Raw genomic sequence first — 139,539 nt, forward strand, 5'->3', positions numbered from 1 at the left:
TGTATGCTGCACAAATTTAATATAACCGCCAGAAAATTTAACATGTTAATTTCCCCAAAAAGACAAAATGCATGGTTGTAACAGGAAATTTAGTAAGATGTAAATTGGAGCTGGAAGGTCAGATAATAGATCAAGTGATGGGTTTAAATATCTAGGCATCACAGTATCTAGCTACGGAAAGCTCGAAACTGAAGTGGAAGATCCAGTAAATAGAGCAAACAGAGCCGCAGGCTGCCTAAATGAAACAATATGAAAAAAAGAAATGAAAGGCAGAATTAACAAAACAGTCATCAGACTAATAATGACATACGTGGAAGAAACACGACCTTATACAGAGGGGACAAAAAGAAACAGCAGGGTTTTAGAATTGGTTATAGTAATAAAACAACTACAAAAATTTTAAAAAGTGTACTTCAGTCTTAAATCAGACAAATGTTACAACTATTAGTTATTTGGATAACAAATAAATAAAATACAATAACAAATAGAAAAAGGGTAAATATAAAAATATATTTAAATTTTGTAAATAAGCTTATACAATAAATTGCACTGTTGGAACCATATGGAAAACTTTTTTATTATTAATTTTATTGTTCATAACAAGTTCTGAATGTTCTAAAATCATGTTCTAAAAAAGTACAATCATCAGATACCGTGTGGAAACCACTTATGGAATAAAATTGCTTTTGTCCTTATTATAGAAAATAATAAAAAACTCTGGGACACGTTAACTTTTAAATTTAAATGTGCGCTTTTTAAACATAAATTTAAATATACAGGGTGATCTACGCAAGTCTGGCATAGTCCATAATCCTTATTTTTAATAAAACACCCTGTATATTTTTATGTTTTTAAAAGATTCTTAACAACTTGATTGTAACGAACTATATCATGTACGGTCTATAATGAATAATAAAAGGTGAAATTTTAAAACTAATAATTTATCACGTGTTATAATATTATTTTAAATTAGCTAAATACCTACATACAATATACTTCTACTCTAAGTGTCAGTATATTGGAGAAAATTTATGTTTAGTAACCGTGTTAACATTTTTTGTCTTCTTCTTCTTATAGTGCCGTGCACCTATAGTGCGTTGGCGAATTATCTTAAGGCCAGACGTCTGTCTTTTGCGGCATGCAAAAGATCACCAGTGTTATTTATGCCTATCCAGTTCTTTATGTTCCGTAGCCACGACATTTGTTTGCTACCTACTCCTCTCTTGTCTTCAATCTTTCCCTGAATGATTAGTTGAGGGATTGCGTATTTTTTCCTCTCAGAATATGTTAACATTTTACATTAAAATAATAAATTCCTAATTAAAAGCTAATTTCTTGCAGAAATAAAAATGAAATATTTAACTGAGACCCACAGAATTGAGATATTAATTATGATCGGTTACGGGGAGAATTGTAGAAGTCAAGTTGAAGTAGTAGACTTATTTAATCAAAGGCTTCCTCAGTTGCCCAATATTACACAAGGTACTGTGTCTTAACATTAATGCACAATTCAGAGAAATTGGACATGTCAAACCGTTAAAAAGAAAACCGAACTTCATTGAAGATGAGGTGAAAGTGGATATTTTTTTAAGTGTCGCAGAGAATCCAACGTCCAACGGAGAGGTAAACCGACGAAACTGTAGATATTGGTCAGCGGAGAATCCTCATTAAATGCGTGAGACACACACTCAGTATACTCAAAAGTTGAATTTTTGGGCAGGTATTATAGGAGATCATATTATGGGTCCTATATTTGTAGATGGTAATTTGACAGTGGAAAGATATTTAAGAATCCTAAGAGACGATGTTCTTCCTCAGTTGGCTAACTTATATCCCAATCCAATAGATCTGACAATACCGCATGAAACTGTCTGGTTCCAGCAGAACGGTGCAACACTACTTTATGCTTTAATGGTGAGAAATTACTTGAATGAAATCTTTTTCAATAAATGGATTGGACGAAGGGGTACTATTGACGAAGTCAATATTGGACGAAGGTCGTCAGATCTTACGCCTCTTGAATTTTTCTGTGGGGTTATCTCAAGAACAAAAGATATGCAACACAACCAACTAGCATTGAAGACATCAAAGAAAGGGTAACTACAGAAATACGGAATATTTTACCTCAAACTTTAAACAAATTTCAGGACGAGTTTTATAGGGGACTGTATTATTGCCAACAACAAGGTGTGAACATTTTAAGCATTTATTTTAAATTATACTTAATTTCAAAATTTCACCTTGTATTATTCATAATAGACCCTACATGACATAGTTCGTTGAGATCACGTTGTTAAGGAGCTTTTAAAAACATAAAAATATACAGGGTGTTTCATTTAAAAAACAGATTATGGACTATGCCAGACTTGCGTGGATCACCCTGTACATTCAAATGTATGTTTAAAAAGCGCACATTTAAATTTAAACGTTAAGGTATCTCAACATTTTTTATTATTTTTTAAAATAAAGACACAAACAATTTTATTCCATAAGTGCACACTGTATAAAATTTTATTAACCCATTAACCGCCAAGGTATGAAATATGTAAATTTTTTATAAAAATAATATAAGGGTTAGTTATTTATGGTGTTTTAAAGACAAAACTGGATATAATTTTTTTTTAGGTTACAGGGTGTTCTAAAAAAATAATGTTGCGTTTTCGCATCAATGGCGGAATCTGTTAAGAAATTAATGAAATACACTTTTATGGATTATGAGATTTATTTCAAAATTAAAGATACAAAAGTAGTAAAACTAAATAAAATATTTGTAAAAAAACTATAAAACCTAGTATTACAATTTATGGAACCTGTCAAAACATGTAGAGTGTAAATGTACATTGCACTTCTGACACATATTAGTTTGGCTTTTACATTGTCTGCATCTTTTTCTTGACTTTTCAGGGTGGCGTATTACGATGTGGTTCACTTTGTCAGTTCTCATTTCTTTCGGTATTTCTGACTTTGTTGGCCTTCCTCGTTCTTTGTATTTAGGAGCTGATGTACCCTCATCGTCGCTGGCTGATAATGAATTACTTTCTTCTGATTTTATTAGCGCCATAACAATATCAGAGCGAAACTCTAATTGCGATATTGTAGAGTCATTTGCCAATTTATAAATTTTCCATGCATTGACGATTGTACTGTCTATAGTATTTATAAAAAGAGGCCACCACCATTTCTTTCCTCTTACTGTTGTACGATAATTGGCTATGCCGTTATCGTGTAAATCAACACCCCCCATATTTTTGTTGTATTCTTTTATTAGAAATGGCTGGTCTACACTTACTTCTTTTCGTTGTTTTCTATCATACCGTTTTACTTGCTGAATTGGATTTATTGGTATATTATTTGACATCATAATAACGATTAAATTATCATTCCATTTAACTACACAAATTTTGGATTTTAAATCATATCTAAAATCGAAAGCACCTCTGCCCCCCACAAATATTTTATTTAGTTTTACTACTTTTGTATCTTTAATTTTGAAAGAAATCTCATAATCCATAAAAGTGTATTTCATTAATTTCTTAACAGATTCCGCCATTGATGCGAAAACGCAACATTATTGATGTACATTAGGGTGTCCCGTATTTGCATAAAAAAAAAATTTTTTGAGCTACACTATTGCAAGAGCTATCCAAATTTGCGTAATTTTCCAGAGAATATAAAAAATGTAAAATAAATACGATAGCATGTCACCTTCAGGGCTCTACTAGACTTTAAAGTTTTGTAAATTTTACGTTTGTACAGACCTAAATCATATACTTCAAATAATACACAAATTAAATTTAAAAGATATTTTTTTATTAAAATTAATGAAAAAGATTCAAAACAACTTAACAAACAAAATAAATCCTATATTTGATGACAAAAACTTAAAAATTTGAACTTATTTTTGTGTCAAAAATTTGGCATTTCTTCCCGAGACTCCAACCTGATTCTGATAAAGCTATCTCTAGAAGTAGCACCAGTTAGATTCTGCGAGGTCTCTGTAATCAGTTTAATACATCTTTCCACAGATTGTGAGTGGCAGGAAAAGTCAAAAATATACAAGCTTTCATCTTTTACCATGATGTGAAGGTCCTCAGAAGAAATATGCCGAAGAACCGGTGGTGTTGTAACCTGACAATCCTGACATTCGTGCCACATAATAATATCGGTGTAATATTTAGTAGAGAAGTTAATTTTTGGTGTTTTAAATATTCTGCGTTTATCGCTACTTTCAGTGCCTCAAGCTTGTTTTATTCTTCGCCATGCCAGCTCCCTAATGTGATCTCTATCATCAAACAACATACTCACAAGTAAGTTTTCTGGGTGGGCAAAAAAGGCATTTATTTCGATAACTGTATCCACAACAGATCTTAGATTTTCGGGTAGAAATCGAGAGTACATAATTAGTTGAAAAATATGCTTCGCTCCATCCTTAAAAGACGCTTTTTGCTTAATTCTGAACCACATCGGAGCATATACTTTAACAACATAGTTTACAAGCAATTGTAAATTTTCTGATGGATTAAGCGTACTTACATAAAGTCTGAGTAGACGATTAGCAGTAGTAAGCCATCTGTAGTGCGCCATTTTTCCATGTTGACGGTTTGCCAATTCAGGAGTACAGAAACCGGTTAATACTGCTTGACATATTTCATATAGATATTTTTGATCTGTACTTAATTAATTGACCACATTTTTTGGCAAGTCAGGCAAATTACCATTCACAGCACAAAAAGTCACGGTGAATTTATTTTCATAAGCAATTAACTGTTTTCCAATAGGTCCAGAGTATTCTCTAGGACCCGAAGTAGAACCATCTATGGTCAGGAACAAGTGACGAAACAGTAACTCATTGGCATGAAGCAAACAAACACACCATTGTGACGGTCTCTCCAAATACTCCTCTAAATATTGAATCACACCACCCTTCCAGCCAATATTAGTTGCAGTTTCATCACATACAACGCAAATTACATCATCTAAATTCAAACTTTGACCCTCAAAAAAAGTTGTGATCGAAGTAAAAATTCAATTTGCTGTGCCACGACTAGGCGTTGTATGTCCCAAATAAATTGATCCGGGTTCTGATAGCAATGAGATGTGTTCTTCCAAAATCTCTTTGCGATGGTAACGATTCCCCATTTTCTCATTTATCAGGGTCTTGTCCTTTCTTCTATCAAAGTAAATGTTATTTACAATAATAACTGCAACATCTTTTGAAGCATCTCTTCGGGCTTTACATACAGCTCTGTGGATTTTGTTTTTATCAATAACCAGTGTCAGATCTTCAGTAGAAACCAAACCCACGTCAACCAAAACGGCAGAAGCAGCAGCAGCAGCAAATCGCATCGATAATCTGTATCTATCACTTTAGCACCTGTTGGCAACTACAACGTATTTCTATTAAACGTGGAAGTCGTCGGTGTCTCTGTTGAGAAAAAGTCAGGCACTGCTTCTTTTTCTTCATCGCAATTTGCTGATATAGAATCGGTCGTTTGAGTAGGACACAACTTTTTTGGTGCCCTCATTGATTCTTCTGATGTAACCAAAGTTCACAGAATTCTCTAAACTTTAACGGAACGTATAATACGACGCAATATTATACAATCGTACAGTACAATCTCAATTTATTTTAGTTCAGGAGCCGAAAAAAAATTATCACAAAAATGACAATTTTCCCAAACTTTGAAGATCGGTAGAACCCTTAAGATATATTTTTATTTTATTTTTAAAAATACTGTGATAATATATTGGTAATTACATAAATTTTAAGAGGTCTTGCATTAAATAATGTTTTATATTTAGTTCAGGATGCGAAATTAAGTATAGTGAAATATTACCATAAAAATGACAATTTTTCAAATCTTTAAAGTTCGGTAGAACCCTAAAGATATATTGTTATAATTTTTTTTAAATTATTGTGATAATTTACGAGCAATTACCCCAATTTCAAGAGGTCTTGTATTAAACAAAAACAAAAAGCGATTTTTCGGGACACCCTAATGTACATGCATTAATTACGTGTTTAAAATGCAAAATTGTTAGAAAACATTTAGAAACGATACGGTCATCATGTGTTTTCTTAATCACAAGAGATAAAAATTTTCATTCAAAAATAAAAAGATTAGTAAAAAATAACGAAACTTATTTTTTTAATGTAAACGTATGGTAATTGTATATTTGAACGTAGTTTTAGTTTTGATTAACTTTTCTTAGTAACCATTTTCGACATTGTGCAGTTATGCAGAACTTTTTATGAAGAATAATTTTTTTTTCATAAAATGAATAAAAAAAAGTTTTCCATATGGTTCCAACTTAGTGGGACATATTGTATAAGCGTTAACAATCTTAACTATAATAGTAGTATCACAATTGTATCAGATCATATAGATTCATGAACATATGCAAAAGGCACATTAAATTCATTATATCACATTATTCTACAATTATATTTACAGCTTGTTTTATTGATAAGCTGGGCATGATCAAATACTTTTTTGTATTTTGTTAATAACTGGTTAACATTATAATAATAATAATTTATATATCACAGTGGCTAAATCCGTATAACTGCAGCACAAAATATTAAAAATATTTACGAATCCACAACTTTCAGTGGTTTTTTACTATTGGAATCAAATATGAGCAGCAGATTTAGCATTTCCTTCATTTTTCTCGTATACACTGAAAAAAATAAGGATCTCAGATCCTTACGTCAAAAATAATCTGCTTTAGTTTTAAAATTTCAGCCATAAAATACTGATATTTGACATTTTATGTCAAGTACACCGTTCATCAACATGATTAGTAACTTGTTGTCCAAGTAGCAGTGTGTGCAGAATATTGTTGTAATCGAAGTTCCTGAAACAACACAGTTGAGTTAGTATTTAAAATAAACACCAAATATCAAATCAACTAAAATTTAATCTCAACCATCTTTGATAGAAGCATTTGTTTCATGTCAAAAATGATGAAAAAACGGTTTTTTAACAGAATATATGACATAGGGTATTGCATCTAAATGATATGCAGTAAAAATACATCGGTTGTGGCAGATACCTCATCTTTATGTTAATAAACAAATTATATATTTGGCATATAGTTAAATTATGTATTAAATGTTGTTCTTGCACTATTAATTGTCAACTAAGCAATATCTGTGACAGTTTTGTTTATATTAAAAATTATTATCAATAATTATAGCAAATGGAAAATTGTTAGTAACGTATAGATTTTGAAATGTAATTGGGGGTACTTTATTGGGAATCTTAGAAATAAAAATGTCAATTCCCACAGGAAAAACAAAGTGAGAACTTTCAGGTTGTGATCAATTGGAACACAAAACTTGTACGAATAGAGGATTGAGAAAGAATGGTAATGGAAACGGGAACAGACCTTATGATATATTCTTATGTTGTATGTTGGTCATCAAAATCAAACTCACCTTATTGAATTACTGCTCCAAAAAACGTGTTAGCTTGCACACCATGTTTTTATGATCAAGAATGTGCCAACTTCCTAGTTTTCGTTGTGCAAAATGTATATTATTTTATTTAGTTATGTCCTATTTTCTTCCTTTAGTTGTGTTAAATAGTGTTGAGTTGTCGCCCTATTCTAATTTAGTAAGGCTTTTTCTTTTGATGAGGATGCCTGGGTTGGTTATTGCCTTTCTTCATTTGTAACATGGTGTCAAAATTTTCTCATCGATATTCAATACCATTATCATTATTCTTAAAATATTCCAGCAAAATCCTTTTTAAGATGTCACAAGAAAGAATGAATGGGCACAGCGTTTGAGAACACGTCCTATAATCTGTATGTTTAGCCAAAAATTAGTGTTTCTTACAGATACAATCGATTAGGCGTTGTGATATTTCTGGTGTGTGCACCATCATCATACTGGCTTTACAATCCTGTGTGGGTGCTAGCCTCCTTAAGGATTTCTCTCCAGTCGTTCCTATCCATCGCCTTCCTTCGCCAAGCACATCCCACATATTTCTCACTTCTTCATCGAAGTTACCAAGGAAACTTGTTCTAGGTTTTCCTTTTCTTCGACAAATGGGAGCAAGTACGATAATATCATCATCCACTATAATAAGTGAGTAATTTCAATTACCAAGAGTATTACACAAAGTTTGGAAAGATACATTGAATCCAAAACAAGACAAAAAAACGACAATGATAAAACTGTAAGACAGTGGTCACACCTACTCCCTTATATCGATTGAAATTTCTGAGAAATTTGCAGAAATGCATTCAGTCAAACTTATGTAGATTAAAACAAACTTACTTTCGAATACTAAAAGAAACGACACCGTCAGTCGTTTATCATAGAAATAAATAGAAAATAACTTAAATTTGAAACTAATATACAGTTATGATGGTTCAGAAAAAATAATTGTCGTTTTAAATTATTATTTTAATTTGATCCACACCAACAACCAGGAAGTGATTCAAAACATCCGTAAATGTACCAAATTGCTTATAGAGATATTTTTATTATGTGTTATATTCTTTTCATATACAATTTACATTCAAATTGTGGACGTTTATTTTTCAATTTAATGTAATTGATCAATTTTTCAACTTTGTTTCATTATAAGCATAAACATACTATGGATTTAATATTGCTCATTGTTATGTTCGGAATGGTGAACTTCAAGTCATATAAAAAAATCTATTGCAGACTAAACTACAGCGATTTTATGTTCATTGCCCATTGCCCAATAAAATGTTACAGCTTTAGGATCTTAATTAACTTTATTGTTTAAATTACTTTTTGTAGTAAGCCTAAAAAACATATGGAAGTTTGATCATTAAAATTTTATCACGTGTTATTATTAAAGTATCATCAAAAATATGTAATTTAAAATGTATCGTGGTTGACTTGGTGGACCATCTTTGATTAATATTTGTCTACTCATTATGTGATGTTTGGAAATATCATAAGATATATAGTTGAATGGTTATTTGCCAATGGTGTGCGAAAAGTGCAGGAATTTGTAAGAATACCAATCTCACGTTAACGGTAAATCACCATTAGAATAATCTTTTAACTGTTGCTGCATCGCCTGATAATAACTGCCGCAAATGCAGACGAAACGTCATGGAGAAATAATTCCAGAATATGGCCTAAAAGCTCAAACCGGTATGCGCTTGTGAGTTAAGTTTGCCTTAACTTAACGCAGGACAGACTAGGTGAGGAAGTTCTCACAAGCAGCATAGCTGACTCTTCACATGGTAAGATTTATCCTGCGACTACTGAGCTTCGAAATTGTAACCCGAAGAGCTGAGGGGACTATAGCCTTGTTACCATATGAAGCATTTAAGTCTCAATTCGTGAAAATAAAATGGACGTGACAAAAAATGGCCATAAGACTCAGAAATGAGCGAGTCCACAAATAAAAATGTAAAGGAAATGAGCAGAGAATGGTCGCGGATCTGTATCTGTCCCAAACAGGCCACAATCTGGATCCTACAGGCAAACCTTCACCGCAGTAAGGCAGCTTCTGCAGAACTTGACAGTTGCTTAATATGCCTCCACATGCTAAGAAAAAACCGAAAGGATGTCTTGAAAGTGATCCTAAAAAACACACACTTGCCTTAAGGAACTTAAGTGTATGTGTTCGCGTAATGGCGTCAACAGATGATGATCTTGCTATTGTCTGTTTAAGTAATGAAAAAAAGTTAGGCGAAACTTGTGGACTAAAGACAGGTTACAGAAAAGTAAAGCTAAAAGAACTGAGGTTCAGTCCGAAAGATTGGCACAATTATTTGTGGATGGATGTTGCCCTCAGAGAGTTAGAAGCAACAAGAATGAGATTTTGGTATTGTAATTTCCGACTTCTTGTCATTAGACCTCCAGGAACGGGTTTTCCGTTGCGTATGGTGGCACCTTTAGAGAGATTCACTGTCTCCTCGAGTATATCACGGTTAAATCAAAGGTTCATTGGATATTAACGTAAAGCTTATGATAGCAGGTATGCCTTCGGTATAATGGGATATGGACGATAAAGCTCATATAACTCATGGCTCAGGGGAGACAGTGTTGCCTTACAACGGAAACAGTCAGAGATGTGACTACAGTAGCCGATTCTGTATCTGTTCAAAATACTTAGTTAAGTATTGCCTATAAATACAATAGGAAGATGTATAGCAAGTCCATGGGCTACCGCTTCTTCTTTGCGCAATTAAGTCTACTTAATAAGGCAAAACCCTCCATGTGTTGAGCTATTCTAAATATACTCCCCTTATCCCGGTCCATTCTCCGGTTTGATTAACCCAAGATCAGCCTTCTACCCAATTCCTCTTCATCCTTCGATTTTTCGCATCATAATCAGTAGGAGATCATTACATGTCACAGCAATGGTGATTGGATGGTTAGGTGAGGAAACACAGATATATTTAAGTAACCATGGCATAGAAAATGCACAAAAAAGTAGATAATGTCCTTTGTCAACGTGAAATAGTATCATGACACGGCTATACATTCGCTGGTACAGAGAACAGTACAGCTGGTATAGTAAACTAGCGTGAGAAGTTTGAGTTATGTTTTTCATGAAGTTTCACTGGTAGTTTTTACGCAAAAATAAAATTATTTATGTATTTTAACTTCTTTGATCTATTCTAAATTAATTGTGTTATTTTTCGGTCCCGAATCTAAAATAAAACCACGTCCACCGAAGAAATTATTATTGTATAAAAATCTCCATTCCAAAAATTTAAATAAACTCAACTATGAAGATTTATAAATAAAGTACAGATGTGTAACGTATTATCACGTTCATAATTTAAACATTTACCACATTTTCTGAAAAGTTACAGTGATCAGATGTTGCGTTATTTACCCCTGCCACATACTTTGGCTTAATACTATACTGTTTATATGTATATCAATAATCCTGTCTATATTATAGACCAATTATTGTAGTCATATGATAAAACACGCACAATTCACTCTCCAGTAAAAGAAAATATAAAAGAGTATAATAATTAATGTAATTTACCTGACCTTGGTCTAAATTGAACGCGAGACTTCCGTCTGGGTGTTCTTCTCCCAGTGAAGGGTAATACTATTCGTAATGCATTGTTTTAAAAAGAAAAACAATAGCTGTAAGAAATTGTTAAATATTATTAAATAACATTAAATTATACCAGTCTTTGAAGAAATCCAAAAGTCGTGACTAAGAGAAGATTGAAATACAAACTTTAAACAGATATTAACAATATTATTAACAGAATGAAAAGATTGGAATTATGAACCCTACATTGGAGGGCAGTTGAACAGGCAGAGTTATTTAGTGAAGAACTAGTCAGAGAGAACAGTCGGTGAGAGATGTATGTAATTCTGTAGTAGAAGGTTGCCTAATTGGTGCCACAGGTACAAATTACACTGGCAGGGGCTAGTGCTCGACCTTTTACATCCTGTTGTCGACTCACATATTATTGATATTAGGTTGATAGTCCATCTGGTGCCTTGCTGTTTAAATTACCTTGTACATATTGTTTCTCAGAACATAACTAAAATTTGTGCTCTATATGTGTAGAGCACAAACAACTGCGTTGGTAACTTGATACATTTACGACCTATCATACCTCGTCCTGCGGCAGCATCACACTTCAAAAGCTATTTTGTTATTGCTTGCTTTTTGTTGCTCCATGCAGTCACTCCACATAGCAGAGCTATCATAACCTAACAAAACTACATGAAATCTGTAGGACTGTATGAACACCTCCTCCCCCAACAGACCTTTCGTCACATGATTTAAAAGAAAAGTTCTTGTTCAAATCATTAAAGACGCCTTGGCACTGCGAAAAATGTATTCAGAAATAGAATGTATCCAGAAAAATTTGTATTGATCTATTGTATGAATATATTGATCTAACCTTATGGAATTAGAATTAACACCAAGAAAAACCTACATTGACATTATTCTATTGAAAAGACTTGTTATCTACATTCAATTTCATTCATTGTATCCACGGATCTCCTCCCCTTCATCATTCTTCACCTAAAAATCCCCTCTCCATGGCAGCTTTCATCTTCACGATCTCTTGTGATACTCAGCCTTGTTTATTCATACTACATTTCCATCCAAATGATTAAAGACAGTACAGTAGGAAAAATTTGCGTTAATCTATATTATAAGGAGGTGGTCAGCAATAAACGACGTACGTTGCGTACAGTGCTACGCCATACGTCGCGCCGGTATGCTTTATATAATAAATAACAGATGTGGTCTCTTATTGTACGCTGAATGTAGCGTGTAACTACTGTACAAGTATATAGACGCGACGTACGGTGTAACGCTATACGCGGTGTTTACTGGAGACCACCGCCTAATACACAAAAAAATCTAGAACGCCATTTTAAGAAAACTTTTGTAGCTACCAGAGATAGCCCTCTCTATTGTAAATAAGAGATTAGTTAAAAAATAGAAATATAGAAAATGGAAATGAATATGAAAAATTTAAAAATATTCTATAAAAAACATTGAAACTGTATTTTGATTTGGAAAATATATAAAATTATTAATTGGTAAAAGTAAAATCTAGATACTAGCAAAATTAAAGAAGACATATTTAACAAACATTAAAAGAAATGTGTTTTCACTCTAGCAAATTGAAATAAACATTGAAGAAAATTGTTTATTTAACAACAACAAAAACGGAAGTGATTTTAATTTCCTAATGAAGGACCATAACTGTAGATCTGGTTGACTTCAATACAGTTGTAAGCATTGCATATCTGCGGTTTAGTTTCATGCCCGATTTCATCAATAATACCTAAATGAATTACCTAAGGGAGCTACTTCCAACTCTAAAACGGATTTTTTCATAACGCTAAGAATTGCCTAAACCGTTTTACTTATCGTAGATAAACCATATCGTAGGATACGTTTTGAGATCTCCCTAAATATTTATAGTTGAAAGTGAGGTTATGTTTTTACAGTGCTTGTGAAGTTTGTCAATAATTTGCTTTTTACCTTAATTTGTGTGTTGTTATTCTGCAATTAGTTGTATTTTTGTATTAGTTTACATTAATAACTTTACATTTCATTTCTTACGTAATTAAACGTGTAAAAACTGCATAAAAGAAAAGATACATTAAATTTCCTGCTACAGATGAAGAAATGGCATCCACTAATCTAAAATTTTGAGGTAGCTAGGTTCCCAAATGTACTCGGCACGTTGTGGATTATACCCACATTAAAACTGAAAACCCAGGTAAAGCAGTAAATAACTTTGACAATAGTGATGTTATTTACATCTTATAATTATAGGTGGAGACGATGCAGAGCTGTTTAGAAACAAAAAGGTGACTTTTCTATAACTTACAAAACTACACAAACTTAATTTACAAATAACTACTAAATATAATAACTATAACACGACAAAACTGAATAAAACAAATTGGACAAACAATTTCCTTTCGATAAGAAATACTTCCGAAAGCAATTGTTTAGGTATCTTTGGTGAAATCGGGCATCAGTGTCTCTGGAACTTTAAGTAAAATATATTTTGATGGTGTTATGGTACTTTCCCAAATATAGGAATATGTGAACCCTTTCAACTTGTACTTTTTGATTAAAGTTTTGCATCTAGATACTTGTAAAAATACTCGTTTATTTTCATATCCATCCATACATCTTTTCCAAATCTCCGTCTGAAATTGTAAGTGTGGCAATATTTGGTATTCCACTCTCTAGGGGTAAAAACAGTGTAGCGACGAGGTTGGACACTAGCGACGTTACAAGCTTAGATGATGTTATTTGACGCGTTTGTTTCAGATGACGCGTTGAGCGACAAGAGCGTCTTGTAGCACATGAGCAATTTTATTCATTTAGCCCCCAATTTACAACCAAAAGATATGTGCGCACCCGGTACTAACAAAGTATAAAATTTTGATTTTTTCCCTAGGAATGGGGATAGAAATAGAGGAGTACATTCTAAGGCAAGGCGCTCACCAACGTGGCAACCAAATGGGGAGCGAGTGCTGTGGTGTCCCAGTGGCAGATAGAATTGTTAAATCTACGTATCGAAAGGCCGCACGTGTGACTACATATGTTTATACATTTTACCTGCCACTGGGACACCACAACACTTGTTCGCCATTTGGTTGCCACGTTGGTGAGCGCCTTGCCTAAAGGTACGATTACATCTGACACTTATTTCCGTAAATTCGCTCTCGTGTTTATATACTGAGAGAAATTATTAGGAATTTGTCGTTGATACATAAAAAGGCTTGGCAAATTTGTTAGCACGAATGTTGTGTGCGCAAAAATGCTCAGGTATGCCCACATGAAGTTAACCCGCACGAATGATATCCGTCAGTAGTCGGTTTCTGCATGACATCAAAGAATATCTACGCGTGAATTTGGACGGTATTTGTGAATCCACAAGGAAACTAAGTTCCTGTATACCATGTATCTTAAAAAATTGATTAAAATCCTTTATAAAAGGTATATATAATAATATATAAAGTATTTGTGAATGTTGCGGTTACGCTGGTACATTGTACAGTTTGATTTTAGTTAAAATTTGTTAATTCGATTTTTTTTTTAAATAATGGAGTCTGCTTTTGCAATAAATGTACATAAAGGGCATAAATTGCACTTGTAACATCCCATAATTCATAATTTAGAACTCATAAGTTTCCATTGATACAAATTGTTTCAATTTACAATTGTTTCACATTAACTTTCAATCAATCTTATCAATCACCATTTGTATAATGACACAAGGGTCAAAGTAGAGTAGCATCTAGCATCCAACTTTTTGCAATAAGCGTTAGACAGTTTCAATTTCGAATTAACAAGTGTTTATAATACATCTATCGTTATAGATGTGCAGACACAAGTTGCTGATAGTTTAAATATATATCGTTGATATTTTCCACTGTTTACATTAGTACAGATTTACGTTAGACATAAATTTCATGCAATAAGTGTCAGATCTAAACGTACAAATATAACATTGAATCTCGTCGCTGTACTGTTTTTACCCTAATTTCAATGTTTTCTCTTTCTTTGTGACACACTTTGTGCATGAAAATTGTAATATATCCATCATTCGGCACGTTTGTTTGGTTATTTTTGCCATATTAACGGCCATTCACTTGACAATGCACTGCATGTCGAATTAAAGTACTAAATTTTACTGAATAGTTATTACATTTACATTACTGAATACTAATTACATTTAGAAGAGTCCAGATGACTCGCAGTTCTATGGATATGAAAGTGAATGAACTGCAACGTTTTCAGTATATTGCAGTATGAACAAGACCCCGAGTTTGTTCTAACCGATGTATTAAATAGTTTTGACCGTTTTTGAGTGAATATTTATTCTACACTACTGATCTTCAATGTTGTGGACGGATGACAAAGTACTGCTTTTTTTTTAGATTTTTGTCACACACTTCACATTGTATGTCACGTTACAGAGTTTTATCCAATCCAATAACTTATCTAGGAAACGTAGTGGCTTATTGTCATCATAAAATAGGACTTTCCAAGTATATACCGCTTCTAAAAAAGGTTTTAAATGATCCTTTCATCGTCTTCACAACAGAATTGAATATTTTTGTCCTGGTTTATTAGGATTTGTAACGCCTAAAGACTGATTGTTGCCTCATTATGCTCTTCTAAAGCTTTACAGTTGATCCCACATTAACATAAAGATTGGAGCACTTTTGAAGGAAAATTCCTAATGGTACATAGGTTCCTCTTGGTCCAAAAACCCTATCGATTTTGGGTTCAATAGGTAAATGATCACCAAACTAAGACAACTCTGGATGAACGCAGTGGATGACGTTCGGCAAAGGTACGTTTAAATATTCTCTTGAGTCCTTCGGTACTTCTTTGTATCGGGTGAATTGAACGTTCAGCTCACTAGGAAACAATCTAGGATTATTGTTACAATTTGATTTTCTATGTGAATAGTTAAATGAGGAGGATCGTTGAAGGTAATACTGTTATCACAAAAACAATATGTAATAAGCTTTTACGGTACTTCTAGTTCCTAGCAGAATGAAATATTTAGAAGAAAACTATCTGTTGACGATAACTATACCTGTAAAATATAAAATTTATTTATAAGATTATTTCCAGATAATGACATAAAATATACAAACATTAGATTGCAGACTGGTGTATATGATTTACAATTACAATAAAACTACAATCCATCAAATTGCAGAAGTTTTAAGTTTTGAGCATATTTTCGCATTGAAAGTATTATTCTATTCAGCGCCAAACATCGAGTATTGACTGAAAAATTACATTGATAAAAAGAGGAAAAAATATTAGAATGTACACGATTTACAGTTGTATCAACGCCCATTAAGTAATCTTTTAAAACTGCTTCACTTTATTCTAGTACTCACTCCTGCTCATCAATCTAAATTACACTAGTAGAATGTGAACTGGCACTGGATCCAGTACAGTAACTGGATAGGCGGTTTACTTTTCAATCCACCACAAATGGAATCGTGTAGATCGTCAATCGCGTGCTGGCAGAAATTGTCTTTCAACGAGCTTTTCAGAAATTGTCTTTCAACGAGCTTTTCAAAATTTGTCTAGAATTGACACACAAGTTTCACTTTTGCCAGCGGCGTACTGTTTTATGGGAATGTGTAAAAAGTAGAAAGACAAAATTTTAGTTTTTCTTTTTTAATGAAAAAGGTTATTGATTTTGTTATATTAACTGAAAGACAAGTACAACAAAATGTCTCCTTTGATCAAAATGCAATCAAGCATTTAATGATTTTTGGTTTCATAAAATTGCAATGTAGATATTTAAATCACGAAAAGAACAAAGGACTAAGAAGATACAAACCTACAATACCGATAGTATAGTGGATGTAAAACTTGTGATATTGACTCAAAAATCTGTAAACTGCATGAACATTTCTGAAAAAAAAAAAAAAGGTACTGAGACGAATACGAGGTCCTATAAATGAGAACAACAGGTGGTGAATTAGCAGGGGAAGGGATCTATTGAGAGACCGACAAAAAAATGAGATGATGTGGACAAGGATATAAGAAAAATCTCCTTGGCCGTCGATAGTGGAGGAGAATGGGTAGACTGTAACAAATGGATCGGTTTGCTGAGGGAGGTCAAGGCTCGAATTGTGATTGGTGGGAAATTTGAAAATTTTGGTGCTTGAGATTGAGTTCATTAGTAAACAAATGACACAATAAAATTCTATGGACAGGAAGAAATTTATTCTATTTTATGCAATTAAAAACAAGTTTTTAATAGTAGAGTAATTTTTAAACAAAGTTAGTTGTACTCAATCGTATAAATAAAGAATAAAAAGATGTAACAACCATCAATCAACGACACACTAATTTGTAAGCAACAATTAACGTTGGGAGTTAATGTCTAAACCTACAACATACGTTTCGGTCAATTCTAGCCAGCTAAGTTCTCAAAAAAAATTAAATTAATTAAAAAAAATTTGTTTATTAAACAAAATACATGAAATATTTAACCACCTTCAAGTTAATCGTAGGTAATTAGTAAAAAACTTCTTATTGTATTGCCATATTCATTAAGGATGTTGGCAATATGACGAGTTGTATTATATTAGCCACTAGCTTAAAAACCTATAAGATAGATCAACGAGTTTCTTTTTCCAGGAATTCTAGCTTTGTCTTCTTTACTGCTTGTCGATTCTTCGCAACACTTCCTTACTTGTAATGTGGTCTGTCATGGATATTTGGAGTATTAGTGTCGATATAACCACATTTCACAGGTCGACAGCTCTTTCAGTAATTATTCTATTTTGAGTGGTAAGGTTCTTGGTAGTAAATATATGGCTCATCTGATAAAAGTTCCTCGCCTTCTAAATTCTGGATTTGATCTCTTTATAATTGTGAACTATCTCAATTAATGGCACTTAAAGAATAAATATGTAAACAAGAAAAAATTCAAAAAAAGATAATCTTTTAAGGGATATAATTTTTTGTAACAATAAAGAATGTCTATTGCCATTATTTTGATATTAAGGGTAAGTACCACATATTTGTTGGTACTCTTGTTCAGTTATATTACGAAATATATTTATCACAACAAATAGTACAATTCTGAGGCTCGCCCTAAGTTTTCTATTTTATCGACAATCTGTGGTCATCCATCCTCTCTGCTTGACCAGTTCATCAAAGTCTCTGGACATGGCGACTTCAAGATGTGTTTCTTTAAACAGTCCGTTCATTGTTTTGTGTGGAACTCCATACTCCATTTTTATTGCATAGTCCAAAATTTTGTTTTACTTGTGTCACACAATAATTGTTTGTTGACCCACCACGGAAGCGATCAATATATTGGATGCTAGCTATATATAGAACTATAAAACACATATAAAACTTTCAATCCGTCAATAAAATCCAAAGAAATAATAATTCTTATATGGATTTCGTGTCTTCTAATCACCCGTACCTTTCTTTAATAAAAAAAAGAAGTGCATGAGAAATAATGAGGCTTTACGAATAGTTATTGGGTCCTAACGGTAATCCATATAGGGTGAAAAGTCAGGAATCTGAAATATCTATTATAGTGACACTTGTAGGTAATCTCAATGGATGATGGGTGCAAAAAATTGTCTTTTACATGGACACATGGTGATTTAAGCTCGCAATGGACCTTGGAGGAAGCATGTTACCAAAGTTCGTGCTGTCATAAAACACCATGAAGGGTTACACCTAATATAAAGACGGGTCTAACACCACAGGAGCGGGTGTGTGAATTTATAGTATTGGTGGAAATGTAAACATTTCTATTTCACTAGGAGAATACATTTCTGTATTCTAGGTAGATATTCAGACACTCTTGCATTGTGCAAGAGAAACTAACATGAAGATTTTTGAACTTAAGCGGATAGTCAAGTAGGTATTGGATTCTTAGAAGCCTAGTATCGTATGAAATAATATACATGTTGATAAGATGAATTCCCTCTGTAATCATTGACAATAATAACAAAATTATTGTAAATGAACACGAAATAAGAAAAGAATGGCAGGTGTATATGTCAGAGTTGTTTGAAGATGACAGGAATAATATTGCCGAATTCTACCAAAACTGTACTGACGGCCCAGAAATTATGAAATGCGAGGTAGAACACGCTATAAATAATGCTAAAATTAGAAAAGCTTGTGGTCCAGATGATACACCAACTGAGTTGCTGAAACTAATAGAGGATGATAACATAAAAGTAGTAGTAGTAATTCTTTTTAATTCAATATATAACACCGGAGTGATTCCCACAGATTGGCTCAAATCCATATTTGTCACAATATCTAAAAAACACAATGCGGGAAAATGCTCAGAATATCGATTAATTAGCCTTATGAGCCACACTCTTAAAATTTTCCTAAGAATACTTCGCAACAGAATTAGACGCAAATGAGAAGATCTCGAAGATACCCAATTTGGTTTTAGAGAACCAGGGAGGCACTTTTGCGCTTAACATCCTATTACAAAAATGCCGTGACCAAAGAAAAGATGTATTTGCATGTTTCGTGGACTTTGAAAAGGCATTCGATAAAGTACAGCATGTAAAATGAATGCAAATACTGAAAAATATCTGAATAGATGACAAGGATATTCGTGTCATTAATTTGTACTGGAATCAAACTGCTATCGTAAAAATTGGAGATAACTACAGCGATGAAATCTCCATACAAGGAGGAGTCAGACAAGGTTGCATTTTGTCGCCAACATTGTTCAATGTTTACTCGAACCAGTTATTTAAAAAGTCACTGGAGAGACAACCATATGGAATAAAAATCAACGGGGAACTACTTAATGTGATTAGATGCAGATGATACAGTAATTCTGTCAGATAATATTGAAGGTCTCTAAATTCTGCTTGATCGTATTCACGAGGTAGGAGAGGAAATGGGCATTAAAAAACTCCAACAAAACCAAATTTTTAGTATTTAGCGTAAATGCGAAGAAGATCTCGAAGATACCCAAGATGCATGTTTCGTGGACTTTGAAAAGGCATTCGATAAAGTACAGCATGTAAAATGAATGCAAATACTGAAAAATATCTGAATAGATGACAAGGATATTCGTGTCAAAAATTTGTACTGGAATCAAACTGCTATCGTAAAAATTGGAGATAACTACACCGATAAAATCTCCATACAACGAGGAGTCAGACAAGGTTGCATTTTGTAGCCAACATTGTTCAATAATTACTCGGACCAGTTATTTAAAAAGGCAGTTGAGAGACAACCATATGGAATAAACATTAACGGTGTACTACGTAATGTGATTAGATATGCAGACGATACAGTAATTCTGTCAGATATTATTGAAGATCTTCAAATTCTGCTTGATCGTATTCACGAGGTGGGAGAGGAAATGCGCATTAAAATAAACTCAAACAAACCCAAATTTTGACCCACATCCCGATGCAAAGCTTCAATTAAACGGAGTCCAAGTTGAGAAAGTTCACAAAATGACATATTTCGGAACTGTGATAACGGACGAACTAGATCCAGACATAGAAATAAAACGTAGAATAGCAATGACTAAAACTACTTTTATGAAAATGAAGTCATTTCTTTGCAATAATCATCTCGGTTTAGAACTAAGACAAAGAATGGATAAGTGCTATGTTTGGTCCGTACTTTTGTATAGTGCAGAAGTGTGGACTCTAAAAGTATCGATCATGAACAAAATTGAAGCATTGGAAATGTGGGTTCACAGACGAATACTAAAGATACCTTGGACAGCAAGGAAAACTAATGAAGAAGTACTAAGGAGCGTCAACAACTGATAGAGAACTGCTAAAGACTGAACATCGAAAAATGTCTGATCTGGGACATATAGTAAGGGGAAGTCGATATAAAATATTACAACTGATCCTTAAAGGCAAAATAGAGGGCCGTAGAGGTGTAGGAAGAAAACAAGTTTCTTGGTTAAAAACATTCGTGAAAGGACACAGATATCAAATGCAGGACAATTATTCCATATTGCAGAAGATCGAGAAGCCTTCGGAATGGTGATCGCTAACGTCGGATAATTCTGATATGGCATTCGAAGAAGTTGATAAGACAGAACAGAATGAAAATTGTGTGACATTTGTTTCCGTAAAGAAATTTAGACACACCGGTGACATGGTAATAATACCATTCCAAGATTTTAGAGTGTGACTATTCTCCCATCCTCACACGCATTGTTTACCTAAATACTCTTAACCCTTTGCGTACCACAGTCTTGCTTCTAGACCAGCCTACAGATCATTGCCTTGTCTAGCATACCAACTTATTAATTATAATAAAGAAATTGAATAGAATAATTTTAAAAAAATTTCAATTTTATTCTTTCGCCATTTTCTGTCATGTGGGACATGAAAACTGAAACTGACACTTGTGAGTTCAATATCAAACATGCACGGCGATCCATAAGCCAAATTATCTGTAAAATTCGACGTTTAGAGCTGTTGTCATTTGAGGAATAACAACAACCGCAAAGGGTTAAGATGTACAAAGAATGTACGAACAGTAAAATGTATCTCATTTATTTATATCATCTACTTTGTCACAGGTATTTCTACCTTTTGACTGTGACACCTTTATTTGAACTAGATGGCTAATAGAATTTTAATTAAACTTCCCAAAAACACCAGGTACTTACAATACTTACAACACGTAGCAAATTAGAAGAGATAGTAAGTAGAGTAGAGTACTCCCACTGGCATATTCTTTGCCCATCATATTTTGGTTTTATTTTATAAAGAAATAAGTTGTAAAATATTTTTTCGTTTCGGTTGTTTTTGGATATTGTATCGAAAAATCTAGACGCCATCTAGTGACCTTCACAGAAAGAGTGAAATCACTGTATTTACAAATTTCATTGCTAAATTTTTATAAACAATATGGAGTTTAATTGTCCGACTTGAGACCTTACATTAGAGCGAATAAAAACCGAAACAAACAATAAACCTTTGAATGTGCTTTATTACCTTTTTTCTATTTCTCTTGGTAAAGTGAACTCATGTTCTCCACTAATGCATGCAATTCCGGATATAATCCTAAGGCTTGCTCATTTACGGACATGCATTATGTTACATATGATTGCAATTACAATAGAATATTTATTTCTGCAGGCGAAGCATCTAAGCCAGACACTCGAATAACCCCTCACGATCAGTGACAGCGACGAAAATATAAGGAGAAATTGCCAACAATTTCGACCCAATCACAAAAAATCTCATTTGAATCATACAATGATAAATAAAGTCGTCGCACAAAAGTTCTCTGAAGATGCAACTCCCACTCCTAACATCCTAGTGCACTGGTTCTGACAGGTCCATGTTCTTTCTTTGTCTTTCTTGTGAATACATAGCAAAACTCTTCTTGTAATATACCCTGTTCCCCTATGCCCTCTACTTAAATAGTATACCTATTCCTTTCTGAGAATATAACATAGTCGCAGAAGCTGTCATTAACGGAAGAATTTTTGATTGAACATGACATTGACTCACCCACACACACAAGATGCACATACACCAATCTGAATGATACAAATCACCACAACTTACACATCATACGGTAAAAATTGTACTGTGACTACTGCGCTACCCAATCCCGAGCTGGCGAACTCTGCATGAACCCCCAACACAGTTAAGCAGCCTCCGCAGAACTTACTATTACTGAGAGCTTTCTGCCGAAGATATACAATAAACCTATTAATTTTAGGTGTAGAACAGACGACTTCCAGAGAATAAAAAAACAAAAAGAAAACAAAAATACGATGTTCCCTAGAAACTAAAAATTCAATATCTCTAGCTAACCTTGTTTTTCATAAACAGACCTAAGCGACAATGAGTTCATATCTGACTTCCTTTACCTCCCAACTGTTTCAAAAGTCTAAAGTAGTGATTCACGTAATAGTTTTTGAATGTTTAATGAAAGAAAATACCGATATATAACTTTTAGACTTAAATATGAACGTGTTGAAACATTTTACTTACATGTGCTTCGCATTTTAAATTTGAATCCAAACAAAAATGTTCTGTTACATGGTGAGCAGGAAACACAGGCAGTCGATACCTCACAGGAACTCGGCCTTTCAGGCCACAACTTGGCGAATTTTGCGTCGTTCACAGTTTAAAATTAAAGCTAATTTTCATCGAAAAATCATTGTCAGTGATGAAGCCCATTTTTGGATAAAAAGAATTGTCGAATTTGGGACGATACCAATCCAGATAAGATTCAAGAGCGTCCAATGTACCCTGAGAAGGTCACTGTTTTGTGTGGATATTTTTCTGATGGCGTCAACGGTTCGTATTTCTTCGAGAACGACGTTGTTCAGGACATCACCGTCAACGGCGAGCGTTACAGGTCGATGAATGCCAACTTTTTTGGCTTGAATGTGATAATATGGACACTAATGACGGTGCTACGTGCCACATTGGACATCCTGCACAAGTGATTTGAAGGCATGGTCATTTCAAACTACAGTGACCGTCAAAAGCTGAAATAACCCATGCCATAGGTTGCTTTATGAGTAAGAATTATGGAGAATTGGACGTTTCGAATGATGTTATAATTCATAAATGACATCGAGAGAATGAGTGCCATCCATATAAATGCATACTTGAAAGTGATAAATGAATTAAATGAGTAATGTATAGAGACCAAGTATAGATCTCTGATGGACTCAAAGATATAAAATCTTATGAGAATTTGAATTGTGTCCATCTAAGAATATATTAATAAAATAAGAGAGAAACTCTTGATTTGGCTCGCCATTATCCGACAAGAACTTCGTTAAGTAGATAATATATTTATTTCTCTAGACCTTTCGCATTATGTAGGATTTGGTCTCTTACGTAATTGCAGTTTTCCGTGTACACGGAAAATCATTTCTGGTTAAGCATTATGCGAATGCTTTTGAACTATTTTGGTCCAGTCATTTGGTAGTTTTACCTGGAAAGTTTTCCGCGAGTTTTAAAAATTGGTAATTTTATAGATTTTGAAATATATTAGAAAAATGGCCCGTAATAAGTTTCTTTACAATATCTCCATTCCGACGCATTTCACGAGACAAACATTTATAAACAAAATTAAACTAGTGAAAATTTCCTATATTTTATGTATTGACATTTTTTGTAAAAGTAATGTTTTTGGCACACGAGCGCCGCAAAGTAAATTTCAGTATGCGTTTTCGAAAAAAACTCTCTGAATGTTTTCCTTTTTTTACCCTATAACTGAGCTATTTTGTATTAGAAATATTTTTAAACAAAAATAAGTTTTACATTTCCTGGAATCTAAAACGAATGATTCTCGTTTTTGTACAGATCTAATAAAAAAAAAATCAGATGGTTAATTGTGAGAAATTTACTCGAAAAAAAAAAAATTTAACTCATTCGTATTTTTCTCGCGAATAAATTTATATTACGTACCTATTAGTTTTGAAAGTAGTTAAAATAAGTTGTTTTTATTGCTTGTTCGTGCAGAATATTAAATCCTTATCGTAATTTGAATGTTAACCATGAAACCTTTGGTTTTGTTAGAACATCAATTAACCACTTTTTACATTTTTATCAATTTAACATTTACTTGATGACTAAGTGGACAGTCATCTATTTTTTATGTTTTAATAATAAACAAAAACATAATTGCATAAAGCAATCATTAAATGAAGATAAAGGGGTAATTTATATGAGATTAAGCTTATGGTCGCAGCCATAAAATATTACTGTTTTCCGGTGGAATCTCAATTTTGGTCGAATATTTTTTAAACAAAACTCAGAAATTATAAAATAGGCAGGTTATTGCACCATCTGTGGTTTGTTCGAATTAGAGTCACAGAAAAATTTAGGTATCATTTGTAATTTTTTAACGTTTCAGGGTTGATTCTTGTCGAATTATTTGTCGATTTCTGACGATCTAGATCGTGGCATGCTCACTAGCTTCAAGCAAGGCAGCACTTTATTCAGTACAGTTGTGAGAGTTAGTTTTGCTGCTACATTGAATTTGCAAAACATCAATAAACTGGGATATGTAACACTGACCTTGTCCCGAAACTGTTAGCTCCAGATGGAACATCAGAAACGTCCAATTCATTTGACGGAACTGAGAGTACAAATTTTTTGTGTTTTGATCTGTAGAAACATTTTCTTTCACAATATCCTAAGTTTTGAAAGCGTTTATGGCTTAAATATCTAAATAGGTGATAAAACATTACCATGGACCATAGCGTATTTGGCGCCTTGTTGTGTATTGTTGCGCCATTTTGTACACTACGTCAACAGCTCCTTTTTAGGTAGAAAACGTTTAGAATTGAATTTAATGCGAATAAAAAATGACAAAAATCAAAAAATGTATTAAAATAGTTGAGAAAAAGGTCTGGAGAGGTGCACCCCGCACCGGCTTACGATTTTTAATAAAGGAAATTATGAAAAGGTCAAATCAAGTATGAAATGGTGTTAAGCTTCTCTGCTCAAATATGGCACGAATCGTATGGTTTCACAGTACATCACAGATACTTGTATAATAAAATTAGAACTAGGAAATGATATTTCTTAGAAAAATGTTGACTTGAAATAAAAAACAACGGCCAACATGGGGAGTCTCGACAGATGTGAATACTTCTTTCTTTATTACTACTGAAATTTTATGTCTGCTTGCTTATTATTGAATTGTTAATATTTTTTATAAGAATGCTACACATTTAAGTTCTTTAAAATTTGACAAAAATGACTTAATTCCGATTATCATTATATTCTAAAAACTAGTATGCATATATAAGCCGATGAGCAGAGTATATGTATGTACATTACTGCATACAGCATGGGTGCTGTCACTCAGGAGATTATTTCGAGCCCGTGCAAGAAGTATTCACTGCAAAAATTGGCGAATGAAAAATACAAACAATTAGGAGAAAAAAAAATTAAGATGAAATCGCCAGAAAACGAGAAAAACTATTTTCAATTGTGATACAATTTAGCTATACGTATTTCTAATACACTGAGCACTAAAATTAACGCATAATTTTAAACTTATAATTTTGGCCAATAAATCTTTACTATATACAGATATATACCGGTATATTACCAGAAAATGACCAGTATCGATCAGAGAGTATAGAAGGCAAAGATTGCACTTTGCTCGTGAACATGTGGTTTGGAATACTGTACGGCGTTAGTTTGAATAAATAGAGAGCGGCTTACAGCAAATACAATGGCGCATTACAGAAATATTAGAAGAACATGTTTTGCCATTTGCATCATTTATTGGAAAGAACTTCAAGCTTATGCCTGATTATGCCCGGCCACACATTGGAAGAATTGTGCAGCGATATCGTCGGGAGGTTGTAATTCCTGCCATAGTTTGGCCTGCGAGAAGTCCCGACCTTAACCCAATAGAACATGTTTGGGATATCGTAGGGGGACGACTACAACTAACTAACCCACCCAACACATTAAATCAATTGTTTTTGTAATTGGTTGAAAATTTGCATCCAATTGATCAAGATGAAATAACAGTAATTTTTAATATGAAAGACCGTTATCAAGTTGTAATAAAGGTCAGACGAAGCAATTTAATTTTTTTTTGCTTTAAAAATTTGTTCTATTTTGTCTATGTTAGCTAGTCTTATTTTAATATATTTCTCGTAAAAAACAACAACATATTTTATTTTAGTTGTTCTAAAACCAACTTTAAAAAAATAAAAAAAATTATTTAGTAAGGCTCAAAATAGAATTTTAAAATTTGCGTTAATTTTGGTGCAGCAGTATAGCTACAAACATCCATTGTGGGATATAGCTCCCTATTTTTTCCAATCTTGAGAAATTACTCCATATTGGTCTACTATGTTGTTTGAAATCGACCAAGTTTTGATCTCCATATCATAGGTTATGACTTCACGTTGGTTCTCATGGCGTCATTTTTTTCTGATTACTAATGCAAGAATACGTGGCCATAGTCACTGTCAGTAACTACTAACTAACTGTCATATACTCAGTAAACATCCAATTGATTTATACATTGTTCGATGTAATTAGCACGATTTTGCTTGCAACAAAAAATTGAAGTTCGTGTCTGACGTAAACGTTTCTCACAAACTACAAATTTATAACAATCTTTCGGTGCCATATTATTAATCCCCGCGTATTCCTGTCCAATCGCGAATGTTCTGGAGCCATGACGACTTCTTCCTACCAAATCCTCTGCGGCCTTCGATTTTACCGTTTATGATAAGCTAAAGGATTATGTACCAGTCTCTTCTAAGAACATGACCTAAGAATTTTTTTTATTTTAATAGTTTTCAATAACTATATTTTAATAGCTTGCTCTATAGAGCATTCCAAGTTAAGAAAATAACATTAGGCTTATGGAGATCAGTGTTGCCAAAACTCTCAGGCATGCGATTTACTAGATTGTCGATATATTTTTGGAATTTCCATTTTCAATTAACATCTAACTGTAAAGTTAGAATAACAACTCAAGAACCACAAAGCACTATTATCATTATGTAATCTCAGAGAACGACATAAAATCGCTGACATACGCACACCGTATTATTTTAAGTTGCAATTAGTAATTAGATATATGCATTCCAAGCGGTCCGTTTATTTGCTTTTAAATCTTTAATAGCCGGCAAAGTGCATGATTTAACTAAGCAATATTTTCTACTGATTTCTATGATTCATGGTATATGATATTCTTACCGAAAAACAAATAAACTGTCGTTACTATAATTAAAATAAGATAAAATAAAATTACGAAGTGAAGGAAGACAGTGAAAACTGTGGAAATCCTTAGTAGTAGTAGTAAAATAAAATTATCTTTTGTAAATAGGTACTATTTATTTAATTAAAATCATTTTCCGTACTTTTCATATCTTGTTTCGAATGGGCACTTTTGGTCAATCACGTTAAAAAACATTAATTTAATTCATGTCTGTGAAAACGAAAATACAAATTATACAACCCTGAATCGTGCTTGTGTTCATCCTGGCATCGCTGCGCTTCTATCGTCCATAAGAAATACATGGCCCTATCTCCGCAATGTTATTTTCTTAACGTGGAACGCTGTATAGTAATACAGCTTCGTTGCTCTGTTTAGGGTATTTTTAGCATTCTTCTATGTAACCGCATCATAAATTCCTCTAGGCGATTGATCGCATAAGCCTTCAGAGTCCAGGTTTCGGTGTCATTAACACCAATGACCATTTGATCATTCTTTGACATAATTTTAGGTTTAATCTGTGATCACACAAGAATAAAATTTTTTTTTTAGAATCGTTATGCTTCTCTCTTTACTTGGGTCTAGTTGGCGTGTAATGTAGCATCCCAGATATGTAAAATGAGGAACTCTCTTAATTTTTTGTTGATCTATCTGTAGAAAAGCCTCTTCCTGTCATGTTTACGCAATGCAAGCTCTTGAAAGCCCTGAAGACTATCGCATAAGACAACAGTGTCGTCAGCGTATTTAAGATTATTAAATAGTTCACCATTGATTTTCTCTACAAAGTCTGTATCCTGCAAACCATGTTTGGCACATATCCGAGTGGATATTAAATAATAGCGGGGATAGAATGCACACCTTGAACGACTAATTGGTAGAAATATAGGAAAAAATAGGAAAGTGTTAAATAGGAAGTGTTTATGAGGACAGCTAATTTAGACACAATCCAATTAATTTTGATGACGTTTTGTGAGTTTTAGAGGATGAATTTCGCAGTATTCGGAAATAGCTACAGGACCCACAAAGCTTCACTAGTTGTCATTATTCTGTTTCTGTCTGAAATTACAGTTTTCCATAAATTTCCATCTTCGATCCTACTATTTATATACAAATGTTTATATATTTATATACAAATGGCATTTATATTCTGGTCTTCAAGTCCTATTTTTGTCAAGAATTTATGCTCTGAAATTGAGTTGAACGTCCCAATTGAATATGAAAGGTGTGAACAAGATATAACCAAATAACTACAGAATAAGTGAGAACATGGCATAGCAGCTATGTCAATAACTGTAAAATTTTTTATTAAAGATGATCTTTAATCCAACCGCAACAAACACGCAATCCAACACAAAAACACCATTATCAATCAGCAAAACCTCGTGTCTATGGAATGCATGGCACGGGAAAAAGCAATGCCCCATACAGCCAGAAACAATTTAAACACCACTGTCAGATCTCTACAGGCTCCTTCTTTACTTAAAACATTGATCTAGATACCTAAAACGGTTACTACATCATCCATAGTTTTCATCCTGCCGGAATTAGTATTTCTTTAATATATCTGTCTTCCTAAATCTTACTCAACTTAATGCTCACTTAATATTTACTACCAACACAATACGATCAGCATACATTAAACACCAACTAATGTCTCGTTGAGGCTTCAGAATTATAGCAATATATTGGGGCTCAGTGTAGAGTTTTTATCATTGATCTGTTTTTCGTACACCTGCCCAAATACTAGTCGTTACTACATCGCATATATCTTTCACAATTTGTAATACTAGGTGGGAAGTTGTTTATTAAATGTCCACAACAACACATTTCGAAATAGTCAAACCACTTGCAAGATCAATAAAGGTTTGTTTCTTCGATTCACTGCATTTGTCTTTTATATACCTCAAATGACTTTTCCCAGAATTCTTCATGCGTATTCCTTATAGCATTTCAGACATAAATATGTAGGATGTGTCATGTGTAGTCCTGTACACTTCTTCAAGTACTGTATAATTAAAACTAAAAATTACTTTGTTATAAGTTGATTATATTTTGTCTAAGAGACATATGAAAGGACATAAAATACATAAATTATGTAAACAAAGTTGCATTAATTAAAAAAGTCACACACAAAGTCATTTCAATAATTACTACATTCTTATACTTCCTAATATTAAGTATATTGTAATACTAAAATTAAAAATGTTAACGGCTGCCAAAGTCACAACATTTTGACCATAATGCGGGTACAGCTTTATCCATTTATAAGGATATTTCATTAAAGGAACAGAAATTGCAAGAAAGAAAAAGGTTTAAGGATTTTCACACATAACTGGAATGCACACCACCACTTTCTCGTCTCCACAATTTCTAAAATTCCCATAATCAAACTCCAAAAGCCAACAACCTGCACTTACTCTCAGAAGTTGTGATCTAGGACAGCTTTTGGATATCTAAACATGTGCTAGTACCTGTATTTTCTATTAATTTAGTCTCAAATCATAAGATAGTATAAAGTAAGTGAATTTTATAATTCAAGTAAATCTCTTGCTTCTCCTTAAAAACGGCGACGCTTATTTGGAAAATCATCACCTCCACCACCACGGCGAGAATCGTTGACCCAGTGACCACCTCTGGCTCCTTGAGGTTCACGTGCATTGCCACGATCAAAGCGAGATGTTCCACGCTCGTAAGAGCTCATGAATGATTTGGGATCCTGGTCATAATAATAAGAGTAAAAGTAGGTATCGATTTTAATTTTCAGGTGTAAACACGAAGGTCACTACTCAAATTTCAAGATTCACATTATATACCTAATCGACCCGATCTAGGCGTAGCTAGAAATTACCCACCGACCGGTGAAGGTTGGAGGAATTGTATCCAATTGAAATTTTTATAGATGGAACTTCCAAATACAGCTAAAGAAAAATTACCTACTACCTATAACATACTGGTAATTTTAGTTCTGGTCCACCTCTAGGTAGGTAAGAATTGAGTGGAGGCAGTGTAATGATTCGCTACGTTGCTTCACTGAGCCACTCACAAGAGGTGGACAAAAATAAAAATACAGACAGCCAGAAGTAGTAAGAAAAATTTCAGTAAATCATATCGACTTTTTTTTCGAAAACCTAAAGATATTAAAAGATGAAGCCGAAACATTGGAAATAGCGAAACTATAATTGAAACATCCTAACCAAAATTTGCAACGGTGCAGACGAGCCTAAGCTGTATAATTTATGAAAATTTAGCCACGAAATTAACCAGGACGTAATATTTTTTGAAATTGAAAAAGTTATCAGCTGATTATAGAAGAACTGGAATCAATCAAAAGCTGCAATTCAAAAACAGCGAACTCTCTATTTTATCTAATGATAAATCAAAGGAGAGGCACATCTTTATATAAAACTTATAAAAGACGTTATAGATAGAATGGCACAAATTACGACAAAATGGTGACAAGAAAAGAAAGACATCAGTAAGATGGATTAACTATTATGAAACATACTGTAACAAGTGAATTAAAATAAGTATATGATATGAATGAAAATACTTGAAACCGCTTAAAACATTGTTTGGTGTTGAGCATAATACAATTAGTAAATATTTGAATAAGAAAATGTATACAGATTAAAGAAGGCAAGGAGTCGGATAAAATGGTTCACAGAAAATTAAAAAATAGCAAATGATTCAGATACAATTCCATTATGCCTTTCCACCAGACATTTCAAAGTCATCTTATTTAAAGCTACACATTAGTTATGACACGATGAAATCCTGAAATTGATACTGACCTCCGCAAAATATTTAATTAATTAAAACGCATTATGAGAGCCTTATCCACACGTACGGAAAACCGCCCATATAAGTCACCCTACGGTGGTACAATTATAGAATATGTTGTAAGTATATAGTATGTATATTATAAAACGGACGACGACTACTACATATAACATCGATAGTACATTTTAGCCGTAAGTAATTAAAGTATACCAGAATAGAAAACTTTCAGCCGAAGCTGTAAAGTACCAGTATATATTTTGCCCTTAGTCAAAGGGAGCATTATCTTAGTAAATAATAGATAATATGTAAATTGCTATGAGAAGAGTCAAAAGCGACTAACTATATATAACCACAAAAAGATGTTTGTTTGGCTTTCGCCTAATGTAAAATATAATGTGTCATTTCTCAAGTAATGCATTATTAACCAATAGGTATTTGTAGCCAGATTAATTTTATATTGTATTAAGTTTCTTTATAATTCTTCAGTGATGTGTATTTTTCATTTAAAAGTTATCACGGTAAATAACAAAAATTAATATTTATCTTCATTAAAATATAAAATAAATCTAAATGAAATCAGGTTACTACGCAGGTAAAGCTGAAAAAGACGTTTAAACTGTTGGCAAGTTCAGAGCAAATATAAAAATATTTGGGGCGAAAGCTATGAGAGACAATTTCAAATATATTTATTATCAGTAAGCAAAAAATATAAACATCTTTATTAAAAATTTAGAAAACGATTTTATGTAATGATGGAACAGGGGAATTTGGTCGACGAAGCATTTAAAGTGTCGTATAAATGTTTTGAAAGCCAACATTTTCAAAATATATAAAAATATAAAAATTCGGTGGAAATGGGGCCACCAATAAAATGATTAGGAAAATATATTACTAGCTCGTAAAAGAGTTGACCAAAAATTCAACAAAAGTAAAAGATCATGTAAAAAGTGTGATGCAACCTTAATGAAAAAAAGTTACACTTTATCTGTAGTAATCGTAATTCACAACTCTTATCTTTATCTAAAAATTGATGAAATACGAGCGACGAAAGTGTTATTACGTAATTAATCACTTTTTTTTGCCATGTTTTCAAAAGTAATTTTTTCTGTAAAATCGTTTTAGAATAATACCAATATTTCAGTCAATATTCAGCAGATGTTATTTCTTTCTCCATAATTTCTTTTTTTTCCAACCTCACTATCATTGACATTTCAGAAGTCGTCATGTTATTTTTTAAATCCTTGTACAAAACAGAGACACCAAGGTACATTTACATTTTTGCTCTTTTGACAGTCAGTTATAAAGATAATTGTAATCTTCTGTCATAAAAACTATGCTGTGCATAGTTTACTATTATAAATAGTGCAATTGAAATTGGAGAATAAAGAGACCTGGACGTGGTCAAACAAATTTGTTTTATCTATAAAAAATAAAAAAGAAGAGAAAACTATACATACACATCTGTAGTATATTCTCTCTCACAGAGAGTATGTAATAGTGGGTTTTTGGTTGTCGAGTTACCGCTAATGTCTAGACGGGTGAGGTGGTAAGGCTGAAAATTGGATTTGCTTCGTGTCATCCCGTGTATTTCGTTTTTTCTTTTGATAACTATACTAGGCCTACATCCTTTGATTTTGAGTCAGCCTGCGCATTTTTCAGTAGACTCCAAAACCAGTGTAATGCACTGAAATTCCGGATCGGTTGTACGCGCAGACTGCCTCAGCGTCTTCCAAGCGCAGACTGCCTCAGCGTCTTCCAAAACTATACGGTAGCCAAATAGGAAGCGAAAGTAGCAGTAGCAAGAGCTAAAGCAGAATCATACAAAAACCATCAACAAAGAAGCAAAATATTTTAATCAGATTAGATGTAAGTGAAGAGATGAAAATTATAAAATACTATTTTACGAAAATGTTGTCAGAACGCGGTGAAGAAATGACAGTTGGTTAAAATGAGAAAACCAGTTATACTAAAGGAGACAGAACAACAACGTTCACCAAAATTACAAACAAGGAAATTTCTCAAGCATCTCAAGCAGATCATATACCTGGAGAAGAAAGAAGTAACACGTTGGCCAACCGGTTTATTTATGAAGAATTTAAATATCCAGTATGTAAAACGTCGTGAAGACTTAGTACTTTGACTAAAATATAAACGAATAGGACATTCCTTTGCCTATTTTCAGTATTTTAATAATAATGTTCGTATATATGTCATGTTTACTATATAATTTCGAAATTAGGTTAAAAATTTCATAGTTTAGAGTTTGCTAAAAATTGGTTAACACTTGGTACTACATATCTATTGATTGTTAATTATAATAAAAATAATTTTTGTACTATGTAATTCTAGAGCGTACTAAAACTATGTTTCGATAATATTTTATGTAATTTTGTATTAGCTAAGTCAATATAGGACTATTATGGTCACATATTTACGATAAATATTATTTTCACCGCCTTAAGGTAACCTATCTGCGCGTCTTTCTCCGTATGAACGGGCTCTTATAATGTAGAAAAATTCTAAAATGTTCACATGCAAAACTTTGGCCACGAGAGGCCGACACATCAAATATACAATACCGATAATACGATAAAAACATATATATATATACTGTGTAATCAACAATTTTTTCGTAGAAAAAATAAATAATTAAATTAAATATTTCTGAAAACTTTACTAAAAACAAACAGTACCTATGAAGTGATACCATAATCACAAAGAAACTTATCTATCCGTAAGAATGTTTTCGACAAGATTATGTATATCTTGGTAAATTATAAATATTTAATAGTGTAAAAATTAGATAAATATGTAGTATCTAAGAAAAATAACTTTTGACGCAAAAAAATTCAATATTATTAAACCATTAATTAAAACATTAATCCACAACATTTAGTTATAAATTAGTAAAAATATAAATTTAGTTAAAAATATTTTTTTAAAACTAAATTTCGTTAAAAAATTAATGAAAAATCCCGATAGAAAAATTTTACTGTCAAAATAATTGAAACTGCAAACGATGAAACTAGAAAATAGATACAAAAAGCACAAAACTAGTTCTTAAAAAAAGTATAAACCAATAGCATTAACAGATTATACTATAAGCGTTAGTAGAAAGAGTCGGTTACTGATTGATTCTACTGTTACTTGATATTGAAAAACCTTTTGTGTTGTGCTACACGTTTGTTAAAGTTCTACAAGTTTGACCGATGTAAGTTTTTGGACAGCTTCCACATTTGTATACACCACTGTGCAAGTGCTTCTTTTTTCGTTCTTGTTGATCTTAATATTCCCAGCAAGATATCAACAAAAAATGGACGAACACATAAAAAAGAAAGGAATAACACCAGATTTTAGAACAAACAACAACTTAGACAAATATATTATTTGTATACACAGTGGTGTATACAAATGTGGCGATTGCTCAAAAACTTACATCGGTCAAACTGTTAGAAATTTTAACGAACGTGTAGCAGAATACAGAACTGTTTTCAATAATAGAAAAATAGACTCTACGACGTACGCACTTCACCTTCTTTTAATGACCAATTTCAAATTCTTCACATTCAAAATAAAGGCCTTAAGCTATTTTTATTAGAATCTATGGACATTAACAAATTAAAAAATACAGACCCACTTGAGAAAAACCTTTAACTCAGTTGAAGACTATAAAGAAAGATTTGATAAACACAAAGAAAAGCACTTGAGAAAGGCACTCTGCCGAAACTGCTGTAGTGATAATAAATTTTGTGGAAGCGTTGAAAACCAAAGTTTTCGGTGGTGTATTGTTTGACAAATAGTAACTTGTATCTAGTAATATTCCTTCAAGAAAAAGAAAATGCATAAGTATATTAAAACAAACAGAGAAACATACGGATACAATTTTAAAGCTTGTATATAAATATTTCTACTCCACTACGAGGATACCAGGCACACATGTATGCAACCTTCCATTGAACAAGAAAAAACGTAAGCAGATCAATAAAGGTACTGGTAGTCAGGTGGCTATTATGAGGGCTGCCAGAAGAAATAAGGAAGTCACTAAGCTACTAACTGTGGGAATGTCGAGAAAAACTCGACAAACTGGAAGGAAGTATACCACCACATGTGCAAGAGCTGAAGTACTTCATATAGACACGCTTCCTCACTGGACATCGTCAAGGGACAAGCTGCATACAATGAGACTGTTTCATGGAGACTAATCTACAGAGTCTATAGCAGAGAAAAATCAACCACATCTTGCATGTACAACTTAGGAAATGTACAACTTAGAATTCTGGAATGGGTATCACGTATACGTGGAAGTTGCACAATAAGCCAGTTGTAGTATAGTATGGCTCAGAGCTCTAGAACTTTTCCTTAAACAAAAATAAAGCCAGTAGACAGATATAAGGCCAGTTGATCCCATATTCATTAGGATTCTTCCTTATCTTATATTTCCTAACAGGAAACGACATGATTCCAATATCCCAACGATCTGTCGGCTTCGTAATAAAGCATATAGATAAATATAGAAAGCTCAGAATTAATTATTAGATCTAAAAAAGGCGTATGACAAACGAATGACAAAGCACAACAGCAGCCTACACATCTACATTTATGTGGACTTCATAATATAAAGTAGGAAGACAAACAAGATCACAACTACTCAAAGAAAGCATCAGTATCAAAGTCTGTTAATATATTGGCAAGATCTACACAACATTACTACATTAAGCAAACATCTGAAAAGTTACAACCAGAAAAGATTCATTAACCACATATGTCCAGGTTACCTGTAATGGGAATACTGTCTATAACCTGCAGCCATGAAAATTTTCCAGTAAGTAACATTCAGAGTTTGTGAAGATAAAATATATATTTATTACAAGTGTTTAAAAAGAGAAGCACCGTCAGTATACTAGAAGAAATATAAATACATAAATCCCCATATCCCTAATGCCAGATAAAAGAATTATCTCGCAAATGCACAAGACAATAACTGTTTCGCTTGATTTAATAACAATTACATAGAAAAGTGGATTAAAGTATAAGTAAAAATATAAATTGTTAAGAAAACTATAAATATTTATTTTTTATAACTTTAAAAAATATATATTTTAAGATCATTTAGGTGATGTCAGAAGTTTTAAGTCAAGAAAAATATAGTTTTATTTTACCGTTAAATAAATAATCTGATCAAGTTGATTACACAGTTATAAAATTAAGTGATATAATTTTTATACCACGAAAAGAAAGAGTTGTCAGTTGTAAGTTCACATTAATTGGTATTTTACGCAAAAATATACTCGTTTCGTATTAAATGATGCGTATGAAATATATGTAATATAGTAAAAGCACTAAGCTATACTGAGCAGGTAAATAAAAGTTAAAAACACTTAACATTATCCCCACTTTCTCTAAAGAATACGAATTTAAAAAGAACAATCTTATCAGAATCAAATCAGTTGAGTATGTTCACTAAAAATGTTAGTTGACTAACAATTATCAAAAGAAAAAAGTTAATCAAAAAGCTACTAAATTTATATAATTTTATTGAAGTCGAAGTTTTAATAAATAATAATCTACTAAAATCGTTTGAAAAATGAAAAAATAATTAATACATATAATAAACACCGATAGTAAGCAAGAAATTCCAGGAGCAAGTTTAGACGCAGCTAGGTGAGATGAATCGACGTGATTTTTTGAAAAACCTATGATTATATTGACGATAAGAGGTAGACTCATATTCCGTCGAAGTTTATAGGTTGTACCTAGTTAGTACTGTGACCTATTTCGAAGAAGAAAACATCAAAATTCAGTTTGGAGTGGCGATAAATTCCTACAATAAATATAATTTGGTTTGACCAGTAGCATCCCAAAAGACATTTAATTTTAAAATACCAAATTCTATTGACCAATTCATAAATTTAAGGCAAGCCTATGTCAAACAGAGGCACTATACAGACAGATTTATGAACTAATACAGAATATAGGGAGCAAAGAAGTAAAGCCCGAAGAATGGAATTATAATGACAATCCCAAAACAAGGAGACCATAGAATTTGCAAAAACTAACGAGCAATTAATTTACTGAATGTAACATATGAAATAATGACAGACGAACAATATATATACAGAACAAAGAATAAAGAATTACCAGTAAGGTTTTAGAAAAGGAAAATCCACGATAGACGCTATACATACGCCGAAACAAGAGATACAAATAATAGGATATGCGGACGATATAACCATAGTAACAACAGATAAAAAGGCATTAAAGAAAACCTGCCAAGAAATAGAAAACGAAGCCAAACTGAGAGGACACATAATGAGAAGAGAGTTGAGTGCAATCCGTTAAGAGTTGTAGTGGAAACAGCGAAGTCACACCAGAAACTAAACCAAACACAACTACGTAAACATAGATGACCAAATTAGTAAAATGTTAAGGACAATAAAGGGAAGGCTTTTATAGGTTTTGTATTTTTAAAAATAGTGGATTTGCTTGATATGCACTTCGCTTGTGCCGCTGGTTAATAATCAAACTCCGTGCGAAAACAAAACTGATTTTATTTTGAATTACACAATACATGAATATATATAACGCTTATTAAGTATTATGTCCGCTCGCTCTAATGCTGCATCACCGATCCCGTCTCGTACTTGATTGCTGTCTGTCGTCTTTGGGGTGCCTTAAGGGACTCGCCTTATCTTCACATATGGCATAATATATCTCCCTACGCCACTATGTTGCCGGATTGTAAAAATGCATAAAATAAACTCGAATTGGATAGAGGCGTGAACAAATAGATTATTTCATTCCATGTGGTAGTATATTACTTCAAGAGTATTCACACCAAATTTGAAGTCAATTCGAGTAATATTACCGAAGTTATAGAGATTTGAATACCGCGCAGTCGGTGCGTGCGCTTTAGTTTAAAAACTTTTACTTGAAACTTTGTTTTCCGCGCAGGCACGATTTCTCGGAGTTTTAAACCGAGAGCGCACGTACCGACTGCGCAGTATCCAAATCTCTCTAACTCACAATATTGTTCCAATTTACTTCAAATTTGGTGTGAATGCTCTTAAAGTACTATACTCTCATACGTAATAAAAAATAATTCGATTTTTTTTAAATAAAAGACTTATGTAACTTCTTAAAGTAAATTTAAATGCAGATACTGGAAACAAAACAAACCAGAATATTGGGAAATGCAGAAATAGATGTACTGGAAACAAAACAAACCAGAATATTGGGAAATGCAGAAATAGATGTATTGGAAACACTAGAAATAAACCACAATTTGAATTGAAAATATAAATCGAAAAATCAAACATATTTTCAATAATAATTATGATTTCTGTTAATTAAAGTAGATAATAGAAACTCCACTAAAAAATAGTTTCAGAATGCACCTTCTCTTTCTGTATACTAGGTCAGTTTAGATTGATGACCATGATGTCAAATTTGTCAATGTCTCTATTTTGGACTATATGATATAATCCCAGCTTTATCTTTCCTTCAAATATTAGTTGTATTTGTTCATTTTTCGCACCAACAAAACAAAGAGAGATTTATAAAAGAGCGAGTAGAGTATGGAGTAGACGCAAATACCCTTGCTATAAGAAAGTTCGATGTCGCCTTTATACAAGAACACAGTATACGTAAACCGAATAAAAGGTTGATAAGAGTCTTAGCAGAGAACTTAGATAAACCTATGGAACTTTTCATCCGCGTATTTCATGTTGTTAATAATGATTCCGTCAATCTTGTCCTTTTTAAATTGATTTTATGAAATGCCGCATGAATATTGAAAAGGAGTGGGGACAAAAGGCATCATTGACGCTCTCATCTCTGTATGGGAAAATATTAGGTATTTGCAAATTCGGTTCGCTCCGATATCAATTTACGGACAAATTAATATAAACTGCGAGGTATAAGTTAGGGATATAGTTTTTGTGGTTATTCAAAGAAATAAATAATTAAATTAAATTTATAAGTTGTTTATAGTTTATAACCCCAGGAAACAAAGTCGAAAAATCACTGGAACACTGGGGGAAGTGAATAGAAAAGGCTTATAATCTCGTAGGTATTAAAATGAACATTTATAACACATTCCATAATGTGAGCTTTTAAGTAGTTACTATAATTGCTAAGATGGGCTTGATAGGTCAAGTAGTTTTTAAAGAATTTTATTTTTTTTATCCTATTTGAGAAAAAAGGTCAGTTTTATATGACTGTACAGGTTCTTTGTCAATACTTAGAATGGTTTTTTGGCCTGATTCTCTTTATAGGGCCTCAAATTTTCATGTTTTTAAAAAAGTATATTATTTTTTAATCGTTTAGTTACATATAATTGATGAAGAATGAAATACCATTACCAGTATATTAGCAATATCCCTAACTTTGCCAAGCAGTACAAAAACCTGGTAACAAAGAAAAACAAACGAAAGAAATACCGTATGTAAAAATAAACTCACAATGATCCAGAAAAAATGAGAAAAGAAAGTACTTCCACTAATGTAAAGAGAAAGTAGAACACAATATGAAAAGGAAACTAGTTATATAAAGAAAACCCATGCAAAAGAGAAAAAAGGGACCAAGACGAAGAACAATGATAAGGACCAAAAGTTATAAAGGTAGAAGAATGGAACTATGGACATTGTAAAGAAACATAGGAAAGAGCTCTGAATACGATGTAAAAATACAATAAAATTTACCCATTTGCAATTGTATCTTTTATCAACATGTATTTTTTAGAATTACGTATTTATACTTACTGCATTGTTTAGAAGTGAAATTTTTATGCCCTAGGCCTCAGAAGGCCTGTCGAGCTAAATAAACGGATGATCATCTATATACTGGATTGCTGTTTTATCGAAACTAACGAAAACGCTTGTTTAAAACACTTCAAAAATAAACGCAGCACTTCACTTATACGCAAACATACAATACAACAAATTTTGAGTAAAGGCGAATTATCGTGGCGAATTTAAAAAATTATTACGAATGGTTTGAGAGAAAAGTTAATCACTAACTTGCGAGTAAAATCCGTTGATGTTTGAAACATGAAAAAGACACCTGACCTTTTACGAAACTTACAGTTTGGGAAAAATTTCTTTTCGAATATAAAAAAAAACCATTTTTAATACGCATCACTTGTAGACCTCGTAAAATTTTCAAACAGAATGGATATTACGTAGAAAGATTTATTACTGAAGTAGATATGAATCAATGAGCAAATCAATTAAAAGTAAGTAAGGAATAAATTTAGCAAATATAACTAAATGCTGGGGGAGAATACGCTCGTTTCAAAAAGAATTTAGAATAGAAAAGTTTTTAAAAGTAAAGAAGGACGATTTTTGGCGTTTTAGAATTTCTTGTGTTCCGCGTAGGATATTCTCACTAAAAACGAGTAATTTAAGGACAGAAAAGTATCCAAATTGAAAATTAACATTATGTTGTTGAAGTTATGAGAACCAATAAGTCAAGCGTTTCGATTTAGAGAAAATGAAAGTGACAATAGAAACGGGCGCTCACGTACACTAACGGTATAACTTTGGCTGAGTTTGTATCATACAGATTTCGTGTTAGGATAAAAAGGCTGATAGGCGCTCCCATATATCCCGTTATACTCCATTTTAGAAAATCGAAAGCCTTTAATTCACTTGGTTTGTTAGCCATTCATTGATTATACGTAGCACGATTTTGCTTGCATGGCTTTGTAATTGTTGCATACGGTTAGCGATTCCTTGTTATGGATAGGGATACAGATTGATTCGCGTCACTTACCTGTGATCCATATCATATTGCACATATTAAATCTACGCCAACCTTGTCCATTGCTTTCAGATCTATCCCTGGGTTTTTTCTTGCATATTTCTTGTGTTCTGAGACTGACGCGTCATTGCATAATTCTCAGCACTAGTTTTTCCAGGTTTCTGGTATGCTCTCCGTGTCAGTTTTTACTTCTCTCTTATGTAAATGAATGGCCTGAACTGGTCCATTTGATTTTCTTATTCTTTGTTTTTACTAATCCACCTTGATAGCCTTCTTAGGTGGTGTTCATAAAGTGTATTTGTTATCATTAGATTGTTTTCACTGGCAAACTGCAGGAGGCGTTCTCTTCTGTTTCTAATGCCCCAGCCAAATGATTCTACAATATCTTTTACAGGGGGTTCATTTTCAGTTGTTTCTACCTTGGCGTTAATTAAGTCTCCAATATCAATATTCAATACTCGTTTTGTGTGATCTTAAGTCTTCTGGTAGGGATCTATGGAGGAGTATCATTTATCTCTTGGCATACTGCTCCTTCATAGGCTGATCAGACACCAGCGTATTCTAGTCTAAATTGCAGATTCATTTAGATTTTTAAACTACTACATTAGCTTTCACTCCCTAAACATTAAGCACTTCTGAAACTGTCTTGTTTAATAAATTTTGTCTATTTGTGATAATAACGATTAATAATTTTTGAAATTTTGAAACAAAATCAACTATAGGTGGCCAATCACTGTCGCCTCAACTATCTTCAGGTTGCACCCTGCTGATTCAAATAAATCGATGAAGTGATATAAATGATATGATGCGTCACCTCACAAAGCACGTCTCAACTTGCATGACTCTAGTCGAAGAAGTAGTAGTTGCGCAATCAATAAAAATTATCGGCTGAGTTTAGCAAAAGTACAAGCTGAATATAGTCGCAAATGTCAACCATGAAATAAAATATTTCGGTTTGGCAGTGTTGGGATGCTTTTATAATGCATATGTTGTATGCTTCAAATATAAAGAGATAAAGCTATTAAAAAAAGTACATTTTGATTATACTATTTTAAGAATTCTGCAATTTTTAATTTATATGAAACAAACAAATATTTACTCATTCTTGTTTTATATAAATCAAAAATTGCAGAATTTATAACATAATATAATCAAAATGTACTCTTCTAAAACTTTGTCTCTTTATATTTTTTAAGCATACAGCATATACATTATAAAAACATGCCAACACTGCTAAACAGAAATTTTTTGTTCCATGTTTGACATTTGCGGCTATAATCAGCTTGTACTTTCGGTCAACTCAACCCAATTATCAATAAATTAGTGAACAAATAAAGGATGAACACGGATGAAAAGTATATTCGTTAGTACAAAAAATAAAAAAAAATAAATAGATTGATTTAAAATATAAAATATGATGAGCTCCTTTAAAATGTCCGAAACAAAGGAATAATGTGATGTTGTTAATATGATTTTTCAAATATTCCTTGAGAATAGACCACTAACTGTACAAAGGTTCTCCAAGAAATAAACATTGTAACTAAGATATTAGTAGTTAACATACTTCACTGTCATTCTTTCGTAGGATACCTATAAACAAAAACAAACGATAATTATGTGAACCTCCATATCTACGAAATTTGTTGTATACTGAACCCACATCCCCCCCCCAAATTATTTTCTAAATGCAGTAAAGAGTTTTACGCACGCTGCTAAATAGAGAGTTACTCTATTTTGACACATTTTATGATTCTATGCAGACATTTTTTTAAAAATATTATCACAGACCTGAAATATTAGTAAATTATTAAACTATAACTAATTACGTACCATCATATTGGTTTCTTCTTGTCCTTCTCCTGTAACAAGAAAAATAAAAAATGAAGACGTTACCCTTATAACCCATTATAGGCCAGCGACCTATTTATAGATCACTGGAAATTTTTGTCAACCCACAAAATTTGTTTAAATTTACAGTAAAATTTTCCATAGATATTTTAGAGTGTAGTTAAACTGAATTATAATTTCTATTTTATTATATTCCCAATATCCTTTCAATAAAAAAAATTTATAAACATCGGACAAACTTGTTGAATTCGTGTTTAGATTTACAGAAGTTTCATATTATCGGTTACTGGATTATTCTTGTTGATTAATCATGATTAAATCTCGGAAATATAAATTGTTGAATCGTCATTATAAGTTTTATTTTACTGATCTATAAATAGGACACTGGTACTTAGTGTTATCAAAATATGCACCATTTCAGTATTCAGTTGTTGAATGTGCAGATGTGTGACGTCGTATTTTTGAAAAATGTTAGATTTAATTGTGATTTCCATCAAATTTTGAAGATATTTTAAACCCAAACTTACAGAAATTTATTTTTCGATGGCTCTATATAATGAATCAGAACAAAACCTTAAATCAAATAACTAAGAAATTGAATAATAGCTCGGGGAAATAAGCTCAAAGCTGTGACAAATCCAGATATATGACAATTTTTTAAGTTAGTATACACCTATATAAATAAAACTTACATGTTTTCTGCAGAGATTTCAGTGTCTTTTTTAATTACCAATTTTGTGTAAAAATTTTTATTTAAAACATGCTGTAAAATGGTGATTTCCAAAAGTTGTAAAATTAATTTGTTGCTTCAAAAACTGCAAAAACGTTATTTGTTTATAACTATTGTAAAAATCAACCTAGGCATCTGTTGTTCTGTCCAAAGTTGGCCATTGTTTGTAGTCATGAATAGATTCGCAAACTTTCAGATCAATCCATCAATAAAATGACGTAAAAATGGCATTTTTTACATTAAATTCTTAACAATTAAAAAAAGACACCGAAATCTCTGCCGAAAACAAAAAAAAATTATATATCTAGATTTATCAGTCCCAAACAGGGTCTTTTTTGCTTATTTCCCTGAACTATAATACATACCTCCATGATGACTGTAACCGGCATTCGAATCGTAAGCTTGCTCTTGTTGATCAAGCATGGAATCCAAGTTGTGCGCTTGTACAAAAAGATTATTTTCTTGCTGTCTTCTGCGTAAATCATCATGTTGAGCCATTATTCTTGCCTCCATATCGGCCGTTGTCCGTTTCATTTGTTCTTCTGATCTCATCCGTTCTTCCTCGACCTGTCTTTGCTTCATTTCCCATTCTCTCTTTTGACGCTCTTTATCTAATTCGCGAGCAGCCAATTGATCTCTCAGCATGTCAGTTTCATGTTCATATCTTTCAAATTCCATTTTGGCCTCAAGTTTCGCGATTCCAAGTTCTAAATCTTTCTTGACCTGATCGACTTTTTGATCATGAAGATCATAGAGTTGTTTCCATCTCATTCCATAATCATTCTCGAAAGAGCCGCCAACACCAAATCTAGGTCCAATTTCTCTTTCTTTCATGAAACCTGGGTGTTTCTTGTTGATATTCTTTTCTGAAAAGCCGTCATTGTCATTCACTACTTCGTAGGCTTCTACAATGCAAGGTCTAACGGAACCTGTTAGGAAAAAGCAACCATCTGTACATTTTCTGATTGCATGTAAAGCTGATCCTTTGCGCACAAAATCGACGATAGCTTCGCCTGTGGGTTTTCCTCTTTCATCAACACGGACTGTTGCCTTTTCGATCTGCAACAAAAACCTTATTCTAATCCAACGTTGCGCGGTATATTTGATTATTAATTTCTACAATAGAATTCAACTAAATCAAGAAATTAAAAACTAAGCTTACCTCTCCAAATATAGAAAATGCGTAGTGCAATAGTTCGTTGGTTACGTAGCCCGTGAGATTCTTTACTTTAACTGTAGCATTATTTGGAGCATATCTTATCTTGAGACTGCGAGACTTCAGAACAGTTCCATCAAGCTCTCTCTTAGCCTTTTCTGCATTGGCGTGGTAATCTACCTTGATGAATCCAAAATTTTTATCCTTGTTTATAAACACCTCTGCGGTTTCTCCGTAGGGTTTAAACAGTTCATTTATATCCTCTTCTGTAACTTCAGATCCTATATTCCCTATATACAATCTGTTCCTGCCGCTAAACTTGCGTTCTGTCAAATCTACAGGCGGTACATCAAAGGAGGGACCAGCCATTTGTTGAATCCTCTCCATAAATTTGTCCTCAGCACCTCGTCCCATGCGTCCTCCCATTCGTCCTCCTCGTCCCCCCATATCGCCTCTTTGATCATCACGGCCCTCTCGGTCCCTTCCAGGACGATTTCCTCCTTCACCTTCTTGGCGATTTTCATTACCATTGTTTTCATCTTTTATGTTTCTATTAATATTTCCATAATTGCCTCTACCACGCCTATTTTCAAAATGCTGGTTTCCACCATGATTCTGAAATAAATAAAATAATGATATATAAAATATAAATGACTTCACATAAATATTTTCTAGAATTAATATGACAAATACTTTCAACCTTGATCAAATCTACCAACAATGTTAACAAAAAAACAAGGGATTAACCGTTTGGGCGCTGCGCAGCGCAAACGCGCTTCTATATATAGCTACGAGGTGAAACTAGTGATGACGACAGTGTCATAGCCTATAGAAGAAAGAGGTTAGTTAAGGGTGCAAATAGAATATTCAGAATCATCTTCTACTTCACTCTAACATTCACAGCTTTTCAACCAACAAAAACATTTTCAAAGGCAACAGAAAACTTTTCGAAACACCCTGACCCAGACAACGCACCTCCATCAAATGCCCACAGCTTATTTCGATTTATTTATTTATTTTTTACCTGAATACTTGAGAACATTGTTAAAGAAATCAATAGATATGTTTTCCAGTTCATGGAATCACGTGTTCTTTAGAATAATTCATGGACGGATCAATTTTATAAGCTTTATATATATATATATATATATATATATATATATATATATATATATATATATATATATATATATATATATATATTATAAGAGCTTTTATAGCGTCTTATTGGAAATGGGAATTACGAAACGACCAACGATGTACTGTCATTGTAAACAGAATTCCAGGGAAATATAGTTTGGACAATTGTTTGCCAGGGATGGGTTGTAAAATGCTTTCCATTTGGTAGACAATAAATAGAGCATTAGCTGCTTCAGACCATCCAGATTATGAGTCTTGCGCATGATTTGAAATGCTTGTAAAGCATGCAAATAGTTTTTCATAAGCGTTAAGCGCCACGTAAACAATTGTCTATTGATAAATAAAAATCACGGGTTGGTATTTGGATGTTTAAGCTTTTATTGTTACAAATGGGCCAAGAATCTAGAGGACCGGCATTCGATAAAAAAAGAGAAACTTGGATTTTCAGTAGTTGAAAAGTTGCTGTCACTGGGAAATTAAATATATAAATGGTATTATTTGTTTACTTTTTTACTTTTATACCAGTTTATATTTGGATAAATCACTTTACAAAGAAATAGCTACCTCACAGGAACAATTTGTCACAATAGGAAAAAATTTCCTGCAGAAGCCAAGAAAGCAGAGATATGGGACGCAAAATATTCTTCTAATCAAAATAGCTTGTGTTCTTTCAAATATAAAAAATCAAAGCAGCATTCAGTGACTAATTTCTTCCAATGCAAATTATAACAGTGTAAATGTTACAAAAAAGAAAGACTCTTTCAAATACACAAAAGAAAAGCCCCAAAGCGCCTTCCTCTTCTCTTAACAAACATGAGGTTCTCATAGATATACAAGGAGGGCACCCAAGGCCGGCAAGAACTCTTATAGCCTTATGTTGCAAACCAAAGACTCTCGGCATTCCCGCCGAATTCCACCAGACCAAGATTGCATATAGCTGTTCGTAAGACCTTGTGTGAAACGCCCAATGCTAGATTTCTGAGGACATATAAGTTGTTTGATAGGTCTTTACTCAGATAGTCAATATGTTGACCCCATTGAAGCTTGGGGTCTAGGTATACTCCAAAGAACTCACACTTGTCACATCTGCATTTTTAGTCTACGAGTCCCTAAGAGCAAAAACAGCACTGTTGGTATTTACTTCATTAAGCAGGAGCCTGTTTAGTATCTCGACAGTGCAGACCTGGAAGGGACACCTAAGGGAGTCCTTAAGTGTGTCAGCTGAGAAGGAGACAGTGGTGTCATCAGCGAAGATTGTGTATGTACTTGTAAGGTCATTAATATATATTAGAAATAGGAAGGGGCCAAGGACGGAGCCCTGATGAACACCAGTATTAACAACACTCTCCCCTGACAGCACCTCAGACACCTGCACAGATTGTACCCTGTCCTTGAGGTATGATTGGATCAATTTGACACTGTGGACAAAAGTTGTACCTCTGTAGTTTTTACAAGAGGTAAATATGGTCCATACAACCAAACACCTTACTCAAGGCACAAAACACAACAGTGTTGAATTGCATTATATAAAAAGATTCCAAGATGCAGGACACTAGGTCAAGAATGTCAAGAGTTGTGCCTGTTCCTTCCTAAAACCGAACTGTGATCCTGAAAAATATTTGTTACTTTCGAAAAAAACTTGTGATTAGCAAATGATCATGGCCTTTTCTATGATTTTAGAGATGACTGGGAGCAATGCAACAGGCCTATAGTTCTTCAGGGACGTCAATTTTCCCTTTTTTTAAATATGGGTGTTATAGTGCCTTTTTTAGAACTGAAGGAATTAACTGTGTAAGAGGGCTTATGATAATATTTTTTATCATCTTAATAATGCTAACATTTAAGCCATATATATCACAATCTATGATTTCTGGGGTCTGATTGAATGATACTTCAAGGAAAAGCTCTTTGAGAGATTTACATAGATGTTCTTCAAAAAATCCATATTTAATTCAAAGTTGGGCAATTTTAGAAAAATGATTAACTCATCTGGAGTGATGCTGTGAGCCTGACATAAGCCAGCGCCATATTTAAAAAATTGACATGTTCTCATTGCTCTTAGTTTGTTTGATTGTTTGAGAACCATGTAATTTGCCCAGCTTGGTCTGACATGACTTTATAGATTTTTTGAGGAAAGGATTCTGCAAAACACGATTCAAGAATGCCCATAAACGTAAAACTTAAAATCTATATAGGTGTTATTGCCAGAAACAAATCCCCAGTCTATCCCAGACAGTAAATTATAAAATAAATGTTTACCTTTTTCAGTTAGAGGTCGAATAAAGCCTTGGTTGTAAAGTTTCACATATCTAGGAGTTGCATTAAGAAGAGAACCAGAAATTCAAATAATAATAGTAAAGGGAAACAAAGCAATTTCAGCTACAAAAACACTGAAAATCGAAAATCATGGTCTACAAACCTCTTATCACACTAATAGTATATTACTGATGCGAGACATGGGTGACGACAGAAGACACAAAACGAAAGCTTAAATCTATGAAAGAAAGTCCTAAGGAAGATATTTGGTGCTATTAACGAAAATGAGTATGAAGATCCAGGTATGCATTAACTAGGAACACAATCCCATTATTCATGACTCATGATGAAGATTGCTGCTAAAGATATTGATAAAAAATCCAAGACATTCAATCAGAAACCTGTGAGAACTATTTATGAGAAGTGAACTTATATAGTTACATCACAAAAATAACCTAATAGCTAGGAGAGTCAGAGTTTTATATCAAAAATTTTAGAAAAACTAGAGCAAAGATGAAAACAATAGGTGCTTTTTTAGACCTATCTAAGGCCTTAGATAGCCTAGATCATGTTCTCTTATTACAAAAATTACATCTTTATGGAATACAGGGACCTGCATGAAAATTGATAAAAGTATTTCTCACAGATAAGTCACAAAAAGTATACTTGGAGAAACAGACATTTAAGGTTTACTCTAAACTGTTCAACTTAAAATTAGAAATTCCACAGAGGAGTGTCTTGGACCTTTTCTTTTTTTGGTCTATATAAAAGACCTTCCAAATGTGGTGGTTAGTGGTTTCTCAAACCTTGTAAATTTCGCTGATGACTCAATGTGCTGTTCCGGGAAAAACATTAGAAACACTCCTCACAGAGGCAGAGCAAACTGTAAGCAAGGCTGAACAGTGGTTCAGTGGAAATAGGAAAGTGTTCAGTGTTCAGAAAACAAATACAAAATATGACAAAAAAACTGAATAAAGCCTGCTACTAATTGCAGAACTTCTCCGGGGTACTGAATTAACTACATTGAATGGCTTTTGGTATTTAGAGACATATGAACAGCAGAACGCATATTTACTTTCCACAATAAAGGTTACAAAGAAAAAGAGAAGCTAGAAGACAAAAACAAGAAAGTCAACAAGAAAATTTACAATTTGTATTTTGTAAAAGTAAACAGAATAGATGTCCATATAAGCAAACAGGAGTGTTTATGGGTTTATGGACTACAAAACTCAACTAAAAATGTTTCAAATTTCAAATAATTAAACCAATTTCAAAACAAATTTCTGAAGGAAGAAAGGTCAAAGAGACATCACAATAGACCAAACAAAGTTGCACCCGATATGGTACAATCAGTTCATGACCACATTAGAACTATCCCTAAATATGTTAACCATTATAGCAGAACCTCTATCCTAACAGACTCTATAAAAATCACGATCTTAGTACTGCAAACCTATATAAGGGATACTACATTGCATGGTGTAAAGAGTGTAACATTATTGCAGTTGAAGATCAGTACCAAGAATTTTTAAATTAGAGTCCTCAGTGTCTAGTAATTATCAACCCATTTCACTTTTACCAGCCTTATCAAAAATTCTGGAAACATGTGTAAATAATAGAATTATGCACCATTTAGACAATGAAAATTTCTTATAAAGGCCAATATGAATTTAGGCAAGGTAGCAGCACAACACAAAACAACGTTATATCATTAATAACAACAGAAAAATGGGAAGAATATTTTAAAAAATTACTAAAAGAACAAAGACCAGAATTTACTAACATGGAAGACAACACAAATAGATATACATATAAATTCACCACCATTACAAATAAGTAAATCAGAGATGGAAGAAATAACCAAATCCCTGAAAAATGGAAAATCCCCTGGTCCTGGTGACATCCCTGTAGAATTAGTGAAAGCCGGCACAGACAAACTCCAGGAACAGTTAAGAAAACTCTTTCAAGACTGCTTGAATGGGGCCGAATTACCAAAAGAATGGAAATTATCTTTCATGTCAACTATCCACAAAAAGGGCAGAAAGGATCAGTGTGAAAATTACAGAGGAATTGTGGTAAACAGCACAATAAGCAGGATGTTTGGGAAACTTATTAAGAACAAAATAGAAAATGACTATAGAGATTACGAAGCAGAGGAGCAAGCTGGTTTTAGAGCTGGGCGATCCACAGTAGACCACTTGTATTCTATTACGCAAGATATTGAGAATTCACCTGGTGTACATAGACTTACAAAAAGCATATGACAGTGTAATGGCATGGGAATCCCTCTCAATGAGGAGACTACACTGTACACCTTGTGTTTCACTGATGACCAAATACTGATTACTCTGGATCATGACGACTTGAGTTACATGACTCGGAAGCTAATAGAAGAATATAACAAATGGGGTCTCGAAGTCAACATTAAGAAAACTGAAACCATGTGTATTGGAGGGACAAAGCAGTCCATTATATTAGACGATGGGGTAGAAATTAGACACTGTGATGAATACAAGTACCTGGGTATGAAGATAACTCAAGATGGAACACTTGATGCTGCTATAAAAGACAGAAACATACAGGGTAGAAAAGCCATATCCATGATGAAAGGCATTCTGTGGGACCAAACAATATATAAATCGAACAAACAACTCATATACAATACCATACTTAAAAGTGTAATCACATATGGCAGTGAAGTTTGGCAAATGAAACAAAGAACAGAGAAACTGTTACTAGTAACAGAAATGGACTTCTGGAGAAGAGCAGCAGGCAAATCAAGAAGAGATCGGATACCAAATGAGAGAATACGAGAAATGATGGGAGTCAAGCATACAATAGTTGATGACATAAAATCAAAACAGTTAATATGGTACAGCCATGTACAGAGAATGCCTGATGACAGGATTCCGAAACAGATTTTGACATGGACACCACAAGGGAGAAGGAAAAGAGGAAGGCCGAGAAGAAGCTGGAGAGAGGGAATTGAAAAAGAACTAGAGGAAAGAGAAATCCCTCCAGGCCTATGATTAAATAGAGAAGAATGGCGGTTAGAGGTCGGAAGGTGTCAGAGAACACTGTAAACCGATAGTAGTAGTAGTAGCAGCACAACAACAGCCGATCTTATAACAAATATTATTGATAAAGTTGATAATGGCAAATCTTGTATATTTGTATCACTTGACTTGAAGAAAGCCTTTGATACAATTGATCACACAATGCTATTATCTGTGTTGGAAACTTTATGCATAAGAGTTTATGTGGACAGAGTCAGTTGCGAAAAGTGGAAGTTCCAAAATTGCTAATGTACTTTTAAAGTATAAGGTCTGAAAACCTTGTAATCTTTACTGCTAACTATGAGGGTCAAAATAAGAATTGGCTAATCATGGCATTATGGCTGCAATTAGGGAAAATGTTTACAAAACCATAAACATCATTTTCTCGTATCAGGACATTTGCCTTCAGATAGATTTTGCTTTAATAGAAAAACAAAAAATATATTAAGCAAGTGTTTTCTCCCGAAGAATGGTTTGAAACTGAGAAAACAAACAGGAAAACTCCATTTGCAGTAGTTGAAATGGCTCAGGAAGATTTTTATAGTTTTGATGGGAGTTGTAGCAAAAAGACATTTAGGTACCACTGAGAAACAACCACTCAACTTTATAGATATTCACTGCTTTCTGTTCAATAGCTAACACTAAAATTCAATGTTCATCAAACACACTCTAAATGGAGCGTTTGATGAAGTATTGGTGAGATAGGTGTAATGCTTGTTGACAACATATTAACAACAAAAAAAACTTAAAACTGCAGCGCTGGCATTGACTATGAGGCCTTCCTTGGTCCACCAACTGCTCCGTTTACCATTTAGACCAATAGTAGTAGATAACATAAAAAATCCAGGAATAAAGAAACTTTTACAATACATTCTTCCCATACACCAGCTGTTTTATATCAGTATAATTGAAAACACTACCAATAATATTGAATATAATTATCTATCTTTGAAATTTGAACTAAAATTACTAATATCTCGGCAAAAGTGGTGAAAATGTTAAACACAACTCATATTTAGCACAACTAACATATTTATTTAATAAAATGTATTAAACTGATTACACAGACTGTGAAAACAATTACACATATATCAAATCATAAAAATTGCCGATTTCAGACTTATTAGCTGATTGAGAAAGGTTGTGCAAATATTTCTTTGCATAATTAAGGTCAGATTAATTATAAAGTATAGAGATAAACCATGATAAAAAATATTGCTTTTCTTGAGGGTTGGGAACTAGACAAGCTAAATTCTTGTCGAAACTCTTGTTGTTTGCCTTCCATTCTTCTGAGAAATCTCACCTAGCTAGCTTGGAAACAGCCAGTATTGTTTACAAAAGCAAAACTGTATTTTTATTAGTCACTTAGGTGTAACTGTAAATTAATAATTCCTGGTATCCATTTCAGACAGCACTTGAATGGGTGTGGTGAGATTTTAAGCAACTTCAACATCTTCTGTTGTGATCTTTATGAAAACGAGGGAAAAATTCATTGTTGGAAATATCCAGAACACAGATATTTTCCAAAAAAAAAAAATAAGAGTGCCCACATCAATAAAAAATATCAGACTCAAAATTTTAAACTGCTCAATATCGCATTATGGGAATATTACAAATAAGATGTAATGAAATGTGGTTAAACGTTACACCTAAATACAATTTTAGAAGACATCTAAAATGGCCGCCATTGTCACGCCATCGAGTGCGTCTGCCGGCGACTGATATAAACCTCATACATATTTAATATAACTTTTAATAGAATTATAAATACAATGTAAAAAATGTTGCAATTAACAATAGCCATACTACATTAGTAACCGTTATAAAATTTGCGCGAAAGTTATTGACCTCGACATAAGCATAGTAGGAATGGTCGCCATGACTCAAAATCGAAAATACCGTTAATTTAGAACTATAAGCCAAAAGAAAACATTCAAGTCTCAGTTAATTACACTAAAAAGAATATAAGCAGTAAATATTTCCTAAATGTCTTTCTTTCCATAATATATATTGATAATAAATCCTATTACTTACCTGGCCACCTCGGCCAAATCTTCCTCCTCTTTGGCCGCCGCCACGGCGTTCACCACGATTGAAATTGTTTGGTTTTTCTTGTGTATTTTCGCTTGTTGATTCAACTTTAGTTTCAGGAGTTGCTTCTCCTTCCATGGTGCTGAACAGTTGATTTTTTTAATACAAAACTTGAAAATTTAACTTTCAATTTCTCAAATACTGAACACATACACGTCCCTTCACCGTCAGAAAGCAAATGGACGGTCGAAATGCGGTCGAAGACGGAACTTGTTTGTACCACTCTTACCACCGCTCGTACGCAGATAGCGGACGATAGCGGATGCACATTTAGAAAATACAGTGTTTCATTTCGCGTATAGATGTCACACTGTCTGCACAACACTGTAATACAATTTTAAAAGGGGAAGAATAAAAGATTTTAATTATAAATAAATACGTTATTTATAAAAAAAATTGTATAGTAATAATGGTATTTTTATTTTGCTATTTCTCCATAGCCATTATTGCTTGATGTAGTTTATTTAAGTTTTTTGCTAAAATTTATTTGCAAATTATCTACCAGAGACTTGGCAACGTTGATATTGTCGGATAATCAATGTCCTGTGGAGTAATATTTGAGATTTGCAAATACATAACCTCAGAATTAAATCTGCCAAAATTTAGTTGTAATTTAATACCTTTCCATAACAAATACAGTCATAAAACAATTTTAGTAGATAAATTATGGCTGCAACTAAAATATTGCGAAACTACTTCTTAAAGTTAAACAGGACAACTTGCAGAAATTTTAGCAGAATTAATCCCAAGACACTACAAAAACAATATCCATCTTTTCTATATTTTCTAGGTGGATCTGCAACTTTACTGTTTGCCTATAAATTTAAATATTTTCCGAAAGTGTATGCGGCTCAATCAAAAAACGTAAGTTCTTACTGATTTTTAATCAATGATAATATACTTCGTTTTAGGATGACGACGTAAAAGTAGTGAAATTAACTTCAAGAGAAAAACGATTTATTAGATTTTCCTCTGTGGAATACGATGGTCAGCTGTACATGACACCTCAAGATTTTCTTGAGTCTGTAGTTGAGGCAGAACCAAGACGTAAGTTATAATTTATTTTAGGAAAATACAAACTGTATTTAATTATAAATTCAAACAGTGTATACCTCCCATAAATGCATTTAGTTATTGTTGTTAGATATGTCTAAACTCATTGTAGTATCATTTACCATGAAAAAATATACCTGTACTTTCTTTGTTTAATAGCAAGATTGAAGAGAAAAGTACTTAACCAGAAGGAACTCGAGAAAATCAGAGATGGTACACCCTCACTGAATCAAGGTTCACCAAGATTGTTTAGGAGTTTAAGAGATAAAGGTATGCTTTGATGTTTCCTATTAATATTACAGTTAGTGTTGATTTTTTATATATCTACCTAATCTAGGAAATAATGAAAAACGTCTTTCCATACATATTTCAGTAAAGAACATCTTTTCCTGTTTATCGTTTGGTCTTTATATTATCATACTTATAATAATTATAATAAAAAACACAATGTATAGCATACTAGTTCAAGTAGGACTGGATGATATGGAAAGAGTCCCCTTTGGAGCTTTAATCCTTTTGATATTCTAGTTAACTAGGATCAGTGAACATTACTCTTATAGGGAGAGCATGAGTCAAATTAAGATGAAGATAAATAGCTACAAACTAAACTAAAATCAATTTAATACAAAATGAATTTAATTGATCACTCCACTTATTATAAAATAATATGGGCAACATTTTTTACAAGATCAGACCTTAGTCTGCAGAACAGACAGATCAGACAAAAAGAATTACTAAGAATAATCAAAGAGAGGAAAATGCAATACTTGAAGACCTGAGGAGATGGTTCGGTCGCTCATCCGCGAAATCTTTCGGGCAGCAGTTTCCAAAACTACAATTGCCATTTGGATCGCCAACCTTCGAAAGGAGACAGCGTCATGACAAGAAGAACATTCATGTTGAATGTTTCTGTGATGAGGTACTCTAAGCACTTGTTAAAGTCTAGTAACAACTGTATTAGTAATTTAAGTATAATATCAAAATTTCTGAGGAACATTTGTTGGTACTTTTTGGTGAATATTACTATGAAGAGAAGGTACTGGTTAGTGAAGCTAGTAGAACTATACATTGAACTTGTGTTTATATGTTACTAAAGACTCTTTATAAGTTTTTTTGAGAACATTGATGAAGACATGAGAAATATGGGAATACATGCTTGGCAGAGGAAGGCGATGGATAGGAACAACTAGAGAGAAATTCTTGAGGAGGCTAGGGCTAGGATCCACACAGGGTTGTTAGGCCAGAATGATGATGACAGATTCTTTAATGCTATAAATAAGAGTAATAGTTTCACTTATATTGCTAGGTTAATTCAGTTTCTTAGACCAAAGTTCTGTAATATATATTTTTTATAATTAATATATCCAGACAATGATTTTTTTATTTTTAGGTATCATCTCATATACAGAGTATCTTTTTCTTCTTTCAATATTAACAAGTAAGTAATACTAATGCTATTTATTTTTTTACTTTCCATTAGTTCGTCATTTATTTTTCTAAAGAATATTATTACTCAATTAGCAAAAATGTTGAAAAGGGGTACAAAATTCTCTCACAGTATATATTAATGTTTGATCCACAGTTTTTAAGCAAAAAATTCATATTTGTCTATCTAAAATCTACATTTATATGTAATAGTAACCTTATTTTTTTACAGAACCCGAATCTGGCTTTAAAATAGCTTTTAACATGTTTGATACTGATGGAAACCAAAGAGTGGATAAGAATGAATTTCTAGTGGTAAGTTTTACGTAATTAAAAAAATGTATTTCCCCTTATAATTTTTACATTATGTTATATGAGTAGGTAAGAAAACTATTGGCAGGAAAAAAATGTGAAGATAATGATACCGTAAGTTATAAAATCGCAGAAAATTATCAAAACAGTTTTGAGCAGGTTGTCGTGTTGCACTAAAGTAATAAAGGTATGTTTTGGCAATTTTGAAAAATTCTATTTAAAGGTGGTGATTAAATATATAAAATTTTGATATTTTGAATGATATTTACTATGTTTAGACATTAAAAAAGAAGGGATCAGGGATCTGGGAGAAGTATAGAATACATAGCTTATAGCAGAATAGTAGAATAAATGAAAAATAGGGAAGTCTAGTCATAAATACTTCAAATAGAATTGGAAGATAAAAATTTGAATACAAAAACTATAATAATAGCTTATGGGCCAAGCAAAGATGAAGCACTAGAAAATATGTGGTCAAATAAGACTAGTTTTTGAGAATTCACAATATATTTTATGACTCATGTCCTTACAGCCTTATCGTTAACACCATTTTTTTATAGAATTTTTTAGGTAAAATCTTAAGTCACATTATTTGTACAACGACGAGACATTTAATCCTTTATTACTTAATTATACTTTGAGCTTTCAATTAATATCTATAACAAAATTTTCGTCTGTAATTAAAAAAGATCTTGGCGTACCAATATTAGGCATAATAATAAAAAATAATGTTTTTATTGAGTCTCAAGAGCTTTCTAAATTCTATAACAAATTTTTTTCTAACATTTTTCAAATTTCTAGCCTGCAATTTGAATATTGTGTGTTTTAAGAGGCTGCTTAATAATATTTATCGTATTTTCAAGTATATTCAGCTTTTGATTTTGTTTCTATATGCAAACTGTTTTTTCAAATACAACTAAAACATATGCAGGACATAGGAGAAGATATGGATGTCAAAAAACGAAAATCAGTAAATTTTTAATCTGTGACCCATATTTAGATGCAATATTTGAATTAAATGGACTAATAGTTCAGAAATACAGAACTACCATGGTTGGAAGCGCTTTTTTAAAAGTTAGGAATTTAGAACTAAGGGTGCTAAAAATACCTTTAACGAAACACATGACCAATGAGAAGCAGGAAAACTCTTTCGTGTAACAGAAGTATATGAAGCCTATAGTGATTGAAAATAATTAGAATTATTACTTGGAACATATAAAAGAAGTACACATCATTAGAAACTTTTGTTATGAAAATTGATGCCCATATTCATAAAAAATTTGATCTGCAACAATTGTTGTGTCACTTCTATCTTTAAACATGTGGAATTATTCAAATGAAGCCCCTGTAAGTAAAATAGGTATTGCATCATATCCCTTAAAATCAATAGTAACGTTTTATGTTTTTGCAGATGGAAAAAATATTTAGTCATGCTTGGAAAGGAAAAAGAGGTATGAACAGCGAGTCAGAAGAGCTATCATCCATCCAAGAACAGTATGTCGATGACGAACAAGGTCTTCAAAGAAAACATATCGTCGATACTACTCTTCTAATACATTTCTTTGGTCCCAAAGGTAACACAGATCTCAACTTTGAGAGTTTCAAGAGGTTCATGTTGCACTTACAAACGGAAGTACTTGAATTAGAGTTTAACGAATTTTCCAAAGGTCTTCCGACAATTTCTGAAGTCGACTTCGCTAAAATATTGCTGAGGTACACTTATTTAGACACTGACGAGTATGATATGTATCTAGATAGACTACTGGATAGGATTAAAGATACCAAAGGAATCACTTTTGAAGAATTTCATGTGTTTTGTCAGTTTTTAAATAATTTAGAGGATTTTACTATCGCCATGAGGATGTACACCCTTGCTGATCACCCCATATCCAAAGGTATGTTTAAAAGCGTGTGGAAATTATGTACGAGGTTTTCGTTTGAACTAGTGTTTGGGTTGTTCAATCATGTCTTTCAACATTTCATTTAATTTGACACGTTCTGGCACTTTTTGTACATCATATGCATACAGTACAAGATCCTGCTGCAGGATCTGCAGTAAAATAGAGTTAAAACGCAACGACACTGGTTTGAGAAATGATAATATGTATATTCAATGTATATCTATCGACACATACTTTAAAAACTCACACAACTGACACTTCAAATCAGTAGCGTTGCGCGCTAGCTGTCTTTCATTTTATCTTTGATACCTCGCGTTTTTAGTAGTTGGCAATCCCAATTTTCGACCATTTTTTCTCAAGCAAACTTATATCATCATATTAGGAAAAAAATTAGCCTTAATTTGATATAAAAAAACACGTGTCCTAATTTTATTTAATTTTTGCAGACGAATTTCATCGAGCTGTGAAAATATGTACAGGAACTAATTTAAGTCAACATTTGGTCCATACAGTATTTGCCATTTTTGATGATGATGGTGATGGGCTTTTAAGCTATAGGGAATTTATTGCTATCATGAAGGATAGGCTACACAGAGGATTTAAGGTAACATTATTTAGTTCGCCTTATTTTATTATTTACACCCAATGTCCAATAATTTCTCCGATTCTTGATCTATAATGTTTTTTATCATCCTATCCATATTATTTTATCATCATATAAGATAAATACTATTAAAAGAATTAATATTAAACTCAACAGGCTTCCGGGTGGAACCGCGATGATTATCACCAAGTTGTTTATCACTCTGTTTATCGAAAACCCACCCATACCAATTGTTACTTGCCAACTCTCATCATCCACCTTCACAAATTAATTCAGTCATTAATACCCTTGTCTCCAGATCAATACGCCTTTGCGATGATGCAAGTTTAAAGCAAGCCCTCGTCCAAAACGGTTACCGGTAATATCACATCAATAGGAGCATCCAGAGACATCAATTTTCCACTCAATTTCAACCCAAAGACTCAGACCGTCATCATACGAAAGCTTTTCTTCCTTATATTAAAGGTGTCACTGACAAAATTGACAAAATTTTTAAATCAAGACATTTACATACAATAAAAACAATATTTACAAACAAAAACTTTCATCTCTTGTCCGATCAATCACAGACAACATTCCAAATGAACAACACGGAGTTTATGAAATGCCTTGTGCAGACTGCACCCGATATTACAGAGGCCAAACAAATCGTAGAATTCAAAATAGGATTTATGGACATTCTATTGTTCCATCTGTTCGCAATTCCGATTCAATTTCAGCTCTAGGCCAACACCATCTTCACATAGGCCACAAAAAGAGATGACGTCATCCGGTTACCTTAGAAATATCGTCCGCTCGACCCTCCAATCAAAATTCCGCCGTCAGAAATGTTTGCGCCAACCCCTGTCTAATCAAAAATACTCTGACCGAACTTCCAAGATTCCCTTTTCGCCCTTTTTATCTCTTTGTTTTGTCACCAAAAGGCATTTGTCTGTTATTCGTCTTAGTTTTGATTGGGCAGTTCTCCTGGAAGTGAGAATTGCTTCCCTGATTCTCTTCAATAACTAAATATGTTTTGATATTACTAATGCTATTTCCTATCTTTGCTTCCAAATCGGTTCAATATCGTTTCCAATTTGTGCATTTGTTATTCTTGATGTAAGAAAGAAAGCTATTGAATTTGAGGTCAACAGGTCATCTTTTCTCCTTCTCACATTATTATGTCTCTTGTTTTAAGAAAAAGTCTTACAACTCTGTAAACTTGGGGCTTACACCTCTTGGGGTAAGTTACAATCCTATTGAATTTGGAAACAGCTTGTTATTTTTCAACAAATAATTTTAACATTTACATCTACATGAAATTTTACATCTTCTTGAAATTTGCATAAACCAGGACTACTTTGAATTTAATAATCAAATATATACAAATAACAGTGCAGGACTTATAATGGGTAATCCTCCAATCCCATTGCTATCAGATATTTTTATGGATCATCTAGAGACAAAGATTTCAAAACATCCCATATTCAAACAGTTTTTGTATTGGTGGAGATACGTAGACGATGTACTGGTATGTTTTACAGGAACTAACAGGCAGCTTGACTAATTTTTATATTTATATGACTATAGAGTGTAAACACATACCAAAAATAAATCACTTGAGAAAGGCACTCTGCTGAAACAGCTGTAGTGATAAGATTTTATAATAAATTTTGTAGAAGTTTTGAAAACAAAGTTTTCAGTGTTTTACTGATATATTTAACATTTACACTTTATTAGTGATTAGCAAATTGCAATGTTCATCTATCTTTAATTCATCTGACTAGTTTAGTTTTATTTGAGGTATGTTATAATAAAACTTTATCTAATCTATAATATTTTATTTGTAGTCCTACGCCAAGAACGAAGGATGGGAAGCATTCAAAACATGCATTAAACAGGAAATGAAGGCACCAGTTTAAACACCTAAATTATATAAATACCCCGCTAATACAATTGCGGTGTATGCCATAAGATGAGTACCTTAACTAATTATAATATTTGCTTATCTCTTTGATACAAATATCTAATATGTGCTTAACTAAAATTTTATCTGTATTTTTTCTTGAACAATATATTAACTGTTCGTTTCAAATAAAATGGCAAATCTATAACTGTAAATTACAAATAACAAAAACAAACTTGAGTTTGCTTTGGGGAAAGATTTGTCAAATTTGTCCAGTTCCAGACTTAGACTTTGTCAAATTTGATTGCGTCGAGCTTTTGACTCCCTCCGTGGAGCCATCTGCAGGTTTTGCTCCCGTCGGCAATCTCCTAAGTACACAGTTTATTTCACAAGCAGTACCTGCTGAGGCACCGTTCTTTCGCTGCTCTCATTCCTAGTATGGCAACTCTTTTTGTTTTATCTTAAATTTTACTAAGATATACATGTACACATCCTTGTGATTTTTCTGATCTAATCCTTGTTTGTATATTACATTAAGTGAGAAAGTATTCAAGTTCTTCGCCACTTCTGCATCATCAAAGTCTTACATCAATTATTTCTTCACCAATTTTTAAATTTTTGTAGTTTTGCTCTAGTTGCTGTAGAACCATAGTAATAAACTCTTGGAAACTGCTATAACAGGCATGAGGAGAACACTCTAGCAGAAATACAAGTAACTTCAGAAATAATTATCGATATTTTGCACTGAAAACATACAGAATTGCTGGACAATAACTGAATCAAATAAAAAAAATTCTTGCTTGTTCTATACTGTTCTGCCATTTGTTATTTAATTTGAATCGAACAACAGCACAAATTACTAAGATAAAAAAATACAGATTATATTATTAACTTACTAACAAATCTCAAGATGTGAATCTACTATCACGAAAAATTTTCAAATATGGCTCTCTAGTAGGTACAACCTACGGTCTGCGTTGTTATTTTTATTAAACAATAATTTATTTATTAACACAATCAATTAAGTTAAATTTAAATTATGAATATATTAGATTTTGTTCTACTCTGTTCGAATAAATTAATGCTCCAATAGTAAAAGTATTTTATATAAATTAGGAATGAATTAAACACTGAAGGCGATGACTTATATTCAACAACATTAGTGTTAATAGCGTAGTCTGTTCTAGATTGCGCTACAGGTGCGGCTTATCAATCAGTAGTCCGGCTTACCACAAGTTGTTTGTACTTATAACTGATTAAGTTGGTTTCGACAATTCCTCACGCATATTTTAAGCTTTTTTTTTATGAGTATGTTTATTTACAATCTAGATAATTACAGAGTATTAAGTAAATGTGCTACTGGTTTTGGGCGTGAAGGAGAGACGTTTAATGATGTCTCACCTTATTCTATTTTGGTTTACTTTTGAAGTAGGTCTTGGGGCCAGGTTCTATCTAGTCTTCTTATGGCTGGACCATTGTTGGATAATTTCCTTACTAGCTCATTTTCATGGTGAGTGTTGCGTTCATTTTGTGACTCCGTGGTTCGATGGATTTCTTCTCTGATGAAAGAAATCTTTAAAGTCGTAGTAAAGTGTTTGATTACTTACGTACCATGGTGTGTGACGGGTAGCTGTTTTAGACAGCAGACTCAGAAAAACACAGGTTGAAATTAAACAAAAATATATTCGAAATAAATAAATAACAAAATAAAATTATATCCTAGGTAATACATACAACAAAAATTAAAAACGTCAATCCTAGCGACGACGGTGATATAACCCACTGTTTAATATCTGTAAAAAATAAAATACAATTAATGATATAAAATCTAAACGGCAATGATGCTGTGTTAATACACTTACACACAGGACACAGGCGGTAGGACACTCGGTCCGGCGAGGAACGGACGGTGTCCAATCAGTACTTGGACACAGGAGAGAATAGGTATGTTTCGGCTTTGATGGCTACTCTAAGGTGCCTACGTAGTATATTGAATATGTTTAGATCTATTTTGTTTCTAGATCTTTGCCGGTTTCTCCTTTCACGACGTTTTTCAGCAGTGAGTTGGCGAATATGCAGGGGAATATTTGTGGTATGTGTTGGTTTGCGTTCAGTTCGTAGTGTAGATTGCCACGCCGCTTTTTGCACAAGTATGTAGTGAGCTGCTGTATCTATTTCGTTTGTAGATTTGATCCGCAGATTAAGATTAGTGTTTTCTTTTAGGTAGGGTCGCGGAAGGGTTGGTTGTTTCTAACTGTGGTACTCAGGCTTATAATAACCGGTGTATGATCCGATGAGAGATCATGGCTCGGTTCTATTAGACAGTTGTTTCTGGACACTCCCTTGCTTATGTAATAATCCAGTAGATCTGGAAGTTTTCTGGGGCCACTTGGCCAATACGTAGGGATTTAGAAGATTTCGACCTTTTGTTTTTATGAGTCTTGAGCCCCAGAGTGTGTTTCGGATTCCAGTCTCCCCGGCTACGAATTTACTGTCAAGTAATTAGAAGAAGGCTTTATATTCATCTGTGGAGATTGCATGTCGAGGTGGGCTGTACATTGCAGATACAAGTGCCATGGCGTTGCATTTATTTGAACGATTGCTGCTTGTATTTTTCCTGTTGCATATTTCGGCAATTCATGATATGATATGCAACTGCGGATGATTACTGCCGAGCCACCATGAGCTGTACCATCGGGGTGAGGTGTGCTGTATGTGGTATAGAGTGAAATATTGAACGTAGTTACATCGGTTAAGTGGGTTTCTGACATAAGCAGAATATCGATTTTATTCAGGTTTAAGAAAGTGCTTATGGTTTAGCAGGCCTTTACCGTTCCATGTGGCTCAAATTTACGTTTGTCCTAAATGTTTCTAGTTGCCTTTTTTATTGTCTGGTGACACAATTGAGCCGTGGGACTCTTCAACTCTTTGAATGGTTGGTTAATTTCTTTGAGCAGAGTAGTTTTATAGATAATTTGTATATTTAATCGGCTTCACATAAAAACTGCAAAGTCCAAAATGACAGTTTAGAAAAGTGACCAAAAATGACTCTGTTTAAACTTATGTACATATGTATTGTAACTTAAATACCTCTTTAAGAGCAAAAAAGAGTTTAGTCACTTTAAACCATAAAATGGGACACTATTCCTGAGGACTATTAGTGGCATTTGTTAAACATTTTGATAGTTTATTTATCTGAATGCTAGGTGTTGGATGCATATATATATATATATATATATATATATATATATATATATATATATATATATATATATATATATATATAGTAAAACTTAAAAATAATTTTTAATTCGGGTGTTGATAAGATTAGGGAGTCGTGTCTCTTGCTGAATCGTGCTTGAACTTTTATTTATATATATCTTTTATTATTTATTTTATCTTATATTTTGGAATGGCTGTCATCTGTTTTTCGTTCCAAAACACAAACCAAAATTTGGAATTATAAGTTCTAATGACAAGTCCCAACACAGAAAATTTTGTGTGAGACAGAAATAAACGACAGTAGTTGTGGTAACATATAGTATTGCTTTTTATGTGAAATTATGGGCTACAAATATCATTTTCAGTTGTGGCGAACTCTAACCTAAAATTGAACCTCGAATAATCATTTTTACATTGTTTTATACTTATTCATATATGAAACCAACACTTGCATTCGATGAGGTTGTTTATTTATTTGTTAAATCAATACACATGTGATATTTTGATGTTGTGCCATGATCATAATCAAATTGTCTGTATTTAAGTTAATTTTGGCAAGAATCCCTATGCAAGTACTTAACTGTAAACCTCAACTATATTTTTATATATTAATCTTGGTGCTTTTGTAAATAATTTGTCTTGGAAAATGCACATTTCTTCAACTCCTTATTTTAGAATAGATTTACAAGTATTTTTATCATTTTTCACATAATTTTAAGCAGATTGCAATATATGAAACAAAGGATTCCTTCACAGGAACAATTTTCTAAAAGAAAAAAAAAGCCCTTTAAAAGCAAATATCCCAAGTTATTGGCGCTATATTATCAAAAATCAGGCACGTGGGCTTGTATCACATACACCATTGTTGTTAAAAATTTTCAAACCGGCAAAAAATTGTTTTTGACGCACAAAGCAATTCATTTAAAACATTTTAAGTATTTAGTTTTAGAAAGTAGTATTTTCCATGACAACTATTGCATTTTTTGTTATTTATTGTTAGTCTAATCCAGATTCTATAGGATGGTTCGTCTAAACAATATGTGGACATTAAAAAATATTGATAAACGATTTTTTATTAAAATTTTACTCTAAATATAACAAAATACTACTTCTTCTGCGACCCAACTGCAGCAGAAATGTCATCAACCTATGAGTTCGTGTGTTGTGTGGTCTTTCAGAAACTTGCTCATACTACATGCCATATGATAGTCTTAACTGATCGTAATTTTGGACCTTCTTGTAAACCGTCTTGATGCAGCTGTACAACTATAAGTCTTTCTCAACCTCTGTCATTGCTTTACTATTTATTTCAAACAATTACAATGACAGACTTGGATGATACAGTACATAAATCTTTCAGCTGGACATAGGTAATATACATTGAGATAAGTGCGGCAATTGATCTTTATTTATAAGTTATTGTAATGCAGTTAAAAACCTTTGAAAAATTTTATTGTTGGCTATGTCCACCGAAAAACAAAAAAGTATTACTCTAAAAATAGTTAAACATAAATAAATAAATCATTTAAAGAAATTGAAAAAACTAGTACTGCAGTGACATTTTCTTAATAAATTTGAAATTTACTAATGTATAGAACTAGAGGTGGGAACAACACATATATAATTTTTAGTCAAAAAATAACATCAGTAAAAAGGCAAAATGACTCTTATTTATAAATAATTTACTTAAAAACCTAAGTATATACAAAAATAGCCACTGTCGTTAATTAACAACAGTAAAATTTTAGATTTTAGGCTAAGGTGCTGATTATCGAGTTATCTATCGTATTGTAGGATATCGCTTAGTGTGGTGGAACATTGGCATAGACTAGAGAAAGTTCAGTTGCCACACTTACCTCAATGTATATTACCTACGTCCAGCTGAAAGATTTACGTACTGACGACTTCATAAACGACTATAAAATATTTTAATTTATAAACACTTTAAAGTCAGAAAATAACACATCCCACATATTTTTTAAACGTACTAGTATTCATCTTAACATTAGTAAAGATTTATTCATTTGTATAAACCAAAAGCCAAAAGTTTAGTTAATAAAACCCATTAAACGACAGTTTTACCATTCAATTTTGTTTGTCACATACTGTAAAGTAAAGTTATTGGTACTGCGTTGTTATTTACTTATTTTTTAACTAAATCTATAACAGTTTGGTTTGTTTCGGTTTGCTCAAATAATTTATACTGCCATAAAAATATTGACCATGATTTCTAAGGACTTTATTTATGGTCAATCGTTTTGTGACACCCTGTATTTTTAATACAGTGGATGTCATTATTCACATCAGTTATTTTGCATGTGGTTTTTGTCATCCCATGCTCAAAAGTATTGAAAGAATTTTAAAGCTCCAAAAAACTATTGAATATGATACTTGTTTTTTTGTTAACAATACAGTGTTATATTGCAAAGAGCTAGAAGCTTAAATGCAACTGTTTATTCATCAGTCACAATAATTGAAATAAAAAAATTAACCTATAGACAAATTTTATGGAAAAAAGCTATATAAAGCTTCATATTTGTTATGTTTAATTAAAATTTTATTTAGTTATATTCATAGATGGTTTTAAAAAGTGGTTGTTCTGGACTAGTCTATTTTTTAAATGTTTTTCTAACAAAAGGTATTAACACAATATTTATTTAAGGAACATTGCGATTATTATTTTATTGATACTAGACAAAAAGTATCACAAATTTTGTTCTATATATCTTGGAAAAAGTTTTTGGAATCTAATATCAACTGAAAATGATGTAAAACTAATAGTTAAAGAGATCTATGACAAGTTTGGGTTAAAAGTCGCTATAATGACATTTCAATGTGATAAAATAGACATCTAGACAAGTTTTTATAACTTTCTTTATGTGGTAGTGAGTTCAGATGATGTATCTAGAGATTTCGGTGTCTATATATCGTCGTACTATAATTATTTCTTCGAATATCCATCTATTATAGAATTCTTGTAATCATCTTGTATAAACTAAGCTAATTTGACATGACTCGCAAGTTTTACTGGTAACCACAATATAATTATCAGTTATAGCTTTTTCTATCCTTTTAGAACCACAATTTGTGATATTATTGGTCAAAATAAGAATCTGTAATGTAAAGTTTGTGAATTGTTACTAGTCAATACTCGTTTTTGCCATAAACCTTTATTATGTATTATTTTAGTATTTAAGTAACCCTTAGTGAGATCTGAATCACGCTAACGTGTTAAATTATCAAATAAAAATATTGTAAATGTTTAGTTTTTTTTTAGTTCAACCAAATATAACCTTCGACTGGTACATAGAGAGTGAACGTGTACGTATCGCTCTGTAAATTAGTGTCGATTTTTGCAGTTTATTACTATAAATACTAGCTTTATATTAGTATTTAAGTACAAATAGTGATAAACAAACATTTGTGTACATATTGGTATTATTTTCTTCGTTGCTGCATGCAACGTGTTCCAAGCAACAAGCAAGTGTTGCAATATTTATAAACAATTATCTAGTTTTTTGTTATCATTACTGATAAAAAAAAACAATTAATTTTTTCAAGAGCTCTAGGCTTTTGGCGAACCAATATAGACAACACATTTTACAATTTGTATTAAAAATGAGTTTGTTATTTTGCGGACATTCCAGGAAAAATATAAACATTAATCTTGATCACTCTGTTGCTTTTCAACACCCACATCTTTCGTTGCTGCTATGAAATATAGACACAAGCCTTTCTTCCCTTTGAACACACCTTATCCTTGATATATATATCGAAAGATATAACTTCCTTCAATTAATAATGGAAGGAAAAATAGAAGGAAAGCGTGATATTGCCAGACGAAAAATAATCTGCGTGGTTGAGTAACCTTGAGGATTGCACAGGTCTAGACCAATCCTCAAAAAAGAACAAGATAGGGACAAATTTTCAGAAGTCATCGCCAATCTCCATTAGAGACGGCACCTAAGGAAGAAGAACTGGGAAGAATATGGAGTTGGTGAACTATATTGACTAATCCAAAAGACGAACCGAAAAATGATGTATTTGCGGTTGGTTTTTCCATTTTAGCTTCTTTGTAATTTCTGTATCTTGTACCAATCCTTTTTTAATTACAGCTTTTATAATTTTCTTTTGTATCACCATTCATTTATTAGTTTAAAGGTGCTAAAAAAAGTACGAAAAACACCCGTGCAGTGGTTTAATAATGAATTAAGGTCTTATCTTATTCAAAGTATATAAACAACAAAAATTTGAATATAATCAGCAATTACAAATTGCTAAAAAGTCAGTTTACTATAATTTTATTACTAATTCCAATAATAAACCTAGAGAGAGCTGGAAAATAGCAAATTTCGAAAGAAACAACTTTCACCTTTCACTCATCTTATTAATTTAATTCTATCAATTGGAGTACTTCCAGAAGTACTAAAATACTCAAAAGTACTACCTATCTACAAAAAAGGTGATTAATCAAAAACTTACAATAACAGACCCATAAGCATTGTTTCTACTTTTGGTAAACTGATAGAAAAGGTTATCAAACAACAATTTTATTCCTATTTTGAGTCAAATAATTACTTTATCAGCTCACAATATGGATTCAGAAGTGCTCGTTCTACTACGAACGCGTTATTTAATGTTGTAAGCGAGGTGATTGAGAGGTTTGACTTGACGAAGGCTTTTGACTGCGTTTCACACGACATTTTGCTCCACAATTTAAATTACTATGGAATCAGAAGTATCCCTCTTAAGCTTATAACTTATCTATGTGGCAGACATCAGGCTGTAGTGTCTAAAGGTCATCTCTTCGATTATATCAGGAAAACTAATGACGATAAAACGCAAATTTTGGTTATATCTGCAAGTAATTTACATAATGATCCAGATAACAAAGAGCCTGTTAGGTATTGGGAATAACCATAGATAATCGACTGAACTGGTGGGCTCATATCTTACAACTAAAGAAAAAGCTATCAAGTTCATTATTTGTTATTCGTCAACTAGCAAGGGTTTTCAACTTTGAAACATTAAAAATTACATCTTCTTAACGTGCCCTATCAAGTCCCCTTGACGTAGGCGATTAACATGGCGAAACTGTCTTTGTCTTGAGCTATTCTAAAGAGTTGCTCAGCTTTCCTCATTCCCCTCCACTCCCTCATATTCATCAACCAAGAGGCCTGCTTTCTACCAATTCCTCTGCGTCCTTCGATTTTACCCATCATAATTTGAAGAATATTATATCGGTCTCCCTTTACTACGTGTCCAAAATAGGCCATCTTTCTACATTTGATGTTATCAAGCAGCTCGCGAGCAGCATTTGCTCTTTCAAGGACTGCCACATTTGTGAGCATAGCCGTCCATGGAATTTTTAGTATACGTCTGTGCAGCCACATTTCAAAGGCCTCCAGACGATTAATGGTGGATATTTTTAATGTCCATGCTTCGACACCGTATAAGAGGACTGACCAAATGTAGCATTTTACCATGCGCTTTCGAAGTTGAAGTTGCAAGTTATCATTACAGAAGAATGACTTCATTTTTAAAAATGTCGTGCGGGCTATCTCGATTCTACGTTTTACGTTTTTTACATAAAAAACTTAAACAAAAATTGAAATGAAAAATTACATACTTTTCTTTATTCCACTCTCACCTAAACTGTGGTAATCATATGGGACAATTCAACAAATGCACTTCAAATTTTTAGAATGCAAAAGAAAGCTATCAGGATTTTAGCAGGGGTTAATTATCTAGAACACTGCCGACCTTTTTTTATCAAATTCAAAATTATACCGCTACCTACTCTGTTGATATTTCAAGTTCTAACAGAAATTCACAGAAAACGTGCCCATTTAATAAAGCAGTGCGATGTCCACGTTCACAATACGCGAAACTGTCACTACCTTCGAAAAAATCGCTGTAGATTACGTCTTTCAGATAAAAATTGCCTTAATTATTACTATTACAGTATTTTACCAAAAAGTATTAAACAGCTAAGCTGTAATAGTTTCGATAAAGTTATAAAAAAAATATCTTCTAAAACATTGTTTTTACTGCTCAGACATCCACTGAACTGCTTACCGTGGCTCTTGCCATAAATCTTTTTCTGTTTAATATGTGTTCTTGTTTGTGATATACATATTTAAGTTACGTTTTATATCCCTTTTTTATTTACCATGTATTATTTTTGACTTGCTACAAACAATATTTGTATTGATAAAATGCGTTAGGCTTTTACGGCCATCGTTCGGGCTGCTAGGCCGTTGTCTTGTGAGATTAGTTCTCATATTTGTATTTGTTAAACAAACTCTCTCTTATTATTACTTACTTACTACTTATTTCTGTATTGGAATCAGTTCTTGCTATATTTTATCGATGTGTTATCTACACAATTTGCTTGTAAAGTGAAAAATTTATAGTGTAAAATGATTGTATGGTTGGTTGCCTATGTAATTAAAAACAGTTTCCCTATATAGCCAACCAACCAGACAATATTAATACTACAAAACTGATCAATCTTTTCCAGGAACCTTTTTCTTTCTCCACTATTCAACAAGTACATAATTTAGTTTATATGCTTCCAATTAATTTGTTGATATATTTGTATATGTATCATACGTACCATAATCAACATAGAAGGCAAGACTTGTATGTGAAGGGAATTAAAATTGATATAACATAAAGGAACTTATGTAGACCCCACATAGAAGCAAAGAGAAAGAGGATACATGAATCTCTCGTATTTATCCTAGACTGATTATTGACAAAGCATATGTAAAATAAAAACACAGTTACCAATTCATAAAACACATTTTATTACATCAAACAGATCATAAATCTCACATAAAACAGTGAGATTTTGTGAATTCTTAATTAGTTCTTTCTATCTTATTTTTATTAAAAAAATTGTCTTGAACAGAACAGAATATTAATAAAGGGTCTCAAAACAAAATAGTTGACTTAAAAAGGCAAAAAATAACTAAAATTTGAGAAAAATATTTATAACACATTTTTAACTATAAAAAGTCACTTGCTTCAAGTTTTAATTATTAGAATTGAAAATAACTTCCTGGAAGTTTAGCCTGAACCTAGTTTTTCCATCCTCTGGGTTTCATCCTCTTCAGACCTCCTCTCATTCCTTTGCCACCCCTTCCCCTACCACGACCTCCCATATCATCTGGAAAAGATTTATGTTAACATATACAATTAAAAGGTTATTGATTATGTATTTTAAAAAGGAACTACAACTTTAAAGGGGTTTTACTGTTTCATATGGACAAGGGACCCCCAAATAGGAAAAAACCTACGTACTAGGGTGCTTTTGGGTGAATTATATGCACTTTTTGTGGATATAAATCTAGAGAAAAGTTGTTATTAAATTTCCCATCGAAATGTCCTTTTAAAGTTAAAAGTAATCTAACGCACAACTTTTTAAAGGTTTAGAAATCGAAGCAGATCTCTTGATTGTCCCAGAACCGAATAAGAGAATAGCTATGAATAAAGGCTGGATATATGATAACAATATAACCCCTTTAACGTTGTAGTTCCTTTGAGCCCTATTTTTGAACATAATCAATAGCCTCAAGTCAGGTGAGCGAATTTTGAAACACACAGGAACTTTCATTCTCAGGATATTTTAAGTGTACTCACCGTAGCTTTGGAAATTATTGCTGAACTTCCCACTAGGTGGTGTATACAATTTCATATTTTCAGAAGTTTTATTTAATCGCATATGCTTATGACTTGTTTGACTACCATTATTTGAGTTAAAGTCTATAGGAGCATATCTTTTTTGCATATTTAGTAGTTTTATAGGTTCCTAAAAAATGTGTAATACTTTAGAATAAAGTTAAAAAGGAAATTTTGTAAATTTACCTTTTTAGAACTATTCACAGGTTTAAAGGATAACTGAATATTACACCTATATGTAGGAGTCTGATAAAATAAGTCTTTGATCAAAGTATTAATATTGTCCAATAATGTAGGTGCTATTTTAATTTTTTCCTCATCTTTATTATGTATTATCTCAAGAGCACGTTTGCACCCTCCTACACCCCGGGAAAAATAAGCCAGTCTAGATCTAAAATCATTGAATGTAGTTGGATCTGAAGTCAGAAATTCAGGAGCCTGTCTTACTAATCTGTGGAAGGCATACAGTAAACATTCTACAGCAGAGAAGTTTAGATTTGGAATTTTGTTTATATCCTCATCATCTGGTGGAAGAGGCATGTACAGCTAAAACAAAAAAAATATGTTTTGATTTTACTTGAATGTACTTGCAAAGAATATAGACGCATATAGAAGGATATTTCACTGTTATTTTTTAGCGTCGGCAAAGGTTGATCATACATTATAAAAAAGAAGCAAAAGTGGATCAAGATTTTACTTCCTTATTAGTACCACTAGAGAGCGGTCATGTCAGCGCTATTATTGCTTCTAAAATATGAAAGAGTGGGACAACAAATTCAACTTTAGATATTTTTATATGTAGTGGTCGTAGACTAGGATTAAATTTTTGCGTTTTATAATTTTTTTACAGAAAATAATATTATTTTAACTTTTAATAAATGAATCTTTTTAGAAAAAATATGATTCAAATTTTTAATTGAAATATGTACAAATCTACAAATAATATAGTTAAAACTCTCTTCTTATAAAATATAAATAAAGTTAATTAAAAGTCAATCCCGGGGTGATTGACTCATTTCAAGTCAATTTTAACACATACACCAAAGAATTATTTTTTATAATTTAAAAATTCGAAATTGTGAAGTATAATTTCGGATTTTTAAATTAAAAAATAAATAAGTAAGTCTCAAATTACGCCTCGATAGAGCTCAACAAAGGAAGATAAGAAAAAGGCAAAAATGGCTGCCGAGACATAGACCATAGCAAATACTAAGAAATCCAAATCAGCAACTCTGTTACCCCCCCTCGTAACAGAGTTGCTAAGAAACCAAGGTGCTTTAACGAGCAGACTATTTCATAAAGCATCCTGAAAAAAGTATTCAGAATGGTGGTAGCACACAGACACCATTCTGATACTCAACTAGATCGGGACCCAACTAAAGAAGCAAAATTAAGACCTTAACACAGAAGACTGGTTATGATCTCTGTTCCACAGACTGAACGACAGTTAAGATAAAGGTTATAGAGGAAGGAGTTATGAAAGAGATAATTCTCAGATCAGCATATCTCCCAGATGATGATCCCGAACAACGATCAAGTGAGTTGGAACAGTTAGTGAGAGATTGCATGAAAAATGAACTGCAATTAATCATTGGCTATGATATGAATGCCTACCATCTGACCTGGTGCAGTACAAATACCAAACTGTTAAAAAATGGCATGCTTTAGATGACGTGTCTTGTCCAGACCATCGAGATAGGCAATGCGCATATAAAGGAAACTTATCGTAATCCTCGTAAAACAAATTGGGAAGCATATCAAGCAGTCCTGGAATATTGTTAAGGTAAGATTAAAGGGAAGATAAGGCATACATTGAACGTAGACATGACCGACATACAATTTCATTGTCATGTCAGCGCTTGAAGATAATTGTTTTATATAGTGAGGAATTTCAACGGGAAAGTACTCTGGTGGAATGACAATCTTACAAATTAAAGGACATAAGTAAAAATATTGATGAAAAGTTCTGAGAAAATTAAATTTTTGGTTGAAAAATTTTGAATTTTTTTTAAAATGTTTCGTAAATTTTTGGACAGGAAAACAATATAATAAAAAGTTATGTGACGGTTTTTCTTAGCGTTGGAATAAACCTATTTTTAATTCAAAGTTATAAAATTTTATTTACATGTAATAAAAAAAATAAATACTTTGAATATTGTAAATATCGTACCTTATTCAGTTTTAAAATTAAAAATTCAACAATTTAATATATTAAAAATAAAGATTTTGTTGTGAAAAATACAAAAAACTGTCCTTCTATATGCGTCTACATTTTTTGACTTCGACTTGACAGTTTACTCACATCAACAAGAACAGAAGAATAACAATAGAATACAAACAGCTACCTTTGCACTAAAAGTGATAAGAATAGTGTATTCTTTATTTTTGATTTTTTATGCCTTTTTTTCAGATAAGCACTTAAGTTTTATTAGAAATGACTTAAAAGAGAATTAAAATTTTAAGTTTTTATTTTAAAAATGCAAGTGCTTTGTTTTTTGTGCTGGTGAGTGTATTACCTTTAATTTATCAAATATATGAACAATGTACGAGGTTGGAGTATCTAATTTGCCACAATGATTAGAAAGATCAGCCAGCAGTTGTAAAAGCTTTGTTTGCATTACTTCACCATCTTGTAATTCAGCGATCACATCCCATTTGGGCAATATTTGTTTACAATAGAACTTGACATACTCTGTTGATTCAACAGTTGCCTAAAATCAGAAAAAATATATATGTATGTATCTAAAAAAATATTAGTAGGAACCTTATGTATGTTTAAAAAACTTACATTGAAAATAGGTAATACATGGTCAGTACATATAATAAGTCTATCACAAATCAAACTATCTTTGCCTTCAAACTCTTGGTTGATTTCTGCTCTGTGTGCTATTAAATTAACCAATTCCTGTTGCCCAATTGGCGTTTTTGCATATTTTGTATTCATAAAAAAAGGAATTATTATTAAAAACTCTGTTACTGTAGACACCTGAAATCAATGACATATTAACACAGGATAGAGTAAAAATAGCTTTACAAGAATACACATCTACAATGCTTAGTGGAACTATAGTGGGATGTCGGAAAGTAGGAAGAGGTGAATAAATGAAGTGAGAACCTATGCTAAAGAGACATTGAGGGTGCATAAATGAAGGACAAATTGGGTTATAACTCAATTAGAGAGATAGAACAAAAATACAGTACCTGCAATATCTTCTTCCCTTCCTCTATAAGTAAATCAGTACATACAGCTGTAATTTTCTCATCTAATTTGATAATTTTTTTGTATATGTATTTGACAGCATTTTCCCTTGTAGTTGGTTCAGCTGCATATATCTGAGTAAACAAAGCTTTTAATGTTTTTAATGGGTATTCTTTGAATACCTGATCCAGAGAATTACAAGTAACATTAAATTCTTGTTGTTGATCTAACAGGATCATCAGTTGAGCTAAAATATTAGCTACCACTGTAGCAATTTCTTTAGAATGTTTACATAACATTGGCAAGAACATAATAGCACTTATTCGTATCTGTAAAAAAAGAAATAATATAACAGGAATTTCTAGCATTAATCCATATATATTCCCTGACTTTTAAAGATTGCCCAAAATGTTTATTGAAAACCCCAATTTATAGAACCATCTAAGTGGTGATATCTATACTTAAAACCAATAATTATTTAATATGTTATCAATTAAGAAATAAATTTATTATATTACCGATGGGTCTCCATCTTCACAAAGATCAAAAACAGCACTCAAAGCTCTTTCATTATGTTGTGGAAAATGTTTAAAGTACTGGGCAATAATTTGTGCAGCCAATTTTTTTTCTTTGTCTGTACCTTTGGCATGTTCTATACATTCCAGGTATTCATCAGAAAGCTGAAATATATACAAAATGTAAGTCTTTTTTTTATTAGAAATTTACCTTTAATTTTTAACCTCTGTGATGTTTTCCTTGGCATTGGATAAGAGATTATACTTTTGATATAACTCTTCAAATTTGTCAGCCATCCTTATAATCTAATATTCAATCAGATTTGTGTTACCAATATTCTACAAGATATTTTTCTTTCATAAACCGGTAACAAGCTAACAAAAACCATATTTACATAAAATAAATAATAAGTATGGGTACATGGGTACCAATCTAAATAAATAACGTCACAGCACATGCGCTACGTCTCCCGCTAGTCCTGCTATGTTATATCCATCGAGCAAAAAGACAAAAGAGGGAATGTAAAGGTAGTGGGGGCAAAAATATTGTTAGACAGGAAGTGCCATCTTGAGAGGCCAAATTAAACAAGGAAAGAGAGTCTTTCCTTGTTTAAGAAATCAAATTTAGTTGGGTTATGTTATTATTTGTCCCAACTGTCACATGAAATCTTATTTATATTGAAGTTTTTTAACAATTGTTTCACATTTTAGACTGTTATCGTTAATATTTAATTAAAATTTTCTCGTCTAAGACACATTCTGAAAAATATTTTATAGCTACTGTTAATAAGTGTCGGAAAATTTAAATTTGGCGCATTCGAACTTCCGGATATGTCCGCCATCAGAGGCCACTTTTTTGGTCGCCTTTTCATAACGATTAGATTCCCTCTTTTGTCTTTTTGCTCGATGGTTATATCCCCAAACCCCATCTAGCGTAAAGCCGTAAGCCCGTAAAGCATAACTTGTAGCGCCACCGCCATTACGAACGCTCGGAATCAGCAAAACATACTTCCCACTTGTTTGTTCCTTCTAACAAACAAAATATTTTATGTTTATTTTGTGAAAGTAGTAAAATTAGTAATAGAAAACGGTTAAGTTTAACGAAAGTTCAAGCTGAATATAGCCGCAAAAGTCAACCATGGAACCATGGAACAAAATATTTCGGTTTGGCCACAGAATAAGTAACAATTGTTTATTATTCTGTGGTTTGGCAGTGTCGGATATTTTTATAATGCTTCAAATATAGAGAAAGCTTTTAAAAAGTACATTTTGATTAGACTATGTTATATTTATTTATGTTTTATGTTTAAATAAAATATAATTTAAATCATCAAAAGTATACTTTGTTGGAAACTATTATAGTAGAGTTTTTTCTGTGCTAGATTTTGCAATGTATTTTTTACTTTGTCTCAAGAATTGGAATTTATTATAAAATTTTCTTTTTCGGATTAATATGCAATAAAAATACAAATGGTAATGTGTGGTTATGGTAAACAATAAAGCTGTAGTAACAGACGTGTATAGTGTTAATTCCTCTACCAGATGTCGCAAGTAGTGGTTTATTCTACTGAACCTTATAATACTGAAGTTAGGTTTTACGGGGGACGGTACAAAAGAATGAGAAACATTAGAAAAATGTGAATGTTTAGAATAGAAAGATGTAAATTAGAGCTGGAGGGTTAGATAATAGAACAAGTGATGGAGTTTAAATATCTAGATATCATACTATCTAGCTACGGAAAGCTCGAAATAAAAGTTAAAGATTAAGAGAATAGAACAACCATAGTAATAGTCATCATAAAGAGTAAATAGTCATCGGACTAATAATGGCATACGCGACGGAAACACGAGCTCACACAGGGAGAAGAAAATAATGCTGTAACAAATTAATTCTTAAAATACCGTGGTAGTTCTCTTTTTCTTTAAAATATCTATATAGGTTCACTAAAATCAAAGTTAGTATAGAGGCTTACGCATACCGAAATAGTGGAAGATGATTATCTTTTTGAGTTAAAGCTGATTGGTCTTGCAATTTCCCTGAATAAGCGGATATTAGTTTTTTTAATTACTTGTCTTTGACTTTAAACATCTCAATTTTACAGACCATAGGGCAAGTAGATTTTTATTCACTGTCTGTGGTTTAAAATCCATCAATTTTTAAATCTTACAACATGTTGTTTTTGCATTTTTTCGGCAGATCTTCGTGAATACTTCTACTGTTTTTTAATCGCCTTCTATTTAAATCTCTTTAAGTACTTTACCAATGTCTTTATTTCTACAAATTTTCGTTCTGTATTATTCCTTTTTGTTTATTTAGTATCCAGAAATTGTATTACCACACTATTATATTAATTTATATACTTTAGGACTTGGGGAAATAAAAGTAAAGTGATTTTTGAATGCTTTATTTAATAAATCTATAAAAAATACAAAAAGTATGGGCTCACCCTGTAAGAAGAACCGTTACAAAAAACTCTAAATATAATTTATAAAAACCCAACACCATAAACTAAAGAAGAGATTCTTAGGTATAGAAATCACAATTTGTAATCTTCCTACACCACAGAATCTCAGTAACATAAATATAGCATATAAGCACGAGTGAATGTATTCGTATTTTTAAAAAACTATCGCTGTGGTACTATCATACCGATGACAACATATTTCCATTATATTTTTTCTGTGAGGAAAGTCTCACAGACTAGAAAATATTTTTGTGTGAAATATAAATTTTGGTAATAAAAAAATTGTCATACAATTTTGAAGACATCAATAGAAATTCTACAGATAATTTTAGGCATATTATTTTTAATTAAAATTTCCGTTAATGTTGAAAAAAAATGTTTTTAATACAATTCTTACAAAATTGAGAATACGCTATATTCATGTGTATTTTTATTTCTTAGTGTATTTTGTGGTTACACCTAAATATACGCAGAAGCGACACTAAAGAAAAAATGGTTTTTCGGGACACGCAATATGATAACCCTTACACTGAAAACTAAATATTACAATTTTAAGAAAGATCTTTGAACAGGTTAATGAAAATGTGATATGTAGATCCAGTTATCTGTTACTGTTAAAGGAAACACATACAAGAGAAATTTTGATGTGCTTGTTATAAATTGAGGATGGAGGACTAGGAAATCATTATGGAGAATGAGTGAGAAAGAGCACATTCTTTATGTTCCGAATTATTTACAATTGAATTGAAGCGACTGAAGAAAGGAAACATTTTGATATCTATTGTATTGTATATCTAAGGAGGACCAAGAGGCGAAGAATTTCCTGGTTGAAAAATCTACGTATCTACGTGGTTCAACACAACAACCACAAATCTTTTCAGAGCCGCAGTTTACACAATACAGATTGCCATAATGGTCGCCAACATCCGATAGGCACTACAAGAAGTATCCCAAAAATTAAAAAAATCATTTAATTATCCTAGACTATAGTTTTAGCTATTTATCATTAGCGTGGTGAAGAATAATAAAATTTTCTGATAAATAATAAAAAACTTTGTACCAATCAGCTGTTTCTTTTTGCTCACCTGCAGATTCAGGTTTGGTTTCAGTATCTAAGCTTCGTTCAGCCTATATAGTTTCTTCTACTGATTCGATTTTTTGTGGTTCTTAAGTTTCCATTTTTGATAATTCTACTGGTTTGGGGTTACTGTTATCTGTTACTAAATTTGTTTCTTGAGTGGTTACTTTCGTTTCTTCTATCGCTACCTTTGTTTGCTCTGTTGCTACTTTAGTTTTCTCTGTCGCTCCTCAGATTCCTGTCGCTACATTTGTCCCATCCTGTCTTACCATGAACTTAAAATGGCAACCGGAAGAAACTCAAAATAACAAAAGAAACTAAATTGCCATTTTAAAAAAAATTGTGAAGAATTAGACAACCATGATGCCTCTAATTCTTCAGAATCTCACAGTCTACCCGCCCAAAGCATTCCTACGTTACCTGCTATTTCAAAAATGAACATGAACGTCGATGTGCCTGAACAAATAGAAACTAAATCAGAGATACTCACAAGGCATAAACAGACAGATGACATGCCCCAAGTTCCTATTATAAAAGAAAAGATTGAAAGCCACACAGAACTGATGTTGGAACCAAAGTCTGAATATGTAGCAGAAATGAATGAAGGTAGTATTGAGGATTTGACACTGGATGATGACGATTTAAGTAATATGGAACAGGTAGATGATCAAGCAGGACTTAGTCATGGAGCAGGAGAAGAATCAAGTCAAGGTTTTGGAGATTGGCATATGGGTAACCAAAGTCAAGATGAAGTATTTCTGGCCGCGCAAGAGGCCGTAGGTACACATTGAGACTCACAAGCAAACATTCCAGATCTTTGAGAAAACATGAAAGGTTTGAATGTCAAAAAGAACATCAATTCGTTTGTGTTTACTGTCCTTATAAAGCTAAGCTGAGAGGAAATTTAAGGAAACATATTATGGTCAAGCATCGCGAGGAATGGACGTCAGGAGCAGCGAAAATATATGTACAGAGAAGAAAAGAAAGAAAAATAAAGGATGAAATTTCTAGTTAGTTTTATCGCGTGATAGACATTATTGTAACCAAATTTTTGATGCACTATATTAATTTTTTTAATAACTTGTCTTTAAACATCTTAATTTTACAGACCATAAGACAAGTAGATTTTTATTCACTGTCTGGTTTAAAATCTATCAATTTTTGAATCTTACATGTTGTTTTTGCATTTTTTCGCATATTTTCGACAGATCTTCGTGAATACTTCTACTGTTTGTTTTTAATCGCCTTCTATTTAAATCTCTTTAAGTACTTTACCAATGTCTTTATTCCTACAATTGATTTACATATATAATACATTTTTGATTCGTTGTCTCGCTCAACTTTTTTTATGACTTTTTATTTTATACTGATATTCTAGCCCTCTCTTTGCTGCTGATATGTTTTTTAGATTTCTTCTTCTTTGTTGTATCTTTGAAACTTGTATTGTCATTACTGTACAGTGTTCTGATGATGTTAGACAATTTCAGTTGCGTAGTGAAGAATAATGAAATTTTTGGATAAATATTTGTGAGTACAAGAATAATTGTCAACAATTTCATTAATTTAGCACAATAAAATCTGAAAAATCGTCCAAAAACTTTGTACCAATCAGCTGTTTCTTTTTGCTCACCTGCAGATTCAGGTTTGGTTTCAGTATCTAAGCTTGGTTCAGCCTATATAGTTTCTTCTACTGATTCGATTTTTTGTGGTCCTTAAGTTTCCATTTTTGTTACTTCTACTGGGTTGAGGTTACTTTTATCTGTTGCTAAATTTGTTTTTTGAGTGGTTACTTTCGTTTCTTCTATCGCTACCTTTGTTTGCTCTGTTGCTACTTTAGTTTCCTCTGTCGCTCCTTCAGATTCCTGTCGCTACATTTGTCTCATCCTGTCTTACCAGGAACTTAAAATGGCAACCGGAAGAAACTCAAAATAACAAAAGAAACTAAATTGCCAGTTTAAAAAAATGGCAATTTAAAAGTGAAGAATTAGACAACCATGATGCCTCTAATTCTTCAGAATATCACAGTCTAGTACGGTCTATTCTACAGTCGGGTAGAATGAATCAAGATAGTATTGAGGATTTGACACTGGATGATGACGATTTAAGTAATATGGAACAGGTAGATGATCAAGCAGGACCTAGTCATGGAGCAGGAGAAGGATCAAGTCAAGGTTTTGGAGGTTGGCATATGGGTAACCAAAGTCAAGATGAAGTATTTCTGGCCGCGCAAGAGGCTGTAGGTGCACATCGAGACTCACAAGGAAACTTCGTTTGTGAAACTTGCGGAAAAACATATAAACATTCCAGATCTTTGCTAAACGGAAATTTAAGGAAACATATTATGGCATTGCGAAGAATGGACGTCGGGAGCAGCAAAAATATATGCACAGAGAAGAAAAGAAAGAAAAATGAAGGATGAAATTTCTAGTTAGTTTTATTGCGTGATAGACATTATTGTAACCAAATTTTTGATGCACTATATATTATTACTGTTTCTTCTTCTACACCTATATACTTTGCACGTCATCTCTGGTATAAGAAACTATGTAATCCTATTACTTTGACCAAGATTGCCAACAAGTGATAAATAGCAAAAATATAGCTAGGCAGAAATGTCTACAAAGGGATTCCCGATTGAATAGAAGGGCATATGAAGAACTCAGAAAAGATGCAAAGAAAATATGTAGAAGGAAAAAGAGAGAAATGTTGAATAGAAAAATACAACAAACTACAGATTATAATAACAGAAGAGAGACTAGAAAATTTTACAAGGAAACCAAGCTATACACCCAAGGATCATGTTTAGTCACAAAGACTAAACTGGCTTGGTCACCTAGAAAGAATGCCAGATAATCGATCTGTAAAAGTAGTAAAACAAAGGTAGCACCAGGAAAAACACATATAAAATTCTTTTATAATAGGAACTTGGGGCATGTCATCTGTCTGTTTATGCCTTGTGAGTATCTCTGATTTAGTTTCTAGTTGTTCAGGCACATCGGCGTTCATGTTCATTTTGGAAATATCAGGTAACGTAGGAATGCTTTGGGCGGGTAGACTGTGAGATTCTGAGGAATTAGAGGCATCATGGTTGTCTAATTCTTCATTTTTAATGGCAATTTAGTTTCTTCTGTTATTTTGAGTTTCTTCCGGTTGCCATTTTAAGTTTATGGTAAGACAGGATGAGACAAATGTAGCGACAGGAATCTGAAGGAGCGACAGAGGAAACTAAAGTAGCAACAGAGCAAACAAAGGTAGCGTCAGAAGAAATGAAAATAACTACTCAAGAAACAAATTTAGCAACAGTTGAAAGTAAACCATAAGTAAACAGTAGAATCATCAAAAATGAAAACCGACGGTAAAAGAAACCAAGCTTAGATAACGAAACCAAACCTGAATCTACAGGTGAGTAAAAGGAAACAGTAGTAGATATTGTTGATAAAAAGGTAGAACCAAAAGTAGTGGAAAATGAAGAAGAAATTGAGGCAACATAAAAAAGCCCGAAGATAAAGATTCAACAGTGGTTGAGACGGAAAATAAAAGTGACTTAGCCAATGGAATAGAAAAATCAAATTGTGTAGGTAAATAATTAACAAATGGTAATATAAAAGATTAAAAACCAAATGGAGGAGCTATTGAACAGGTAGCAATGTTGAAGACATTGAAGGGGAAAATGAAGAAGCTGCCACAGAAACCACTCATGTCAGTGATCAAGTTATTTGTTTCACTTGTCCTTAAAAACAGTTTTAGTAATTATTTTTACATTGTTTATTTGTAATAGTTCTCATAATTAGATATACAAAGATTGATGATTTTTTTTTGTGATGTAGGCCTAATCCAAAACTTACTTGCATTAGAAACATTGAATGGAATTTTCACAATATTTAAAGTTATCCAATTTACATTTTATACTTATTATTGTAATGTAGCTTTTATTAAAAATAAATCAATTATTTAACTTGTATGAGAGAATTCCAGATTGTTAGTAGTCCTTTAAACTTATAGCTAATACAATTTTATTAATATATAATTAATTTTAACAAACCCTTAAATTATTAAAGAACTTCATAAAACATTTAACACGCGGGGTCGTCTCGTAGATCCAGGTCAGCAATTACATTTGGATTTGGTTGTACGGTAAGTGGTTGCGACTCTCCATTTTCTTTATTTTTTTATTAAAGTACGGTGCTAGGAACCACAGAACAATTGCCACAATGGGGAAAAGTAGTACAAATCGAAGATAAATATACACTAAAAAAGAAAAGTTATAATTAATGAACGAATGATTAACTAGGCAACATTATTATTTCGCATTTAAACTAAAAAAAATCTTCGTAATAAATGTTACGAACATGCATTCAGCGTGGCCCATGTAACGGTTGCATCTCGAAAGTATTAATGACTGCAACCTCAAAATAAAACTTTATTATTAGCCTTAGAGGCCCATGGCTTGAAAAGTTTGTTTTTTGTTTATTTTCGCTTTTCTTTATGTACTGAGATTTTCTCTGGCTCGATATGTGATTTTTCTCAATTCCTTCTTGTTATTCATTTTTCTTTTTTGGCCTTATCTGCATATCTTAATTTTTATATAATTTTTAAAAAAATAATCTCAACTGCGTTCCTATTGGTCATAGAAGGTTTTTTTTAAATGTGAGTTTTTTACCAGTTATCCAATGGTTGACCTACGAGTCTGTAGCTTAAAAAATACAGAAGTTATTACAATTATTTATAAGTAAAAAACATACCCCTTTTTCAAACGTTTATTTTGTAAATAATTTCGATGAAAACGCAATATGCATTTAACTTCTGAGATAGTTTAAGTCTTAAAGAATCCTATGAAATTTAAACAAATTTAAAAGACGATTTAAAATTCCTCGATGTTTAAATGTATTAATAACATTTTATTTTGTTAATAAAAAAATTAATAAAATTCATAAATTAGTGCAAAAAAATTAATTTTTTTGCAAATATCTCCGTTAATTATTTATCAATTTGAATTTAAAAAACGGGAAAATAAAGATATTCTTGATTTAAAAAAATGATATAAATATTGTTTATGTAAAATATAAGTGAGAAGACTTATAGACAAAAAATCAAATAAACAAAAACGCAAGGTAAAACACGAGTACTTTTTTCAGATATCTCCGAAAAATTTTTCGACCTTTTTTTTTAACCAGACTGGGCTACGTTGCAAATTCGTAGTTTAATTTGCCTAAATGTTTTTAAAATCAATAGTTTTGTCCAGTGACTAAATTAAACCTGTAGATAAAAGAATATTATTGCTATATAGATTGTAACGAATTCTTTAAATGTCTTGATATGACTGACAATTACTACGCGACAGTGAAAACATCCAGGAATAATCACGAGATAAATATTCTAATAATTCGCACTAACCGTTGATAAAAGCTATAATTGATCGTACTTGGACTGTCTGAGTGATATGGTTAAATTCTTTTTGTGTGATTTATGCATTATTCATACTGTATGAAATATATTTGTCTAAAGTTATAAATCAGAAATGTAATATTAACTATTAATATTTAGAATTAATAATATTAAATGTTGTTTATTTACTACATATTTGAGAAAAAACTAAAATGCCACAAAGAAATAATCTCAAAACACAAATACATAGGAATAGACAACAATATCAATAGTTTAATCAAAAATGAATAGGACAAAAATTTTGTTAGCTCAAGAAAATAGGGACACTAATGCTCGAATATATTTGAGAAATATTTAAAATCATCATTATCCAAATAGATTATGTATTTTAAAAAGGAACTCCAACGTTAACGGGAGTTTTATTGTTTCATCTAGTCAATAAACCCTCAACTATTAAAAAACCGTGAAGTGCTACCATTTAAAGGGGTGCAATTTTGAGAAAGGGGGCAGTTTTTTTGACAAAATATATTCAAAAAACGAAGCAAAAAAAAAGAGGAACACACATGATTTTTCTTTTTTGTCCCATAACTTTTTTCTTTGGATCTGTAGGTATAGATATTGCTATACAGAAAACAATTATTATTCTTTATTTTCAAAATGACATTTAGTAGAAGTCTTAGGATTCACAGTATCCAAGATATGATTTTTCAAAGTTTGCTAGTCACACCATTTTTGGGCCATTTTCCCTATTTTTTCTCATAAATTGTTGTATAATCGTTCTTCGCAGTTGTAGGTATATGCAATGGTACATTAAATATAAAGAAAAAATAATTACCTTTAAAACCGTCTACTGTAAAAAGCTCTAGAACTAATTTTAACCAAGATAAGGTTCTTCAAAATTCTCAACTTTTAACGATTTTTGCTATTTACGGCAAAATGTAAAAATTACGTACGAAAGCTGGACTTTTCATCTTAACAACTCATTTGAATTTTTGTCGATAGGACTTTCGGATTAAACGCTATCGAATTTTGATTTGGTCTCTCGCTTGTCAATAATAAGGATTCGAATCGATGAACGTTTTGATAATGATTTTGAATTTTGATCATTTTTCGTATATTTCGATAATTTCCGTACAATGCTGGGATTGTCCAATTTCGGGCTTTGCTAATAGTAACATATACATACAAATCGTTGCAAACATCACAATGTGATGAACCGTATCTTGGTTACCGTTAGTCCTAGAATATTTTACAATAGACTATTTTAAAATACAGATAATAAGCTTTTTTTATTCAGTAATACATATACCTAAATGTACAAGAAAAAAAGTTATAATGATATATTAAAAAAAAGCCGTAAAACTTAGCAAAAAGTAGCTCATTTTAAAGGTAATTAATTTTTCTTTCAATTAAATGTACACTGCATATACTTAAAACTACATAGAAAAAAGTTATAGAACAATGTTTGCGCAAAAATAGGGAAAATGGTAAAAGAATGGTGTGACTTTTAAACTTTGAAAAATCGTATCTAGGATACTGTAAATCCTAAGTAGTTTTACTTAACGTCATTTTGAAGAGAAAGGATAATGGTTTTTTTTGTAAAACAAATCTATACCTATACTCCCGCGAAAAAAAGTTATGGGACAAAAAATAAAAATCGCACAACTTTTTTATAGATGTGTATGTACCAAAACTACTAATTCGCCCAAATGCACCCTAGTGTATATGGACAAATTCACCCTTTTTCAAAAATTTTTCCCTTCATATTTGAAGGTCCATTGACCATATAAAGCCTCTTTAACGTTATAATTCTTTTCTAAAGAACATAAGTAATCAATAGTTTAAACTGATTATGGCAAACGATGAGAAACGCATGAATTAAATGATTAAAAGTTAACGGAAGAATACAAAAATTGGGGACTCGCCATCAACAATTGGTCTCCTAAAATTAGTTTATGAACAAAAATGACAATCTGCAAGTCGGTTGTAGAACCAATTTTAACGTTCGCATCTGAATGTTGCAAAAGACAGTGAAAGATCATCACGATTGATGATTGATCACATCCCAAATGAAGAGATAAGAAGAAAAACAGAAAGAATTTAATATCCTAAATAAAATAGAATCCAAACAATTTTTATGGTATGGGCTTGTAATGCGAATGGAAGACGAACGATGGCCAAAACAGGCCTTAAACTATGTTCCATGAAATAGAAGAAGAAGAGGAAGACCAGAATTAGAATGGAGAGAAGGAATCAGAGGAGTAATGAGAGATAGAACGGAAATAGAGATGCAGCAGAGGCCTGTCATGATCAGAACTGAATGTAGGTAAATTAGAACAACAATCCTCCATGAATTGCTCAGAAATTCTTCAGAAAATGTTCAAATTATTCTACTGTTTGTTAGTAAGATATTAACTTTGATTCAGAGACAGAAAATAAGGCCAATAGCAATTTAGAATGTAAGTGTTGAATTACGTTTCAGCACTTAGTCGTACTGATATAAATAAACCTAAGATCAACTCTAACAAAGGAATGTAGGAATTTAAATATAAAATTCTTAGAGATTGTAAAAAATAGAATAAAAAACCAAATAAATGAATTTACTGAGTAAATAAAAATAAAAACGTTGTGACTTAGCCCTGTTCAACCTAGCATTAGAAAAGTTATGAGAGATTCGAGAATAAACTTATATTAATTAAACGATATATACCCGTAGTACACAAATAATGGCACATACTAATGGTATCATGATCATTGGAAGAACCTGAAATGAAGCAGGTGAAGCTTTCACACATATCAGAAACGCCTCAGAAAACATCGGACTTCTGATTAACACCAAGAAAACTAAATATATGCAGACTTTATCAAGAATGTAACAACATGTTAACTACAAAAACAACACATAAAAAATAAGAACAATAATACGCTCAGTACTTGTGAAATGACGATTCGAGGAGATGGAAAGTTACTACGAATCTTTAAGAAAAGTATTGTAGACCATAATTCTGTGACGGAATTAACGAACATAGCCTGTGGAGAAGGCGATATACTTTCGAGCCCTAAAGACTTTTTGGTGATGCAGATATCGTGAAAACAATCAAAATAAACTGCCTAAGATGAGTGGGTCACGTTATGCGGATCGATGAAAGTGATCCTGCTAAAATAATTATGCTAAATAGGCAAATCGGAAGAAAAAAAGGGACAAGAAACTAAAATCATGTACCTGGACGTTATGCAAAAAGATTGGAAGATTGGAATAAGGGGGCGTAGAAGACCCTCGACAGGGAAGGATAAAACAATGTTTTGAGGCAGGCCAAGGGCTGTAGCACCCGATGCTGATAATGATGATGATAATGAGAGTGCAAGTAGAAAAATAAAATAATATAATTCTGATGGTTATACAGAATAGTCAGAATTATATTAGGATGCTTAATTATTAAAAAATTAAAATGATCAAATACTTACATTCTTCACTCTCATCATCCCGAGAAATGATGTTTACATCCATAAAACCATCGTCGGTCTTATTTTTGAAAGATGTTTCTCCTAAGACCAGCTTAACGTTATCTGAAACAAAAAATATTAATTAATATATATCGATACAGGAGTAGTCCCAACTAGATCTTCCGATTTAACCCCATTTCATTTACTCACAAGAATCTACATTAAAAACTTGGTTTATTCCACATCTTAGAAGGATTGATCGAAAGACCAAAATGGATACCTAAATATAGAAAAGAAGAAATTTGACAATGGATAAATTAAGAAACCTCTACATACTTAGTCGATGGAAGAAGATAAAGAGTTTAATATTAATCAGACGCGAAGCAATATTAAAAGCATATTTGCTACAAAAATAAAATGTAAGAGATCTTCAATAAAAAGCCTTAAATGTATATCTGAAACAACAATATACGAAACCAGATAAAAATACTGAATAAAAGAATTTGAATTACCATTAGTATTAGTACTAACATCTTTCTAAGAGGCTCATTAATATTCAGCTCAGCGTGATGCTAGTGTTAGAGGTGTGATATTCCATAAACAAGGGATCTTTCCATAAGACAATAAAACATGTAGATTGCTTGTTTATGGAATTTCACATTTCGAATAATAGCGAAGAAGCATTCCCAATAACTTGCTGAATTTGTATTTTTGAGACCTATTTTGGAAGTGGAATTCAAAACGCCAAATAAACGAATTTCAAACTGAAATTTTGGTTAATTCCCAATAAAAATAGTAAAATATAAATATGTACTTACTAAACAATTGCTGAGTGTCGTTTCCGACTTGGGCGCCTACGCTGATAGCCAGAAGAAGGGCTGTAAAAGAAAATATGTGACAGATTTATTTTAAAATTTTTAAAAATTAAAATTTTTTATGTCTCGAACAGAAATTAAAAAAGACTTGATATAATCTAAAACATATTTTGATATATCCTAAATTTATGGAGTAAGAGAGACTATAATAAAAAACTGTATGGAAATATTCAGAGAGGTTGTCTATATAACATAGCTTAGAACAACTTACAATGGAGTGTAAAACTTTTCGTGTAGGTAATTGGTACAGCTGATTCCTAAAAAACCTGATACGATTCTTAAAGCGTATTTTGTAGAAAATTGAGCAGTATATTTTGAAGGATGAATACTTTGTCAAATAACTTGTTCTGTTCAACCTTAAAAAATGTTTTTAAGGTTAAAAAAATACTTTTTAATGTTAATAAAAGATGGAGATAACAAGAAACTCTCGAAAGAAAGCAAGGTTCTGAAAGACCAAAAAAATCTACCATTCACGAAAATCGTACCCTTTTAGAGAGATTAGAAGATAATCCTTTTGAAGATGCAAAAACTACAAGAATTATGTCACAGTTTCCGGGAAGAAAGACTACAACTTATAAGATTCTTTTTTCGTATAGAAAGAGAATACCTACCAAATGTTTTTATTAAATACAATATTTAAAAATCAATAAAATGACATTTTTACTCTATTCGAAATTATTATTTGCACTAAAAATCCCAAATATAAAAAAATATGCCATGTTTTAAACAGACCAGTCGGAAGAAGAAGAAGAAGGCGACCTAAACTCAGGTATCTGGACGATGTGCAGGAAGATTTTAGAAGGTTTGAGTAATGAAATGGAGAAGAGGGACACTCGACAGAGAAGAACTGAAGAATGTTTTAAAACAATCCAGGGCTCACGAAGGGCTGTAGCGCCAACTGATGATGATGAGTACCTTATAATATCAAACAAATAAAATATTCGACTACATAAAAAGGGCGTTGACCAACAAATACTAAGTTTTTAGAACAATACCAACTGTTTCCATCAAAAACAATTTTCAATATTAATAAAATATTTTTATTAACATTATTGAACAAATCAACATTATTATATCTACTAAAAATCAGTACTCACCAATGATTACAGTATGGAACGCCATTTTATCTGAAAGAAAAAAAACTCACTTTACTATTTACTCTACAATATCAAATAAGTTGGTGTGGCTTGTACCGGCTACCTGTAGCTTCCCCTCCCAACTAGATTGGAGGTATTTGATTCGTCAACGAGTTGATCGAAGTTTCTAGTACTACTACATTGAAAAAATAATCAATATCCTTTCAAGGAAGTAACCAAGAAAAAGTACAAAGTAGAATACAGAATCGTATTAGGAATATCAATAGTTTCTGAAAGTTATATGTAAAATTAAATAAAACTATAAACAGTGAGGCTGTTTGCCAAAAACACTATTTGAATTAAGGAGGAGTAGGATTTTTTAAAGAGTAAAAAAAATAAAAGATGTAGTACCTTAGAATATCAAACAAACAAAACAACCAACTAATACTAAATTTATAGAATAAGACAGACTAAACAAGAATAATTTCATTTTTTTCTAATAGCATACTTTTTCTGTTGCGTTTTACATATCGAAAGTTCATTTCGCGCATGGTTCTGATTAAGACCCTATGAGATATCTTGGGTAAAGAGTCATCGTTTTTGAGATCTTGAGAAATTTTTTCAGTGTTGGAATTTCACTCCGAAAATAAAATGAATGAATTTTTCGACGTATAATATTCCTTGTCTCGTCATCGAAAACAATGCTTTTCCTACCTCTAGTTTTACCTTTTTCTTGCTTTTTATTTTCCGATGTATTTTTAAGTACACGATAAATACAGCTAACGGATACTTTTGTTAAACTGCTACAAATGTGGACCGCTTGGCTAACATTTAATGCCATTTTTCTGCCGACAATTCCTTCATAAACGTTTCGTATCATTACCTTCCCTTCGGACGTTAACATTTTCCGTCTCTTTTGCGGCTTTTCATTTTTGTAATCAACATCAGAATTTTGCTGTCTTCTCTTGGAACAACTCGGTTTTTCGTCCATTGTATTTCAATAATCTGTGTATATACTATATATACAATAATTTCAACAATTCTGTATAAGAATATAACTAAAAATTTACTATAAAACAACAAACTATAACACTCTTATTATCAATAACACGTTTTATCAATACTACAATACAGTATTGTTAAAACAGTATTGACAACAATAGGTTTACAAACTTATCACATAAAATATACTCACAAAATACACTACCCATAGAAACGCCCATGTACAAGAACCATTCCTCCGGCGAAAAAATAATAAAAACTAGTTTTATGGCATGTCTGGGTCCGAATTGTAAAACGGAATTTCCTCGCTAATTCCAACATTGCCAAACGATTGAAAAATAATGTTTTAAAATATCGATTTTTATTTTATAAATTTAAATATGTAACGAAACGGAACATATAAATAAAATTTATTTCATTACAATTTTGTGCTTAATTTTTACTATTGAAAAAAATCATGTTTTTTGTATTTTTATGACGGTAATAATCGCTGCGTGGAAGAATACAGGTTTTGTATGACCATAATTACTACTTGTGAACAAGAATTGGCTACACTGTACGACAACTTCTGGTCAAGTCTACTATAGAGAAGCACAAATAAATATACTACTTTATATATTCTGTAATTTCTTATGAGGAAACGCAAATTGCAATCGAGAAAACAGGCAGTTTTCGAGGGCCGCTGTGTACATTTAAATTTGAGGATATTCGGCGTTTAAACTATGAAATCACTCTTCTGAATTGAGGGTTTCTACTATAGGATAAAAAACTCTTGGGAAACCTATTCATAAAATCATTTAGACATTGTAAAGGGAATATTCACAGTATTGCAGTAGTTTTCTATAGGTATAACAAACAGTAGAACCAGTTACAAGTAAGTGTAAAACTTTTTGTGTAGGTAATTGGCATAATATATTAATAATTACAATTTCCAAAAGTTTTGTAACCGTTTTGGATTTTTTCGTTAGATATTAATTTATTATACCAATTACACAAAATGTTTTACATTTCCCTATAAGTGTTTGTTCATTTAGAAAGAGAATACATATCAAATGTTTTCATAAAAACAATTTTTAAAAATTAATACAAGGTTTTTATTCTACTAGAAAATTATTATTTGCACTAAAAATCACAAATATACAAAAAATATGCCATGTTAAACAGGCCGGTTGGAAGAAGAAGGGGGTTACCTAAACTCAGGTATCTGGACGATGGATTTAAGAGAGATTGGAGTAAGAAACTCAACAGGAAAGGATGTTTTAAAACAGATTAGAGCTCACAAAGGACTGTAGTGGTAGCGCCAATGATTTAGATGATGAGTACCTTATAATATCAAACAAATAAAATAATCACCTAGATAAAAAGGGCGTCAACCAAAAAATACTAAATACTTAGAACAATACCAACTGTTTCCATCAAAATCAATAAAATAATATTTTTTTACACTTGAACAATTAAACATTATTATATGTGTTAAAAATCAGTACTCACCAATGATATATCACTTATGGAACTCTGTTATATCTGAATGTAATAAGAAGAACCTCACTTTACTAAGTACTTACTCAACAATATGAAATAAGTTGGTGTGGCTTGTACCGGCTACCTGTATCTTCCCCTCCCATTTAGTTTGCAGGTATTTGATTCGTCAATGAATTGATGGAAGTTTCTAGAGCTACTACATTGAAAAAAAATCGATATCCTTTCAACGAAGTAACCAAGAAAAAGAGCAAAGTACAATACAGAATCGTACTAGGAATATCAATAGTTTAAAAATGTTAAATGTAAAATTGATCTATAAATTGAAACAAAGCAATAAACAAAGAGGCTTTTCGCTAAAAAACAATTCGAATAATAACTAAGGGGGGCTAAAAAACGGTAGGAATTTTTAAAAAGTAAAAAAACTAAAAGATGTAGTACCTTAGAATATCAAACAAACAAAAGAATCAACTACATAAATTGGGGCGTTGACCAACGAATACTAAATTTATAGAGTAAGAGAGACTAGGATAAAAAACTCTTGGGAAACATTTTCATAAAATCATTTAGACATTATAATAGGCGAGCGGTTTACCCCTCAAAAGACGCTTAGAAACAGAATATACCGACTAAAATTCTTTTTGAATTTCTAATGCACCAAACCTTTTTTATTCGATTCTATATATTTTTCCAAGATGAAATGTATTTTTTTTTAAATTTTTACAAGAGAGCCGGCAATTGTTATTAACAAATAACTTATACAAAAAAGCAATTTTACCGAATTGCTTCGGAATCAATTTTTTTAGGTGTATCTCATCAAAATAAACACTTTTTCTCTCTTAATAATTTTTCAAAAAATGCTTCCTTTTTGAGTTATTTGCATTTTTTTGTTGAAAAAAATGCTTTAATTAGTGATTTTTGGGATTTTTTTTTCTAAAAAACTACTAAATGAATTGCAATTCTACAAGTAGCTTTATAATCTTTAAACCGTCGAGTACAAGTTAGAATATTTTGACAAGGATAATTTTTTTCTATCTTGCTAAAAACGTGGACCCAAATATTTCGAATATGCCTTTCGAGCAGTCTACCGCTAAGTGTGTACAGCGGTTGCGGCGATACAGGCGTGCGGCGCGTAGAAATATTTGGTTAAATTTAAAAAATTAATTCAATACAAATATTACGTACAATTTATTAAAAAAAAAAGATATTTCTAATTATTTTTATATAGACATATTATAATTAAATCAATTAAAATTAATTTTTTACAATGCTATAATACTGTAATTTTTTTAGGCATATTCGAAATATTTTGGTCCACGTATTTAGCGAGATAGAAACCATTTATCCTTGTCAAAATATTCTAACTTGTACTCGACGGTTTAAAGATTATAAAGCTATTTGTAAAATTGCAATTCATTTAGTAGTTTTTTAGAAAAAAATCCCAAAAATCACTAATTACGGCATTTTTTCAACAAAAAAATGCAAATAACTCGAAAAGGAAGCATTTTTCGAAAAATTATCAAGAGAGAAAAAGTGTTTATTTTGATGAGATACACCTAAAAAAATTAATTCTGAAACAATTAGGTGAAATTGCTTTTTTGTATAAGTTATTTGTTAATAACAATTGCCGGCCCACTTGTAAAAATTAGAAAAAAATACATTTCATCTTGGAAAAATATATAGAATCGAATAAAAAAGGTTTGGTGCATTAGAAATGCAAAAAGAATTTTAGTCGGTTGATGCTCTGCTTATAGGGGTAAACTGCTCGCCTATAAAGGGAATATTCACAGTACTACAGTGGTTGTCTATAGGTATAACAAAGAGTAGAACCACTTACAAGTAAGTGTAAAACTTTTTATGTAGATAATTGGCATATTATATTAATAATTAAAATTTCCAAAAGTATTGTAACCGTTTTGGATATTTTCATTAGATATTCATTTATTATACCAGTCACGCAAAAAGTTTTACATTTCCCTATAACTTTATTTTTCATTTAGAAAGAGAGTAAATACCAAATGTTTTTATATAAAACAATTTTTTAAAATCAATAAAATGATATTTTTATTTTACTAGAAAATTTACAAATTATTCCTTGCACTAAAAATGACAAATATAAAAAAATGTACCATGCTAAATAGGCCGGACAGAAGAAGAAGAAGGAGCTTTAAATCAGGTATCTGGACGATGTGCAGGAAGATTTAAGGGAGATGGGAGTAAGAAACTCGACAGGGAAGAATGTTTTAAAACAGGTTAGGGCTCACGAAGAACTGTAGCGCCAATGATGGAGATGATGAGTACCTACCTTATAATATTGTTGTGAATTTATTAATTGTTATGTCTTTAATTTATAATGTCTTTACTAATTTATTATCTTGTTCCTACTTTAATTTATTAAAAGGCACGATAATTAATATAAGTTTATTTATCACTACATACACAATAATTTATTAGTAGGCGAGCGTAACAATAATATCACGAGCGCGAATCTTCTTTATTAACTGTCCCTTCCAAATAAAGTTCCGTTATTATATACCAGTGCCGTTATCTCGAATAGTCTAAAACCTTCGATGGCGAAACGGTAAAGGCAACTGGATTTCCCTCGCATCGGTTCTGGAAGGTCGCTCAGGTAAATCGAGGCCTCTCGTAAACTCTACAACATATTAGATTAAAAACATGTTTTAAAGGTTAAAACTATGACTCATATTTTTACGTAACATTGCCCCCCTCTCAAAAGATGGTTCCTCCTGGAACCTTGTTGGGACTAGAACTGGAACGGTATGCTGGTATCGGCAACTGGACCCTCTTTTACAACTTCCAGTTGTATAAAAATGACAAGGGACGGTTTTCTCTCCGCACCAGTAACTATGCGGATTGCAACAGACTAACACCTGGACTTCGGTGTCTTTAAAGATCTCCTCCACCATATTTCGGATAACCCTCCAATCTAATTGGCGGCACTCCAACTTTGGCATGGCTAACTTTTGCACGTCGGACTCTAGTACGTGCCCTCTCAATTGAAGTAAGGCTTCCCATACATCTCGGTAGGTAGGTTGGTCACGGGCAGTGTCTTTTGTTACCAGGTAGAAAAGGTAACGTGATGCATCTTGGAGTTTCAAGGTTTTACCGGGAGCTGGCACTTGGCATTGAAGTTCTGCAACTCGACCAAACTTCCTTCGAAAGACGGATGCCAACCCTGGTGCGTCTTTGATACTGGCCGGGATGGTAAGGGCCAGCGAGTAGTCATCGGGGAGCTCGAGTAGATCTTGCTTTTCTTCAGTGGTAACACCATGTCTCGCTTTACCGGTACCTCCATAGGCACCCATGAATTCCTCAAACGTGAGGTCAAACACATCTTGGACTTGGTTTACTTCCACTTCTTCATCTACGTCGTGGTCACCTTCGAAAGATGCCAACCGGTTATGGTGTACTATCATCGGCTTTCCCCTCGGAATCTTGCTTATTCGGTAGATGACATCGTTGATCTTCTCCATGATGAGGTATGGACCTTCCCAAAACTGCTGCAATTTGGGAGAACAACCTTTTCGCTTCTTGGGATTATACAGCCATACTTTGTCGTTCTTCTTAAAGCAACCCTTTTCGGCTTGTGTATCGTACCGTTTCTTCATTCGGTCGCTAGCGATCTGAAGGTGGGAACGGACCAACTCATGTACATCGTCCATTCTTCTTCGTAATTCGATCACATAATCTTCACCTGCTACATCTTCTCCAGGTCGACACCCAAATTCTAGATCACAAGGTAGTCGCATTTCGCGTCCGAATAGGACTCTGGCTGGTGTCTGGCCCGTTGATTCGTTAACAGCAGATCTGTAGGCCATTGTGAAGAACGGAAGGTATTGGTCCCAGTCTCGCTGATGATCGGACACCATCTTTGTCAAATACTTGCCAACTGTCCTATTCATTCGTTCTACCATACCATCCGATTGCGGATGATACGCGGTAGTTCTTGTTTTCTTCATGCCTAGTCTATCACATATTCCTTGGAATAGATCACTTTCGAAGTTCCTGCCTTGGTCACTATGGATCTCCAAAGGCACTCCAAATCGGCTGATATATTCTTGGATCAACTTATCTGCAACGGTGGCGGCCTTCTGGTCTGGAAGTGCGTAAATCTCGACCCACTTAGTGAAGTAATCCATTACTACCAACATGTACTTGCCCCCATTTTCACTTTCTGGAAATGGCCCTGCAATGTCCAAAGCTATTCTTTCAAACGGGCTTCCAACATTATATTGTCTCATAGGAGCTCTCCTTTTCCGGTGAGGCCCGTTACTCGTAGCACAAATAGTACATTTCTTACACCAGTCTTTTACGTCGTCGGAACTGTTCATCCAATAAAACCGTTCCCGAATTCGCTGAAGGGTTTTCCTTACACCAAAATGCCCTCCCGATGGACTGTCGTGTAACTGACGAAGTACTTCGGCTATTCTGCTCTTTGGGATCACCAACTGTCTTCTCTTCTCTGAACCGTCATCATTTTCCAGGACTCGTTTAAGCAAGCCATCTTCGATGATAAATGAGTCCCACTGGGCCCAATACGTCTTAACTACTGAGCATAGGTTTGATATTTCCTGCCAAGGTGGTCGACGGTTTTCCTCTTTCCATTTTCGGATTTTCTGTATAACTGGATCTCTCTCTTGTTCTTCCCTTATCTTAGTAGGCGTCCAGTCGTCGTTGACAATCGTCGTTCTTAGCACTGCTGCTTCCTTGGATTCCGTTTTGTTGCAGTGGGGACACTCTGCTGGGCATGGCCGTCTGGAAAGAACTTCAGCGTTTCTGTGGCTAACTCCGGCTCGGTGCTCAATCTTAAAATCGTATTCTTGGAGTCGTTCGATCCACCTGGCTATCTGACCCTCTGGATTCTTAAACTGCATCAACCACTTAAGGGCGGCATGGTCGGTTCGGATTAAAAACTTCCTTCCATAGAGGTATTGATAGAAGTGCTCTACTGATTTCACTACTGCCAGAAGTTCTCTTCTCGTGACGCAATAATTCCGCTCAGGTTTTGAAAGAACTTTACTAAAATATCCGAGGACTCGTTCCTGTCCTCCTTGAATCTGAGACAGCACTCCTCCAATTCCCACATTACTTGCATCTGTATCTAAGATGAACTCTCCTTCTGGCAGTGGATACCCTAAAATTGGTGCTGTTATTAAATGCTTTTTCAAGGTCTCAAAGGCATTTTGGCAGTCTGTATCCCAGCGGTAATCTCTTGCTTCCTCCGTAAGTCGCGTTAATGGCTTAGCGATATCTGCAAACTTCTTAATAAACCTCCGGTAGTAAGTACATAGTCCAAGAAAACTTCTCACTTGATGTTTGTCAGTTGGTTTTGGCCATTCCTTAATGGAATCGATTTTTCCCTTATCCACGGCCACTCCTTCTTTACTGACTATATGACCCAGATAATTGACTTTACCTTGAAATAGCTGGCACTTCTTGGGGTTTAACATCAATTGGGCAGCTTTAAGTCGATTAAAAACGTTTTCTAAATTCCTCAAATGGTCTTCGAATGTCTCCCCCAAGACGATTATGTCATCTAAATAAACCAGGCATGTTTTCCAAGATAACCCTCTCAACACATTTTCCATAAGCCTCTCAAATGTCGCAGGAGCATTACAAAGTCCAAATGGCATAACGTTGAATTGCCACAATCCAGATCCTGTGGTGAAGGCTGTCTTTTCTTTATCGACTGGGTCCATTTCTACCTGCCAGTATCCAGACTTCAAATCCAAAGTAGAAAACAATTTACTTCCAGCCAATGTGTCCAATGTGTCATCGATCCGAGGCAGAGGATAACTATCTTTCTTGGTAACGTTGTTCAGCAAACGGTAATCCACACAGAACCTCGTCGTTCCGTCTTTCTTCTTAACCAGGACCACCGGAGAGACCCATGGGCTCGTAGAAGGTTCTATCACCCCGTCTTTCTTCATTTCCTGAACAATCGTTTCAGCTTCCTCTCTTTTCGCCTGTGGTAATCGTCGAGCTGTTTGACGAATTGGCTTAGCATTACCAGTATCAATTTTATGCTTAACAACGGTAGTTCTTCCCGTCTTCCCTCCTTTCGGTACGAAAATATCACGATACTGCCGAAGAAATTCCCTTAATTTCCTTTTCTCCATCTGATTTAGAGACTGTCCTGCAACTGCAACCATTTGGTCGAATTTGTCGTTGGAATTATCAGATGTTGTCGCCTGACGGATTATGGATGTCACAGGTACACAAGTTCCTACTTTTGTCTCTTTCTTTATGGTCACTGGGTAGTCGTTGACATTGATAAGTCTCACAGGAATTTCTTTAGCCGAAGTCACCAGTTCCTTTCCAATTATGATTCCACGGCCAACCTCATCGTCGTGGTTCCAAGGCTCCATCATAACAGGTCTCCCTTCGTCTACAATTCCCTGTAGTCGCGCTACTATGATCGTTTCGCTTCTCGCAGGCACGACTGTATCTTCTGTAATGGCTGCTTGTACAGTGTTGTCATTATGTGGATGGAGAAATACCTCCTCGTTGCCAACTTTGATTACCTTATTCTTAAAATCCAATTGGAATCCATGCATATTCATTACGTCCATTCCTAATATAACATCCTCTTCGATGTCAGCAACTATAACAGTATGGACAAACTTTTCTGCCCCAATTCCCAATTGTACCTGGATTTCTCCATGAATGTTGGCATTTTCACCTGTAGCGGTCCGAAGTCGTAACCTCGTTGGTAACAGTTTCTTTCGGCTGTTTATAACTGTCGGGCGTATAATGGTTCTGGTCGCTCCGGTATCCACCAACAACGTATGCTTTTTACCATTTATGTCTCCATCTACATATACACTATCTTCACGACATTTCAAAGAAGCTATTAGTATGAGAGGGTCTTTGGAAAAGTTCTGGGTCGAAGCTGCCCCCCTAAGGCTGACCCGTTCTAGTTTTCCTGATGGTGAGTTTCTTGATTTGCGTCGTACCTAGGGTGCTTACAGGAGCTTCGTACGTGTCCTATTTCGCCACAATTCCAGCATCTGATGGTCTTCGTTTTCTTGTATGTCATGCTTTTTATCATATTAACGAGCTGGTCAAGTTTATCTTCATCTTCTTCCTCTTTTACAGTCCTAACTTTACTGTACCCGCCAGAGGCCTGCGTAGCTGACTCGTATTCGAGGGCGGCGGATAGGACATCAACCAGCGTCTTGTGACGAGCTAATCGCAGTGTTCTCTGCATTTCATGATCACGAAGACCATCAATAAATGTTTGCACGGCCAATTTTTCCATCATGTCTTCGGGAGCTGTTGGATAAGCATATCGTACTAATCTGGCAATATCTACCTCATATTCTTGAAGAGCCTCATCTTTCTTCTGTCTACGATTTTTAAGCTGTGACTGATATACATGCTCCAAATGTTCGTGGCCATATCGCATATTTAACCTCTTCTTCAGTTGTTCGAAATCATCGGTCTCCTCTACGGCTATGGTCTGAAGCACATCTAAGGCATCTCCTCGAAGAGCGATAGTCAGGTTTACCGCCTTTTCTTTTTCAGACCATCCATTTGCTCTTGCGGCTGATTCGAACTGTTTCATGTAGTTGTTCCATGATGATTTTCCGTCGAAAGTTGGGACTTTAACATGAATAGAACCTCCACTTCCTTCAAATTTCGGCCGTGTCTCCAACTTACATTTCGTCTCGTCTTCTTTTATCTCCACTGTAATCGGATTGTTACCTCTCTCTGCTGTCCCTGTTTCCTCCATCTTCCTTTCCATTTCTTTCATCTTTTCTTCGAAGGCCAACATATCGGCAGCAACTTGATTTTTTAACGAAGATATTCTATCGTCGAGGGCAGACATCTCAGAAGTGACTTTAGAGATTTCCGAAGAGATGTTAGCAGAGACTTTGCTTTCCAGCGAAGAAATCTCGTTAGAAACTTTGTCTTCCAACGAAGCGATATCGCCGGAAACTTTGGCTACATCACCAGAAACTTTGGCTACATCAGAAGAAACTTTCGAAATCGACGAGAGGACAGCATCTTCAAATATATAAGTCTCTGGATCTAGTCCTTCTTCTAGCAAAGCGTTCTTTAGTCGTTGGACTAACTCAGCCTTTTTTCCGGTAGAAGCTAATTCTCTGTCTTCAAGATGTCTTCTTAAATTAGTCACTGTCAGCTCATAAATCGTAGCCATTTTCACAATTTATTTTATATTCACTTGTATTATTATTATAAGTCTAATTTATGTTCGATCTCACTCTGACACCATTTGTTGTGAATTTATTAATTGTTATGTCTTTAATTTATAATGTCTTTACTAATTTATTATCTTGTTCCTACTTTAATTTATTAAAAGGCACGATAATTAATATAAGTTTATTTATCACTACATACACAATAATTTATTAGTAGGCGAGCGTAACAATAATATCACGAGCGCGAATCTTCTTTATTAACTGTCCCTTCCAAATAAAGTTCCGTTATTATATACCAGTGCCGTTATCTCGAATAGTCTAAAACCTTCGATGGCGAAACGGTAAAGGCAACTGGATTTCCCTCGCATCGGTTCTGGAAGGTCGCTCAGGTAAATCGAGGCCTCTCGTAAACTCTACAACATATTAGATTAAAAACATGTTTTAAAGGTTAAAACTATGACTCATATTTTTACGTAACAATATCAAACAAATAAAATAATCGACTAGATAAAAAGGGCGTCAACCAAAAAATACTAAGTTTTTAGAACAATATTAACTGTTTCCATCAAAAACAATTTTTAAAATCAATAAAATAATTTTTTTTACACTTGAACAATTAAACATTATTATATGTACTAAAAATCAGTACTCACCAATGATATATGACTTATCAAACTCCTGAATGTAATAAGAACAACCTCACTTTACTAGGTACTTACTCAACAATAGGAAAAAGTTGGTGTGCCTTGTACCGGCTACCTGTAGCTTCCCCTCCCATTTATATTGGAGGTATTTGATTCGTCAACGAGATGATCGAAGTTTCTAGAACTACCACATTGAAAAAAATAATCGATATCCTTTCAACCAAGAAAAAGAACAAAGTGCAATACAGAATCGTACTAGGAATATGAATAGTTTCAGAAAATTATATGGAAAATTGATCTATAAATTTAAACAAAGCTATAAACAATGAGGCTTTTGGCCAAAAAATCTATTCGAATAATAACTAAGGAGGGTTGGAAAATGGTAGGATTTTTTAGAAAGTAGAAAAAGAGGTAGTACCTTAGAATATCAAACAAACAAAAGAATGAACTACATAAATAAGGGCGTGGGCCAACAAATACTAAATTTATAGAGTAAGAGACACTAGGATAAAAACTGTGGAAACATTTTCATAAAATCATTTAGAAATTATAAAGGCAATATTCACAGTGGTTTTCTATATAAAATAGTTATATATTATTATTATAAATATATTATATGTATATTATAAATAGTAGAACAACTTTTTGTGCAGTTGGTACTATATTAAATTAATAATTAAAATTTTCAAAGAATTGCAAGTTTTGTAACCGTTTTGGATATTTTCATTATTAATTTATTATACCAATCGCACAAAAAATTTTACATTTTTAACAAGTTTACAAGTTTTTTTTTTTCGTTTAGCAAGAGAAAAATACCAAATGTGTTCATCAAAAACAATTTTTAAAAATCAATAAAATGACATTTTTATGCTACAAGAAAATTTAAAAATTATTATTTGCACTAAAAATCACAAAAAATAATTACTCACCAATGATTGCCTTAGAAAAAGCCATTTACTTAAATATTCAGTAGGTTGACAATATAAAACGCGCAGGCAGGAACTGTTTGCACTGTCTATCTGTAGCTCCCCCCTAACTTCTCGATGGATGATATTTGATTGGTCAGCGAATTAGTCAAAGGTGTCTAGAACTACCACATGATTCCGTTGAAGACGCGCGCATGAAAAATAATCGATACCGTTTCAACCAAAGCGCAAATAATGCCTTTAAATTGAATTATCTCCTTGTAATAAAGGAAAATTATCGCGAAATAAAGTCAAAGTGCAATACAGAATCGTACTAGAAACATCAGCAATTTTATAAGGTCATTATATAAAATATATCTATAAATATAATGCTTCTGAAACTAGTTGGTTGTGGCATTTCTATATAATCTACTATATTTAATGGAAGCTAACGATAATTTTAATTGAAAATAAAAGATTTTCAAATGTTAAAGTCAAAATAAACGTATCTTCAATTAAAATTGGAGTTAATTACCCTTTAATATACCTGGCAGATAATATATTTCTTACCGTGATTAATTACTGGTTTGAAGAGTAACCTTTGGTTTAATGGGTACATCATCATCATCATCGTCGTCTGTGACCACTGACAGCCCATGGAGGGCCATGGTCGTCCATTCAGGTTTCTAGGCACTAAAGTTTTACATGGTGTGGAGGCTAGCCACACGCATAACTCCTCCAAAGCTCCAGCGTTTTATATCTAAAATCTTGACCGCAGTTGACTATGTTTTTCTTTCCTTTGCTTGTTTTTCCCATTCTCGTATTCCTAGCTCTTTTAAATCCTGGGTAATACCATCAATCCAACTCTTTCTGGACCTATCTCTCGGTGTCTTCCCGTTTAATTATTTTCTAAGTACTGTTTTTGTATTTCCCTTATCATCGATCCTTTCTACGTGTCCTAAACAACTCAGTTGTTTACTTAGTATTTTCATCGTTATAAGGAGAGTTCTTTATACTCCTGAAGACGCATAGAATTTTGCACAGCACTCATATTGGCAAATGGAACTGGTTCTGGCTCTGCTTCCACTTCCGGGTCACTGTTCTTTTCTTCTTCATCTAGACGAACTGCTTGTAGGATGTCCTCGAAGGAAAGTCCAGATGTTGTAGCTACATTTTCATCAACTTCTCCGAAATCTGTTAGCTGTTCTACTTAATTTAGTTTTACACTACTCCTTTCGCATAAAAGTAACCTATTATTTTCTTTTTTGAATTTAAATCCTAAATCTCTTAACACTTTAAAAAGGCTAGTCCTCTTAATTTCAGAAACTTGTCTTTCTCTTATTTTGGCTAGTAAAGTATCTAAGTACTATCTCCATCAGGTAAGTCAATGCTCCTAGAATGTCTACGAGTTGTTTTCTTGTCTTCGTGACAGTCACAGTAAGATCTTCTTGAGAATCTCTGAAGGTCTTGATTACAGTTTTTAGCTTACTTTCACCGCTTTCACTTATCCCGAGTGCGTCACAAAGGCGTTGATTTATACATAATAATGACTTTAATTATAGCAATCCACAATTTTTAATTAATATATACTTCTTCATATGTTTGTCTGGATTTCCACGGTTTAGACTCCCCATTTTTTACTACAGTAACACTGAACATAGGGTCAAAAACGACATTGACATCGTAACATGGATTTTTTGAGCTTTTGTGAAACTATTTTTTATTATTATTGAGTTTAAATCGCGCAAAATGTCTCCAAGGATTGTAAAAACTTTCTTTTCCTTAGCTTTACTCCAATATTTCTTGTTTACATTGAGAATTGACCGTGAGAAATGTTATGTCGATTGTAAATTTTAATCCTTTCTGAAAACTGAGATACAGATACAGACATGACCATATATTTTACCCTCCTTTAATTTTCCTATTGGTTCAAAATATTCCAAGGCGTTATATCATTGGTTAAAGCGTCTCCGAAAGCAGGTATTACCGGCAGATGTTCTGCATTTCCGTATTAGGCCTCCCTACAAAGGGTATACCCGCCATCTGCCTCGGCGCCATAAGATCTCTACAATATAAAGCGCCATTCAATCATTTTTAAATAAATTTGGCTTTCTTTTTATTTTGCTTATTTTACAGTTACATACCTATAGATAATTTAGTAAATTAGACGAGATGTTTCACACAAATTTATTTTCAAAATCCTGAACTAAACTTTAATAAAAGAAGAGAAAATAGAAAAGTTAAACATAAGAAAGCACCCGCTAGTGACAAGTGATAAATAACATGGGAGAAGAGCAACAAAAATTCTGCTAAATATATATCACATAGCTTGGAAGGACGAACAGGTTCGTAAGGATTGACAGATGCCATTGATGCAGAAAAGCCTGCAATAAATAAAAATTGACAAAACAGAGGAATCACAAAGTGGATTCCGAAAGGGAATAACCACACAGGATCACGTATTTACAGTGAACAAATAATGGAGAAATACCAAAAACGAGAAAAATTATATTGATAGTATAGATTTTGCTAAGGTTTTTGATAAAATCTCCAAAGAAAAGTTGTAGACAATACCTATCGAATTTTGCAGAGAAAGAGAAGCGCGGTTACAGAAAGACTTAAATATATGGAACGATATTTGTTTGTTGTATGTGGTTTTTTTTTAGACTGAAATATTAAAGAACCACCTTTTAAAAATCACTTATAACTGCCAATATATGTCATTATTAGACGTCGTCCCTTACCGGAATGAACCTTTCATCCTGTCGTGAAGATTGAACGTTTGTGTTGTGGCACATTTTACCACTGTGTAATCCTCATTCATCCAAGTTTCATCTAAATAAACTATTGGTTTACCTACTGCAAGTAATTTAAAAAAAAATCGGAGGTTCTCCATCTCATATCAAATAATCTCCTCAGTATATATAAGACTTACTTTTCTATTATGTTTTGCCCACGAGACCTTCAATTCTCTTCGAGTTTCCGATAGTTTTGTCTGTCCCATTTTAGGAAAATATGTATCTTCATTGAATGCATCCAAAACTTTGAAAAGTGTTGCACTTTATCTGAAGTGGCTATGAAAATGATTAATAGATGATAGTTTGACAGAAACAAAAGGAATAAGTAATGATCCACAACTTCAAAGCTAAGTGAGCGCCAATAAATCTTACGTAGAGATTTATAAAGGATTAAAATTATGTTATAAACTATATCAAAGTCTAACAAAAATATTTTTAAATGATTCAAAAGTCGTGTTGGCGATAATTCAAGAAAAAATAAATCTATATATCATAGAAATATTATTACACATGATTAAAAACTTTATGTCAGTTTTAATATAAACAATAAAGTTACATATAACTAAAAAAAATTAACACTTTACTTTCATTTTCACGAATAACATTCGTGATCTTTTCTTCTTATTCGGCTCTTAATTTGTTTAGTAAATTTAGGACAACTGTTTTTCCTGCATTATTGTTTTAATGAATTAACTATAACCATACCATTAGTGATTTGTAAGAAGTTGATGATGACTAACAATGTACCCTTCGAGTATAGATTGCTAAACTCTAAGGATTTGCTCAATTTAATTTGAATGCAATACATATAATAGTCACTGTCATAGATTTACGACAAATGACTGAAAAAAGCTGCAAACTAGTTACCGAAATAATACCATTACTCTTATCCTAAACAAATATTTTTAAATGACAATTTTATGTTTCTTGTACCTAAATAAATAATATAGGCACCCGCACCTGAGACTGCCTACTTCTAATTGCGCAAACACAATAGAACAAAATCTCACAAATATGACAAAAAATATCAAACCCTTACGAAAGGTGAAACTAAAAAAAGCATTTCTTCAGTTGTGGGCAAAAAAAAATTTTAAAAACTAATTTAAACACAAAAGAGAGCAAAATATAAGATTTTGTACCCTCCGTTAGAAGTACATTTAATTCAAAACCCAAAATACACGCCAATGGAAGAAGACAAAATCATTTATATCTGAAAAAATGGTCTAGTTCTATAGTTGACAGCATCGACAAGTTTTATTAGTTAGAAAACTTTTAAATATATTTTTAGCAAAAATCTAATTAAGATTTTTTTAATGTTTAGTCAAATCAGTAGAAAACAATTTGAATAAAATCTGAGATGTTTTCTTTCTTTTTCTCCAAACTTCTTAAATCCCTTTTTTAAAAGGGTGGCAAATTTAAATTTATGATCCAATTACGACGGGATGTAATAATGACAGGTGTATAGTTATCATTCTTTTGTGAATTGGCGTACCTGTCGATAAAACAGATTAAACAGAAGGGAGCGGCCATTTTTGCTTTTCGACTGGCCTACAAAATTCGGTGATAAGTATTTATAGATAGTATATTATTACCTACATCTTATTATAATAAAAGTATTTAATATATAATAATATTATTTAAAATTTTGAAGTGTTGTAAATTGGTGTAATTTAGGATGGAATAAAAGTTAAACCGTAAGTAGATGTCATTCAAATAATATATATATTTCTCAACATACATGGTTGTGTGTGGTGACCATTCGCCATATTGTCATATATTTTTTTATGCAGACGCTTCATTATTTATATCAAGGAATATATAAATGTGGTTATTATTCAGATAATTTATAAAGGCAAACGTTATTATAGTTTATTTCACGTAAATTTCTGTTTGACTGTTTGAAATAAATGATGATTGAAGTATGCAATTATAAATTACAAGCTGAAGGATTTACAAATTAGAATATTATGTGAAAATATACTTATATAAAGTGTTTCGTCCCTTTATAATTTATATACACAGTTGTCTTATAGAATAATTATTTTGAAATATTCTAATAATAAGCAAATGTTGTCATAAAAAATATAGTGCAAGGGGAAGACTTTTTTATATAACATATTGTGGCAAGTGTATTTGTAACTACATACAGAATTTTCTACTATTTAAGGATTCTTAGGTAAATATTTTATTAAATATACAGCAATTACAAAGTTCTACTTAAGAAATAACAGATTTTATTAACTATGTGTTTAGTTTGTGCTCAGAAAAATCATATTTTGAAAATTTATTAACTGAAACAGAGGTTTTATAATAATATCTACTTTAGTGAGACGTCAAGACATATAAAGAGTCCTAAGATAGTGTTAATCTGTGTGAAATAGTTATGTTTAGGCTTTTATTTTATCCTAGAATCTTCTAGTACAATTTCTTTATATATTGAACTTTAATCAATCAGATTAAGTGTTAAATTTTTGAAAAATCTAGTGAACTGACATAAAATGACATCATGTACCATTGTTAGTTTTATTTTAGCCATATTTAACATATTTTCTATCAATTTTTAAAGTCGTTTGAAGTAGTACAAGGTACTATTATATATATTTATTGGAAATAAACCATAAAACCATGATTAGAAGTATACTTTACTCTTTACTTTATAGGTTAGCACTGTCTAAAATGGTCAAATAGAAGTATTTGGCAATTTTTAAAGTTGTGTGATTTCTGAAAAGTATTGATTCTTTGTAATAATAATAATGAAACAAAATAATGAATACTTTATCTATGTAATTAACTACATATTTTGTTTGTGTGTGTAATTAATATTTTGCAAGCATTACATTCAATTCATTTGTGTTTATTATTCACTTTTATTCACTTGAAGTTAAAATTGTTGTCACTTGTTTGTATCTATATTAAATTTATTGTTTCAAATGTACACAAATCTATTTCAGATCTTCCTATCTTGTGCAATCACTTTTGTTTTCCCTGCATATAAGTCCTTTTTTGTCAAGTTATTTTTCTATTACAAAGTTACAAGTCTCTTCTTCTCTTCTCTTCACTAGTTTTAGTTTTTTGTTGTATCTATGAATTCCTCATTGTGTAATGTTTTCTCTAATGGCATATTGTTCATTATCCCTTTTTTCTTTTTGGGAATCTGTAATGTTTTTTAGTTCTGCCGGTAAAACTTTTTGGAAATATTCCTTCCCTCTCTTCTTCTGTCAATAGGTTCCCATTCTCGTTCATTATCGATGTTACTTTTTTGTTTTTATTACCCCTTATTAATTTTATGACTTTACAAAATAGTTTTTAGTTGCTGGTGCTTTCTTCTAATTTGTCTCCAAAATCTTTCAAGGATCTTTATTTTGAATATTACGTATTTCACAGTGTTTCTCTGCTATTTATATCTATTGTTTATAGTTTTCTTCTGTTCTATTACTTAAATATTTTCTCCATATATTTCTCTATGAGTTTTCTTGTCGTGTATTCTAGGTCTTCTTTCTCTTGTGCGATCACTATACGGTCTGTATGTACGTTACATTTTGTATCTTCTAGATATTAGACAAATTTTACCACCGCATTTTTTTCTTTTGATCCTCAGAGCTTCGTTGATATATACATATTTAATAAAATTGAGGAAAGTGTGGTTTTTCTTTAAGGTATGTTCTAAGGTATTTCTGTTACGAGCGTAGCTAGTTTGTTCTGTTTTTAATTAACTTTCAGGCTATGGTCAGGTAGCACGTCCACTTTTTAATGGGGATAATACTTTTTTGTTTTACTTTAGCAAATCTTCACTGCTTTTCCAGTGATATTTATGTTATTATAGCGGATGGTACTATAATCAGGTGTTTGTTCTATTAGTAATGATTTATAAGATTCTTGTCATTTTCCAATGAGTTAGGTACTTTTTTTTCCAGATCAAATATTATTTATAAATCTCTATGATTCTCTAGGTATCTAATCGTCCTCCTGAGTATCTAATTCCTAACACTTATCTTCACGGCTTTTATTCTTGGTATCTATCATTGCAGACTTATATCTTGATACGGCATCTCCTCTTTTATGTTCTTTTATTTTGCTGTTTAAGCATCTGTGAATGCGTAACCGTTGTTTGTTTTATTTTAATTTTTGAAATTTATTATTACAACAGATATTTCTGTTGTTTTTATAGTTTCTTTATGTCCCAATCCTCTTTTCCTGTTTGGTGCATTCTTTTAATAATTATCGTTAAAACTTGAAACTTTTTTTATCATATTGTGGTGTATCAATTTGATTCTATAACTTTGTTATTGTTTTCCAATTGGCTTTGTAGGTACTTGGTACTTTAAATTATAGATATTATGAATTTAGCTTTTATTAAATCAAGATCATGTACACACTCTGCAGTCATACATTTGAAGTTTATTATTTTAAGCCGATTATATTGTCATATAAGTATCTATTAATGTTATCCTATTATCGTTTTTTGTGTTTTCACCATGGGAGTCTATATTATAATTGGTTTATTTCTAGTTTTTTAACTTAATAATCAAAGTATCTTCTATCCTCTACATACTATCTCGACATTACATTCGTCTGACGTTTAAATTTTACCCTTCTGACTTAAATTCTATTCTAAAAATACTTATTGTGTTTTTATTTTCAGATTGGTAGATACAAGGCACTAATAATACATATTGGTAAATAAGCAGCCAAGCTTGAAATAAGGTTGAAGAAGTACATTATAGAGGAAATAGAGAACAAGTGAAAAGGCAGCTAACAAGAGGTAATAATACATTCATATTCAATTTAATAAGTTAAAAAGTTAAACTTTAATGAGATAAGAAATGTTATATGAATTCATATTATTATTCATATTTTTAATTATTAGACATTTATTACTAACTTTAAGAAATTTTACACTCTAGAATGAAAATAAGTTTAGCCAAAACTTTGTTTTTAGTTATCAACATAAAATAGTCAACTTGGTCTCTGGTGCTATTTAACGGGCAATACTGAAGCTTCTTTGGTAGCTTCATTTTTCTATAAAAATAAACTATAAGACCATGTTTAGAAGATTACTTTACTCTTTACTTTACAGGTTAGAAGTGTCTATCATAAAATGGCCAATAGAAGTATTTGGCAATATTTAAATTTGTGTAATTTTTGAAAAGTATTGATTCTTTGTAATAATATTAATAATGAAACAAAATAATGAATACTTTATCTATGTAATTAACTACATATTTTGTTTGTTTGTGTAATTAATATTTTACAAGCATTATATTCAATTCATGTGTTTATAATTCACTTTTTTTCACTTGCAATTAAAATTGTTGTTACTTGTTTGTGTCTATATTAAATTTATTGTTTCAACTGTACACAAATCTATTTCAGATCTTCCTATCTTGTGCATTCACTTTTGTTTTCCCTGCATATAAGTCCTTTTTTGTCAAGTTTTTTTGCTATTACATAGTTACAAGTCTTTTCTCCTCTTCTCTTCTCTTCACCAGTTTTAGTTTTTTGTTATATCTATTAATTCCTCATTATGTGATGTTTTCTCCAATGGCATATTGTTCATTATCCCTTTTTTTTGGGAATCTGTAATGTTTTTTATTTTTGCCGGTAAAACTTTTTCCCTCTCTTCCTCTATCAATAGGCTCCCATTCCCATTCTTTATCGACGTTACTTTTTTGTTTTTATTACCTCTTGTTAACAAATTTATGACTTTACAAAATAGTTTTTAGTTGCTCCTGCTTTCTTCTAATTTGTCTCCAAAATCTTTCAAGGATCTTTATTTTGAATATTACAATCTTTCACTGTGTTTCTCTGCTATTTATATCTATTGTTTATAGTTTTCATCTGTTCTGTTACTTAAATATTTTCTCCATGTATTCCTCTATGAGTTTTCTTTTCATGTATTCTAGGTCCTCTTTCTTTTGTGCGGTTCTCGGTCTATACTCGGTCTATACGAGACATTTTATAGCTTCTAGATATTAGACAAATTTTATCATCACATTTTTTCTTTTGAGCCTCAAAAGTAGCTAATTCCTAACATTTAATCGTCCTCCTAAGTATCTAATTCCTAAAACTTATCTTTACGGCTTTTATTCTTGGTATCTATCATTGCAGACTTATATCTTGATACGACATCTCCTCTTTTATGTTGTTTTATTTTGCTGTTTAAGCATCTGTGATCGTGTAATCGTTGTTTGTCTAATTTTATTTTTTGGAGTGGTGATGCATCAAGTTGATTTTATTAAGTTTGTTATTGTTTTCCAATTGGCTTTGTCAGTTAAGTCGAATCCAATCATATTTCCTCCGTCAGCAAATTCAAACAGATAATATTTATATGTTATGAAATTCGAGTAACCGATGTCCAGGGACGTATCGCGATATTGGTTGTTTCACCGACACAAATTTTTTGATACAAGTATTAAATCATAAAATAACAATCTGTTATGTGTATATTATAGTCAAAGAGCAGAAAATCTGATTTTGGAAAAACAAGCAAAACGTTATATTTCTTTGTTTTTTAAATGGTTAAAAGTGAAATGTAAAAAAAATTATCACTTTACCACCCTGTCGCAAAAAATACTAGGTGATACAACGGCATCTTCTATAGGGCTTTTTAACGCTTCCCATTTGTTTCAGGCACTTGTTATATGTCATACCTACAATTTTAAGATATCTACTTCATACTTCTTTTGTATGTATAATTATTGGTATATACCATATACCAATAACGTATGACGTAGATATATTAAAATTACACGACATATCATAAGTGCCTCAAATATATGAGAAGTGTTGAAAATCCCTATTAGCGTTTAACGATGACGTACATAGACGAAATTGTGGAAAAGTATTTTAGATTTAAGAAAATATTGTTTTAAACAAAGTTAGCAATTTATAATGACAAACTGAGTTGTTTTAACTGAAATAATCATCATGTTAGCGTACCTTGTCCAAAATATTTCTCCACCAGGCGAGCTCTCATCCTCGTCACTATCCACCAGATTAATAATAAGTTGTCCACTGTTTGAAAATAATTGTCCTAGTCTTCTGTACTCATTTTCTACTTTCACTACACGGTTTACTGCTTTTTTCCAGTCGGCACTTGTAATTTGACCACTTTCGCGTCAAATTTTGGAAAACTATTTCTCCTCCGAATCCGTTTTTTTACTTGTCCCCAAATAAGTTCGATAGGATTGAATATGCAAAAATAAGGTGGTAACCTCAAAACATTATGGCCATGTTGTATTGCAATAGTCTCCACTATATATTGTTTCTTATAAGTTTTAGTACGAAGCACTTCAAGTAACTGTTTCTTATTATAGTTGTCTTCAAAATACAAATCATTTTCTGAGAGGAAATCTTTTAGTTCCTGTTTTGAAGACGAACTGTTAGGAATTTTTTGGAGAAGCCTTGAGTGGTAGTTAGCATTGTCCATAACTCTCACACTGCTCGGTGTTATATTGGGAAGTAGTGTATTTTTAAATCACTCTTCGAATATATAGTTCGTCCCAAACCCTTCTTTCAGTGCGTCATAGTTGATCGAATTCTCTCTAACACATTAAGCTAGAACTGAGAGAAAAAAACGTGAGTCTGTGATTATTATACATAGAACTTAGAAAATTATTTATCGTAAAGCCAATTCTACTTACGGATGTATAATTGGTTGGAGTTTAGAATACACTAAATATACATCCAATCAATGATGCGCATGTGACAGTACTTTCACAATGTCAACTGAAAAAATGATAATTGTCATTCCAGGTTAGTATTATCTGACATTTTACACTGAAAATTTAATTTTGTATTTATTGTCATAAAAATATTTTAAATATGTCGAGATATATCGAGAAAGAACAAAGACTAAAATTAAAATTATTCAATTATTTTCAATTATAAAAAGAGAGGTTACAATCCTACAACTGTTAAATTTATCTAAAATGTCATGAAATAATTCTCGACATTCCTAAAAACCTATATGACGTCAAAATTAGTGACGCACTGAAAGAAGGGTTTGGGACAGACTGTAGTAGAATTTATATTCTAATGTCTACACTACATTTTTCTATTTTTTTTCCGCAAAGCATTAACCCAACTATTTGCAGATCCACAGTGCACAATATTCATCCGAGAACCTTTATTCGGAGGTGCTCCTTTCAACTGGTACCCAAGTGAACCATCATTCCAACCCTTACTAGCGGTATCATGCCTGTCATATCATGTCTCGTCTAAATAATATTTGAATTTAAATTTGAATAAAATTTGAATTATTTCGATTAAGGGTGACTTGCTGATTAAAAAAATCTAAACACGTGGACAGAAATTATGCACCGTTTTGCCGGAAAATCGAAAAAACTGTAGACGATTAGATTTTTATCAAATTTCGTTAATTGGCGATATTGGCGTCAATTTTGGTCCGAGAGTCAAGCGAATGGACATTTCCTACATAAAATTGGCCGCTCGTTCTTCTGCCATACTCAGACTTTTCCTACAGCTAACGGTTCGTCAGAAAAATTTCAACTTGGATGTCTGTATTTGCTGAAAAATTCGTGAAAATTAAAAGTGAATATTTTGTTTGAAATTTGAATAATTTCGATTAAGGGTGACTTGCTGATTAAAAAATCTAAACACGTGGCAAGAAATTATGCACCGTCTTGCCGGAAAATAAAAAAAAATGTAGACCATTGGATTTTTATCAAATTTCGTTAATTGGCTATATTGGCGTGAATTTTGATCCGAAAGTCAAGCGAATGGACATTTCCTACATAAAATTGGCCGCTCGTTCTTCTGCCATACTCAGAATTTTCCTACATCTAATGGTTCGTGAGAAAAATTTCCACTGTGATGTCTTTATTTGCTGATAATTTCGTGAAAATAAAAAGTGAATATTTTTTTTAGAATTTGAATTATTTCGATTAAGGGTGATGTGCTGTTTAAATAAAAATAATCATGTGGTTAGAAATTATGCACCGTTTTGCCGGAAAATCGAAAAAACTGTAGACCATTGGATTTTTATCAAATTTCGTTAATTGGCGATATTGGCGTCAATTTTGGTCCGAGAGTCAAGCAAATGGACATTTTTTACATAAAATTGGCCGCTCGTTCTTCTGCCATACTCAGACTTTTCCTACAGCTAACGGTTCGTCAGAAAAATTTCCACTTGGATGTCCGTATTTGCTGAAAATTTCGTGAAAATTAAAAGTGAATATTTTGTTTAAAATTTGAAATATTTCGATTAAGGGTGACGTGCTGTTTAAATAAAAATACTCATGTGGCTAGAAATTATGCACCGTTTTGCCGGAAAATCGAAAAAACTGTAGACCATTAGATTTTTATCAAATTTAGTTAATTGGCGATATTGGCGTCAATTTTGGTCCGAGAGTCAAGAAAATGGACATTTCCTACATAAAATTGGCCGCCCGTTCTTCTGCCATACTCAGAATTTTCCTACAGCTAACGGTTCGTCAGAAAAATTTCCACTTGTATGTCCGTATTTGCCGAAAATTTCGTGAAAATTAAAAGTGAATATTTTATTTAAAATTTAAATTATTTCGATTAAGGGTGACTTGCTGATTAAAAAAATCTAAACACGTGACAAGAAATTATGCACCGTTTTGCCGGAAAATCGAAAAAACTGTAGATTTTTTAATTCGATTTTTCCTCTTTTCCGGCAAACTGGGGTTAAGGGATTAGAAAAAAACACATGTTTGGAATAAGCTGGACCAAGTGCATGTACCAAAACATTAAATAAAATTTTTTTTTTGTAAAATATGGAAAAAATTTTCCAAGGGGGTACCCTTGGATTTTTATCAAATTTGGTTAATCGGCTATATTGGCGTCAATTTTGGTCCTAGAGTCAAGCGAATAGACATTTCCTACATAAAATTGGCCGGTCGTTCTTCTGCCATACTTAGAATTTTTGTACATCTAATGGTTCGTGAGAAAAATTTCCACTTTGATGTCTTTATTTGCTGAAAATTTCGTGAAAATTAAAAGTGAATATTTTGTTTAAAATTTGAATTATTTCGATTAAGAGTGACTTGCTGATTAGAAAAATTTAAACACGTGGCCAGAAATTATGCACCGTTTTGCCGGAAAATCGAAACAACTGTAGACCATTGGATTTTCATCAAATTTTGTTAATTGGCTATATTGGCGTCAATTTTGGTCCTACAGTCAAGCGAATGGACATTTCCTACATAAAATTGGCCGCTCGTTCTTGTGCCATACTCAGAATTTTTCTACATCTAACGGTTCGTGAGAAAAATTTCCACTTTGATGTCTTTATTTGCTGATAATTTCGTGAAAATTAAAAGTGAATATTTTGTTTAAAATTTGAATTATTTCGATTAAGGGTGACGTGCTGTTTAAATAAAAATACATATGTGGCTAGAAATTATAGACCGTTTTGCCGGAAAATCGAAAAAACTGTAGACGATTAGATTTTTATCAAATTTCGTTAATTGGCGATATTGGCGTCAATTTTGGTCCGAGAGTCAAGCAAATGAACATTTTCTACATAAAATTGGCCGCTCGTTCTTCTGCCATACTCAGACTTTTCCTACAGCTAAAGGTTAGTCAGAAAAATTTCCACTTTGATGTCCGTATTTGCTGAAAATTTCGTGAAAATTAAAAGTAAATATTTTGTTTAAAATTTAAATATTTTAGATTAAGGGTGACATGCTGATTCAAAAAATCTACACATGTAGCAAGAAATTATGCACCGTTTTGCCGGAAAATCGAAAAAACTGTAGATTTTTTAATTCGATTTTTCCTCTTTTCCGGCAAACTGGGGTTAAGGGATCAGAAAAAAACACATGTTTGGAATAAGCTGGACCAAGTGCATGTACCAAAACAATAAACAAATTTTTTTTTTTTGTAAAATTTGGAAAAATTTTTCCAAGGGGGTACCCTTGGATTTTTATCAAATTTGGTTAATCGGCTATATTGGCGTCAATTTTGGTCCGAGAGTCAAGCGAATAGACATTTCCGTCTGGCCCCTCGTTCTTTTGCCATACTCAGAATTTTCCTATATCTAACGGATCGTGAGAAAAATTTCCACTTGGATGTCTGTATTTGCTGAAAAATTCGTGAAAATTAAAAGTGAATATTTTGTTTAAAATTTGAAATATTTCGATTAAGGGTGATGTGCTGTTTAAATAAAAATACTCATGTGGCTAGAAATTATGCACCGTTTTGCCGGAAAATCGAAAAAACTGTAGACCATTAGATTTTTATCAAATTTAGTTAATTGGCGATATTGACGTCAATTTTGGTCCGAGAGTCAAGCAAATGGACATTTCCTACATAAAATTGGCCGCCCGTTCTTCTGCCATACTCAGAATTTTCCTACAGCTAACGGTTCGTCAGAAAAATTTCCACTTGGATGTCCGTATTTGCCGAAAATTTCCTGAAAATTAAAAGTGAATATTTTATTTAAAATTTCAATTATTTCGATTAAGGGTGACTTGCTGATTAAAAAAATCTAAACACGTGACAAGAAATTATGCACCGTTTTGCGGGAAAATCGAAAAAACTGTAGATTTTTTAATTCGATTTTTCCTCTTTTCCGGCAAACTGGGGTTAAGGGATCAGAAAAAAACACATGTTTGGAATAAGCTGGACCAGGTGCATGTACCAAAACATTGAATAAAATTTTTTTTTTGTAAAATATGGAAAAAATTTTCCAAGGGGGTACCCTTGGATTTTTATCAAATTTGGTTAATCGGCTATATTGGCGTCAATTTTGGTCCTAGTGTCAAGCGAATAGACATTTCCTACATAAAATTGGCCGCTCGTTCGTCTGCCATACACAGAATTGTCCTACATCCAACGGTTCGTGAGAAAAATTTCCACTTGGATGTCTCTAGTTGTTGAAAATTTCGTGAAAATTAAAAGTAAATATTTTGTTTAATATTTGACTTATTTCGATTAAGGGTGACTTGCTGATTTAAATAATCTAAACACGTGGTCAGAAATTATGCACCGTTTTGCCGGAAAATCGAAAAAACTGTAGACCATTGGATTTTTATCAAATTTCGTTAATTGGCTATATTGGCGTGAATTTTGATCCGAAAGTCAAGCGAATGGACATTTCCTACATAAAATTGGCCGCTCGTTCTTCTGCCATACTCAGAATTTTCCTACATCTAACGGTTCGTGAGAAAAATTTCCACTTTGATGTCTTTATGTGCTGATAATTTCGTGAAAATTAAAAGGAAATATTTTGTTTAAAATTTGAATTATTTCGATTAAGGGTGACGTGCTGTTTAAATAAAAATACTCATGTGGCTAGAAATTATGCACCGTTTTGCCGGAAAATCGAAAAAACTGTAGACCATTGGATTTTTATCAAATTTAGTTAATTGGCGATATTGGCGTCAATTTTGGTCCGAGAGTCAAGCAAATGGACATTTCCTACATAAAATTGGCCGCTCGTTCTTCTGCCATACTCAGAATTTTCATACAGCTAACGGTTCGTCAGAAAAATTTCCACTTGGATGTCCTTATTTGCTGAAAATTTCGTGAAAATTAAAGGTGAATATTTTGTTTAAAATTTGAATTATTTCGATTAAGGGTGACTTGCTGATTAAAAAAATCTTAACACCTGACAAGAAATTATGCACCGTTTTCCCGGAAAATCGAAAAAACTGTAGATTTTTTAATTCGATTTTTCCTCTTTTCCGGCAAACTGGGGTTAAGGGATCAGAAAAAACACATACTTGGAATAAGCTGGACCAAGTGCATGTACCAAAACATTAAACAAAATTTTTTTTTTGTAAAATTTGGAAAACATTTTCCAAGGGGGTACCCTTGGATTTTTATCAAATTTGGTTAATCGGCTATATTGGCGTCAATTTTGGTCCGAGAGTCAAGCGAATGGACATTTCCTACATAAAATTGGCCGCTTGTTCTTCTGCCATACAATTTTCCTACATCTAACGGATCGTGAGAAAAATTTCCACTTGGATGTCTGTATTTGCTGAAAATTTCGTGAAAATTAAAAGTGAATATTTTGTTTGAAATTTGAATTATTTTGATTAAGGGTGACTTGCTGATTAAAAAAATCTAAACACGTGGCAAGAAATTATGCACCGTTTTGCCGGAAAATCAAAAAAACTGTAGACCATTGGATTTTTATCAAATTTCGTTAATTGGCTATATTGGCGTCAATTTTGGACAGAGAGTCAAGCAAATGGACATTTCCTACATAAAATTGGGCGCTCGTTCTTCTGCTATAATCAGAATTTTCCTACATCTAATGGTTCGTGAGAAAAAGTTCCACTTTGATGTCTTTATTTGCTGATAATTTCGTGAAAATTAAAAGTGAATATTTTGTTTAAAATTTGAATTATTTCGATTAAGGGTGACTTGCTGATTAAAAAAATCTAAACACGTGGCCAGAAATTATGCACCGTTTTGCCGGAAAATCGAAAAAACTGTAGACCATTGGATTTTTATCAAATTTGGTTAATCGGCTATATTGGCGTCAATTTTGGTCCGAGAGTCAAGCGAATGGACATTTCCTACATAAAATTGGCCGCTCGTTCTTCTGCCATACTCAGAATTTTCCTACATCTAACGGTTCGTGAGAAAAATTTCCACTTTGATGTTTTTATTTGCTGATAATTTCGTGAAAATTAAAAGTGAATATTTTGTTTAAAATTTGAAATATTTCGATTAAGGGTGACGTGCTGTTTAAATAAAAATACTCATGTGGCTAGAAATTATGCACCGTTTTGCCGGAAAATCGAAAAAACTGTAGACCATTGGATTTTTATCAAATTTCGTAAATTGGCTATATTGGCGTGAATTTTGGTCCGAGACTCAAGCGAATGGACATTTCCTACATAAAATTGGCCGCTCGTTCTTCTGCTATAATCAGAATTTTCCTACATCTAATGGTTCGTGAGAAAAAGTTCCACTTTGATGTCTTTATTTGCTGATAATTTCGTGAAAATTAAAAGTGAATATTTTGTTTAAAATTTGAATTATTTCGATTAAGGGTGACATGCTGTTTAAATAAAAATACTCATGTGGCTAGAAATTATGCACCGTTTTGCCGGAAAATCGAAAAAACTGTAGACCATTGGATTTTTATTAAATTTTGTTAATTGGCGATATTGGCGTCAATTTTGATCCGAGAGTCAAGCGAATAGACATTTCCTACATAAAATTGGCCGCTCGTTCTTCTGCGATACACAGAATTTTCCTACAGCTAACGGTTCGTGAGAAAAATTTCCACTTGGATGTCTGTATTTGCTGAAAATGTTGTGAAAATTAAAAGTGAATATTTTGTTTAAAATTTGAATTATTTCGATTAAGGGTGACGTGCTGTTTAATTAAAAATAATCATGTAGCTAGAAATTATGCACCGTTTTGCCGGAAAATCGAAAAAACTGTAGACCATTGGATTTTTATCAAATTTCGTTAATTGGCTATATTGGCGTGAATTTTGGTCCGAGATTCAAGCGAATGGACATTTCCTACATAAAATTGGCCGCTCGTTCTTCTGCCATACTCAGAATTTTCCTACATCTAACGGTTCGTGAGAAAAATTTCCACTTTGATGTCTTTATGTGCTGATAATTTCGTGAAAATTAAAAGGAAATATTTTGTTTAAAATTTGAATTATTTCGATTAAGGGTGACGTGCTGTTTAAATAAAAATACTCATGTGGCTAGAAATTATGCACCGTTTTGCCGGAAAATCGAAAAAACTGTAGACCATTGGATTTTTATCAAATTTTGTTAATTGGCGATATTGGCGTCAATTTTGGTCCGAGAGTCAAGCGATTAGACATTTCCTACATAAAATTGGCCGCTCGTTCTTCTGCCATACACAGAATTTTCCTACAGCTAACGGTTCGTGAGAAAAATTTCCACTTGGATGTCTGTATTTGCTGAAAATTTCGTGAAAATTAAAAGTGAATATTTTGTTTAAAATTTGAATTATTTCGATTTAGGGTGACTTCCTGATTAAAAAAATCTAAACACGTGTCCAGAAATTATGCACCGTTTTGCCGGAAAATCGAAAAAACTAGATTTTTTAATTCGATTTTTCTTCTTTTCCGGCAAACTGGGGTTAAGGGATCAGAAAAAAACACATGTTTGGAATAAGCTGGACCAAGTGCATGTACCAAAACAATAAACAAAATTTTTTGAAGTTATACTTCTATACGCGAGCTCCACGTTGGAAATTTGTATGGGAGTGAATCTGTGAAATCATTACATATGTAAGATAATGAGTAAGAGAGAGACAGAAGATATATTTCCTCTCTCTTCCTCTCTCGAATATAAAAATGTTCCTTTTGTATATATATTTAATATTATATATATATATATATATATATATATATATATATATATATACATATATTATATATAATAAAATATTATTATTATTATTTATGTGATATGTTTTGTAATATTTATTAAATGTTCATAATTATATTAGTCTTTTGTATTTCAAAATAATAATCTCAATAAATCACTGTATGACCCAGAACTATCAATTTTGAAATACGTTTGTGTCATATCCTCGGTAGTATAGTAGTCAGTATCCCCGCCTGTCACGCGAGAGACCGGGGTTCGATTCCCAGTCGGGTAGGACTTTTTTATTAATATTATTACATGGTAAATTAAACATATTTATATTAAATGCATGTAATAATTTGTCTGGACTAAAGGTGGTTAAAGATGGTCTGGAAGTTATATTTTTGTTTGAATTTGCCGACGGACGATAGAAAGTCGGTGCTACACTTTAAATAATGGGTATTATAAACTTGGCTTTAATTAAATGATGATAATTTTTATTTATATTATATTTTATAGATAATTTATATTATATTATAATTGGTTTATTTCTTGTTTTTTAACTTAATAATCAAAATATCTTCTTCTATCCTCTACATACTATCTCGACATTACATTCGTCTGACGTTTAAATTTTACCCTTCTGACTTAAATTCTATTCTAAAAATACTTCTTATTGTGTTTATATTTTCAGATTGGTAGATACAAGGCACTAATAATGGGCATAATAAGACACTAATAATACATAATTGGTAGATAAGCAGCCAAGCTTGAAATAAGGTTGAAGAGAAAATATAGAGCAACTGAAAAAGGAGCTGACTAGAGGTAATAATACATTCATATTCAATTTAATAAGTTAAAAAGTTAAACATTAATGAGATAAGAAATGTTATTCATATTTTTAATTATTAGACATTTATTACTAACTTTAAGAAATTTTACAATCTAGAATGAAAATAAGTTTAGCCAAAACTGTATGTTTTTAGTTATCAACATAAAATTAGTTAACTTGGTGTCTGGTGCTATTTAACGGACAATACTGAAGCTTCTTTGGTAGCTTCACTTTTCTATAAAATTTTATTTTTAAATATTTCCTCCACGTCATGAGTATATTCTTTCTAATTTTGTGTTAAGAAAAAGGAATGGCAAAGGAGATTATTTTTTATGATAAATATTACGGACAACGTTATGTTCAAACATTGAGAGTTAGGACAAAATTTTTTAATATAGTAAACTTCTAAGAGTCCATTCGACCATCTTTTTTAATTAATACTTCATAAATATTGTCCAGACTAGGCAATTTATTGTTTTTTAATTGTTTTTATGGCATTTTTAATTTCTTCCAGGATTGGTGGAAGTATTTCTGATTCGACTGTTTGATACTGATTAATTATCAAAACCTGAAAACTATTTTTTATTTCTAGTTGATATTGTCTTCCATTATCTTTTTCTTTTAGCTTCGCCGCATTCCACCTATCGATCTTCATCGTTTTATCAATTGTTTGTGTTAAAATTCTTATTCTGAGTTTGACCTTCACGAGAAAATGGTTCATGTCGTTATCTGGCTCTCTCATAATTCGTATGCCTATAATGCTGCCAAAATATCTTGCATTAATTAATAAATAATGATCTATTTGATTATTGATTCTTTTAACGTTTGATTTCCACGTTGCCTTTTGGACCTTTTTTTCTAGCAAATTGGGTACTTTTGGTGATTAAAATTTAGAGAGTCGTAGAATTCATGTTTATCATCCTTTGTTGCTTCTTCAGTTGGAGAATATAAGTAAATCGGACTATTTACTCCTTAATATTGTAATACAGATGCTTTCATTGTCTAATTTAAAGTCTAATAACTATGATTGCAGTTTTTTATTAATGAGTTTTGTTCCATCTGCTCATCTCATTTTGTGAATGGTTGTTACATCATATCTCAGGTCTTTTAGTTGTTTTATGACTTTAGTGGTGATTCCAAGTTTACCTGTTCTCTAGTGACCTGTTTTAATTTCTTTTTTTATGGCTCGTTAGTTAAATTAGCTGTTATTTTAAGGTTGGTAATATTGAATCACGTTTTGGGTCTGTTTTCCATTTCAGTATATTTATACTATACTATCTGCTTTGATGATATTCCATTTATTATTTTAATTACAAATGTCAGCCAAATTAATCAAGCAACAACTAATACTTCTAAATACTTTAAACTAAATACTTCTAATCACTTGATCACCCTTTAAACTTTCATATTCTACTAAATATTAATTTTACGTAAATTTCAAAACATTTGTTTACTTTTTAGGGACAAACTTTAAACATGGATCGAAAAGGGGACGAAAAAAATACCGGTACAAATCCTGTAGAGGAACTAACGCATGAAGGAACGGCGGAGTCAATAGTTTCTGCAACATCGCCGCAGTCAGTTGATGCCGCTACCTCCACAAATCAGAGTCAAGATTTTGAATTAAATTTACCAAGCGGCATTAGTTTAACTGGGCCTACTCGGCCCAGGCTATTAGACTTAACAGGAAGATCAACATCCGGAACCACAGATTTTGTTGATGCCAAAACATCTCCAACTCAAGTTGGACAAAGAGATAGTACCTTCACTAGTGATACTGCTTGTAGGGCCCAATGTGCTAGAACATTTACATGTGATCTGTACGAGGCCGCTGCTGAGAATACTTGTAGAGCACGCTGCAACACCAAAAGCCCTTGCACGGCACCGTGCAGTAAATCTCCTAGAGAATCTATTAAGTTCTCTGAAACCGAAAGTCAAACAACCGGAGAGGTTGTTACTGGGACTGAATCTTCCGAAGATTCATCCTTTGGATTAATCTACGATTGGCATAGTACAGCTTCACTAGAAACCAGAACAGCTGTTTCAGCAGTAGCAGACAGTGGCCATGGAGAAATGGTATTTATGAACGATGAAGATCCCTTCCGTAGTTCCATTGGAACTCAAACACTTGGTGTCATTGCTACTTGCTCTAGATCACCTGTTGTAGGTGAACTAAGTCCACTTAGTTTAGATTTTGTCAATCCCAATGACCCTTTCACAAGTGAACAGGTAATAACTGCAGAGAATCCCAATGACCCTCTCACAAGTGAACAGGTAATAACTGCAGAGAATCCCAATGACCCTCTCACAAGTGAACAGGTAATAACTGCAGAGAATCCCAATGACCCTTTCACAAGTGAACAGGTAATAACTGCAGAGAATCCCAATGACCCTCTCACAAGTGAACAGGTAATAACAGAAGAGAAGGCCGGCATTGATGAGAAGGATAAGGCTGAAAGCCCAGAGAAATAAGATAATTTGTGGGGAATTTAGGACGTCAACCAGAGACGAGTTTTGCTTTAATATGTACCTATAATAAGCAAGCCTGTACGTTCTCTATCCCAGTAGAAATTTTTAAGTGATAAGTAAGGTAAGTGAGCTAAATATTGCCATGCTAAGACTTATTATTTTTTATTAAATACAATAGTCTAGTTTATAGTCTCATTTCTAAACAATTATAAAAATAAAACAATCAAAAAAATGTATATTCTTCTTTTTTTTTAAACAATTGCCAACTGGCAATATTTGGAACAGGTATTTTGTTAATAAAAATAAGTAATAATATTGAACCTTAACATTTAAAAAACTCATCATCATCATGCAATCTCTTCTGTCCACTTCTGGACATAGATCTCTTCCATTTTTGGCCACTCTTCACGGTTCTGTGCTTCTTGTTGCCATTTCTTGGATATTCGTCTAATGTCGTCCATCCAGCGTGTTGGTGGTCGTCCTCTGCTGTGTTTGTCTTCTCGTGGGCGCCAGTCAATTAGTTTTCTGGTCCATCTTGTGTCTTTCAGTCTCGCTATGTGACCTGCCCAATTCCAGTTCAGCTTGGCTATACGTTCGACGACATCACTCATACCTGTTCTTTTCCTTAAGTCTTGATTCCTTATTTCCATGCGCCTTTGTGCCACTCGCATTTTTAGTGCTGTTGTTTTTGTGAGCGTGAGAGTTTCTGCTCCGTATGTGATAATAGGAAGAACGCATTGGTCAAATATCTTCCGTTTCATAGCTATCGGGATGTTGCTCTTAAATATGTCTCTTAGTGAACCATACGCCGCCCAAGCAAGTGTTATTCGTCGTTGAAATTCGCAGGTCTGATTGTCCTTGCCTATTCTGATTTCATGACCAAGATATATGTACTTTTCTGTTGATTTTGGATGATTAGGTGTTCGCTGGGAATTAAATTTGTCATAAATTTGGTCTTACTGATGTTCATTTTTAGACCTATTGTTGAAGATACGTTTTCTAATTCTTGTACCATTTATTGTGCTTCACCCAGATCTTCGGTAATAAGTAGTATGTCGTCGGCAAAACGCAGATGATTGAGCATTTCTCCATCTATTTTTATTCCTCTATTTTCCCACTTTAGCATTTTAAAGGCGTATTCGAGGACCGTTATAAATAATTTAGGTGAGAGAGTGTCGCCCTGTCTCACACCTCGCTTGATATGAATTTCTCTGGTGGTATCATGTAGTTTTACACGTATTGTGGCGTTTTGGTATAATGTTTGTACTAACTTTGTGAGCCGGTAATCTATTCTTCTATTGTTCAGAGCAGTTATAATGCTGTCTAATTCCACAGTGTCGAAGGCTTTGTGAAAGTCTACGAAGATAAGTACCAGCGGTCTGTTATATTCTAGCGACTTTTCTATTAAGGTTTTTACTGTTTGTAGGTGATCGTTTGTTCCGAATTTTGAGCGGAAGCCAGCTTGTTCTCGGGGCTGGTAGAAATCTAACTTTTTCTCTAGTCTTGTCGTAATTATTCGGGTAAACATTTTATAGATGTGGTTCAATAAGCTGATTAGTCTATAGTTTCCTAGGTGCGCCTTGTCTCCTTTCTTCTGTAGTAAAATTGTTACTGCATTGTTCCATGTTTTTGGTATGCAATAATCTGTTAGACAAAACATTTTTATTTGGTTGAGAAGGGCATGCCCGCCCATAGCTTCTATTACGACTCCATCTTCTCCTGGCGCTTTGTTGTTTTTCATCTTTTTCATTGCATCCTGGATTTCGCTTAGTGTGATCTCTGGCATGAGCTCTAAACCCTGGTTGATAATTTTGCGTGATGCGGCGGCTTCCAAGTTCTTTTGGTCTTCTCTTTGGCTTGTGTATAGTTCTTGATAGAAGTCTTCAACTATGTGTAGTAGTTCTTCTCTATTTGATGTGGGGACTTCTTCTTTGTTCTTACTACTGCGGAACAAAAATGGCGATTTATGTTTTATTCTCTTTTATATTAATTACACACAATATGGATTAATAAAGTACTTAAATGCACCTACCTGATAACGTTCTCACCCTTCTATAGTCGGTATTAGCTAGCTTATAACAATCATTACAGTTTTCCCACGTTTTTATAAACAAATCGCACGAAATACACGCTGCTTTGCCGTGAATACCAATACTAACTGGTTCCACCTATAACGTTTTTAGAGTGGTTGTTTAAATTCGATATTTGAGCTTACATGACCATCTATGATTCAAGAGACAAATTAATAAATCTATGGGGAGTGGCAATATTAGGAGCATGGCAATATTTGGCGCACTTAGCTTATTAACAATTTAGTGCGAAAAGTGCGATTTTTTTCGAATTTTCACTTATCATTTTTTTTTTATTTTAATAACGCATCAACCACGCAGGGTCATTAGCGTATTTAGATTAATGTGACAGTTGATACAATTAGTGTATATAAATTAGTTTACAATAATATTAATATGTATGTGTATTACAATGTATGTTTTAGATCTTTTGAAGTAGTTGACAGTCTTTAAGATAAGAAAATGTTCTTTGGGTATCTGTATTTTCTTATAGGGCATCTCTAAGGGAGTTGGGTATGCTATATTTGAGCCATTCACTGTTATATTTAGGAATTTTCCACCTATTTCTATCTTGTGCTTCTTGCATCCAGTTTGTGGTGGTCCATCTAGTCGGTGGTCGTTCTCTGCTTCGATATGCCTCTTGCCTTGGTCGCCAGAATCTTTCTGGTCCATCTATCATCCTTTAATCTGGCAACATGTCCGGCCCAAGCCCATTTATTTATTTTTTCAACTGCATCTGTGACTCCTGTTCTTCTTCTTATTTCTAGGTTTGGTACTTTATCTCTGATGGTAATACCTAATATTGATTTTTCCATAGCGCGTTGTGTAACTCTTATTTTATCTATTGTTCTTTTTGTCAGAGTCAGTGTTTCTGCACCATATATGTAAGAACCGGTAAAACGCACTGGTTAAAAACTTTTCTTTTTAAACAAACTGGGATAACAGACTTGAAAATGTTATTCAATCTACCAAAGGCAGCCCATGTGAGACCGATCCTTCTTTGTATTTCAGTTGTCTGATTATCTCGGTCTAAGCGAATCTCATGCCCTAGATATTTGTAAGCTATTACTTGGTCGATGCTATGGTTCTCAATCAGAATTTTACCGCTGGCTACAAAGTTGGTCATAAATTTTGTCTTTGAGGTGTTAATTTTAAGACCAATTGTTTTTGACAGGAGAGATAGTATCACCCTGTCTAATTCCACGTTCTATTAGAAACTTCTTGGTATCTTCATGAAGGCGGACACAAGCTGTACCAGTTTCGTAAATACTTTTATTCAATGCGATATATCGGTAGTCAATGCGGCAGTCAGCCAATGCTCGAAGCATTTTATGATGATCTATAGTATCAAACGTCTTTTCATAATCTACGCATATAAGAAAGATAGGCTTGTTATACTCTGTAACCTTTTCTATTAGCGTTTTTATAACTTGTAGATGATCATTTGTTCCGTACCATCATAACTATCTTAATTTTATTCACTGCTACTCTAAATAGCATGCTTGTATCAACACCATACCAATCTCGCAAGTTCTTCAACCATGAGGTTCTTCAACCATGAGGTTCTTCTTCGTCCTGGACTGCGTTTGCCTGCTAGTTTTCTTGCATGATATTTTATAGCAACCTTTATTTGGGACCACTCATTACATGTCCGAAATACTCCAGCTTTCTCTGCTTGATGCTTTTTATGATCTCAGTAATCTTGCTGAGACGTTCTAGTATTGTGGAGTTTCGAATCTTCTCCACCCAGGAAACTTTTAAAATTCTTCTATAGCACCACATTTCGAAAGCCTCAAGGCGATTTAGATCGATTTTATTCACAGTCCAGGACTCCACACCATAAAGTAAGACCGAGAACACGTAGCAGTGAAGTAGGCGGATCCTCAATGCCAACTTTAGGTCTCTGTTACATAACACCTTGGACATCCTTCTAAAAGCCGCTCTAGCCTGCTCTATCCTAGATCTAATTTCACCGTGACTTTCTGCATTACAATTTAATTGCTGTCCAAGGTAAACGATTTTATCAACTTGCTCAAGTTTGGTATTATTTACATAAGTATATAGACGGTTTTATATGCTGTTGTTTATTTATTACGATTATTTTGGTTTTCTGTATGTTCAGATCCAGACCTGCATCCCTACAATTCTCAACGACACTATCAAGTAGTGTTTGCAAATCTTCTTGACTAGAAGCTAGGAGTACTGTATCGTCCGCATATCGCAAATTATTGATGACTTCACCGTTCACAAGTATTCCTTCTTGTTTTTCAGAAAGTGCTTTTCTGAAAATTCGTTGGGAGTAAACGTTGAAAAGCAGGGGTGACAAGAGGCATCCCTGCCGTACTCCTCTTTTCATATTGAGAGCCTGTGATTCCACACCATTTACTAAAACTGATGTTGTTTGATTCCAATATAAATTTGCATTCGAAAAAATCACATTTTTCGGACTAAATAATAATTAAAAAACAACGCCAAAATTTCAATAGAAAAGGTACAGGTTTTCTCACTATAGTTATATTTTATCGGAAAACTCGTCAAATACTGAGTATTGACGATTTTATCATTTGTGTTAATCAAAATGTTTTAATAGTTGTAAATGTTATAATAAAAATTAATTAATATTGTTAATATTAATAATGTTTTATTTTACCTAGGAATGTTTTTACATGTAGTTCTAGATTTTATTAATTTTTAAAAGAAAATTATAAAATCTATGTATATTATATTATTTATAAAATATTATTAATATATGAAAAGTTTGTCATCTTATTTTTTCTGTAAGTATTATATATCTCTTCACATTTTTCTGAAAGCCACGTCAAATACTGAATGTTGATAATCTTATCATTTGTCATATCTTATCATTTATGTAAATCAAAATAGTTGTAAATATAATAATAAAAATTATTTAGTAACAATTTATTTTGTTTTAATTTACTAAGGAACTTTTTTACATGTAGTTCTAGATCACCACTGAACTGTTCCGCGCTGCAATAAACAAAGTAAAGATAGCCGTGATGATCGCCAACACCCGGAACGGATAGGCACTTTAAGAAGAAGAAGTTCTAGATCTTTACCATGGCTTAATTAGGCATGATCAGATAACGTCGCAAGAAAAACAAAATGCCAAATATATAAAACCCTAATAAGACCGGTACTCACATACGGCTCAGAAACCTGGACACTCACTAAAAAAGAGGAAACGGTGTTAGCCACCTTCGAAAGAAAAATCTTGCGACACATATATAAGGGCACAAAAGAAAACGGAATATGGTGAAGAAGATACAACTCTGAACTATACAAAATATACCAGGATCCGGATATTATAACATTTATTAAAATAGGACGGCTGCGTTGGATAGGACATGTAGAAAGAATGGAAGAAGGCGAAATACCAAACAAAATATTCAAACAGATGCCAGTAGGAAAAACAACAAGAGCAAGACCGAAGCTGAGATACTTAGAACAAATAGAAAATGATATAACAACCTCAAAAATAAAAAACTGGAGAAAAAAAGCACGAAACAGATCAGAATGGAGAAGAATCCAGGAACAGGCCAAGACCCAAAAAGGGTTGTCGAGCCAGTAATGATGATGATGAGTTCTGGATCTTTAAAAAATCTAGACAATGTATAGGTACAACCCATCTATATGGCCCAGTGGATCTGTCGTAAGACGATTCAAATTCATTAAAAATTTTCGAGAAAGAACGCAGACAATTCATAACTTTGACTACAGCTACAGATGTGCCTGAAACAGAGACACAAGAAGAAAACTACTTTTTCTAAAGGAGAAATGAAGAAAACTAATTCATATTTTGAATAGCGAAAGCGTGGTGAGTATGTTCCATGTTGTAGCGTTTTTAAATTTTTGTCTATATTATCTATATAATAATATAAATTCTGTATAAAGTTTTGTAGCCCGTCCCTATTTTGTTTATCTCGTTAGTACGCATTAAAAATTACCAGGAAATCTGCGTTTGTCTTTTAAAAGGGAATGTAAAACGATCGATAATATAACAAGTTTTGTATTCAGTTTTCAAGATTTTTTTTGTCGCTGAACAACGATTTGTTTACATTCGAGTCCCCTAATATAATATTGAAAGTCAGGTATACGGTTTTTCTAAGACGTATTAACTGAGAAAAATTTTTTGTCTTTGTTTACATTAATATTCCCCCATTCTCTGTATGTATTTTGAAGTAAAAAATTTCCAGTTAACCAATTTTAAAGTAAATAATCAAGAAGTTTTTTTGTCGGTTCGTTGCTAAGAACGAGGTCAAAAAAGGGTAGATTGTTTGTTTTAAGTTTGTAGGCAAAAACTAGCTTTGAGGCGCGAGGGGAATTTATTTTGCGTTGAAATTTGTAAAATGTAAGGCATCGAGGAGTGAAGCAAGGGAAGTCAGAGTAGAAAGATGTTTCGATAATTAGGAATCGCGAGTCGATTCAATTTTTTTGTGTTATGTCTTAAGACCGGTTAAGGTGATAATACTCTTTGCATAATGGCAGATTAGAACAGAGTAATTACCATAAGATTTGTGCACCGGAACTGAATAAATGTTGTAAAATGTTTATATAGGATGTCCCCGTTGACAGCTTGCTTCCTCCACAGAACATAATTCTACATCTCTTGATTGTTCGTCCCTGAGTATGATCAGTACGGAAATGGTTGTTTTGGCCCTGTTGGAGAATATGTCCAGATAGGTGTTCCATAGATGTTAACAATTGTTTTTGAAAGTTAAGTGCGAAACAAGTGAAATTAAGGTAACAATTAACATTTTAAAGTAAAGACAGACTCTTTTTTTGAGAATTATTAATAATTGCTTTCGTTAAAATTTAAAAGGATTTGTAATAAATAATAAATTGTCAATTTTATGGTTTAACTTAGCTGTCATTTTAATTGTTTTTTTTTAATTCAATGTTAACATATGACAGATAGCCTTATTTGTTTCGATATTAATTTGTTTTGTTTGTTTTAAAAAAGGTTAATTTCTGTGCGATAACATTTGTAAGTTCTTGTAGTATCTCCAACCTCTTTGTAAATGGAGTTTGTAAATGGACACATGTAAATTTTTTTATTCTGTATTTTGCAATTATTTATATAGTATATTTTTGGTACAATCTGTATTTTTGTAACTGTTTGTTAGAGACACAAATAAATGTTTAATTTATTGCCCCAACCATTTTCTTTATTTTAGTTTAGAAAAATCTCCTAACCTTTTTTTGTGTGTTTACTTTTTAGGAAGGAAGAGCTCTTTTCTTCTTTCCTCCAGCAAGTTTAGGATCCTTCAAAGGCGCCCTTTTTCTAAATGGCTAGAAGCCTTTCCTTGTTGTTTTATTTGCCCAGTTGCCCAGGAGATTTGTGTAAGTACCCCTTTATTTCATTTTTTTTTTGTAGCTGCCCCAATCCTACCCCTTGTCGTTCACTTATCCACGACCCCAGCTCTCCAGCAACCCCCTGAGTGCCGTTCGCATCAGTAACGATTGTTTTGCTTGCTCTATCTTCGCCCCCATAGTTTCTGTCCCCAATTTTCTACCCTATATTCTTACCCTAAGGTAGGCAAAATATTTCGTTACAATGTTAGTGTTCAATGTTTCCCAAATAAAGTACAAATTATAGACTTATTTTTGTTGGAATTTACCTTGGATGTTGTTTGCTTCTCAGAGCGCTGCCAGAGTGAAGCAGACCTCCGATACATAAACATTGATGAGTATTTACTTGCTAGCAGTTTCTGTAGGAAAAATAAAAAGAACAGTGGTACTGTAATATATGTTAAACATGCTTTAAAATTCGAAACTATTAACTGTGATAAATATAGAACATACATGTGAACTTTGTGGAATTGTACTTTAAGATATTAACACGATTGTATTGGCAGTGTATATATAGATCGAGTAACTGTAACGATTTTAAGTCTTTTTACAAATTTAGAAAATTTATTAGGTGCCATTATGAGGCCAAATTTAAAAGTAATAGTTTTGGGAGATTTTAATATTAATTTTATTGCGAAAACGGCAAATACTAGTAAGCTGACTTCTATAATATCATCATTTGGAATAAAACAAACAATCCATGACTATACTAGAATTACTAATACATCTGCCACTTGTATAGACAAAGACAATATTATGACAAATGTTGAAGAAGATCAGTTTCGGGCAAATGTTCTTGAACCTTGTTTCTCTGATTCTGATCATCTCGGCCAGTATATCAGTATAGCTTAACATCAATTCAGCAAAAGTCAAGAGTTTGCACTAGAGCTTTTACGCAGGAGGGTATCTTACAAATGCGGAACATTTTATCCGTGTTAGACTGGAACATTTTTAATGATAATCTTGATGTAAATTACCCAGCAACGTTTCTAATAGATAATTATAATCTTGCAGTATCGCAATATTTTCCACTAAAAAAACTGGTTATCAAAGACAGAAGATGTACGGTAAATTGGTTCAATGACAACAACTTAAAAAATATGAGAAATTATTTGCAAATATATAAAATACATGCTGATTCTACTAAAAATCCAGTAGGTACATTGCAGCGAATATAAAAGATATAAAAATCATTACAATGCTGAGTTGGCATATGATCAATTGATATTTACTTCAAATAGTAGATCCAAGACGTGTTGGAAGGTAATTAACTATGAGCGAAATAAAACAAATGGTTTACATAATTCAACAACCAACATATCTTATGACTTTTTCAATAACTTTTTTGTCGAAATTGCTGAAAATATTATAAAATCTCTTTCAAATACACCAGACAACACAATTTTGAACTAGCCAAAATTTCCAGTTCCATCTCATTTTTTCTGTCTCCAACCAATCAACAAGAAATATCCCGAGTTATAAAAACATTAAAAAATTCAAATTGTTTGGATACTAATGAGCTAAACGCATCTTTTATCAAAGGCACTAGGGAAATAATTACTAAACCTTTAACACATCTCATTAATAGTATTTTTTGAATCGGGATATTCCCAACTTCATTTAATTACTCCAAGATTGTTCCTATTTTTAAAAAGGGCGATCGTGACCTTGTAGACAATGATAGACCAATTTCCATCGTTTCAGTGAAATAATCGAAAAAATTCTGAACAAGCGTCGTATATCCTACTTCGAAACAAATAACTTTTTTACTAGTTCACAATATGGGTTTAGAAACATATTTTTGGAACACTATGTGTGCCTCAGATTTTCTCGATATTCAGCAGGCTTTTGATAAAGTCTGGCACAACGGTTTGCTGTATAAATTAAAATTTTTACTGCTTAGCCATAAGTACCTTATCCTGAAGTCCTATATTAAAGAACGTTCGTTCCAAGTAAAAATAAATCATGATTTCTCAACTTATCACTCAATCCAATCCGGAGTTCCTCAGGGAACTATCCTCGGTTCCTTCCTGTACTGCTAACATACCTATTACAGATGACGTCACAGTTGTGACTTTTGCCTATGATACAGCCGTTTTAGTTTCAAACAAAGACCCAGACATAGCATCTGAAAAACTACAAAATTACTTGCATACATTAGAGAATTGTTGGACAAAATGGAAAATGAAAGTCAATAACGAAAAATCAGCCCAAATCACATTTACAATAACCCCCACTTCACTCACCCACAGGTCTGAGAGTGTGCCTTTAAATTTGAAAAAGCGTTTTTTTGGCTGCAAAAAAAGGCCGATTTTATGTGGAATTCGACATATATTTAAGTTACGTTTTATATTCCTTCTTTATATACTATGTATTTTTTGTTTGTCTTGCTACAAACAATATTTGTGTCTATTATGTAGTTAAATGAATACGCTACTCTATTCTCTTTTTTTGTACAATTACTTAAGGAACACCCTCTATATCGAGAGATATAAACTTCCTTCAATTAATAATGGAAGGAGAGCATGATACTGGTAGACGACAAATAACCTGCGTGTCTGTGTAACCTTGAGGATTGCACAGGACTAGACCTCCAAACCCTGATAAGAAAAGAACAAGATAGGGACAAATCTTCAGAAGTCATTTTTAACTTCCATTAGAGACAGCACCCAAAGAAGAACAGGGGAGAATATGGAGTTGGTGAACAAACTCAAAGAAAGAAGAGTTGTAGCATTTCTAAATTCTTTGCATATGTATTGAAATCCCCTCGTATTTGATAAAATATCAAAGAATAATCTTAGCGTATTTCATTTCCCATTCGTATGTATGAAAACACCGAATTCTTCCAATTCATCTTTACGTCGCCGAAGTTAATGTAAACCATTTTTAGAGTTGTTTATATTTCACAAGATGCGTATTTTGTCGGTATTCCTTGATCGAAGCCTCTTTTAGGATATTCTGCGTTTCAAATAAATATTCCAGTTTATATGTTTTGTTTATACCAAGATTGTGCGAATGAATTTTAAAAGTAAGTGTTCACTCTCGCTAAAGTCGGCCGCTGATTAAGGCGTGTTTAGTTTTGTTGGAGTCAGAATTTAACTTCAAATTCGTAATCTTTTCATTTTCCTTTTTTTGTCATTGAAATATAATATAAAATGACAGTAGCAGTTAAATGTGTAGTATTGAGCAGTCAATAGTCACAGTTTAAGTGAGGTTCCAGAAGGTGAGGAACAAGAATCGTTGTTTCCATCCTCATTTTGTTTCTCCCTAGTTTTCATCGCCTCAGGCTCTTTGGCAGTTTAGAGATGAATTTGTTCCTGTTCAGAAAATTCCAGTTTCAACCCTCAGAAACTTTAGTGCTTTAATTTGGTGAAATCAGGTAACTTTTTTGTGTTTTCCTTTTGAAATAACGACAGACATTTTTCAAAAAAAATAATAATTGCTTTCATGATTGAAATAATAGATAATAAAAATAAAAGGTTTTAATAATTAATTTTGTAAATCTGAGGGTGTGGCTATGCTGCCATTTTAATGTTCTCTGTTAGATTCAATGTTGACATATGACAGCTAGATTGATATTTTTGTGACATTCTTCTTCTTCATCTTCAAGTGCCCTGTCCGTTGCGAACGTTGGCTATTAACAAGGCAATTCTGATCTTGTTTGCGGCGCTTCTGAATAGTTCGACCGATGTGAGCCCGAACCACTTCCTCAGATTTTGGAGCCACGAGTGTCTTCTCCTGCCTGGCCCTCGCTTACTGTCTATTTTTCTCTGGACAATCAATTGCAGTAGACCGTACTTATCGTGTCTCAATATGTGGCCTAGATATTCAATGCCACATACCTCTATGTTGGTGACATGTTCGGTCCAGGATATACGAAGAATGCATCGGTACACCCACATTTCAAATGCTTCTAGTTTTCTCGTGAGCGTCTCCGTCAGCGTCCAGGCCTACACACCATACAGTAAGATCGGAAAAATGTAGCATTTAACTAGACGTAGTTTTAGGGGAAGAGACAAATCCATGCTTATGAGGAGCTTTTTCATCTTGCTAAATGCTGCTCTAGCTCGTTCTATTCTCGCCTTAATTTCTGTGGCCTGTTCCCATTTTGCATTTACGTTGGTGCCAAGGTACACATAAGATTTTACATGGTCAATTAGTATGTTACTTATCCGTAACTGTCGAGCAGGCTGTTGCTTCCTGCTTATCAGCATCCACTTTGTCTTCTTGAAGTTGAGGTTCAGGCCGTATTCCTCACTAACTGAATAAACTCTTTCCATTACCTGCTGTAATTCGTCTATGGTACTGGCAAGGATCACCGTGTCGTCGGCATATCTTATATTGTTCGTTAACTCGCCGTTGGAGTTGCTTCCATAAAGTCCTCGTAGACACACCGTCTCAGGACTTGCAACTTCAACGTGGAGTCATATGTCGCCATGTTACCTAATCCAACGGTAACTTTAACATCCTAATTATTTATAAGATATAATGTCAAACAAATGTAACTAATTATTTGTTAACGGGTTTTTACCCATATATTTAGTGGCTACATTCATGTACACCGATGATGGAATGATGAATCCCGAAAACGTTTTGTCTAACACAGCCCGTTTGGGTTTTTAAATATATACCTTTTACAAAGGATTTTAATTAATTTTTTAATATATGGTATACAGGCAAATACAAGAACGTAGGATTTCCCTCTTTTTGTTTCATTTTGTAGTTGCCCCAATCCGACCCCTTGCCATTCACTTATCCACGACCCAGCTCTCCAAATAAGCCCCGAGTGTAGTTTATTTTGCTTACTCTATCTCCACCCCAGTAGTTTCTGCCCCCAGTTTTCGAACCCCCTATAATCATACCCTATGTGGTAGGCAAAATATTTCTTTACAGAGTCTATATGGGCTAATCCAAAAGACGAACCGGAAACTGATGTTTTTCCATTTTATCTTCTTTGTAGTTTCTCTATCTTGTACCAATACTTTTTTAACTATAGCTTCTATGATTTTCTTTTATTAGCAGTATACTTGGGAATAAGTATTAATAAAATCTAGAATTACATGTAAAAAAATTCCTTAGTAAATTAAAACAAAATAACTCATTACTAATAACTTTTTATTATTTTTGATTTACATAAATGATGAATAATAATATCTTAAATATTAGCAATAATTGAGACCTCTACTTGCAAAACTTGACTGAAATTTATTGACTTATTCATATATTAAATAACTCATTACTAATAACTTTTTATTATTTTTGATTTACATAAATGATGAATAATAATATCTTAAATATTAGCAATAATTGAGACCTCTACTTGCAAAACTTGACTGAAATTTATTGACTTATTCATATATTAAATAACTCATTACTAATAACTTTTTATTATTTTTGATTTACATAAATGATGAATAATAATATCTTAAATATTAGCAATAATTGAGACCTCTACTTGCAAAACTTGACTGAAATTTATTGACTTTATCCTTTGACTTGCAAAAAAACCTTCCGCTGCCTAAAGTCCCGGATCAAGCAGCGTACTACAGCAGACAGCTCTATGTACATAACTTAACAATCGTAGTGGGACATTCTAAAGTCCCATTAACGAAAGAAAATTGTTTTAGCTATGTATGGTCAGAGGATGAGTATGGCAAGGGCTCTAATCAAGTGGCTTCAGCAATGTATCACAGGTTGTCTAGCACTGATTTAAAAGATATCAGTGCCGTAAGATTAATGTGTGACGGATGTGGAGGCCAGAATAAGAACAAAATAATTTTATCCATGGCAAGTCGCTGGCTGATACAAGCGCCAAAAAACATAAAATATATTGAAATAGTGTATCTCCTTCGAGAGCATTCCTTCTTGCCATCAGACAGGGTGTTTGGGACGATCGAGAAAAAACTTAAAAGGATGCAAGTTATTCCGACACCTGAGGACTATTTTAAAATAATATCTGAAAGTACAACCTTGCAGCGCCCCAACATGGATTTCAAGTTCTACGATTGGAAAACCGAAGCATTGTCTACATTCAAAGCACTGCAGAGTTGGCACTTTCAGATATCTAAAATAAAAAGGATTTGTTTGGCAAGATCAACAAAACAAAATAACGTCGTATTAGATAAAGGGGATGAAAGATGAGGCAACCAGCGAAGAATTCTATGAACAACTGGGAAGCCTGATGAAAATGACAAAAAAACATGAAGTAACAATAGTGATGGAAGATTTTAACGCAAAGGTTGGCAGAGGCAAGGTGAATGAGATCGTGGGTAACTTCGGCCTATAGCTCTTCGGTATCTTCTGATTATATAGCCTTCGGCTATATAATCAGATAGATTATATAGCAGTACCAACAAGATATAAAAACATGATAAAATCATCAAAAACGTACCCAGGTGCCGATGTTCCTACGGACCACAATCTGTTGGTATGCAGAATGGTCATGAGAGTAAAACGGCTCGAGAAAAGATCTAATTTAAACACAATTGATATTAAGAAACTCACTAACCCAAAAACCGAAATAAAAGTACGAGAACAACTAGGAAAGAAAATAAACGACATTAACGAGAACACGTCGGACATAATAGAGAGATGGGATAAATCGAGGGAAGCAATCCAAACAACATGCGCGATTCTATTAAAGCGTGACAGACGGAAGAAGAAAGAATGGATGTCTGATGAGATAATGGATATGATGGATGAAAGACGTAAATTCAAGAATAAAAATGAAGAAAAATACCAGCAGATCCACAAAATCATAAGAACGAAAATTCGAGAAGCCAAAGAAAAATGGTTTTCCAACGAATGCAGGGAAATAGAACAATACGAACGAAAATACGACAGTTACAATATGCACAAAAAAATAAAATCAATGACAAACAAGAGGAAATTCAATAAGTCACCCAACAGCATAAAAGATGGCGATGGAAATCTTATCTCGGAGCCATCAACGATCTTAGAAACATGGAAATCATACATAGAAAAATTATTTGCATCTGACAGGACTGATGATCACCTATATGGAGAAGGAGAAACAGGACCTTCAATCCTTAAATCGGAGATAGAAGATGCCATTGCAGCACTAAAAAACAATAAGTCAGCAGGTCCGGACAATGTACCCTGCGAAATATTAAATATCCTATGTAAATCAGACAAACAGTTCCTTGATAATCTAGTTGAACTTTTTAACAACATATATAATAGCGGTAAAATCCCGGAGAACTGGCTGCAGTCAACATTTATTACAATCCCGAAGAAACCAAATGCCCAGATCTGTGATGACTACCTGCTTATAAGCTTGATTAATCATGTCACTAAAGCGTTCACTAAGATCATTCATAGAAGAATATATGATAAATGTGAGTCAAATATTGATAGATCGCAGTTTGGCTTTCGGAAAGCACTTGGAACTAGAGAAGCAATTTTCGCTCTCACAGCGGTGTAGAGACGTTGATAAGGACGTGTATTTGTGCTTTGTGGATTTTAGAAAAGCATTTGACAATGTCAATCATGAACAATTGATAGATATTCTGCGAAAGACAGGTATTGACGACAAGGACATTCGAATTGTGGCAAATCTATACTGGGGTCGAACAGCAAGAGCAAAAATTGGCAACGAACTCACTAAAAGTGTGCAGATCAAAAGAGGTGTCCGTCAGGGTTGTATATTATCCCCACTCCTATTCAATATTTATTCCGAAGAAATATTTAATAAATGTATGGAAAATGCAAATGAGGGCATAAAAATAAACGGCGAGTTAACGAACAATATAAGATATGCCGACGACACGGTGATCCTTGCCAGTACCATAGACGAATTACAGCAGGTAATGGAAAGAGTTTATTCAGTTAGTGAGGAATACGGCCTGAGCCTCAACTTCAAGAAGACAAAGTGGATGCTGATAAGCAGGAAGCAACAGCCTGCTCGACAGTTACGGATAAGTAACATACTAATTGACCATGTAGAATCTTATGTGTACATTGGCACCAACGTAAATGCAAAATGGGAACAGGCCACAGAAATTAAGGCGAGAATAGAACGAGCTAGAGCAGCATTTAGCAATATGAAAAAGCTCCTCATAAGCAGGGATTTGTCTCTTCCCCTAAAACTACGTCTAGTTAAATGCTACATTTTTCCGATCTTACTGTATGGTGTGGAGGCCTGGACGCTGACGGAGACGCTCACGAGAAAACTAGAAGCATTCGAAATGTGGGTGTACCGACGCATTCTTCGTATATCCTGGACCGAACATGTCACCAACACAGAGGTCATCCAAAGAATCGGAAAGGAGAAAGAAATCGTGAATACAATGAAACAAAGAAAGCTTGAATATCTAGGCCACATATTGAGACACGATAAGTACCGTCTACTGCAATTGATTGTCCAGGGAAAAATAGACAGTAAGCGAGGGCCAGGCAGGAGAAGACACTCGTGGCTCCAAAATCTGCGGAAGTGGTTCGGGCTCACATCGGTCGAACTATTCAGAAGCGCCGCAAATAAGATCAGAATTGCCATGTTAATAGCCAACGTTCGTAACGGACAGGGCACTTGAAGAAGAAGAAGAAGGACGAAAGCTACAACTCAAGCATCGGTTTGTTTAGAAGTATTTTAAAAAAAGGTAGATCGACCATTAACATCAATCCAAATGAAATAGGAGTCGGGAACTTGGCCAATATTAGTAAAGAGAAATTGAAGGACGTAAGGAAGCTACTGGAAAGTCACTACGGCGAAGAATGGCAAAATGATCCGAAAATGGCTTATTTCAAAAACGTCCTACATTACGAAAATGTTCCAAGCGTCCCTGAAGAAGACGACGTTTATTGCGAACC

The 139,539-nt window shown here is 32.9% G+C and overlaps 6 protein-coding genes across 11 annotated transcripts; 3 read left to right on the forward strand and 3 right to left on the reverse strand.

The window, feature by feature from the left end:
* Window positions 1-393: 393 nt before the first annotated feature.
* On the reverse strand, window positions 394-53,723 carry LOC140452111 (protein no-on-transient A-like). Of its 3 annotated transcripts, none has more exons than XM_072546182.1 (5): window positions 53,470-53,723; window positions 44,990-45,598; window positions 44,193-44,886; window positions 43,080-43,108; window positions 394-6,858 (listed from the first exon to the last, which is right to left on the reverse strand). In XM_072546182.1, the coding sequence occupies exons 1-5, from the start codon at window positions 53,602-53,604 to the stop codon at window positions 6,802-6,804; spliced, it is 1,524 nt and encodes a 507-aa protein (XP_072402283.1). In that variant the 5' UTR covers window positions 53,605-53,723; the 3' UTR covers window positions 394-6,801. The 3 variants fall into 3 exon arrangements, with proteins under 3 accessions (XP_072402283.1, XP_072402282.1, XP_072402284.1); XM_072546181.1 differs by lacking the exon at window positions 394-6,858 and adding an exon at window positions 29,737-30,426; XM_072546183.1 differs by lacking the exon at window positions 394-6,858 and adding an exon at window positions 42,593-42,839.
* Window positions 53,724-54,077: 354 nt separating this feature from the next.
* MICU3 (Mitochondrial calcium uptake 3) lies at window positions 54,078-67,193 on the forward strand. 2 transcript variants are annotated; one of them, XM_072545707.1, is made up of 9 exons: window positions 54,078-54,390; window positions 54,438-54,573; window positions 54,739-54,849; window positions 55,970-56,017; window positions 56,237-56,319; window positions 56,386-56,430; window positions 57,728-58,211; window positions 58,664-58,821; window positions 60,651-67,193. In XM_072545707.1, exons 1-9 carry the CDS (start codon window positions 54,193-54,195, stop codon window positions 60,720-60,722), a joined length of 1,335 nt encoding a protein of 444 aa, XP_072401808.1. In that variant the 5' UTR covers window positions 54,078-54,192; the 3' UTR covers window positions 60,723-67,193. The 2 variants fall into 2 exon arrangements, with proteins under 2 accessions (XP_072401808.1, XP_072401809.1); XM_072545708.1 differs by lacking the exon at window positions 56,386-56,430.
* A 3,523-nt stretch (window positions 67,194-70,716) lies between these two features.
* Window positions 70,717-75,795, reverse strand: LOC140452195 (apoptosis inhibitor 5-like). The gene is made up of 8 exons (XM_072546298.1): window positions 75,554-75,795; window positions 75,332-75,493; window positions 74,816-75,142; window positions 74,403-74,600; window positions 74,131-74,325; window positions 71,801-72,160; window positions 71,576-71,744; window positions 70,717-71,102 (listed from the first exon to the last, which is right to left on the reverse strand). Exons 1-8 carry the CDS (start codon window positions 75,623-75,625, stop codon window positions 71,014-71,016), a joined length of 1,572 nt encoding a protein of 523 aa, XP_072402399.1. The 5' UTR covers window positions 75,626-75,795; the 3' UTR covers window positions 70,717-71,013.
* A 1,944-nt stretch (window positions 75,796-77,739) lies between these two features.
* On the forward strand, window positions 77,740-81,433 carry LOC140452321 (longitudinals lacking protein, isoforms A/B/D/L-like). The gene is made up of 2 exons (XM_072546505.1): window positions 77,740-79,477; window positions 80,938-81,433. Exons 1-2 carry the CDS (start codon window positions 79,306-79,308, stop codon window positions 81,288-81,290), a joined length of 525 nt encoding a protein of 174 aa, XP_072402606.1. The 5' UTR covers window positions 77,740-79,305; the 3' UTR covers window positions 81,291-81,433.
* A 645-nt stretch (window positions 81,434-82,078) lies between these two features.
* Window positions 82,079-101,990, reverse strand: LOC140452322 (uncharacterized). 3 transcript variants are annotated; one of them, XM_072546506.1, is made up of 5 exons: window positions 101,892-101,990; window positions 89,673-89,702; window positions 88,519-88,578; window positions 87,722-87,823; window positions 82,079-83,119 (listed from the first exon to the last, which is right to left on the reverse strand). In XM_072546506.1, exons 1-5 carry the CDS (start codon window positions 101,914-101,916, stop codon window positions 82,983-82,985), a joined length of 354 nt encoding a protein of 117 aa, XP_072402607.1. In that variant the 5' UTR covers window positions 101,917-101,990; the 3' UTR covers window positions 82,079-82,982. The 3 variants fall into 3 exon arrangements, with proteins under 3 accessions (XP_072402607.1, XP_072402610.1, XP_072402609.1); XM_072546509.1 differs by lacking the exon at window positions 101,892-101,990 and adding an exon at window positions 100,972-101,038 and having other exon boundaries at window positions 82,083-83,119; XM_072546508.1 differs by lacking the exon at window positions 101,892-101,990 and adding an exon at window positions 92,145-92,270 and having other exon boundaries at window positions 82,087-83,119.
* Window positions 101,991-106,256: 4,266 nt separating this feature from the next.
* Window positions 106,257-127,831, forward strand: LOC140452381 (uncharacterized). The gene is made up of 4 exons (XM_072546589.1): window positions 106,257-106,359; window positions 109,308-109,427; window positions 120,665-120,795; window positions 122,264-127,831. Exon 4 carries the CDS (start codon window positions 122,279-122,281, stop codon window positions 123,272-123,274), a length of 996 nt encoding a protein of 331 aa, XP_072402690.1. The 5' UTR covers window positions 106,257-106,359; window positions 109,308-109,427; window positions 120,665-120,795; window positions 122,264-122,278; the 3' UTR covers window positions 123,275-127,831.
* The last annotated feature ends 11,708 nt before the right edge of the window (window positions 127,832-139,539 follow it).

This window comes from Diabrotica undecimpunctata, chromosome 10 (genome assembly GCF_040954645.1).
Source record: "Diabrotica undecimpunctata isolate CICGRU chromosome 10, icDiaUnde3, whole genome shotgun sequence".
Taxonomy (NCBI): Eukaryota; Metazoa; Arthropoda; class Insecta; order Coleoptera; family Chrysomelidae; genus Diabrotica; species Diabrotica undecimpunctata.

Excerpts from the sequence above, each read along its gene's own strand:
- MICU3 (XM_072545707.1), top strand. The coding sequence starts at position 54,193 with ATGGCTGCAACTAAAATATTGCGAAACTACTTCTTAAAGTTAAACAGG. Across the intron at positions 58,212-58,663 it reads TGATCACCCCATATCCAAAG|ACGAATTTCATCGAGCTGTG; the intron begins GTATGTTTAAAA and ends TAATTTTTGCAG. Across the intron at positions 58,822-60,650 it reads GGCTACACAGAGGATTTAAG|TCCTACGCCAAGAACGAAGG; the intron begins GTAACATTATTT and ends TTTTATTTGTAG.
- LOC140452111 (XM_072546181.1), bottom strand. The coding sequence starts at position 53,604 with ATGGAAGGAGAAGCAACTCCTGAAACTAAAGTTGAATCAACAAGCGAA. Across the intron at positions 44,887-44,989 it reads CATTTTCTATATTTGGAGAG|ATCGAAAAGGCAACAGTCCG; the intron begins GTAAGCTTAGTT and ends TTTTTGTTGCAG. Across the intron at positions 43,109-44,192 it reads CGGTTACAGTCATCATGGAG|GAGAAGGACAAGAAGAAACC; the intron begins GTATGTATTATA and ends TTCTTGTTACAG.
- LOC140452321 (XM_072546505.1), top strand. The coding sequence starts at position 79,306 with ATGAACATGAACGTCGATGTGCCTGAACAAATAGAAACTAAATCAGAG. Across the intron at positions 79,478-80,937 it reads TGTAGCAGAAATGAATGAAG|ATAGTATTGAGGATTTGACA; the intron begins GTAGTATTGAGG and ends GAATGAATCAAG.
- LOC140452381 (XM_072546589.1), top strand. The coding sequence starts at position 122,279 with ATGGATCGAAAAGGGGACGAAAAAAATACCGGTACAAATCCTGTAGAG.
- LOC140452322 (XM_072546506.1), bottom strand. The coding sequence starts at position 101,916 with ATGGCTTTTTCTAAGGCAATCATTG. Across the intron at positions 89,703-101,891 it reads TTTTTCTAAGGCAATCATTG|ATAAAATGGCGTTCCATACT; the intron begins GTGAGTAATTAT and ends TTTTTCTTTCAG. Across the intron at positions 83,120-87,721 it reads GGATGATGAGAGTGAAGAAT|TGTATATTTATCTTCGATTT; the intron begins GTAAGTATTTGA and ends TTTCTTTTTTAG.
- LOC140452195 (XM_072546298.1), bottom strand. The coding sequence starts at position 75,625 with ATGGCTGACAAATTTGAAGAGTTATATCAAAAGTATAATCTCTTATCC. Across the intron at positions 71,745-71,800 it reads CTGTGAATAGTTCTAAAAAG|GAACCTATAAAACTACTAAA; the intron begins GTAAATTTACAA and ends CACATTTTTTAG. Across the intron at positions 71,103-71,575 it reads CAATAATTTCCAAAGCTACG|ATGATATGGGAGGTCGTGGT; the intron begins GTGAGTACACTT and ends AATCTTTTCCAG.